Source organism: Lutra lutra, chromosome 7 (assembly GCF_902655055.1).
Source record: "Lutra lutra chromosome 7, mLutLut1.2, whole genome shotgun sequence".
Classification (NCBI taxonomy): Eukaryota; Metazoa; Chordata; class Mammalia; order Carnivora; family Mustelidae; genus Lutra; species Lutra lutra.
Window position 1 is genome coordinate 141,753,784 of NC_062284.1, and position 143,732 is coordinate 141,897,515.

At 50.8% G+C, this 143,732-nt stretch overlaps 1 protein-coding gene across 4 annotated transcripts; it reads right to left on the reverse strand.

Annotated features, from left to right (window-relative positions):
- Positions 1-12,861: 12,861 nt before the first annotated feature.
- BCL11B (BCL11 transcription factor B) lies at positions 12,862-107,673 on the reverse strand. Of its 4 annotated transcripts, none has more exons than XM_047738533.1 (4): positions 107,462-107,673; positions 93,706-94,068; positions 67,554-67,766; positions 12,862-19,819 (listed from the first exon to the last, which is right to left on the reverse strand). In XM_047738533.1, the coding sequence occupies exons 1-4, from the start codon at positions 107,517-107,519 to the stop codon at positions 17,769-17,771; spliced, it is 2,685 nt and encodes an 894-aa protein (XP_047594489.1). In that variant the 5' UTR covers positions 107,520-107,673; the 3' UTR covers positions 12,862-17,768. The 4 variants fall into 4 exon arrangements, with proteins under 4 accessions (XP_047594489.1, XP_047594488.1, XP_047594491.1 ...); XM_047738532.1 differs by having other exon boundaries at positions 93,706-94,071; XM_047738535.1 differs by lacking the exon at positions 67,554-67,766.
- Positions 107,674-143,732: the final 36,059 nt, after the last annotated feature.

A 143,732-nucleotide genomic window follows, 5' to 3' on the forward strand; every position in this document is an offset into this window, starting at 1 on the left:
AGCTCAACGTTGCAATGTGTTATACAGACCATTTGCTTTTAAAAAAATTAAAATATGAATCAAACTTGGATGACAAAGAAGTTCAACTTCTCAGGAAAAACCAAATACATCATCAAAAGGTCACCATTCGTAGACAAATTGCTATTAAAATTTATTACTTGTTTGCAAAATGTACTGTTGATCATTGGTAACTGCTGAATGCCTGGGCACCTCCGACTAAATAAATAAATAAATAACGCACCCCGCATTCATTAGGGGGAAAAAATATATGAAAAGGTACGTGGAATGCCAGAGCCTAACTGAAGCGGGATAGGGAAGGTGAAGCCGATGAGGGAAGAGCTGGGGACTCAGAATCAGGAGAGAGAGAAAGAGAAATAAACACACATCAGCCCAGCTCACTCATTAACGTTCCTTGGGAAAACTTGAGATGACTGATAAGTTATAAAGCACAAAAGCCAGAGCATCTCAACATGAACCAGCAAGGTTCCTGAACAGGCTCGGAGATCCTATGCAATTCAGCTAAGCTTTTCGAGGCCCCGCCTCCACCCTCACGTGGGCCGGGTGACATCACTCCACCGGTGACATCACTCCACCCGGCTCTGAGCTCCCTGGCAGCAGAGACCAGGCTCAGGTCCGACCTGGGTCTCTGGGGCCCAGCAGAGCCAGACGCTGAGCTGGGCATTGGCGGTTTCTCCCCCAGCACTCCTCCCATCAACCCTCCTGCACTGGACAGCAGCCATCCCCTGGGGAGCCGGGGCTCAGCCCCCTGGCCAGGCCAATTCTAAGCCCCCTGCCACCCTGACTGGTTTAGAAAACCAGGATGAAGCTCATGACTTTCTTCTGGCCAAAGAATTGGTTCAGGGATGGCCATGTGGTCCGTTTCAAGGTGATGGGCTGTGAGGAAAGTTGGTTAGGGAACTCTAGGAAAAGGGCCTTCTTCCTCTCCCGAGAGAGAGAGAGAGAGCTGCTGGAAACCAGTGTCCTCTCTCCTTCAGGACCATGTGGGGTGGGGGTGTCAGGAGGTGGGGGGTGGGAGATGGATGGGAGAGAAGGAGATGAAACTGGGCAGATAGACCGAATTGGCTCGCAGCTAGGGTTTGAACCCATCAAGCCTCCTCAGCCTCCGCTGCAGTGAGGTTGGGCCATGTCACCACTTCCTGGCCACAGGGGTGGGGACAGAGCGGTACTCACTGCTCCCACGCCTGGCCCAGGAGGACCCCTGCGTGCGGGCCTCCGGGATCTCCCCTGCAGATGGATGTGCCGAGTATCCTGGGGAGACACCCCACCCCAAGGAGGCTCTTGACAGCTCAGCCCCACAGAACTTTCTGGAGCGCTGGAAAGGTCCCGTGTCTGCGCCACACAGCACAAGAGCCATCAGTCACGTGTGGCTTTCGAGGTCTTGAAAGGTGGCTAGTGTGAAGAGGAATGGAACTTTTAGTTTCATTGATTCTTTTAATTAATTAATTAATTAAAACTAAACTAGTCGGCAACTACCCTGTTGACCCCCAAGGCCCTAGAAGACTGCGGAAACACGCGACAGAAGGGGCTGGAGGCCCGAGGACCCCAGACAAAGCTGCCCACCATCCACTTTGTGGGCCTGGGACATCAGCGAGGGATAAACCTTTTTTTTTTTTTTTTTCATTTCTTTTCAGCATAACAGAATTCATTGTTTTTGTTCCACACCCAGTGCTCCATGCAGTAGTGCCCTCCTTGATACTCACCACCTGGCTCCCCCAACCTCCCACCCCCCCTGCCCCTCCAAAACCCTCAGGTTGTTTTTCAGAGTCCATAGTCTCTCTTGGTTCACCTTGATGATACCGAGTTGCTGCGGGGCTGAGATTGGAGCGGCTAAGCGGGCGTCGCCCATTCCCCGGGCGAGGCGGTTACAGTCCTTGTCTGGGCGCCGGGCTCAGTATGCCACAGTCACGTCTTACTTAGTCATCTCAGCAGGGAAGGAGGAAGGTGCTGCCGCTCTTGTCCACATTTTGCAGAGGAGGAAACAGAGGCACGGAGCGCTCACACGTATACAAAACTCCCGACTGGGATCCCGGCCCCAGTCACTCTCGCACCAGCGCCCATCTGAGGCCAAAAGCAAGGATGTTCTTGTAGACACCCCGAGCGGAGGCAGTGGCTAGATCGGAGGTGAACCCCAAAGAGTTTTATCATCTGAGAGGTAGGCCCCGTGGCAAAAAAATGGAAGAGGTTGCAGGCTACAAGGCAAATCCCTGGGGCTCTTGCCCCTGACACTAACTCCTTCCTGGATCGCGGCTCCAGTAGTGCTGCTAAGGGGAGAGCCGCGGACCCCCAGGTTTCTGTCGCCCCGCAGTGGGGGCTTCCCTCCACCCAGCACAGGGGGCACCTCCTCCTTCCCCAGCCCACAGCCCTCCAGGACCCATCATGCTAAAGGCCAGATGGGACTGGTGCAGGCACCCATGCCCTTCGAGCGCAAGAAGCCTGGGAGCTGGGCCCTTGAAGCATCAGGTTCGCATGGGAAGGCCTGCGTGGGGCAGGCCAGGTGTTCTCCCAAAGGAGCGGACGGGACAGCGTGCGGAAAGGCAGGATGCCTGGGGAGCAGGGGCGTCGTCAGAGGCAGGCTAGGCGAACGCAGAGGCAGAGGAGGGGAGTGCCACCGCTTCTCCGGCTGTTTATTTAATCCATCCATCACTGTCCGATGTGTGTCTAGGGACGTAAGTCTTTGGAGGTTTTCCTCGCGCATCACCTCATCCATCTTCCCAACCATGCCGTGGGGAGGACTCCTCCAGCCCAGTTTGCTGAGGAGGAAACAGACCAAGAAGTGATGGAGAGCGTCCAAAGCGAGGCCTCGGAGAGAGTGGACGGGGGACCGGGAGGCGCAAGCGGACGGGGCTCGGGCAGGGGAGCGGCGGGCTCTGCAGGCCAGCATTCACGTGACCGCAAGGGCCTGGAAAACCCTGCCTCTCCATCTCTCAGGATTCGTGTTTAAGATGCTCATCCCAGGCCCCTCCCCAGACGCACAGACCCCAGAGTCTCCGAGCACAGCCGACCGAGGACCGGTGTTCAACAAGCTCCGTGGACGGTTCCTCTGCTGGTGTCAGTGTGAGAACCGCCCGACTAATAAGGTTTTGGGGCTCCACATCTTCAGGGAGACTGTGGGGCATTCCCCAGGGGCAGCTGGCTTCTGGGTAAGGCCACCATTCCCCAGGACCCTCATCATGGCCCAGGGCGTCTGCTGCCCAGGAGGAGGCAGTGTCATGGTCCAGAGACTCCCGTGCAGGGAGGGAGGAGCAGAGGTCGGAAACATAAGGAGAGATAGGGAAGGGACTAGAAAGACAAGCCAGAGACGGAGGCAAGGAAGACTCTGAGACAGACAGATCAAGACAGTGGAGAGAGAGACGGGGAGAGAGTACCCGAGCGGGATCCGAAGACATGAGTCGCTCCCATCTGCTGGGCAGTCCAGGCCGGATCGGCACCCCACCTCCGGAGCTGGCCCCCTCCCACGTGCCAGCCACCCCCTGCCCAGCTGCCAGGCGCTCAGGGCTGTGCCAAGTGGGTGTCTGTGTGACTGTGCCAGGCAAGGCTCCCCGGAGGTGCACACATGGTGGGGGGGCGGGATCCAGCGAGCCTTCACGAGTGTGACACCCAGAGCAGCAGGAGGCAGGCGAGAAGGGCCTCTGCAGAGTGTGGGGGAGCGGGGGTGGGGGGGTGGAGGCAGCCCGTGGAGAGGCTGGAGCAGGGGCGGGGGAGGGTCAGAGGCTGGCTCAGAACTTGGGACCACAACTGGAAAACAAAAGGGAGAGCGAAGGAAATTTTCCCGGCCCCATGTATCAGATCCCGGATCTACACTTGCCTGTCTGATCCTCAAAACAGCTGTGCCGCGTAGAGACCGGTGCCCTCACGTTACAGGTGAGGGACGAGGCTAAGGGATTACACACCCCAGGCACTTAGCTGGTGAGAGCCGGACCTAAGTTTCCTACTCAGCCTCAAGTGCGCCTAATTCTAAAGGGTATGGATTTCTTTCCACGACACGGAAGTTTCCAAGTTGATCCGAAGACAGAAAACCACACACAAGATTTTTAAACTGTGCAATTTAGTGATACCAGACCTGCCACAAGGCAGTCATGATGGACCACAGACCAGGAGCCGTGGGTACCACAGGGAGCAGGACCAAAGGACAGCGGAGCGGACGGAGTGTCCTGGGACAGTTTCAGGGGTGAAGGGAGTTATCTGTTTAAGTTCCTCCTTACCGCCTTCCGAAAAGTATTGTGGAGGTTACAGTAAGATCACATACACTGCCAAAATAGAAAATCAAAAACAGGGGTGCTGGGTGGCTCAGTTGTTAAGCATCTGCCTTCGGCTCAGGTAGTGATCCCAGGGTCCCAGGAACCCCGTGTCAGGCTCCCTGCTCGGCTCGACTGGAAGAGATTGTGCTGAGTGAAATGAGTCAAGCAGAGAGAGTCAATTTTCATATGATTTCACTTACTTGTGGAGCATAAGGAATAACACGGAGGACATAGAGAGATGGAGAGGAGAAGTAAATTAGGGGAAATTGGAGGGGGAAATGAACTATGAGAGACTATGGACTCTGAGAAACAAACTGAGGGTTTTGGAGGGGTGGGGGTGGGGGGTTGGGTGAGGCTGGTGGTGGGTATTGTGGAGGGCACGTACTGCATGGAGCGCTGGGTGTGGTGCATAAACAATAAATTCTGGAACACTGAAAAAATAAAATTTTAATTAAGTAATTAATTAAATCCCCAGTGGATGCTTGAAACCATACTTAGTACTGAAACCTACACACACTGTTTGTTCTATACATGCACATACCTATGATAAAGTTTAATCTGTTTATAAGTTAGGTACAGTAAAAATTACCCACAATAATAGAATAATTATAAAATTTACTGTAATAAAAGTTCTGCAAATGTGGTCTCTCTCTCTCAAAATATCTTACTGTGCTGTACTCCCCCTTCTTGTGATGATGTGAGACAATAAAATGCCCACGTGAGGAGGTAAGGTGAGTGACATGGGTGCCATGACGTGGCGGTGAGCGACCAGTGACCTCTTGACCCGACGTCAGAAGGAGACTCATCGGCTTCTGGGCTGCAGGTCCCTGAAGGTAACCGAAACCACAGACAGCAAGACGGCCGATGACAGGGACTCTGGTACAAGATGAAACACCCTGACTTAGCAAGAGAGGTATTTACTTGCCAATGGCAAGTCCTAGAAATCACAGAAAAGGCCTCCAGATGAATAGAATGTCACAAACGCTGATCTTATGACATGCTTATACACACACATTTATGTAACTCTATATATAGCACATGCGTGCCTAACAGTATAATTGTATATGTAGCGATACAGTTACAAGCTGTACGACTATATGATTTAGACCTAGTGTATGTTATATATTATTTATATATATATATATATATGTACATATAGAGTGTTATATAGATGACTAGAGTTGTCTAGTTTTGTAATATGTAAAATACATAAATATATAATATATAGTTATCGTATATAGTTATCCACATTGTGTGTGTGTGTGTGTGTGTCTAAATTCAAAAGGGAATCCCTGAAAGCAAGAGAAATTGAACCCAGAGTGGTGAGAGCTGATGCCACAGCTCAAGGGTTTCAGAGCTGGAAGTGGAAGATGAAGCCAGAAACGGGAGCCCGCGCATCCGTGCGCGTGAGGCTGGGTGCCTGGAAGGGAACCCCTTTGCAAGTCTGGATCTTGAAGAGCAGCTGCCGTCAGCAGCAGCAGGACTGAGACATACTACGCCCACCAGGAAGCAACGAAGCGTGTGGCCCTCCCAGGCCTCGGGTGGAAATAAGCACTGAGGAAACCACGGAATCCAGAGCCGCACTCCCTTCCTAGACCGGCTGAAGACCCGGAACTCCCACAGAAGCAGAAGTTGCTCTGAAGGACGGTTTTATAACCCGACCTCCTCAGACGCAGCTGGAGGGAAAACCCACAAAGATGAGCTCACAATCTGAAATCACAAACCACCAAGGAATCCGATCCATGAGAGTGAGTCCTGGACACAAGAGACCCCGGGATTAATGGGACGCACAGACCAGAACCGTAAAACGGCCGAGTTCCCGGGAGGTCAGCGACACACGGCGGAAAGCGTCGTAACCCTCTTTTCTGTTTGTTTCCTTTGACCGTGGTGAGGAGAAGTGCCAGGTGACAGCAGTTGGTTCTTTTTGTAGCCAGCCCTAGAAATGACCCTCGGGGGCGGATGCCAGTGTAACACCATGAACCTCGTTGTAAGGACTGATGTGGATAGAGTGGGGCTCATGCAGGCGGGGGATGCTGTACCTGGAACAGAGAACGGGGCTTCCAATTCCGAGAGAACGGATGGTCTCATGGGCTGTTTACTGACGAACAAGAGCAGACCCTGGTGAGGGCACAAGACACTGTCCTCTGAGAAAGGGGGCAGGTCTAGGGGCGCAGAGCTTTCCAGATGGTTGTTTCACCAGAAGCCGAGGCACACATACAAATAATAATTAAGGGCATCCTCTACCTAACTCCCGGAGGTTGCCTTGGTCAGCTCGGCTGCCATAACGACCTCCTGTGGCGGGGGGGCTTGCACGGCCCACATTCATTCGTCACAGTTCCAGAGGCTGGGAGTCCAAGATCAAGGTGTCAACGTGTAGTCTTCACCCACGGCTCCCACTTGTGGCAACCAGCATTGCGCCGAGTGCTCACGTGACGTTGTCTTTGTGTGCACAGGGAGAGGAAGAGTGCAAGCTCTCTGGTGTCTCTCCCTCTCAGGGCCCCGCCCTCGTGACCTCATATAACCCCAATTACCTCCAAAAGGCCCTGCCTCTAAATACCATCCCTCTGGGGTGAGGAATGTGTGGGGGAGACAAAGGTTCAGTCCATAACAGGTATGGGCTATTAGTATCCCCATTTTACAGGTCAGGTGCTGAGGCACAACCAGGTTAAGTGATTGGGCCAAGATCACCAGCCTGTGGGTGTCAGAGCGAGGCTGTGGACACGGGCACTCTGTACGCCCAGTGTCTCTTCTGTTAGTATCTGTGCTCTGCTGCTGGTCCCCAGATGTTTATTCCTGAATTCCCTTGACAACCCGGTGAGACAGGTATGACCAGCATTTAACTGGCAGGCACCTCTAGCTTCCGGAGAAGCTAGTTGCCGAAGAGAACCTCCTAGTTGCTGGAGAGAACCTCAAACCCCTTCCCACCTGCCCAGGATGCCTGCTCACCTCCCCTAGGTCTGTGAGTGGCCATGAACCTGTGGCTTAGGCCGGGAACACACCGTCAACCTGGACACCTGTCATTCCTCTGCACCCACGCCCGTCAGTCAATCCCTCAGCACGCCACTCTTCGGTTTCCAGAAGGACTCCTCTGCTTACCACCTCCACCTCTTGGGACACAAATCCAAAGGATTCTCCTCTCTCCTTCCCCAGCCCTCGCTTTGCCTCCTGCCCATGACAGTCTGCCTGCCACGTGCGGCCAGAAGGGGCTCCCTAAAATGTGATCCAGAATCAGCCACTGTGACCGTCCCCGTGCATTTCCCTCCAGCAACAGTGGTGACTCATACATGTCTTCATAAAAATCCCTGTGATGTGCTTAAAATCTCATGTCCCATCAGGGACCTCTTCCCAGTGCCCTTGAAACTGCTCCAGTAGCATCATTTTTGAGATCTGCAGAATATCTGCTTTATTTCCAGTCTTTGCTACAGTAAATACAGCTACAGTGAACATCTTTATAGTTGAATCTGTGGCTGAATTACAGGTTGCTTAGGATAATTTTCTAGAAGAGACATTATTTGATCAAAAACTTTTTGATTATTTAGGGGCGGCTGGGTGGCTCAGTCGGTTAAGCATTCATCTCTTGGATTTGGCTCAGGTCCTGACCTCATGGCTCCTGAGAGAGAGTCCCGAATTGGGCTCCCCATTCAGTGGGAGTCTGCTGGGACATTCTCTCCCTCTGCCCCTCCCCCACCGCCTCATGCATGTCTGCTCTCTCTCTCAAATAAATATATAAATCTTAACATAGATCTTCTTGATTCCTTGATCAAAAAAGACAAGTTTGCCTCTCTGTGATTGGGCCAGGTTATGGGATGGATGGGCATTTCCACATTGTCCTGTGGTGATTCTGTACAGAGCCTCTGTGTGTCTTGGGAAATGACTAGCAGAGCCGAAGGGTCCAAGAGACAGCGGATGCTGGTGAGACACTTGCCAGGGTCTACTTCGCAATATTCGCTTCATTTGCAAAAGCAATAGGACCAACCTCTGAAATTTTGGGCAAGGTATGAGGAAGACCTTTCTGATGAGACTCTCCTTCCAGCACCCACGTCTGGACAGACATCCCCACCCGTGTCCCCTTGAGGGCCACGATGCGGAGTCTGAGCACGTGCACAGCTTCCATTCTTTTGAAAGTTAACATTGTCTCATACACAGTTTTCCTACTATTACCAAAGTCTTCAACCTCCTCATTCTAGGGGGATATAAACTTCCCATTAGGGACATTCTCGTTTACTCACTCCTTTATTGTTGAACAGAGAGGCTGTTTGGAAAATGTTGCTATAGTGTGTGTCCTTCGCTGGTGTTTTCTCCTCCCGATTCATAAGCACCATGCTTGTGTTTCTTTTTTCTCTTTGGTGCCCAAGAAGCTTAGACTCAACTATATGGTTTCAGAGTAGCCACATGTCACCTTTTCTTTGGTTATATTCTTACACAGGTGGACACCCTTTACTCTTGTGTTTTCATCTCTCTGATCCTGATGTTTTACTGGGTTTTTTTAAAAAATCTTATTGTGCTTCCTACTGGCTTTCTCACAGCCTTGTGGGATGAGGAAGGATGGAAATTGTTAATAAAGAATTTAATGAAAGTTGAGGCAAAGGCAAATGTGTCTGGGTCTATAGCTCTTCCTCTCTCCAGAAATTGCTAACTAGTATACTTAGTATAGTTTCTGAGAATGACATCACCAGATCAAATAGAACACCATCAGACCTTTAATACACACCACTCCAGAGCTTTCGAGAGAAAACAGGGGAATGTGTTTGCAACACGATATAAGTAACAAACCGAACTCTCCGTTGTGCCTCCAAACAAAGGTGGAAAGGCTCATCGTGTGGAGACCTGAAGGGGAAAGGGGCCTGGGGTGCCACCTGCAGCTTTCCTCTTAATTTCTTTCACTTTCCACCTCTTTGGTTCTGCACATCTGCTTCCACCCTGTAGCACAGGACGTGGAGTAGAAGCTTAGTACAACCTTGCTGGTGGAAAGGAGGAGACAGGTGAGGGAGAAGCACTGGGAAGGCGGCACCATCTGTGACCTCCCAGTAGCTCCTTGCTTTGGTAAAAGACTAGCCTGCCCTCTGGAAACTTTAGCCTGCAATGCATCCTGAGCCCAAAAAAAAAAAAAAAAAAAAAGTTGCATATGGCCTGTCTCATGAACGACATGCCAGCATCATCATCACATCTTGGGATTTGGTTGGGAGAGTAACCACCACTTCCCCTAGATAGGACTCCAGGGTTCCCATCCTGGGATGTGTCCTAAATTGGATATGTTTTGCTTTTAAAATTTTTTAATTATAAAAGATCACAGAGACACAAATCTATTTTCAGTACGGCCTGTGAGAAATAAACCACAGTAAAGAAAGACCATTTAGACTGGGGCGGGATGAAATGGACAGAGGACTGGGTTCCTGATCTGTGATAAAGAACATTCATGTCCCCTCTAGCTTCCTGCTAGAGCCTGTGCACCCATCGAAAAGCCAGAATGTTCATCGTCTGTTCACTGTCTGCCTCCCCAGCTAACCAGGTGTCAGCCACGACATGGACAGTGTTCCCACCACCTAGAAGCAGGGGAACACTCTGTAGGAACCCTGGATAGTTAAGGAAACAAATAACTGAAGAGATGAGCGGATGTCTTACCCTGCCTACTGAAAGGTAATACCCTGGAAGGCAGGGGTGTGTCTTATTGATTCATAACTCCCCAGCAGAGTCCGTGCACAGCATGGGTCTTTGATGAGTGTTTAATTCATAAGCAACTTGTGACTGGAATGATGAGTGGGTGGATGGATGGATGAGTGATGGATGGATGAGTGGATGGATGGATGGATGGATGGATGGACAAATGGATGGATGGATGGATGGATGGATGGATAGATGAGTGGATGGATGGATGAATGGATGTATGGATGAATGGATGGATGATTGGACAAATGGATGGATGGATGGATGAGTGGATGGATGGATGGATGAGTGGATGGATGGATGGAGAGAAGGAGGGATGAATGGTTGGATGGGGAGCATGCTATACTTTAGGGGTTCACGGAGGATTCCTTTGTGAGATGGGAATATACCAGCTGACTTGTAAGGGCCCTAACTACAGGATTCTGTTTGTCCATGGGCTTCACTGTACTTTCCCATCATACCCTCCACAAGATATGCCTTTTCCCCACCATGTCCTCATCTTCCTGGTGAATCCTTACTCATCTTTCAAGGAGCAGCACAGTTTCCCTAATCCCCCCATTCCCCAGTAGATCAGCTGCTCCTTCTCCCAGGTTCTTCTCACTGCCCACATTACCCCACTGCAGTCTGTTTTCATAATCCATTTCCCTCATTACAAGGAGTTCCTTAAGGGCAAAGACCAGGGCCCAAGACCTTCCTCTGTGCCTAGGCCTGACATCCAGCTCGATCTTTGCTCGGGGGGCTAAACAGACGTCTGAGCTCAACCAGTTTTAACTTCTGTAGAGCATTCTAGAAGGTCTGTAACCTGAATCCTATAAAAATCGTTTTGAAGGTTATGCAATGCAGACGGCTGGTAACTCAGACTTCACCTGCACACGAGGTCAGAGTCTTTGTCTCCCTGGCTTGGAAGTTACGTAATCTTCATTATATTATTTTATGACATTAACATGTTTTAAAGTTCTATTCATCTAGTTTTCTCTCCAAGGCGGAAGGGAATTTCTAACTTAAATTGCTGAACTTCAGCTCAAGAACGAGGTCTTCAGCAGACTGTTCTGATGCCCCAACTGGGACTGGGACTGCTTGGAAAATGTGCAGATCCTGAGACATGCAAGGTAGCTGAGGACTCCTCCTTGGACCAGCAAAAACACAGGGGTTTCTGTGCTTGAAAATCCACTCTCACCCTGATTTTTGTAATCCGGATAGAGAATATTTCTGACGTTAATGTGCCCACTGAATTCTGTTACTCTGTGAGCATAGGACCTGTGAGCACAGGTCAGGGTCCAACCACTGAAAAGCAAAAATGGGTCTTTCCAGATGACCTTAACTCTTCGTTTTGTAGGTGGGGAAACTGAGAGCCAGAAAAGAGAAGGGACTGACCCAAGGTCACAAAGCTACTGATGGGACAATGGTGAGAGTAGAGTTGAGCCTTTCCTTTGCAGCATTGGTAACCCACAAATCTGCCTTCTTAGAAGGATTGAGGGAGAGGATGGACCACAAGAAAGCAGCTGAGCCCTTCCGTTCTGCCAGTTGCCGTTTTCTGGGTGGGAAAATACACAATGGCTCAGGCACCTGCACTTTAAGGCCAGCTGGGGAAAAGACTTAGAGTCCAGGCCTGTGGAAAAGAAGAGCATTCCTCTCTGCAAATTCTTGTTCCTTAAGTCCCTAGAAAGCAGGGCAGGTCTTCTCCTGAATGCCTACCAACTCCATGCTTGATGCCAGGGTTCAAATCTCACTTCTTTTCCCCCAGTTCTTAGGGGAATGGTGACCTGTTTGGGATAAAAAGAGAACCCAGAGGAACACTCTGCCTTGTTTCTCCTATCATCTCTGCAGAAAGAATCCACAAAGCATCTTAATAAGCATGGTTTGTCCTGTCTTCATTTTCGCAGAGTCCTTGCCAAGATTTTTGGGCTGCCTAGGTTGGGACCTAGTCCCTGGTTGGTACCCAAGGACATTGCCCAAATTGACTTGAGTGGATTTTTTTATGTGTGTCTCTAAGAGCCTGAAATGTAAGAAAAGTGGTCAAGAAGGACCCTGTGGGTCTTTGATCCCTTTTCACTCAAGGGTGGGCTCTGACTCTCACTCACGGGGACTAAACCAAAGGTAACCTTGTGCCTTACTGCCTGAAAACCAGCAGAATGCCCTCTTCCATCTGATCTCCATCCTGGCTGCCCCAGGTCCAGCCCTGGGAATAGCCACATTAAAGGCTAGCTCCTTCAGAAAGACCTCGTTTCCTCTTCTGGATCTGGGCGATTATACCTAAAGAACATTTCCTCAAGTCTGTTAACGTCTAGCCCATGGGAGGGAAAGGTATTCCTCCTACGCGGTTTTGTTAAGAGTCACAGACAGTCAGAGACGCTCTCCAGTCCAACAACCTTACTTCGCTGATGGGAGACATAGAGGACCTGACCAAGGCCACAGAACCATCTGAGTGCTAATGGGAGGGGTTCTGTCTCACTCTGATTCCTGGGCGCCTCACCCAGTAGCCTTCACTGGGTGATCAGAAAATTCGAGCTGAATTAGACTAGACCTGAGTCTTGTCATTCCCAGACAAGTACCTTTTCTTCAAAACCACTTGTTCTCCAACGGGGCCGTCTACGAGAATCACCTGGGCCACTTTCAAAAATACTGACGTCTGGATCTCACCTCCAGAGATTCTGAGAGGGATTGGTTTGGGTGGAGCCTGGGCACCGGGACTTTGAAACTCTCCCAGGTGACTCCAATGCGAAACCAGGACTGAGAACCACGGATCTAAAGCATTCTGTACTACCAGAGTAAAGAGAGAAAACTGCTGGTCTCTCGGACCACTGTTCCCAGTCTTCCCAAGTATGGGAGCCAAGGGTTTGGGTCAAGAGGAAAATGGAGAAGACCTTCAACTCGCTCTTGGCAATGAACTGTCCATTCCCCACCCTTGAACGACACAGAAAAGGACAAGGTTTGGAGATCAAGTTAAATGTCCAATTTATTTTTATAACTTGAAACCAGAACAAACTTGGTTTTGAACAAGCGTACAAATGAAATGGCAGACACATGCGGAACTCAACATTGTGACATTAAGGGAAAAAAGAGGCCCAAAATCTTGTACAGAGAATAAAAGGAACAATAAATATTTTACTAAGCCATATTGAAATGACCTCCTGTCATCTCAACATTTTATCCATAATAAAAAAAAAAGTGCCCGTTTCTTAAACAGAGCACAAATACCAAGCAATAATAAATAGTTCCAAACTTGTAGTAAAAGACAGAACCTCCAAGTAAACAACAAAAGCTCATACAATAAGTAATAGAAAAGGTAATAAAAATATTTTGCCTTGCCCGTACAAATGCAAACAACTTAAATCAATGTAACTTTGCTTTGCAGGGTTGAGATACAAAGAGCACCAAATCACGGGTTTGCCTGTGCGCAACAAAACCTTCGCTACGGACCGGGATGAAAGGCTGACTTCCTTACTTTTCACATTTTGCTTATAGTAGTTCAGCCTCCTCCTCTCCCCATGAAAGACCTTCTAATGGCAAGTGGCAGGTTCCAATTTGGGGCAACTTTGAACAAAGTTGTGGCAGTATGGAAACCGGCCTGAGGTCGGCTGGGTCACCCAGGCTCGGGGGCCCCCCCCTCACTGGGTCGTCTGCTCCAGTGTGGGCTTTTTAAACATGAAAGAGAAGCATAATGCTCTTTTCTCTGCAATGGACAGAGACACAATCTTTGTGCTTTAGGATGGCTTAGTCCTGGCATTCTGGTGACTTTGTGGAAGCTGGTGAGGGCTGGCTAGCTTTCGGAACTACAGGGTGACCACCCTGGAGGCTCCAGTACCTTAAGAGGGCATTGGAAAGAAAGGGCAGCCCCTGGGTCTTCGGGTTGGGCAGGTAGGAAACTGACATCTCAGCTTTCTCTCCCCCCCTCCCCCCTTTCTGTTCCCTTTGCAAAGGTCAGTTACAAGGAGGGAAGGGTGTATGGAACAGAAAAGCTCCCAGAAGAAAGATTTCTGCATTTGGTCAAGAATTGCCCCAAAAGATGCTTGGTTATACTTTCATAACCTGAAATAATGGTTTTACAGTTCCTGAAATAAAAAATGGCTTCCTGATATAGGTTTTTTTTTTTTAAGTGTATTATTCCCTCATCCAAAAAACCACCACTTTAAAGCTACTTGGCTTTACAAGAAAAAAAAAAAACAAAAACAGGAGTAGAGAGAGGGAGAAAGAAAAGAAATTAAGTAAAAATGAAGAGGACAAAATAAAAGACTGATAGAGGCTGGAGGATGGAGAGGAAACACAGGGGAAGGAGAGAAGAGATAGGAAAGGCACCGAATTCATCCCAGGCCCTCGGCACTCAGAAACTGACGGAATGTAGGTTTCAGCGAGCAAAGCAGCGGAGCAGCTAAGAACGACAACAGGCCAACACTCTCCATGGAAAGAAAGGCCCTGACTCCCTCCTGAAATCCAACTTGCACTGGTCTCGCGTCACCTGTGCCTCGCTGATTCACCAGCTCCTTTTACTGCGTCTTTTGTCTGTTTCACGTTTTCTCAAGGACTAAAGAAAGCTCGGTTTGCATTCCTTTCTGCTCTTAAGGGCGGGCGGGAGACGTGGTGACCGCCACAGTGGTGACAGTAGAGAAGGAAGATGCCCTCTCGCTCTCTCCTCTAACACCTGACATCTTACAGATGGCCTCTTGGAGAACGAGAGGACTCTGTGAAATGTGACCGACATCTTTACAAAAACTGATTTCTCCACTCAACACGAATAAAGAATTTCCCATCCGGTCTGCTGTGGCCACACCAGGGAGCCTTGATGCAAGGTTCGGAGCATTCGGAGAAGCCCTGCTCGAACAGTCCTTTGTATAGGCCAATTCCGACAAAAATATATACAACTAAAATGGTTTGTGAACCGAAGCATTTAACGACTTCCTTTTGTTTCTTTTCCTCAAAGGTTGTCAAACAACCCTTCTTCTCCTGTACAATAGGACTAAACATACAAATTTTTTTTTGCAATATTTTATCCTGCCAAATTAAAAAAATATATTATGGCAGCCTGTTTGTTTTTGTTTTTTTTTTCTTTTTATTTCCAAATTCACTAACAAAAAGGTACATTAAATCCCTTTAAAAGGACAAGCTTACAGTTAAAAAATTACAAGCTCCAGTAAAAATACAGCAAGTGCCTACATCATATGAACCAACCAATATATCCATTCCAGAGGGGGCGGGGAGAGAAAAATAAGTAAAGGTCAGAAATGTGATTTTTTTTTTCTGCAAAGCAATAACAATATTAAGCACTTTTTTTTCTACATACTTTTTCTACATGGTGTAGCAATCCCCTTTTAATCCCCAAATACAAGTTTCTATACATTTTTTTTTAAATAAAAATTCAACACCCAAGGCAGAAAAGAATTTACTAAAACTCCGACTTTACAGTTACTGTGACAAGAACAAATTTATAGACCCACCATTTAAATTTTACTGCAACATTTTCAAGGAAAAGAAAAGGGTTTTTTTTTTCTTGTTTTGTAAAATGCCCAGGCATTCTCGATTATTACAAATACTGGTCCACTTGTACAGTAATCAAGAAATTTTAATATATATAATATATACTAAAACCCCGTCACCAAAAAGAAAACAATATACACGCAGCCACTGTGGCATTTTTTTATAACCTAGTAAGCAAACTTGGAAAAAAAAATGATCGCTCCAACACACATACACACAATTTTTTTTTACCCTTGTATGTATCCAATACTGTAAACGTATTTTTAAGACAGAGTGCACTAAATTTAACTTTAGAAAAAAATTAGCCATTGTTCCTGAATCGTTTTTGTTTTTTCATTCAACGATACCAACGTGTAACTTGTGTCGCTTGAGTTTTAATTCAGCAGTGATTCACCTCCACACCAAATCTAAGCAGCGTTGTCCCACAGACAAAGGGGGATGAGGATAATTCAGCTAAGGATGTCCACGGTTGTGCTGGGCTTATCTCTTCATTTGATTGGGTCTTATGGCATTTTCATGTCCTCTATCTTCAACCAGGATTTTTTTTAAATTTAATTAAAAGTAAATGTGGCTTTGTTTGTGTCTAAAGAATGTACTTTTCTTGTTTTACTCTTTTAAAAAGTCTTTTCATTTCAAAAAAAAAAAAAAAGTTTTGCATTTGTCTCAAGAGACTCAGATAGGAAGATCAGTTTCCAAGGCACTCACATCAAATTGAATGGCAGTAGAAAAACCGTCCAATAAATTATTTTATTTTGTTCTTTATAGTGCCAGTATTGTGAATGCCAAGCTTAGCAACACTGACACTCGATCTCGGCCGTCCCTTACAGGTTAACCCACCTCTGGGCCAGAGAGAAGAATATGCTGCAATTTCTTGTTTAGAAGCCATTTAATTTAAATGCAAACAAAAGCTTTAAAGTGCGGGTCAACAGAATTCCAATGTCTAATCTTAACAGTCCAATGTTTAGTACCTTCCAACCTAATGGGATAGAAAAGAAAAAAATTGGGAAGTAGCGCTGGGCACCGTCGGATGGAACTCTTTCCCTGCTTTTCCAGTAAAAGGGAAGAGAAATTTGCAAGATCCTCCCACCTGTCCATCCAATGTCATCAGTGTGCATTAAATGAGAGAATACTACCTTCTCTCAGTTCACCTCATCGGGGCACTTGTCTGCTTGAGACACGGTCAGTTATCACCGGAAGCAACGTGCGACTCGGGATTTCTGTGGTGGGGGGGTGATGAAAAGAGAGAGAGAGAGAAGCCGTCAAGCCAGAAGAAGCCTGAAAGGATATGGCTGGTTCTTTCCCTTCTGTGTCACTGCAGGTCACCACCATCTACCCAAAAAAGTACCCTCAGCCCATTTTATCTAGCCTCATCTATAGCAAAGAGCAAAGATGACATCCCAGGGCACGAGAACGCTCCAAGAAAAGCAACGTATCTGTTGGTCATGCACAACTCTAAGATGCTTTTGGGCCATCTCCCGGGCAGTTCTCAAAACCTCCTATTTCTCTGTCAGTGGTGAGTTTTCTGGGGGGGGGGGGGGACAGGGGAGGGGGAAGGGGGGACCTCTGACTCTCCCCCACCACTAGAAGCTCCCTTGGATGCTGTAAAGGTTGAAATCAACACAGGAAAGGCCTCTGTTACTCAGGAGATCATCAGTGCTACATCTCAATTCCAATTCTGAAACAAAGTGCTACAACGTTGAGGATTGTTATCCGCTGTACATCCACCCCCTCCCCTCCCCAAAAAAAAGAGCATGCCACTTTTTATTTCAGGACCGAAGGAAAAAAAAAAAAAAGAAGGAATTTAAAAAAAACAAAGTAAACAACTTTAAAAGTCATTTAAGTGTTGGCTTCTTCACAAGAAATTACACATGCTTAGCTTAAATCTCAAAAAAGCAGCGCCCTCCCCCCCCAAATTATAATTTAAAAGATAAGCTTCCCTTCTACATCGCTTGGGAGTCATTGCTCAGGCTACTACTGGGTTTTAAAAAAACAGAAACAAACAAACAAAACAAAACAAAACCAAAAACAAAAAAAATTAAAAAGGATGGATACCCAACAAAATCTCTTAAAGGAATTTAAACAGAAAGAATAATAATAAAAAGTATCTGCACATGCCAAAAAAATTACAAAACCCAATAAATACAGAAATTATTGCACAGTTAAAAGGCTCCACAATTTTTACTGCCTCTATCAACCCTCGGGTTTCCATAGGACTTCGTAGACACAGGTTAGGTTGGAGCGCCGCGGGCCCAGCGCCCCGGGCCGGGGCGGGGCGGGGGGCGGCGCGGCGCGGGCGCAGGCATCGGGTCAGCATTCTCTCGGGTGGCGGCGGTTCCACTGTACAGGGGCGGGGCGGGGCGCCGGGCCGCGCGCTTAGCTCCTCTCGGCCTGCTCGATTTTGACGTCGTTAGTCAGCAAGTGCTCGCCGTGCCACTTTTTCATGTGTTTCTCCAGGGTGCTGTAGACGCTGAAGGGCATCTGGCAGATGTCGCAGCGGTACACCTCCTTGCCGATCTGCCCGTGCGTCTTCATGTGGCGCGTGAGCTTGCTGCTCTGCGCGCACGCGTAGTTGCACAGCTCGCACTTGTAAGGCCGCTCGCCGGTGTGGCTCCGCCGGTGCACCGTCAGGTTGCTGCAGTTCTTGAACACCTTGCCGCAGTACTCGCACGTGTCGCTGCGCCGGCCCTCCTTGGAGCTCGGCCGCCCGGGGCCCGGGCCGCCCAGGTGCGGCGTGCTGCCCCCGCTGGCCGTGCCGCTGCGGCCCGACAGGCCGCCGTCCAGCAGGTCCCCGGGCGGCGTGGAGAAGCGCAGGCTGCCGTTCTCGGACGAGTGCTCGGACGACGTGGCGAAGGGCGACTGGCGCGCGTCCGTGAAGCCCAGGAAGGGGTCCTTCATGAAGTGCCGCGACGCCGCGTAGCCCACGAGCCACTGCGAGTACACGTTCTCGGACGGGATGAGCGCGGCGGGCGGCAGCTCCAGGTCCTTCTCCACCTTGATGCGCTTGGCCGCGCTGTTGAGCCCGGGGCTGGGCAGCGGCGCCGGCTTGCGCGGGAAGAGGCCCGGGAAGGGCTCGGCGCCGGGCGCGAAGCCGCCACCGCGCCCGTTGACCGCGCCGCCCGGGCCCGCGTCGCCGCAGCCGCCCGCGTCGTCGTCGTCGCCCGCGTCGCCGCCGCCCGGCGCGCGCTTCAGGAAGGCGCCGCGCTTGGGCTTGTCGGCCAGCAGCTCGCCGTACTGCGGCAGCGCGCCCAGCCCCACGTTCTCCATGACCTTGCCCAGCACCAGCGCCTTCTCGTCGGCCAGCGCCTTGGCCGCGCCGCCCACGCCGCCCGCGCCCGCCACCCCGGCCACGCCGCCGCCGCCGTTCTCGCGGTTGCGGCTCAGCTCCGAGTCCATGCTGAAGCTCGACTCGGGCCGGCTCTCGTTCTCCAGCAGCAGCTCCTCCTCTTCCTCCTCCTCCTCCTCGTCCTCCTCCTCGGGCTCGTGGCCCAGCGACGGGTCGCTCTCGTGGTGGCGGAAGTCGCCGTCGGCCGCCTTGAGGCCCTCGCCGGCCAGCTCGCTGGTGCCGGGCTCCGGGGAGCTGGCGGCCGAGAGCCCGTCGTCCGAGCGGCCGGCCAGCGAGCCGGCCTTGTGCATGTGCGTCTTCATGTGGCGCTTCAGCTTGCTCGCCTGCGAGCACGCGTGGTCGCACAGCTGGCACTTGTAGGGCTTCTCGCCCGTGTGGCTGCGCCGGTGCACGATGAGATTGCTCTGGAACTTGAACGTCTTGCCGCAGAACTCGCACGACTTGCTCTTGGCTGGCGGCTGCGGCGGCGGCGTGCCGCCGGGGGGCATGGGCGGCAGCGGCGGCGTGCTCAGGAACGGGGACTTGGGGCTGGGCTGGAAGGGGTTCAGGAGCCGGTGCATAGGGTTGCCGCGGCCCGGCGACACGGGCGGCGGCGTGGAGCTGTTGCCCGCCAGCTCGCGGAGCCGCCGCGAGAAGTCCATGGCGGGAGAGTCGATGGCCATGGGGTTGAGGCGCATGACTCGGTCAAAGGCACTGGGGTGCTGGGCAACGAGCCCCATCTCCTCGGCACTGAGGCGGTGCGGGTCCAGGTGGTGGCGCGGCGGCGGGCTGAAGAGCGGCGGCGTGCCGGGCAGGCGGCCCTCGCCGAAGCCCGGGTGGTCCCGCAGGATGGGGCCCGTCATGCGCAGCAGGTTGAAGGGGTTGCTGTCGCCCAGGAAATTCATGAGCGGGGACTGGGCCACGGCCTCGGGTCCGAGCGGCGGCGGGATGGTGAGCCGCGGCGTGAGCGAGCTGCTGGCCGGCCCCGGCTCCAGGTAGATGCGGAAGCCGTGCGTGTTCTGCGCGTGCTGCAGCAGGAACCACGCGCTGTTGAAGGGCTGCTTGCATGTTGTGCAAATGTAGCTGGAAGGCTCATCTTTACCTGGGGAGACACACGGACAGAAAGGCAGACAGAGCGTGAGAAGCAGACTGGGCGCAAACGGCAGGGCCAGAGACCTGAGGGCGCAGGGGGGCGGGAAGCGAGTCCTGGATCAGCAGGGCTTGGGAAGGAGGCCGCGGGGCCCATTTGGAGGGGGCGGGCCCGGAGGCCTGTCACCCAGGCCGAGACCCCTACCAACTGCAGGTCTGAATAAGCCGGCTCCGTGGACGGGGAGACCTGGCAAAGCCCCCATCGGCCTCGCCACCTCAGCTAGCACCCGCAGTTCCTAGGCCCCGGCCTGCTCCCCCAAAGAAAAGCTGCTCTTATCGCCATCATCTCAGAAGCCAAATGAGGCGGCGTTGTGACACTGCCTGATGTCAACAATAACATAGCCGGGACACCTGCAACCATGACAGACCCAGGTTTCGTCAACCAAGGCACTACTGACGTCTGGACCAGGACGACTCTGCGGTGTGGGTGGGGGGGCCTGTGCTTTGTAGAATGTTCAGCACCGTCCCTGGCCTCGCCCACTACAAGCCAATCAAAATGCCTCCCCCCTACCCCCGCTGGAGGATCACAAACCTCTTCAGGCCTGACCACATGTCCCCGGGGGGACGGGGTATGAAGCCGCAGCTCACAGCTCCCCCTCACCTTAAGAATCAGTGATTAGGCAATATTTGATCCAAGGGGTTTCTAAAAAACCCAAGTCGAACTCAATTGCCCAGCAAACGTCTTTTTAAAGAGAGATGGCTGATACCTCTGCACTATTTGGGATTCCAGCTAAAGGAAATGCCAGGGTTTCGTACAGCAGCATACCATCAAATTCACACACGAATTACACAGGAGGAATTTAGCATGTTAGGAAGCTCACTGCCCCCCAGTCCCCCTCTGGCCTCACACACACACCCCTAACCACCATGTAGAATCCGGCCTCCACAGGCCCCTGAGCCGGGGAGGGAGAGGGGGCCGCTGGCATACATGAGGTCCTTCGCTGGAATGCCAACTGCAGGACAATGTCAAATCTGATGGGGCGGTCACGATGAATGGTGGCAAGTGTAGATCTGTTACATACTGGCTCTGGTGACATCGGGAGCAAATCTTAGTGGACACTTGTGGCACTGAGCCAGAAATGTTACTGTCTTTGTCCATCACTGAGGCAGCCACAAAATGGAGGCTGAACGGTTTCATCCAGAAGCTGTCTTGAGCCGCCCTCCTCAAACTCCGGGGGCAGCGCAATGCTTTTCCAGTCTGAATTGCTCCTAATGCTTTCTATAAAGGGGCAGGTGCAGGCAGGCCCTGCTTTCCACCAGCAGGCTCGCTCGCTAGCCAGGGAGGGAACAGGGAACAAGACATCACAGCCGGGATCTTGAAAAATCCCTTTTGTTTTTTCAAACTGTCCTGAACCAGGAAGGTTTTAACACTGACCAACTATGGTCGCATGAGACTCCCTGGTCCCCTATCACGGCCTCTTCCCAAAAGACCTTCCAAGATCCCGCGCAGAGATTTATTTTTTGTTTTCCACACACCGAGTTATGCTTCCAGGGGGCTTCAGGCTTAGCTGTAAAACCCAAGTGAATGAAGGACCCAGTGCCCTGTTCGGGGGGATGGCGGCAGAGGGCAGAGACCTCCCCGCCCCGTGCCGGGTGTGAGTGTCACAGAAAGGGGCCGACGGGTCCAGCGGGCAGGGTGCAGCTCCTCCCAGACCCCCAAACCAACTGGGCCAGAACACCCACCCCTGAAAACCAAGACGGGCCTTAGGAGCGGGGTGCCTCGTAGTGATCCGACGGCTCTCGGCTCCTGGGTTCTGTCTCCGTGTTTGGTGGTGGTGAAGACAGCGGGCGGGGGAAGGCCAGAGAAGAAAAAGGACCCTCAGGGTTGGCTTCACTCTGCTTTTGCTAACAGCTCAAGAACTTCTGCGGCAATTTTCTCTCTCCAGCTACTCCGTCTGGGCCATTCAGTGCCCCACGCCGGAGTCCCCAAGGGGACTTTTCCCCGGCTGGAAAATGACAGGGAGGTTTCCCAAGGCCCTGGGGCGCCATGTTTCTCATGGGGCGCCCGCTGTACGGCGGCGCCAACCCTGGGCCTTCCCTTCCAGTACGGCCCTCAGCTGGCAGAGAGAACGCCACCTCCTGTCCTCGCTTATTAGTTGATGTACTTGGGACAGCAGAGCCCTCTGCCTCAGAGCTGGCCAGAAGCCACGGTGTTTAGAGCCCTCTTCAAATCCTCTTCTAGAGCAAGACAGAATAAATACGTAATAAATAACAAGAAGATAAATAAAATGTGCCTTTCTGACCTACGAGCTAATAACACAAACGAAGTGCCACATCCCACAAGGTCATAGATCTTCAAATTAAAGAGCGTTTCTGTACCCTTCACCTGGGCTTTCGGAAACTCTAATTAATCGATTTATGGTACGCAGCTGCTCTAGCTCCTCGTCGTTTAAGTGGGACCCCCTTCCCCCCATCTCTTTGTTCATCATCTTCATCTCCTTGGGCTTCTACTCCAGAGCATTTCCTTTTTCTTGTTCTGACGGCCACGTATTTTCTAGAAAGTTCTATGCTGGTGAGGAATGTGGATAACAGAAGAAAATGCAGAATTCCCCAGCAGGCCAGGAATAAAGACTGCTCTTCAGCCGAAATGGCCGATTAAAACCTTTTTTTAACTCAAAATGGCAGCTGCTGGGAAGCATGTAGCTGCATGTTCTAAAGAGCTCAGATGTTTCCACTTCTTGTTTAAAAAAAAAAAAAAGAAGAAGAAGAAATTTTTTAAAAAGACGCTTTTAAAACTCTGGAGCAGCCCAGGAAGGAAGTTACCTGTCCCTAATTCACCAGCAGGTGGGGAAGAGCTACGTGTCCATCAAATCGGATCTCAGGGCCACCGTTGGTGCCGGGGTGAGCTCTTTCTTTTCCCACACCCCTGAACCGCTTTGGTTCCCTGACTTTCCTTGCACGATGGCAAGATTCACTGCAGGCGACGGCCTTCCCAGGATCTGACAGCTTCTGACTTTTTTTAAAATCTCGCAGCCCTCAAAGGCCCTCCCTAGACAACTCTCTTTCCACTACCCCCAGCTTTTTTTTTTTTTCCCTTAATAAAATGTTCATTTCCATATTACCACTTCATGGTTCTCTCTTGCCTAGAAGTAGCCTTGAGCACTAGGGCTGCTCACTTTTAACAAGTGAACAATGTCAGAAGTCCTTGAAGAGCCACTTGGAACATTTTTCTATTCAAAAACTCACTAAATATTTTACACTCGCCGCATACCAGTCACAGGCGGCTCATTTTTAAATGCAATGGGAGACCCTTGGCGAGAGGGTTGGCCCCCCTCCCCATCCCAGGACCAGAGGTCACCCCTTCCTCAGGCTCAGGGCCTCCTGCCCAGAGGTGAGCTGGAGGCTCGATGAGGCAACCCCTTCGCCGGCGGCCCAGAGAGGACCCACTCCCACCACGCTGCCCGGGGGGCCGCTGAGGCTCCACGTGGGCGGTGGATGCCTGGATCGTTTTGAAGTGACGTCCCCGGCAACATCAAACCGGCCTACAGACCTAGAAACGTCAGCTGCGCTTCGATCACACAATCAGGCTTGGCGAGTCCGAGCCCAGGGCCCGCGTCTGTCCTTGCTTGCTTTCCTCCTCAGACAGCATTACTCTCGGTTGGCAAAAACCCAGACGGGATCTTCTTTGCTCTACTGGCTCTAAAGGCAGTCCTTAGGACTTTTCTCCACCCAGAAACGCCCCTTGCCGTCTCTAGGTTATGGGGGCTTGGGTGACATTCCCAGCCTTGACATTCCCAGCACAATGAAGTCGCTCAAATCACAACCTCTTTGGGCCTCGATTTCCACATCAGTAGAATGGGACTAAGATCCCTGCCCCTAGAGAGGGCCGGGGGCACCCAATGAGCTGCCATGTGGGGACCCCCGTGGAAATCAAGCACCACGATGGAGAGGCTGAGTGGGGCTTTCTAGGTTTCAGTGTATGGTGTCCGTCCTTGAACCTGGTGGTGCACGTTCGAGTCTGGCAGTAATAAAACCTGCCTGGACTTTTCATGCAGCTGGTTTCATGCGTGAGAGGTTCCAGAGAAGTGCAAACTTGCCTGCTGTGAGGGAACCTCCTTTCTTACAGTGACACCTGGGGACCGACAGCAACCGGACCCTCCTGCAATGGATGGGAGTCTCCCTCCGCGGTGAGGGGTTGTTGTTCCTTTTTTTTTTTTTTTTAATGAGCATTTAAATAATTGTTCCTCCTTATTATGCCAGTTACTCTAATAATACTAATAAAGGTATCGTGTCCAATAAAAAAACACACCTTTAACGGAGTCATTATTCAATGGAAAGGACACAGCTGAGCGCGCTGGTTTAACAGGTCTCTCCGAAGGCCAAGTGATGCCACGAGGAAGGGCGCCCGCACCCGTGGGAGATGCAGCGGCCACTGCTGCTCAGAGGGGACAGCCAGGACACCCCCAGGCCCCCAGCTCATGCGGGGCTACCGGCGAGATCCCACCTGGGCCATTCTCCAAAGCTGGAGGCAAAAATTAGAATCCGGACTGTGGGCCGCTGACCTAAGAACCGGGTCTTGGGTTCAGAGCCCTCCACAGTTTGCAAAGTGCTCCGCAGCTGCTTGTGCATCTCTCCTGGCATGAGCGTCGTCATTACTCACCCCGCCCTTGAGGGACGCCAGGCAAGGGCTGCACCCCTGCTGGAAAGAGGGAATGGAAGCTCAGAGAGCAAGCAGAGGAGAGTCCCACAGCCAGCAGGGAGGGGGCCGTGACCCGCCTCAAGCTCCCCGACCCCAGGCTCGCTCCCTGCCCACTCTCCAGCACTCAGTACCACCTCAGGGGCTGATCTCTCTCACTACACTGTTTTATGATGAAAATGGCCAAGAAGGAGGTTCTCCTTCCACGCCGTGTGTCCCTTCAGTGCAGGGCACCGATTATCCTTTCATGGAACCCAATCGAGGCCACCACGGGCCTGGCCTCCGGAGGGAGACGTTTTACAGAGCAAGTGAGCCCACTTGATGGGGTGTGGAGTGCAACAGGACCCAGGACCCAGATGCAGGGGCAGGATGCTGGATCCCAGGTCCCCTATACCCCAGGAGAGGGCTTGGTTCACCGGCCAACCCCCAGTCCTCCTCCCGAATCTCTAGCTGCTAACAAGATTGTCTCCACTGTTCCAAAATGATAGTAATTATGATTACTATTATCCCTAAAATGTGTGGACCCCTCATTAGTTGTAAAACCGTCTCCCCTTTCATGATCCCAGAAAGAAAATGTCAGCCGGCCACCTCGGTGGTTTTTGTAGGTCTTGTGAGTCTATCATTTCTGAGCACGGCCGTCTATGAAATCTAGAACTGCTTGTTCTGAACGTACCCTGTCAACCCTCAGCCTCTCTCCAAGGTGGGGAGCTGTGGAGACAGTCACCACAGCAGTAAGCACAGACGTCATGAAACCCTTACACAGCCTGTCCACAGTGAAGCAGGGCTGACCTCGCCCGAGACTCCACACAAGCCCCGAAGGAAGAATGGTCACTGGCCCCATTTCACGGAGGAGGACACTGAGGCCTGGAAGAGGCCACCCAGCCGACTGTGCTCTTGAGCCCCGTGCTGACTGGTAACAGTCAAGAGAGAAACGTGTACAGACCAGGGGCCCCCCCGCCAGGGCAGCCAGGCATGGCTGTGCCTCGGCTCCTTTCCTTTTGTCCCAGCCCGCGTGAAAGTGAAGGTGGCAGCTCTGGGCTAGAACCACAGTAAGTCGGTGAAATCGTGCCGATTGCGTCTCACGGAGAAGTCAGGGATGCACTTTGTTGGTCCTGGGGGTGTTGGGGGGTGACACCCAGCTCCCGTGTGGTCTCCGGGGTGCTCTGCCAGCCTCTGCTCACAGAGCCCATGCCCCCCACCCCCGTGGCAGATACGGCCAGTCCACGCCTGCGCTCTTCCTCCAGGCCTTGGAATCCTCTAGATCTTCATGACCACACAGGGCGTGCCTCTGCCTCTTTGCCCTCCATGGATCCCAGTACACAGAAGCCCAGTAAATGGGGGCCCAGGTGAGACAGGGCTGAACTAACTAGGTGGCAGAGTATGTCCTGCGGAGAGCAAAGACCCCACCAGCCCTTCCTTTGTTCAGTGCGCAGACAGGAGCTGGGCAGCCTGGGCGTCCGTCCTCTCCCTGGGTGGACAGAGCGCACACTGCAGGGGAGATGATGAAAAGGACAAGCACTGCGGGTGGGCAGCGGGGGTGCCGGGAGAGGGAAGAATGCACGGGCTCAACTGAACTGGGCCTAGAGCCTGCGTTGTGGGGCTGCTGTCTGCTCGGCCCCCTTCAGTCCTCGTGATAACTACACATCGTGACAACTGACAGGAGCTATAAAGGAGTTTTCGGGGAACTTAGTGAGCTGGTCAAGGCCACAGTATTGGCCCTGAGTTACTGATTTAAATTCATCATCTGAGCTAGATTCCAAGCTCCCTGAGGACAGGGACTGAGCTGGCCCAGGCCGCTGCAGTGACCATGGCCACCCACACAGCGACTAATGGGACACGTGCTTCAGAACTGCGGGTGACCCGCAAAAATGCTGTGTCCTCACAACCAGCACCGCGGATCACATCGTCTCCCGGACAGGGGTGTCTGGGGGAACCCGCCTGGCCCCACAGGGCTCAGCTCAGCATTCAGCCAGTGCACCGCTTCCTGGGCATGCTGGGCACAGGGCCCACCCAACACGCCCACGCCTTTCAGCTACAGCACCCACTAGCCGGCAGGCCAGGATCCCAGGGGACTCCAAACAGGACGCCAGGCCACGGCCACTGCCCGACCCTCTAAGACAGAATCAGCAGGACGGGCGCGCAGGCCACCCACCCATCCTCCCACATCCCCTGCTGCTCAGGGGAAGCGAGAGGCCCTCAGCTTTCCCTCACACCCCCGGCCCTCTCCTTGGGGCCACATGTTTGCAACCAGGCTGGTACCTGCCAGCCCTTGCGTCCAGATTACCTGCCTTTCCTTCTCTGCCTGAAAAATGTCTTTCCAGACCCAGCACCACCGCTACTGTATTTCCCCAGCATTTCGGGAAAACCACCTGATACTGATCACACGTAATATCATAATCTGTCCTTGACCTTGGGGTGTTCAACGCGCATGTGATCTGCACGTACCAATGCCAGACTGTCCTCTCAGGCAGATGCTCACAGAAACTCTAGAAAGTGGGTTTTAATCCAGACTTCATATAAAAAAGAAATGAAGTCTCATCCCAGCTAAGTGCAGGACCGAAGGTCCCATGGTTTATGGATCACAGAACCCAGACTGACACGGGGTCTGAGCCCAGAGCCTGTGCCACATCCAGACACACAGCTGGCCGCCCCCTCCACGAGACTGCAGCCTGCACTGTCATGGGCCCTGGGGAGGGGCCAGAGCAGGCATACAGACCACCCCACCCGCACCCACGAACACCAGCAAGCTGCCGGCTTCGTGCAGCAAATGCCGTGGGTTTCTAGGCTGAGACTAAAGACCTTATACAGATGGGAAAACTCCGCTCAGCCTCACGGAGCTTGGGGACAGACCATTGACCCTGCCAGCACCCCTGTGACAGAGGTACACTGTGTGCTTCCTATGCCTGGAGTTAACTAGGGCTGGCAGACCCAGCCTCCAGCCTCCCCCACAGCCTCCAGCTCAAGCCTCCAACATTCCCCTAGGCAGCCAGGTGTGCACAAAAACACCACAGAATCTTGCTTCAAGCAAGAGCCATACCTGGGAAGTAAGTGAACCCAGAGAAATTTAAATGTGTCCCAAATGCTCTAGGGACATGCCTTTCTCATTCATTCATTCACTCACTCATTCATTCATTCTTTCATCTCACTATCCAGTCATCCTCGACAGACACGATTCAGAGGGACTGGCCACGACCCCTCGCCTCTAGGAGGCCACAGGTAAGGGCTGAGAAGTGGGGGTGAGTGAGTGGACACAAAGGATGCTAAGGCAGAACAGAACCTCAGAGGAAGCTCAGAGCACCTGGAGAGAAAGCAGGCAGGTAGGAACACCGCACGGAGGGGAGTGAAAACCGGACGCGGGGAGAGGGCCCCTGCCCAGACCACGGAGGGAAGGCGTGCAGGTGGAGGGCACTGCACGCGCACCCTCAGGGCTGCACTGAAGGGAAAGGCCTGGGGAGAGAAAATGGGAGACGCAGCCGGGGAGGGACGTACCTACCAGAGATTGCAGACACCTGCTTGTGGTGCAGGGCTGTCCTCACTCGTCCACACTCACTGCCAAACCCAGGGCTGAATACTAAACGTGCAGAAGAGGCACGGCTCTCAGATGTCCTTATCCTTCTTGTAAGGAAGCCAAGGGGCGCCTCAGGACAGTACCCAAGGTCACACTACATCTGGTACCCCAGAAACTGCACTGCGATAGCAAAAGATGAAAGGATCTGTCCCACATCATGTAATCATTTGCTCTGTCCCCCCTTCCTTGGCTCTACGACACAGAAAGCACCTGCTGGGGGCCAGGCCCTGGGCTGCGTGGAGGGACACAGCAATGTACGTCTGCTTGCGGGATCCTCAGGAGCCTGCAGCCAAGTGCAGGAGCTAACGAGTGCGCACGTCTCTAGTGAGGCTTCAGGCCACAAGGTCACCAGGAGGGGCTGTGATAGGAGGCACAGGATCCCGAGGAGGGACAGACAGACAGCAGCGGAGGAGCAGGGAAGACCTCTCTGGGGAGGAGCTCCTGGAGCTGAAGTCAGAAGGAAGAAGGAAGCAGGAGTCTGCTGTGCAGAGAAAGGAAAGCAAAGGTGTGCCTTGCAGAGGCAACTGCACACACACAGGCATGGAAATGGGACCCCAGACTGAAGGAGGTGAGGAAAAGGAGGTGGGACTGAAAAGGGGGTTTCGGACCAATCTGAGGAGGTTCTGAAAACACAGAGGAATGGAGCCAGGTAAATTCCGTCACTATCGATTCCATCACGGTGCAAGCTCTAATATTTTTTTTTTAATATGAAGATTTTCAAACCCACACTCAAGGCCTACTTGAGTCAAAACCTGTTCCATGCAACAAAATCTCAGTACAACCAATGAAGGGGAACCCCTTGAAGGGTTCTTTTGGAGACCAGATCCACCCTTTCCAAATTGTGAAACCATTAAGACATAAAGAAATGAAACCAGAGGGCCTGGAAAATGCAAAGAAGAAATTTAAAATCCAATCTATGAGGCTCACTAGCCTACGAGGTAGCTCTTAAATCACTGTCTCCAGCAGGAGTTCTTTTATTCCAGCAAGATTCTCATCTGAACCTCCTAAGCCCGTGATCCAGCTTCAGGAACAGGGTGGTCCAGGTTGTCAGTGGAACAGAGAAGTATTAGAACTGAACTGCAGCAGCAGGCACCATGCACCCCAGATTTCCCCAGACAGTCTTGATTTCAACTGCTCAATTCTGTGGTCAGACCAGGTGTGCAGTTCAGGCTCAGAAAACGGCCACCCACCCCAGAAACAAAGCAGTATTGCTGACCGCGGGGGCATCTTGGGGAAGGGCGAGAACAGCAGTGTTTGCTAGTAAGACAGAAGAGCTGGAGGCAGGACACACGGAGCGATTTTATATGGGGCAACTCACTCACGGCATTCTCAAAAAACTACGGCACATTCCTCAAGATTATCTTTATAGAGCTTCCCCCTTTTACATAAGGGACGCAAATCAGCTGGAAATAGTATGTCTTCCCCAAAATAGATGAATGCATCATCAGATTCCCTTGAAATCTTTCTGTAGACTTCTCGGAAAATGACCTGCACCAGTGAGTTCTGGTGGGCTGAGAGATAAACTTATTTGGGTGGTTTTGTTCCGTCCCCCTCCCCACACCCTCCAAATATATGAGGTTTTCTAAAAACGCTGTAGCACTCTGGGGACAGGAACGTAGCCGGGAATGTGAAGCGGAAGCAGAAAGCAAATCCTCCTTATCATTTAATGGAAAAATAAAGAGTGAATTAAGAAATAAACAGGTTAAAAAAAACCCCACCACTCCAGGCGTGAGCTGCCGGTGTGTGTGAGAGCTGGTGTGTGCGGGCGCGTGCACACCTCGTGGGTATCTTCACGCACGCGTTCCGGCTGTCACAGGAAGTCTCTCTTCTCCATTATTCATGACTTCCTTCGCGAGGCAGGAATCAGGCTTCCTTCCTGTCCTTAAATCCACGAAAATCTCCACATTCCACCCCAAGAAGTATTGCAGGGGCAGTAAATCTCGCTTTAATGGAGTGTACGTTTAGCTCGGAGGAGATAATTGACGTTACGGAGAGCCTCGCCGCCGAGTCCTATAGGTTAGCTAATGCAGAGGGGACTCGTTACCCACACACTACAAACAAGTAGTAATATATGTATATTGTTCAGAGTGGCGTTAGAGCAAAAGTGTTCCGGTCCGCGGGGATTGATAAAACACAAGAAAACAGCAGACATGCACTTGTAAATTTGTCTCATTTGTCTCTGAAGTTAAAGGTTATTCCCTTGTTCTGAATTTGTAATAAAAACATGCTAGCCCAAGGTTTGTGGAGGATGTTTGAATATTTAAATTGTGTATAATGATAGGCAATTATAGGATGAAAACTGGACCGTGTGAATGGGGGAGCACCGTCTGGATCACTAAGTGTTTTCCCACCACCGGCTCATCTGTCTTTCACGTGCCACCCCTCCCCCTCCCGGAGTGCTGCGGAGACGGTTACCAGGTCCCAGGGCCACCAACCAGCAACCAACCGAGCTGGGGTTTGCTCCGGTGGGTGGGTTCCTCCCCTTCTCCTTTTCTTCTTTTAGTCTTGTTTTCTTCAACATGCACGGCACATCTCTCCAACCACAGGCCGAGGAGACAGAGGCCACGGCCCCTGGCGGGAAACCGGCCACACGCCGTCCTTCCGCAGCCGGTCAGCGTTTCCTCGAGGCGGGAGGCGAGGCCCGGCACGGGGAGGGGCCTGGCGGCAGAGTTCGAAGGTCCCCCCACCCACCTGGGGGAGAGGGGGGTGGGGCTGCTGGGAGCCCCCCGCCGGTGGCGTGCCCGTGGTGGCTCTGTGGCACCCTGGCTGGTGCCCGAGGTGCCCGGCCGGCCCCATCCAGGTTAACCAATGCCAGTGTTTGAGTAACTCCAGCCAGCTTGTCACCGAGCACAAAAGTCATCAGCGAGTGAATGTTCTTTTCTGCACCACAATTAAGACGAATCAATACGACGTGCCACAAATGGTATTTTACTCTCAATAAGAACTCGAGCTGAGTTTATTCAGAATATTTTAGCGCTTCCCCGGGGGATTTTGGGCCGACGCAGATGGCAAATAAAGTACTCAGCCTAAGGCTACAGCACATTATGGTAATTCTAATGTCAGATGTACTTTAATATACAGCTCTATTTAATCACCCCATTATTTCACATTTCCATATGAAAAACCTGCGGCACTTCTGCCGCGCTCTGCCTCTGCCACGGTGCCAGCTTCCTCCAACCCGCCAGCAGCCGGGGACATGGTCATCCTCGCCAGGCGCAGCTCCGTGCCGAAGTTTCTGGGAGCTCCCTGCGCAGCCAAGCTGCCCGGCGGGATCCGAAGATCAGAGGACTCAGAGACGCACCAAAAGCCGCATAGGTTGCGGAAAAACCAGACCGAGCACTTTTCCACCTCCCCCACGCACAGGCTCTCTCACGCTCACACACACGCATGCACACACACGTGATGCAGAGACAATTACATGCATGCCTTCCACACCACCCGTCTCCAACACCAGCAGCCACAGCATGGTGGCTGGGCGGCCCAATGGCTAGATCCGACCGTGGCCCGGGGCTGTGGAGATGTGGCTCCTGCCATGGCCTGCAGAGCCCGTGCCGGTGCGTTCTCACTGCACTGCCCCCCCGCACCCACCCACCATGGGCACATGAAGCAGCAGCAATGCCAAGGGGCAGGGGACCTGTGTCAGTGGTGACAAAGGATGTGGGCAGAGCAAGTGGGGGGTCGGGGTGGGGGGCAGGGGAGCGGCAGCCCAAACTGCCTGTACAGTCTGGAGCCAGGAGGCCCCCAGGACAGCATTGTCAGGTTTGCACCGCAGAACCTGAAGCCGAGAAGCCCAGGCCCCAGGGGAGATGGCGTCCTGTGAATTCCAAATGGCTCCTGCACCTCCAGGCCGGCTCTGCTGGCCAGCTGGCGGAGAGAAGCCAGCGGAAGCCTGGGTTTTGGCTGAGCCCAGGAAATCACTCTCTCATGGTCACATGCATTCTTGGCCACACGGTGTTCCAAGGAAGCCCAGCACAAAACCCGCCGCCTGCCGGGGTCTTGATTTCTCGAAGAGGAGTCTTTTGATGGGTGAAATAACACCTGGGCACCTGACCTCCCGGCTGCCCCAGGAATGAGTCAACGTTAAAGCCACAGAACACGATTCTTGTAAATGGGTACGGCATATCATCAAAATGAAGCACTTGCCGTGAGCAAGCGAGGTCCGGTTCCCACCACGGGGTACCAACCTCTCGGGAAGGAGGGAAGTGAGGAGAGAGGAGGGAGGAAGGGAGGTCAGTGACAGCACGCACAGGAAGAAGGGCAATAAAGAGGGAATGTCCCAGCATGCGATGCCAAAAACACTAGCAAATACCTCACAGATGATCAGTTACCCAGTGCTAGAGTTGTCGCAGAAGCTCCACATAGGAAACATTTTAGAGAAAACTGCTTGCTCATTTGAAGGTGCAGACTTCGGCTAACGTGGCCATTCCAACGCCTGCAGATACCACTGGGACGGACAGCTCACCACTCCTCACTGGCCACACCAGGGCCACCCTTCAAACCCAGACCATCCAGCAACTTCTTTTAATAAAAATTCACTCTGGGGGTAAAAGTCAAGTGAGGGGGACGCCTGGGTGGCTCAGTCGGTTAGCGGCTGCCTTCAGCTCAGGTCACAATCCCAGCATCCTGGGATCAGGTCCCGCATTGGGCTCCTTGCTCCGCGGGGAGCCTGCTTCTCCCTCTGACTCTGCCTGCCACTCTGCCTGCCTGTACTCTATCTCTCTGACAAATAAATAAAATTAAAAAAAAAAAATCTTAAAAAAAAAAAAAAATCAAGTGGGGGACTCATCCTCAATTTCCAAGGCCTTTGAGTCCACCCTGCTATTATTGCTGATTTATAACCCTAAAAACGGGTCCTAACAGTCTCCAGGCCTTCTCTGGCTGTCAGTTTGGGAAAAAAGGCCAGACCGGTGGTACTCAACAGAGGACTGTTCTGCCCCTGTAGGGAGTTTTGGCAATGTCTTGAAACATTCTGGATTGCCACGATTGGCAGAGGTGAGGCTGTGGCTGGCCTCTACTGGGTCGGAGCAGGCGTCCTACGACAAGACACCAACCAGCCCCAAGTGTTAGCAGAGCTGCGGATATACCTCCCGGGGAAAGACTCCCCGTTTCAGCACGGACCTCCTTGTAGGCTCTGCGGCTTAACCTGCAAAACTGACTGCGAGAGAGAGAGAGAGAGAGAGAGAGAGAGAGGGAAAGAGAAACGGGGAGAGAGCAAGGAGGGCTGGGGAAAGAGGGTGGAGAGAAACTCAGAGTCAGAGAGGAGAGGAGGGGCCAACGTCATTTACTTTTGGCAAGAAGCAAGCTCGGGGCATCCCAGTCAGCTTCATCATTACAGAAATTGTCTGAATCCCAGAGTCACCGGGGCCGGTGGGTCTGGGGCTCCCAGGGAGCTCGCGCCTTGCAAGTGGGAATGCCAGCCTGAACAGGCAGGGGAGCAGGGGTGCACTGACGATCCCCCCACCCCCTCCCCAGCTCTCCTCCAAAAACCCTGCCTCTTGTGGGACGCCCCCCTCCAGAACTGGGCTCTGCCACCCGTGCAGGGACGTCAGGGGCTGCCCTAGATTCGGCTGCTCACATGTGAGCCTTGCAACAGCCGCTGCAGGAGATGAAAACCCAAATATACTTCCTGAAGTCAGAGAGATAAAAATACAATTTCTGCTGTGTACGGCACTCTTTGGCGCGGCTGCAATATTTACGGGGGGTTGGGGCTATGGACGGGGGGTGGGGGCGAGGAGATGACCACGCAGGCTTAAGTAAACTCTTTAAAAAAAAAAAAAAAAAAAAAAAAAAAAAAAAAAAAAAACACGATCCAGAGAGATTACATAAAAAGTACAATTAAGGACCGCTCAGAATCCCGAGGCCTTCAAGAACGTGCTGCCTCCGGAATATTTTTAGAACAATCACTGGAGTGATTCTTCTTAGTTGTAGAAACACTCCAAATCAGAAAGTCAATTTTTCCTCTATCCGCAGGAGCGCGCCGGCCCCGCTGGCCGCGGCGCGTGTTTTGCTTGGCGGCCACTCGCAGCACCGTCCTGGCAGCGTTCCCTGGGAGCGCGCGCGGGGAACCTGGCGCTTGCACACGGTAGCACTTGCATTTCAAACGGCCCAGCCACGCTTCCCTAATAACAGCCTGGGAACTGCAAAACCCCTGTAAGCCTAGCCCTTTCAGTGGGGAACAGAGCTCGGCCTTCGGGGCCTTCTCACCACAATAGGGGTTGTACACTGGGGCTGGGGCTTTTCAATAAAGATGTTAAAAGGTGGGGGGAGGGGGGACAACGCTGCCACATTCTGGGGATGGTGCAAGCAACCTTCCCCCTCGCCCCTTGCTCCCCCTACCCCAGAGGCCCAGCCTTGCCTGGCTCCTCCAACCCATCTGCCCTCTGGACAGGCACCAGCTTGTCTTGGGGCCTGCTGGAGTATTTGCCCAGGAAGGGGCATGGGGGCTCCAGAACCATACTGGGGCTGGGGGGTCCTCAAGTCTGACAGATCTGGCTCTCCCACTTCTAGTCTCGGCTGAACGTGAAAGTGAGCGAGTGAACTCGACCGTGGGCTGAGTTTCCTTGTCCTCCGGCGGCATGAGTGCCTGGGGGTGGGGGTGTCTTGAGAGCGCATGAGGAACCTTGCGTCAGGTCAGTGCCCAGCAGAGGAAGCTACTGCCCAGAACGTGAATGAGCACATGAATGAATGAGTGGGTGAATGAATGAATGACAGCAGGGGGCAGAGCAGGGCCACCAAGCAGGGGTGAGCCCACCCCACTCCTTCCTGGGGCAGCGGCCAAGGCCCCGCCCTCCACGCCAGGGGCACCGTCCCTCAGAAAAGGGACTTCCAGGTACAATTTCCACCCCTGCCTGGCCAGCAAGAAATGTAGTTATTTGAGCCCCTTAGAATGGGCTCCTTACCACTGTCTCTGCTTCACACGTTCCTCTTTCTCTCTCTCTGTGTTGTTTACAAAGGTTTCATTATGTTTTCAACTAATCAGAAAGGCCCCGCTAATACACAATTAACATGTGATTATAAAAAAAAAATTAAAATAGCTTCCAGAAGAAGGAAATGTAATTAAGTAGAGAATGCTTTTCAGTAAGTGCTTGCTTTAACCCATTGTCAGAACACAGTCTACGTTCGTCCACAATGCCTGGAACAGATGCCAAGGGCAGAATGTTAAAAGCAAGTTTTAAAAAAAAAAAAAGGGACATTATTTTCTGGAGGAATAATAGCCATCGAGTTGGCACGACATGCCGGAAAGCTCAGATTCTGCCTGCAGAGGGGTGACCTCCCCCAATCCTCTTACCCCTCTCTCCTATAAAAATACTTCCCTTCTAAAAAATAAAAGAAATGAGTAAACCCAAATCCAGGATCGTAAGAATGAGCACAAGTGAGTGAAGAAACAATAATCACACACACACACACACAGACAGACACACACATACACTTACAAACTCCACCGCTCACAGATGTTGTATTCCAGACCACAAAGAGAGCCTGATATCACCACTTTCTGATCAAGTCTGTGATTGTTTTGTTTCAAATCATTTCGGCCAAATTTCGAAGGAACCTGTCTTTAAAAAGCCCATGTCTAAAATGGGGTTTTGACCTCACATTCAAGAAGCGAGCTGACCAACTGAAAGATTTTGTTATTTCCCAACTCTTCTTAACCCTCAAATCAATTCTATATGCCAGCGCGGGTCCAGCCCCCGGGTGACTGGCCCGTGGGTGACTGGCCCACGAACATGTCAACAGGAATGAAGGCCCACAGGATCTGATGGTTTCTGCCGATCCATACGGCCCCACAGCAAATGGCAAATTCGACAAGTTCCCAAGGAAATGGGAACTCGGTGAGAAACACGTATGGCCCTGTATACGAAGCATCCGGTCTTCACCATAATTCTCCTAAACATGATGGGGAAGAAAAAAGACTGGGAAAGTTGGGGCTGGTGGCAGGGCTGCCTCACTGGGGACCTGTATTCCGTCCTCCAGGCCTGAGCAGAAAACAAGCATTTCCAGTCCCAGACTGTCCCCAGTGGTGGAGGCAGCAGATGGTGAATGGCCTGCACCGACTCAGAAAACGCACCCGGGTCTGGTGGGCCGGGCCTGCCAAGGAGCTGGGACTTCTGGATCAGTGCTCCTGAGTAGGGGCAGAGCCAGGGGCCTGAGGTATGGCTGGCCTCCCAGCTGTGCGGCCCCATTTGCCCCAAGCAATGGGCACAATGCAACGGGTTTCTGGTCTAGACTCAGCAGTTACCAGCTGGACAACCCTGGGCAAGGCACCCTACTTCTCTGCATCTGTCATTTGGTGTGACCTCCCTCGTCTGTAAAATGACCCCAAGAGTAAGCTCATTTCTATTTGTCTTTTGGGGAGAAGAGTGCAGAGTGAGACCCCGAGGAGGTCCCACAGGAAGTGCTGAGACCCAGGCCTGGACAGTCTGGCTCAAGAGCCCATCATCTTAACCACAGACCGACTGCCCTCGACAACAGGGACCCCGGGAACGCTGACAGACGCACACCATGGGCACCAAGTCAGCGGGGCCTTGCTCCGTCCTTACGGCAAGCCAGAAGCCTACTTTCACTGCGTTTCCAAAATGAGAAACTGAGGCTAAGGGTTGCCTGAGGACTTGCCTGAGGCTACCGAGTCATAAAAACAGGGGCAGGTGACAAGCAAGCTCGCCCTGCCGCACTCCCCCACCACCAGCCCCCAACCAGCATCAGATGGGGGAAACCAAAGTCACCCAAGGTGGAGAAAGGACTTCCCAAGGTCACACACCAGCCAAGCCCTGGATCAGGAACCTCACCAAACCATCACAGGCACCAACACAGCGGGTCTACTTGACCCGGGACTCCTTCTGGAAAGAAAGGAAGAGAAGCCACCAATGGCTCCCCTGTCATTTTCCATGTGTCCTCTGCAGGGCTCCCCCTGTGCCCTGGTTTCACAGATGAGACCAGAACAAAAAGGCAGATGGCACATCCATGGCCTACACCCTCAGTCCAGAGTTGTGTCCTTGCTCTGCCCCACCACATTTCCCTGGGACACAGCACCCCAAAAATAATGGCCTACCCCCATTAAGGGCTTGCCGGTACCTCAGTATGTCATCACTAACCCTTGTTAGCCTTGCCACTTCGAATTCCAGGGAGAATCCAAGGCTTAGAGAGGTCTCTGCCTGAGGTCACACACACGGGGGCCTGCAGCGCAGGTGGCACTCGAGACAAAATATGAGTCTCTATTTGATAGCACCTGCCTCCCCCACATCCCCAGTGACAACAGGCCTCCCTACAACAGGAGCCTTGTCCAGTCCATCCCCATATCCCTTCACCACGCGGCATGGCTGACACACAGTAGGTGCTCACTTTCCTAACACCTGCTGGACTCCACTGACATGCCCGCCTGCCTCCCAGAAGGGCCGTGAGAGTTCCGCACTCGGCGCCTGCCCCTCGCGTCTGCACAGCACAACAAGAGCTGACGACTCTTGCTAGATAAATATCTGCAGAGAAGTCGGGAAACAATTAAAACTAGAAGCTAATAAATGATGGAGAAGCCCATGAGCCAAGTCCTGGCCCACTTCCCAGTCTTCATTCGTGCGTCAGAAAACCCCAGCGGTCCGAGGCTTCAAGAGGGCAGCTGGGCAGTGGGGCTGTCCGACACAATATAAATGGGAATTAGATATGATCGAATGTACTCATCGCGTTCCCAACAGCGGCCACTCTCCTGACTCCCCTTCCCGTGGCTCCCCAGCCAAGCCCCTTCTGGGGAACTCTGGACAGATGATCTTGTAACCAGGCAACCAGGAGGAAAGGCTCCAAAGTTCCTCCACAGGAACCAGGGCACCGCATTCTGCTGTGGTGGCTACCGGGACACGGCGCTGTGACGCTCCCTTCCGGACCTTTAAAAAGTGGCGGGTGGGGGTGCACTGGCTATTCACCCAACATGAAGACTGGAATGTCCTGGTGTTCCCTCTTCCCCAGCAAGGTCTGTGGGCCCACCTGCTCTGCAGGGAGACAGCCCCGTGCCCCCGCCAACAACAGGATGGCCGTCATATGTCTGCAGCCACGGGTCCCAGGACACAGCCCTCCCAGGCTCACACCGTGCAGCACCCCACCCCCTCGGACCGCACACCCTCTGCAGCTGTTTTGGCAAATGCTTCCAACATTCCGGGAGCCCGAAGCCTCAGAGGTTCGGGGGGGTCAGATGCACTTTGGGAAATTATGTGCCCATAGTCAAGGAGAATACCTTGTGTCCACGGGAGAGGGAGACACAGAAGGGGGATCTCAGAGCCCCTGACAAGACTATAGAAGCTCTGTGTGTGGCGAGGTGTGCACCCACCCGTCCACTCTGAAAAATCCAAACACTTCTGAAGCCGTATTAGACACCTCGAAAGCCTAGCACTTTCACTGGGCATTAGGCGCCAGCCGGGAGTTTTCACATCTGAGGGGGCGCTGGGTCCCCTGCGGTTGGCAGGCTGCTGTGATTATCAAGCTGAGTGTGGTCATGGCAGGCTCGGGGCTGCTCGGGGCTGGAGGGGGAACACGGAACCTCCACCAGGAGCCTCCCCAGTGCTAGGAACGGGGCCTGAAGGAGTTGGAGACATAATGTCGTGAGCTTTGTCCTCATGCCTGGGAATGTACCCAGGCCCGGGACGCAGAGCCAGAAGCCAACTGCAAGTCTTCCCGACCCCCTGGCCTGGCTCTCCTTAGGTATAGCGAACAGGCTTTGCTAACCGTCATCTCATTTGAGGGCAGGTACAGGATTACAGAGGATGGCATCAGGTTGGACATAGTGGGCAGATGAGTGAGAAGGGGAACACGGGCAGACGGGCACACCTGCCGAGGGCCCAGCCCAGGCCAGGCACTGACCCGGGCCCTGAAGAAGGCCCTCGCCCCTTCCTGCTAGCCAGCCAAGGTCAGCAGACAAAGTAGGATCCAGACACTCTGAATTCAGGGCAGACCTCTCACTGTGTTTCTTTCCCCAATAACCACAGTGCACTTACTAAAGAAAATGAGTGAAGCTGGAGAATTAAAAATTGGAAAGAGAATTTTTTTTCACCGAGAGAGCAAGCCTTTCTCCAGAGAGCACCTGAAGACCCTGTTGGGGTGAATGGGGGTGGCTAGCATCCCTGTACCTGATGATGGTCTTCTGACGACACCAAGAGGCACATGTGCACATGCACACACACCACACTTACTCTTCCAGCTGTGGGAAGAGAGTGTGAGTCTAACATCTCTATCCGCAGGGAACTGACCACAGCCAGAGACTGGGCGAACAGCTGGAGGCACAGAGACCAGGCTTCCACTAAGCCAACGTCCTTACCAAATGTCACACTTTGGAAGCAGGCACCCAGCCCCGGAAGATGAGGGTCTGGGCCCCACCAGGGGCCCTGACTCCCAGTTTGGAGCCACAAGCAGGGAATGGAGATAGGTCAATGAAAAGAGGGTGCCTCCTGCCTGGGCTGCACTGTGGAAGTCACCGTCACGGCCCGCTGACGCAAGCCTTCAGCTCCTGTAACCCTGATACACATAAAGGCTGAAGGCTTTTCGACGTGGAAAGAGGAGCTAATGAAGCCACAGGCTTGGCAGAAACCAACACAGGGTACCTGGCTAGAAACTTCTCTTTCCAATCAGCAGAAGTAACCATCACTTGTGAAATCAACATTACTGTGTCTCCTGATTTTTAAAGGAATACTTTCTTCCCATAGAAAACTTCACAGATACAGACCAGAATACAGGAGGAAACACACTACCAAAATCACCTCCATGAATATGTTGGCATTCCCTTTACTACAAACACACAAACACACACACACACACACACACACACACAGTCTGCTGACTGAGCTCTTCCCATGTACAGTTCTGGTTTGGGCCTCCCTCTCCTGGGTGTCACATTGGGAGCATTTCCCCACATCGCTAGAAACGCCGCGAAGTCATTATTTTTGGTTGCTATGTGAAGTTCCACCATCCGGCTGGGAGACCGCACATTCTAACCATCCTCCTCCCTCCTGGGATCTACTTGCTTCCAGAACTTTCCACCATTACAAGGAGCCTGCAGGTGTGTGCATTTTCCTGCATATCCGTGGCGAGCCTTCAGGATGGCGTCCCACAAGTGGCACTCCCGGGTACAGGGGGGTGAAGCGTCTCAGTACATGTTCCCAGCGACCCTTCCAGCACCGATCCCGGCGCTTCTTTTTTTTTTTTTTTTTTAAGATTTTATTTATTTATTTGACAGACAGAGATCACAAGCAGGCAGAGAGGCAGGCAGAGAGAGAGGAGGAAGCAGGCTCCCCGCCGACCAGAGAGCCCGACACAGGGCTAGATCCCAGGACCCTGAGATCATGACCTGAGCTGAGGCAGAGGCTCCACCCAATGAGCCCCCCAGGCGCCCCCCGGAGCTTCCTCACAGTTCGCCCTAACAGGTTAGCACACATCCAGACTTCCCATTTGATCACTAATTCTGGAAGAACCCTCCCCAGCTGGGCCGGTGGGCGTGTGGCTCTCCTGGTCCACGCCAGACTGACGATGCCTACCGCGTGGGGATGGCTGTCTCCCTGGCACACCCCAGAGGCAGGCCCGGCGCCGAGGACACACCAGCGAGCCTTCCTCCGACTCCCTGGCTGCCAGCTCCCTCGTCAGAATGATGCTTTGCATGGGGCCACTGTCCACAAACAATCATTTTTCAAAAAACAAACAGAAAAAGCGAGTCGCCGATACTTTTGCGCAATACTTGTCCGCTTCCTGAAAATGCGAGATAATGAATAAAAATGTTCATTACTGAATTATTCACTTTCCTCCCTGATTCACGTCCTGGTAATTACCGTGACCAGCCTAATAAAAACTGCTACAAACCGAAGGTCAACTGGCAGTTAGAAGTGTTCATTTTCATTTCAATGTATTCATCTCTGGCTCCTAATGGCCTCATTTTCTCCCATGCTCCTTAATAAATACCACTGAATTACAGGTTAAATAGCTAAATTAAATTATTGCAATTACAGCGTGCAGAGCCCTGAATCTGGGTTTACCTTTCCCAGTTCAATTAGAGGCGAAGTTTCAACAGCCGTGGAATTCTGATTGCTGTCAATATTCTCAATTGCTGAGAATCCGCACAGGCGCCCAGATATTTGGTGAGAGGGTTTCCTTTCCCCCGCTAGTTTCTGAGGGGCTGATTGGAGCTCTCGACTAAAACAAAATCACACAATCAAAAGTGGTTTTTGGAAAGCGACCACAAGGCATAATTGATTCCTTTCGACTGAAAAGGGAAAAGACTTAGCAGGGTTCTGGCTAAACGTTGTGTGCGTGTGTGTGCGTGTGTGTGTGTGTGTGTGTACACACAAAAGAACACCCCCATCTTCCGAAGGGGAAAGTACATTTCAATAAATCCAGTTCATGCCACTGGCCCACAATTATTTTACGGGTCCACATTAAAGAGCTTCCTCATTATTTAAATATATTCTAACGCTTGTTGCTATTGCCTCGCTACAGGATTAATTATCCAACATCCCTTATAAGGCAGAGTGTCTTAATAACACGGAGGGCCTGGGAAGGGGGGAAAAAAAAAGACCTCGCCTGTTCTGTTTCCCCAAATCCCAAGATGTGAGAGTCTATTTCTTGTGGAAGAGCTCCCCCTTACTTCTCTGTCCCTCTGCTTCTAAAGGCACCAACCCCACCGCTGGCAGGGCTCGTCTTTTTTCTTTTTTTTAAACAATCATATTAACACACAGCACGGGTGAGCAGCGAAAGCCCACGAGGCCCACCCATGAGTGTTTAGAAATCTGGGATGCGGCGGAGAGCCACGTCATGGGGAAGAGAGCCCACCCACTTCCCTGGCCCCCAAGCCCAGGCCTGGTCAGACTTGAGGGGAGAGCCGGCTCCACCCCGGTGGGCAGGGGAGGGGCTGGCTGAATACCGTCATCCACACAGGAGCTGTTTGGAACTCTGTCATCCCTGCTCAGAAAGCCCACGGCTGAGCCACAGCCAAGCATAGAAAGGCCGGTGCCCAGAGCCAGAGCCAGGAGATGTGGGCAGTGACTGCGATCCGGGCACGGTGGTCATCAGGCAAGGGTCTACTCAGCGAGCTCTGCTTAGGAACTCACATCCGGAAGCCTTCTAACCATGACAGGCCTCTCTCTGGGGGTCTGGGGCGCTCTGTTTCCCAGAAAGGTGGAGGTTTCTCTGCCCCAGCCCAGGGAAGCAACTTCGCACGTGACACTGGAGTGGGAGGCATCTGTGTTCACACCACATGGCCCTCTCCTCCAGCCAGGGTCACAGGGTCACAGCCACGGCCCAGGGTTCCACTACAAATGCTTGTTCTGGGGCCTGGGCCACAGCCCACCAAGGGCCCTGTGCCCCTATATTGGGCAGGTGACTGACACAGGCACTTCCAGACCAACCCAGAATGGAAGCCGGGAGAATAGGATCAGGAGCTGCTCGAGGACAGGGCCTCCCTCGGGCCTGGCCCAGAGCAACCCTGGGTCAGTATCTGCTGACCCAAACCAAACGCATGGCCTCCTTGTTCTCAGCCAGCTGCCTCAGGCAGCCCTTGGAGCCTTTTTCCTCTCAGACCGAACTTTGCTGACATAAGGAAGTTGGCACGGCCAGGCCCATTGTGGTAAGGAGGAGCCCAGGCACCCAGACAGGTCAGGGTGGACACACGTCACCCCAACTCTCCAGGCACCCAGTGTTTTCCTAAGGGCAGGATCCATACCACTGAGCACCCGGTTTCCCAAGAGAATCGGCCAGTGGCCCATGCAAATATTTCTACAAAGGAAAAAAGCAACTCTAGCCAGAGATTTCTAGCTCTGGAAACCAAACCAAGACTCACTTTAAAGAATGTCTGAGAAACAAATTGACCATCAACTGCTTAAAACCAATCAGTAGTTGAAAAGCTAGCACAAAATTAACACTTCAAATACTCGGGGCCTTTGGGGGTGGACCGCACACGCGGTGATGGGGCAAGTCTCCCAAGTACTAGGCACATTCACACCCAGACCCGTCCTTAAACCCTGCAGCAACCTGAGGAAATAGGTACCACATTCCTCTTCATCATCACCACCATCGTCATCCCACTGCAGGGGATGCCTCCAGTTTATAGATGAGGAACCTAAGGCTCAGAGAGGTGAAGTGACTTATCCAAGGTCACACAGCCAGGGGCCTCCAGGTGCCCATCAAGGGCTGTCACCTGGGGAAAGAGCAGACCCCGCACCCCTGGCCCCGAACTCATCTTGATCTGCTGCCAGTGGCCTTCTGCACCTTCTCTGGCCTCCCCATAGGCACCTCCACACGGGCCCCCCGCAGCTACCCCAAAGTCCCAGAAGGGTCTCCTCCCTCACAGCCCAGGTGTTCCCTCTGCCTTGCATGGCCTCTCATCCTCTGTGCCACTGGGGCATGTCTGCCTCCCTCGCGTCGGGCTCAGACCCCCTTCCAGAGCTCCTCACCTGCCCTGCTGGTCCTTGGACGCACCACACTGCTCCCTGGCCCTTTCCTTGGGGCCTGCAGGGACAGCACCCCTGTCCGGGTAGCCTGGTGCCCCCAGCGGATATCAAGCCCCACCCCAGTGGGAGGCACCCGTGGCACCAGTTGGACACACTGGTCTCTGTGCTAGGGCCCAGGAGGGGCTCCCCAAGGCAGCTGCTGCTGGCCAGAGGAGGCACTGGGGAGAACTTTGTGGCTCAACCAAAAATGTGCCTTGAAGTGAAGAGGAAAGCCCAGGCCCCCTCCTAAAGCCGTCTCAGTCCACGGGGACTGCTCTCACAACACCATAGACTGGGTGGCTCGGAAACAGCAAACACTTATTTCTCATGGCCCCAGAGGCCGGGAGTCCAAGGTCAAGGTACGAGCAGATGTGACATCTGGTGAGGGCCCCTTCCTGGTTCACAGACTACTGTCTTCCTGCCATGTCAGCTCGTGGCAGCAGGGACGAGGTTGCTCTGGGGTCTCTTTTTATAAGGGGACACTAGTCCGCATGGCCTGATCACCCCCTAAAGCCTCGGCCTCCTAATACCATCATTCTGGGGCTTAGGTTCAAGTGTATGAATTGGGGACAACACAAATACTCAGACCATAACACCATGTGACAACTCAAGGAATGGAAGTGAGGACCCACAGGGCTGAGCGGAAACAGCGCCCCCCACCTGGCACAGGTTCCCAGGGCAGGGCCCCATCCTTCCAGAGCTCTGGGCAGATACAACAAACCACCTTTTGGCCACCAGAGGCTGTGTCCAACAGCCCTCACGTGTGAAGAACAGTCTGACCTCCTGGCCCCAGTCTCACCCAGGCCAGGGCACAATGGGGACAGTGAGGCACCTCAGTGGAAGGAACAAGCCTGGGCTCTAAAGCAGATCCACCCCTGCTAAGTGACCCCAACAAGACCTGACATAGACAGGTCCCTGGTAGGGCAGGGAGTCTGGCCAAACAACTCCCAACACTGCACCAAGAATCCAGGACATCACGGCCCCAGTGCTCTGGGGGAGGGGCAGCCACTGGAAATGTATGTCCAGAGAGAATCCCATGGGGGCCCCTCCTCCCCATCCTCAGCTGTTCACGACCCACACCCCACTCCAAAAGAATAGCTAGCAGCTGCCTTTTCCAAACCCCAGCAGGCCCAGGCACCAGGCTGGGCCCTTCCAGGCATTATGCCACTGCCCAGAGAAGGGGCCTGAAGCTCCAACACGGGAAGCAGCTTCCCCAGCCGAAGAACAGGATGGCAGCACCATGCCACCGCCCACCGGCCCACTTCTCGTCCCTGCAGCCTCGGCAGGCAGAGCAGGCCTCCACGGCAATCACCACGCGGAGGGTCCCCACGGGCTCGGGTCAGCACCTGTAAATCCTGTCTACGTCTCAGCAGAAACAGCACACATCCTCAGGATGTGGGACGGACAGAACACAGAGTGCTGTATCCGTGGCCTTAATTTCTTAAAAATGGGTTCAGCACGGGTTCTTCGTGTGTTTGTTTGTTGCACAAGCATTTCCTGAGCCTCTACTACACGCTGGGTACTGTGGGGATCCCGGCAAGATCCCCCGCTTCAAAAAGCTCATTCATTCATGCATTCATTCACTCGCCCATTCTTTGCTCTTTCATTTTACTAATGGGTCGATGACCTGCACCTTCCGTGCTGGGCTCTGTGATGCAGTTATGAAGGGATCCCCATCCTCCACACCTAAAGGCATCACCACAGCCCAGCAGAGCAGGAAGAGACCCCTCCCTGCCCCTCAAGGGCAGCCCCAACCTGTCCCACTGCCTGTGCCCCAGCCCACAGACCATGGGCCCTCAGGGACCGTGCTCAGTCCAATCCTGGCCTTGGAAGAGAAAAGACCACCCTGGGTGTGATGACGGCGGGGGGGGGGGGGGGGGTGCTGAAAGGGGACAGCCACTGCCCAGGGGTCTGGAGTGAAGGCATCTCCATCCCTGGTGTCATCAGCATAGAGCCTGGGGCACCTGTGAACCCTGCTGGCCTGTACCTGAGCATCCCCGTGCATTTCCTGCTTGCAGTGACCGCAGGCCCGTCACCAGAAGTATTGCCCCAAAGGGGAGAGGGGGGAGGGGGCCGGCAGGTGTAGGAAGGCAGGTGGGGGATTCAGAACGTCGCTCTCCCCCGACAGAATGTCACCCCTACAGTGCACAGGAAGGCGGGTAGCAGACTCAGCAATCCCTCAGCTGCCCCCCCAGCACAGCCACTGAGCACACCCTCCACGCCCAGGCCAGTGCTGGGCTGCTGGGAGCTGGGCATAGACAGGTGCTGACAGGAGTTCTAAAACCTGCTACTTCCCGGAACGTCCCTCTCTCCCTGCCCCCAGGCAGAGCACGAGCCCGAGCCCAGGGGGCAGAAGACAGGTTTCAGACAAAACGGAGCACCAGGTTCTTCATTCCATCCTTGGGTCCCTGAAGCTCATCATGAAGGACAGTGTTAAAAAATGTCCCAAGTGCTAAAAAAACTTACAAATGCACAAGGGCAAAGTAAAACACAGTTGCTTGGCTTGGAACCTAAATTAAGCCCACTCAGTGTGACGGCACCATGACTGCCACTGCCTTGCCCACGGGCACCTGGGACGGGCCAGGTGGACCAGGTCTCAGATCACCTGTGGGCAGGTGTTCAGAAGACGCACCTCCAGTTAAATTACTTCTAAAGGGAGGATGAAATGATTACTACTTAATGGAAACACGATCTTTCCAAGCAGTGGGAAGGGAGAGTTAAAATAATGCAGGTCCTTGAAAGTAAGACCAGCTAGGCAGCTGAGAGAGAATTCTGGGCCCTTTTGTCATGGCGGGGTGTCCAGAGGTCCTCCCTCACTAGGACAGGGCCAGCTGAGCCCCCAAAGAATTCCTGTCCACTCTGGTGCCCTTATCCATGTTTTATAAAGCTGGAGAAAATTCAAGGATTATCCCAAAGGCCGCACCACCCACTTCTGACAACCGTTCGTGAAATGCAACCATACTACAAGGCACCGGCCACTCTAGTACCTAAGGAAAGAAGAACATTGATCCTGGGATCAAGTCCGGTCTCCGGCTCCTTGCTCAGCAGGGAGTCTGCTTCTCCCTCTCTCTCTCTCTCTGAACCTCCTCCCTGCTCGTGTACACTCTCTCCCTATCTCAAATTAATAATAATAATAATACAATGAATGGAAGAAAAAGCCAGCACAACCACTCCTTCCCAGAGCACTTGGTTCTCAGCAACTGGGAGGCGACGGTGAAGCCAGTTCGAAGGTCTGCTTGCAAACACCTGTCCTTTGCAGTAGCACGTTGTGGAAGACAGATCAACCCCAAAGGGATGGTGTGGTCTCACAGAAGGGGAGCCAACCACGCCAGTTCTGGCTTTCTACCTGGAGCCCAAGGCTTCGGGAAGGGAACAGCCGAGCTGGCAAGGTTCATCTGGCTGGAGCCAGCCCAGTGGCCCCCCGACCAGCTATTTACCTCTGTCTCTCTCCATCTCCAGGGACAGAGGGGCAGAATGAGGCCTAGGGGAATGGAGAAGAAGAGGACCAGACCCTGAATTTCATGTTTTGTCTCAACTTCCACCAGGGTCAGGATGAGAAGCTGCGTGCTTTTTTGTGTGTGCTAATGTTACGATGATCTCTCAGTGTGGTGTGGATCATTCCTTATCTTGGAGAGCCACAAACTACTGGCCAGGTGTTTTTTGTAAATAAAGTTTTATTAAAATGACAGTCATACCCATTTGGGACACACTGCCCATGAAGGCTCTTGCCCCGAAGCAGCAGAGCTAATTAGTTGCAACAGAGGTCATTGGCCCACAGAACCCAGAATATTTACTATCTGGACTTTTCATCCTTGATAAAGGCCCTGCCTTATCTAAAACACCATGGGAGGAAGTCTCCCAGGCTTGAGGTTGATGCAAAAAATTCCTCTGTCCCAAACCATCTTTCTTTCATAAGCAAACCCGAATTCCCCATGTTTCCCTTTCCACCAGGTGGCCAGGAGGTTCAGAGCCAAAGTCTGGGCTCCACTGTGGTACAGATTCCTGGAACGACCTCTCCCATCCCTTGCTCGTACGGGTCCCATTTTCTCATCATGGTTTTAAAGCTTCTGCTCCCGGTTCATTTAGAGTAAGAGACTTGATATTCCTTTATTACGGAGCAACTATGTATAAATGATAAAGAAGAGAAAAAGAGCGCGAGAACAGAATGGCACTCCAGCTTGGGGGGGGTCCCTCTGCACCGTGATAAGCCTTAGCAGGTGCCGCTCTCAGAATTCCCCCGGGTAAGACCCCCCATTCCTTCCCTTCCAGTCTAAGCCCCCGCTGAGCCCCCCCAGCCTGGGATTCTTGCACACCACCGGGCAAGCTTCAGGCACTCACTCTGGTCACTTCTAGTATGCTACCTGCTTCTGGTAGGTGAGAAGCACACACCCCTCACTCATGCAGCCCCTCCTGGGTGCCAAGGCCTGCACTGAGAGCTGAGGCCTAGAGACACACACATACAGCACAGTCTGTGCCCCGGGAGCCCTGCTGTTCCACTCAAGGTCACAACCTCACCCGCGTGGCCCAGCAGTGCGTGCTAAGTGCTGCATGGGGGAGCTCATCCCGGAGTCGGCTCCCAGTGACCTGGAGACCCAGGGACTCTCTGGGCAGAGTCTGGCCGGGTTAGAGGACAGAGGTGTCCGGGGTCCAGCAAGAAGCCCATGAGGCCAAGCTCAGATACACGACAATAACCCGCCCTGAGCCCTGGGGCTCTGGCTGAGCAGTGTCCCACAGCTGTACCTGGAAACGGGCCACGTATCGATGGGGGACCGCAAGTGAGTTACAGAGGCTCTGCGTCCCCATCTCCTTACACCAATATCACGGCAGCAGTCTCAGGAGACAACAGGTGTGCCAGGCCTGGGAGAGTGGGTGTCTTATAAACAGCCGGAAGCTGTACCAGCAGCCCGGCCAGCACGGCTGAGCCCAGCAGGCAGCACTGGGAAAGGAGTCCAGAAGGCCCTGGAGGCCGTGAACCCAGCCACGGGGAGTCTGCTCTCCCATGGGTGGGTCGCTGAGCCCAGATGTTGCAAAGCCAGAGCTAAAGGACCTTGTTCCTTGTCCTTTCTGAGCCACACAGTTTGAACGTGAGCTCACCCAGGCGAGCCATCCCTTCCCTCCTCAGGAAAGGCTACAGCTGGGGCGTCAGCCACAGGCTCTGGGCCCTGGACTCCAAGTATGGACAGGGACCTGCCCCCAAGGAGGCCAGAGTCTCTAGGGCTGCCGTCCCGATAATCATCCCATTATTTGCTTGGAGTTTATTAGGAAGTTGCTGCCACTGGCTATTGGCAGGCTCTAATATTTACACCTAGCCTTCTTGAAGTCTCCAAAAGTACTGAACTAATAAAAGGGCCATTGCTACACGCCACAGACAGGGAACTAACCAAAGCAAGACTGAGTGCAGGGTTGCATTTAACAAGAGGAAAGAGGCTTTTCAGGTTCTCTTTGGCTCCAGACTTCATGATTCTGGTTATAATGCTCACCTGGGAGGCAACCTACCCAGCAGCCTCCATCCTCTGGAGGCTGGGGGCAGAGCCCCTTTCCAGAATTCAGCTGGGCCCCCTTTTGAGCCATTCCTGGCGCAAGGCATGATGGGGCAGCATGAAGGCATGCCTCCCCCATCCACCCACCTACCGAACACGATCAGGGTCGAGTGGGCCAGGCCCAATGCTTGCGTCAGAGCCATGGAGGGCATGAGACTCGGCCCCTGCCTCAGCCAAGGCCAGTCCAGAGGAAGCATCACGCGTGGGCAAAACCACGGCAGCTGGGCTGGGCAAGTCCAGCAAGTACGGGGGGAGGGAAGGCACAGCCCACACAGGGAGCCAGGATGTGTCCGAGACACAGCACGGTTACAGCAGATGAGGCTCTGAGAACCACACCGGGACAGGCTCTACTCACATCAGGCCTCAAGACAAGGAAAGGAGAGCTGGACCCTCACCACCCACACAAGGGCCTCCGCTGCCACTTCCCAACCGTGTGGTTCTAAGGAGAGCCTTGACCCTGAGCCCTGGTTTCCTCATCTGTAAGACGGAGCTGCCACCCCACATCAGGGAGCCATGATAAGCATTCAGGAGGCAAGGGGGAGCAATGGGGCCCATGGGGGGCAAGCTCCCACCTCATCTCTCTCAGCTCACGTTCCTACTGGACCCCAAAACTCTGCCTCTTGTTGATCAAAACACACAGCCTCACTGACATCAGCAGGGAATTCTTAAGCGACCGGAGACCAGGCCATGGCCCTGGGGTGGAAATCCACGGAGACCACAGAGGCCATGTGACAGAACAAGCCAAGTCCCAGGCCATGACTAGGTCAGTGCAAGGGCTCCCGGCTCAGGGCAGCAAGCAACCACGGAGCTGCCGTGGCACGGAGGCAAGCAGGAAAGAGAAGCGCACAGTGATCTCGGCAAGGGGCCGGGACGTGCCGTGCCACTCTGGGGAGCCTGGCCTGGCCTGGGGGAGCAACTTAGGCCTCGAGCTGGCCGGCATCCACTGCTCCAGGCAGCTGAACCAGAGGAAAGCCTGGGGGTGTCTAGGGGGCAGGGTGCCAGAGGGGGGAAGGAGGAGGTTGGTGGCGGGACCCTGGAGACCGCAGCCCTCAGGGGAGCTGGTAGCCCAGGTTGAACATCCCCTCTGCCTTTCAAGTTGGAGAGCCCAGACCAGAACCCTGCCTTCTCTACACATCGACAGCAAAACCACACAACAGCAGTCTGCCGTGCAGGGGGCAGGCCGACCCTGGGAACGCCAGTGCTCAGCCCATCAGCCATCACCTCTGCAGCTGCCAGACCTCCCCCATAATGCCCTCCCGCACAGTGGTCCAAAGACACTGTCTCCAGGGGCTGAGGAAACGGCGTGGGGCGGTGTCTTCCTCCCACCATTTCCTCAGATGTGATGATCAGTCAGGGCTGCCTCACCTACCCACTTGAGGTGCCCGGGCCCTGCCCAGAGGACAGAGGTGCACCGATCGACTAGTGATGTCTGCCATGGGTACAGAAGGCAGCCCCGGAGGTGTGTGTGCTGTATCCACCCATCACCCCTACGGCATCTCTGAACCACAGCATCCCCTTCCTTCCGGAAGAAACAAACAAAAACAGACATAAGGACTGTAGAATATAGGAAAGCTGGAAGAGCTGGTCCAAAAGAGCAGCTGAAACCAGGGAGGGAGGAAGAAGGGTTGTCTAAAATCTCCATAAATCTCTGGGCTTTATGAGCCACAGTAAACGCAAGGGCAGTTTTCCAGTCCACCTTGCCTGCAGAGGTGTTTACTGAGAAGGCTCTCTCCGGGGAAAAGTTACTGAGAATAGATCTCTCTACTCAGCTAGCCGGCTCCCTGGCTTCAACCCCTTTGCTCCAGACCCGAACAACACGCCCCCAAGGAACTCAAGCAGCTCACACCCGAAGACCAAGAAGCTGGTATCTCAAGGTTGGGGCCCACGGCAAGGTGTGGGGGGCCACTTGAGGAAAGAGAGGGACACAGGCCAGCAAGCGGGAAAGCTGGTACCTGGCAGGGGACTCCAGGAGGCCTCAGCAGAGACACTGAGGGCAGAGCTTCCCAGTGGGGACCAGAATGCCTCCAAAATCAAAATCAAATACTGCAGCCCCAAAGATCAGCTCACACTGGCCCAGAAGGGGCGACTTAGATACTCCCGAACTTGGGGTCTCCACATCTAGAATGCGGGAGGACCCCGAGGTGGGAGGGAGCCCAGCCCTTGCCACCACCCACTTAGCTGCAGACCCCTGGGTCACTGCAGAGAACATGCCTTCTCCTCTACCTCCTGTGACAACCGTAGTCATGAGATCAGCAATAGCTCCCCTTGTTGGGGCCTTCCGCCCCAGGCCCCAGGCTAAGCACCAGACACACCCTACAACCTGAGGAGCGCCGTCATCTCCCTTCAGGGAGGGACGCAGGCTCCGAGACAGAGGGAAGGGCCTTGATCACCCAGTGAGAAAGGGGCAGAGCCAGGGCCACCCCAGGCCTGGCAGCTCCACAGCAGGGCTCTGTGCCCACCAGGTTCTGCTTCTGAAAGCACCCTCAGGACAGCCTGTGTGCACCCAAAGGAGTAAGGATCCCAGGATGCTCAGAAGAGCCCAGGGTCACACTCAGGGGTCATTCGGGCACCTCACTTCCTCCTGGTCCTGTGCACTTTTCCCTGCTCCCTGACCCTTTCCAAAGCACCCAGAGCAGCTGGCCAGAGCCTGGTCCCAGACATTCACACACGCAGGCACACGCACACCCACACGTGTACCCGGACATGTACCTGGACACACGCGTCAACACACACACACACACGCAAACACACACACACACACACACACAGTGGTGTGGGTCCACCACTCTTACTTCCCTGACCTCCTTAACATAAATGAACGTACCAACATGGGGCTCTTAGGGCTCTGGCATGCTAGCCTACCTCCCACGCAGGGGCTCTCCTGATACTCTTCCCCACTGCTGGTCCCACCATTCTAAACCCTTGCTTATTTTCCAGAAAAGGTAATGAGTGAAAAATTTCTGCTTTCCAGCCCCTGCTTCTCATTAGCTACATGGGCTTTTACTTCTTATCAAAAAAGGAAACTTCAACTTAATAGAAGTAAATGAACTTGAAGCCCTGCCCACCCCAACCCCACATCCCCCCAAAAAAGTGATGGTTCCACACTCAGAAACCACACTTTGTATCCAATTCCAAATCCAAGAGCCTGTCCCCTTCCGGTCAATGACTTCGCCCGTTCTGATGGGGCCCACTCACCTTCTGTCCTTCTCAGATACGTCCCTCAGCACTGCTCCTCCTGCCGGAGGAGTCACCTGAGTGGCAGGCAGGACAGAGCATCTTGCTGAATAAAGGAAGCAAAAGCAAAATGGAACCCCCAAAAAGGCTACATTTCCAAAACTCAAGTGCACACCCAAAGCAGGAGAGACGGAACTCCGGGTTGGTCTGACAGCTATGCCTTGTAGAGCTGCAAGTCTCAGATTTCTTAAATACACAAAGGACATCCCTCCCTCCCTGCCCAAGCTGCACCTGGGGCCAAAGGTCAGCCCACCTGTGGCCCAGGCCTGGTTGGTCTCCATGAGAGGGGACAGCCAGGAAGTCACTGACCCCAGGCTCACAGTGCTCTCCCACTTCCCCGGTGTGCCTGGCTGCTTTTCCCCAGAGCAAGAAATCTCCAGCTCTGTCCCCTCCCCACCAGTGACACCTCCCTGCCTTGGTCCCCAACTTGGTTACTGGAGGTTTCTGGGAAGGATAGAGTATCACCAAATCTATAGACCAGTTTCTTTGAGGGAATAAAACCTAGCCTGTCTGCACCCTCACCTGAGCAGGACACCCACCGTGGAGAGGGGACCCTGGGGCTGTGCGTCCAGGTCAGGCATGGAGCAGGGAACCCAATTCACTCCCATCTGCTTCCAGTACACATGAGCAGACGGACATGGGGCCTTTTCAGCTGGACATTAATCATTCGCAGCAACTGGACACCCGAGACCTGGCAGAGGGAACGGAGGAAGCCCCGAGGCGCTAGACAGCAAGGCTCCCCGACTTAGGTGCGCCCGCATAAAGGGAAACAGAGGCCCTGAGTCTGCTCTCTCGGCGTGCAAGGCCCCGCAGCTATCAGACTGGAGAGGCCAGCGGGGCAAGACGCCCAGCGGATCGTCAGCAATGAGGTATAATTGAAAGGATTAACATGAATGCGATGTTTCCCTTCCAAAAATTCGAGGAACGCCACAACGACTCTCATCTGGGCTGGTATGACTCATGTTTTTAATAGAAGAACTTAATTTTCACTTCTGAGGAATTTGGACTCAGGGAAACATTGTCTAAGAAGCGTTCATTTTACTCCAGCGACAGTAAGCCGCGACACCCTGAAAGTAAAAATAAAGGTCCCCAGTCTGTCCCTTGTCTCCCAGAGCTCACTGTGAGCCACAAGAGGGTCCTCCTCGGACCTGCCCTGAACATGAGGTCTCAGGGGAAAGCGTGGGGTCTGAGGTCAGCCAGGCAGGTCCTAACTCAGCGTGGTGGCCTGTGGCCAGGACCTGCCTGTCTCCAGGACACTGCCTGAGCCATGCCCATTCAAAGGGCAGCTGGCAATGCTGCTCAGGGGCCTGGACAGGGCATGTCATGTGAGCAGAACATGAGGCTGTCCACCAGCATGAAGGATGCCAGGGCACAGCTGGGCCGGGCACCTTCTTCCTCATCTGGAAGGCTCCAGATAACGCAGTCCCCAATGCCTCCTGGAGGGGTTCACCCCATCATCTCGACCCTATGGCATCCTCCTCCCAGCAGAGCTGGCTCCCAGGAGACTGAGCCCTAGGACAGACTCCTCCCTCTGCTCAAGGCTGGGTCCTCACACTTGGCGAGGGTCGACAAAACGAAGGCTCAGAGGTCAGAACAACCTGTCGCCATCCCCAGCTGCCCCATTAGTGGAGGTAATGAGACATCACAGGAGCCCCAGCCATGCCCGTCCCATCTCAGATCCCTCCCTACTGGCAGAGTCAGCTCGCCCACCTCCATCTCCCTGCTCTGAGTCTCCACAGAGACCCTGCCTCCCAGGGCCGTCCCAGCCCAGCACCCTCCACTCCAGATTCTGAGGAGTGTCAAGTTTTACATAAAAACTGAACCCGGGCTGAGCATCTGGGGTGCAGACTTCTTGAAGCAACAGTACTAGGCAAGACCGTTTTTCTGCCTCTTTACCTTCCCAGAAGCATCTTCTTACTCAGACGGCACCCAGCAGGTCCCCCGGCACACATGTGTTTCCAGCTGACCCCTGGGTCCTGAGGGGGGACGTGGGATCATGGGGGCCAAGAAGCTGATTCGAGGCACCGCCTCGCCGTGCTGAAGAGCCCCTACAGGTGAGAGTTTCCTAATCGAGCGTGCCAGGAGGGAGGATGTGCCAAAAGATCACTGTCCCTGGGACGCTCGTCGCTGCATCCTGGCAGCTCGGTCACCCGGCCAGCTGTGGCAGGACGTCCCTCCCGACCGCTGCACGCCACTCACCATGGCTTCCACCGGACCCCGCAGCCCCCAGGAGGCCACCCACGACCTCCACCCCCATCCTGCCATGAAGAACAGCTATCCAGATCCCCTCCCCAACTCCTCCCCACCTCTGCTCCGGCCAAGGGAGAGGCACTCATTTATAAGTTGCAGATAATGTCACCCACCATTCATCCAAATGTGTCACTAACATCCCATTAGGCTGTAATTATTTTTTAATTAAAACTAAGAAAACTGGCATGCCTATGCCGACTTTATGCATCTGTTATGGGTTAAAATAGCTTTTAAAAAATGTTTCGGAGACCGCAGTCTATTGTGGCCGCGGCCTCTGCCAAAGAAAACGCAAGCTTGCTTATTTTCTCCATGGGGCGCAACAGCGCCTGTGTGTGCCGGAACAGGATCGGCTGGCCGTGAAAAGAATTCTAAATAAAACACAAACATGGAATTTGGCAACGCCACAGAAGCAAGCTTAAGACTAATTCCAGCATGCGGACGGCTCTCACATAGTAAGTCTGGCTCCAGCATAAATGAAACCAGGCTCTGTAAAATACCAAGTGAGCCGGAGTCTCAGCTTAAAGGGACAGAGCCTGGTTCCAGGTATAAAAGCTTATTAAGCTGGCTTGCGCCGGCTCCATAAATCCATAGGTTATTAGCTGTTTGCTTTCAGCCAATCCCTCCTTAAAGAGATGCATATTAAGAGAGAGAACGACAAATGAAAACCATCACTTTGCACTTGACTTTCAGTGCAGCGGTTCTGGAAATACGGCGCTCATTACCTCAATTAGAGGAGAGACTTTCTGAAACCTCAAATACCCACACACTCGAAGGGGAGGAGGGAAGATGGGTGGAGAGGGAGAGGGGCCACGGGGTGCCAGGTAAGACTGCCCCATCCCTGTTGGAAGGATGAAAAGGACACCGAGAACCAGAGTTGTCAGCAGGCAGGACTCGGCCACAAGGGGAAAAGCCACGTGGAGGCTGGAAAACCTCCACCCAGGGAAACAGCAACAATAATGACTGTGATAGTAATAATTATAGCTATAATGACAATAAAAATGTTAAAGTAATACCTGCCAATACTCACCACCTTGGTACATCAGCTACTGCTGAAGGTGGCGTAATGGAACCAGGAAAGGGTTTCAAGCATGATGAGACCCCTGAGGGCCCTGAAGTCAGACTGCCTCAGTTTCCCAATCTATAAAATGGGAATGGCAGTGCCTTCCTTGCAGAGTTGGGATGAGGGATACTGAGGACGAAGCCCACACAAAATGTTTAGCCAAGTGCTACCTATCCCACTAAGTTGCAGCCCCCTCATTGTACGGACCAGGAAAGTGAGGTTCCTAAGGCTAGGTCACTCACCAAGGTCAAAGAGCTGGTAAGTGTCAGAGCTGGGATTTCAGACCAGCCGCCTAGCTCCAAAGCCAGCAGTCCTCGCACTGGGCTTGTTTTCCAGGACTGTGAACTGGGGTAGACAAGTGGATGTGGCCTCCCCTAGAAGGTAGTGAGAAGACACATTCTTCCCCAGAGAGACATTCGCCCTCAAAACCTCTCAGCAGGCCGCGGTACTGAAAGTCGGCTGCACACCGCAATCTGGGGAGAATTACAAAGTTCAGGGAGGAAAATAATCAAAGGGCCTCTGCCGTAAACACCCTGCACTGGGCAGGGGGGAGGTGACCCTTGCTGTGCCGATAATTCCCCTAGGCCACCACACGTGCACACACAAACACAGACACACAGCAGACACGCTCGAGTTAACACTGACGTGTACAAACACATACCATACACACATGAACACATGCACATGCATGGACCCCCCCACAGACACATGTACAAATACGTGCACACACATATATTCACACGCCCACACACATATGTATGCACGCTCACAAGTACACACACACACAAATACTCACATGTAAACACACAAACACACAGGGCCTTTTATTACGGGGTCTGTGCCAGGCCCAAGGACCCTGGCAGAGGCAATGGGAAAAACCAGGGAGAAAATTACATGAGGCAATGTTTGGCTCCAAATAAAAAAGCCATGGAATGTTTTCCCTCAAGTCCTGGCTATTTCTCGCAGGTCCACTCAGACCGGGATCCTGCGCAGATGGCAAGGCAGCTCAGCCTTGCCCAGAAGGAATTCCCGACCACCATGTCCCCAAGGTGAACCAGCTGCAGTCCTCCCAGGGCTACCAGCCACCTGATCAGGTGTGGCGGGGACACCCCAGGTAACCCACAGGGGCCACAGTCCATCTGCTCGTGGCCACTCCTCAGTGAAATACACGCTTAGCAAAAACAGGGCCCAGGACCGTGTCCTGACCCTCTGACTCCACCCCCTCCCCTGCTCTGTAAGCCTCCGCCGCCTGGCTTGGTGACGTCACACTCCAGTGGGCTCCAAGCTGCTCTTCCTGAAAAGATGCACGTCTTAGAAGATGCAGACTAAAAATACTCCTGGCTTCTCAGAGCCAGTTTACAAAAATAATTATATTTTCTTTAAGAAAATAGATTATAGGCAAGTATGTGTCCAGCTATTTTTAGTTCCTATTCAACTCTGCTAATTTTTTCTCATAATAATCGCCGCAGACTTTTTTTTAAAGCCACCCCCCACCCCGTTAATAATTGTGTTCTGACTTGGCACAGGGGTAGGATTGGTGGGGGGGGGGGAGGGGCACACAACCTTCCATAAACATGGAGATCTGAGCTTTGCCCCAAGGTGACAGCATCTGAAAATCACTGGGACAAGGAACGTCTGGCCATCTTGTTGGAGACCAGCTCAAGCTCAGCCCAGTATTCTTTTGGGTGATCCTCTGTATATACCTTAACCCAAACCTGGGTTGTTCACAGAGGACATCAAACTGGGGTTCCTGCCCTGAAGGGGCCTACAATCCAGCAAGGGGTATGTTGTGGGTTGAAGAGTGCCACACACACACCCCGGAAGCCCCAGGTCCATAACCAAATCCTTGGAATCTATGACTGTGACCGTATTTGGAAAAAGGACAGTGGCAGAGATAATTAAGTTCAGGATTTGAGATAAGATCATTCTAGATTATCCGGGTGAGCTCTAAATGGAATAACCATTGTTCTTGTACTGTGGGAAGAGGACAGGTCCCAAGGATGAGGCCGTGACTACAGATGCAGAGCTAGAAGATGTGGTCACAGCCAAGGCATGCCAGGAGATCACCAGAAGCTGGAGGAGGCCGGTAACAGATTCTCCCCTGGAGCCTCCAGAGGGAGCACAGCCCTGCTGACCCCTTGAGTTTAGACTTGTGGCCTCACGGAACTGTGAGGTGACAGTGGTCATCAGCTGTGGCAGCCCGAGGAACGAATACAGGACAACAGAAATCATAGCCTGACAGAATAATCCTTACTGCAGTCCCACAATTATTTTCCCCCTGGCACAAAGGACCCGAGGTCATGTGGTCACAGAGGCAGACCCTACAGTCCAACTCAGGATGCCCCCTCTCCAATTCCTCCCAGCCTGGCTGGGAAGCCAAGGACGGCATGATAATCCCCAGGGGACAGGGACCCAGAGAGGCTCTGGGAGGGACCCAGAGAGGGGTGGGACCCAGGACACCGGCCGGCTAGCCCTTGCTCACAGGTGTTCTGGCTCTTGAGGACACAGCTCTTTCTGCTAAACCAAGCCCAAACCGTCACCCAAAGGACACAGCAGAAAGGAAAGTGAAAATTGTCCACTTGCAGAATTTTCTTCCCCAAACTCTCAAGCTAGCAAAATGTTCAGCTGACTGCTAAAAACCAGCAGCCTGGGAGACAGGCCGTCGCTGGGAAGCACTTAGGAGAGACGCAAGAGACCCTTACCCCAGGGTGAGACCCGCAAAGGAAACGTCCTGAGTGAGGTGGCCAATGGAGCCCGGCCACAGGCGCCACATCCGAGCTCAGCAGGGGCCAGTTCCCTTCTGGACCCTCATGTGACTGGGGCCAAGTGGTGACCCACATCCCTGAATCTCGGGGGGTCAGGGGAGGATGCGAAGAAACCGGGACTCTGGAGCACTGCGGCAGGAACATAAAATGTGGCTGCTGCTTCGGGAAAGAGGCGGGAGGTTCCTCAATAAGTCAGAACCAGAATTGCCACGTGGTCCAGCCATCCCGCCTCTGGTGTACACCACGAGCACTGAAGGCAGGTCTCAAACCAGTAGCTGCACACCCCTATCCATAGAAGCACGGTTCACAGCGGCCACAGGGTGGGAACAAACAAGTGTGCATCCCAGGACAAATGGACAAACACGACAGCGGTGTACCCACCAGATGGAATATCATTTGACCTTTCCAAGGAAGGGCATCCTGGCACGGGCTACAGCATGCACGAACCTTGAACTCGCTGTGCCCAGTTAAATGAGCCAGTCGCAGGGGGAGAAATATCGTCTGGTGCCACTTCTGTGTGACACCCAGAGGAGTCAAACTCACAGAGACAGGAAGTAGGATGCAGGAAGGGGGAAACAGGGAGTTAGCACTTCGCGGGGACAGAGTTTCAGTTTGGGGAACCCGGAAAGTTCTGGAGATGGACGGTGGTGGCGAGAGCAGAGCACAGCACAGCGGGAAGGTACTTAATGTCACTGAACTGTCACCCAAAAATGGTTGGAAGGGTGACTTTTGTATACTACATCAGGACAAAAAAAAAAAAATCCAAGAGCCCTATCCTCACACCGCGGTGAGAAAGCATCTGTGGAGACGGTGCACGCAGAGCCCAGGGTGCACAGTAGGCCCTCAGGCAATGGCTCCTTTACTATCAAATCAAGACGTGGAGGCACTTGTTAATAAAGCACAAGGAAACTCAAGCGGAGTGTGCATTGGGGGGCAGCCAAGTACAGAACTAAGGGTCAACTTGTGCACCCCATGGGCCTGTCCCATCAGCCATTCCTCACCTCCCATTAACAAAGCAGTAATTAAAAATGTCTGGCTTTATGAAAAGATTCCAAATGCCCCTGTCTCTGCAGGTAGTGGCTCTGTTTTTGCATTAACCTCTTTCAAGAAGTTCTAAGCCCTCTGACTCCTTCCGCTGAAATCAAGTCCTGGCCTTCTATCTTCCAGGGGCGCAGCACCCTGGGATTCAGCCACTCATGCCTCTCCCTCCGGGGCTCCCACTCACACCTGCCAGGTAGAAGGCCAGCAGGAAGGCTGTCCACGAGCCAGAGAGCAAGGTTAGGAGCAGGCTGTATCCCCCAGACCCAAAGAAACCCAGGTTCAAATCCCACCTCTGCTGTCCACCAGCTGCGCGATTTCAGGCACATTCCACCACCTCTCTGGTGTGTCTCCTCGCCTGTGAGCGACAGACTAGGTGACCTCCTAAGAAAGGTGATGGGAGGCCTCAATATCTGGAAGGCCCCTGCAGAGGGCCTGACACACAGTAGGGGCACAGAAATGGTAACATGACTATAACCCGTGGCCCCATTGCCAAGTGTAATGACTGGACCCAGTGGCCCCATTGCCAAGTGTAAGAAAGACACTGGTGTGAGAGTTAGAGCCACGTTGATGCTTCCACGCCCACTGACCACACACCATGGTCACACGCCAGCCCCTAAGGAGGGGCCTGAAGCGATGAGCAGGCAACAGCCCCCCGGTCAAGGTGTGAGGGCAGGCTATGTGTGAAATCCCACCCAGAGGGACCCCTGCCCACCAACAGTTTCTCCCCACTGATTTATGCATTAAATTGGCCAGCCTTGATTATGTTTGGATAAACTATATTTCATGGTTTAGACTATTCGGGTTTGATTGTGAAATATGTACAGCACACAGCGTTGCCCGGCCTTCGGGTTTAAAAAGTCAAGTACATTTTGTTCCCACCATCAAGGAAAAAAAAAAAAAAAAGACAACACCAGGAACACCTCAGGCTTTAAGGAGAACCAAAATATGTTTCTCTCCAGTGCAGAAAAATTGCTTCTACGGGACTCTGTGCAAAAAATGAGGAGGTGGAGCACTGGCCCAGCTCAGTGGGAGGACCATACGACTCTTGATCTCAGGGTTGTGAGTTTAAGCCCTATGTTGAGTGTAGACATTGCTTAAACATGAAATCTTACACACACAAACACACACACACACACACACACACAAAGTGAGGAGGTGACTGAGAGCATTCTGTGTCTCCTCTTTCTCTTGGAGACATGAACTCGACATCTCCTGGGTCTTCACCGTCCACCAGCATTTCCCGAGCCGGTCACTGGAACCCGGAGACACGGGTTTACAGGGACCTGCGATAAGGCTATGATAAGGACACCTACCAGGTCCCTGCCTCCCAGCCAGACCCCAGAAACCCAGTCTGAGGGCAATGAGATGAGAACATCTTCCCTCGTGCCCCAAGCCTCTTCTTTTGTGCCAGAGTTCCCTTTGGTGGACTAAAGGTTGGTTCTCTGGGTCCTCATAAGTCACTCACAACTTGGACCCCACAGGGGCGCCCCGAGCTGGAGGAGGCTCGCCAGGTCAGCGGACTTCTGGCTGACATCCGTATCCACATCTGACACTGGTCACACATTGCAAGAAGCTGTCCAACCTCCGGCCTCACCTTCTCCATCAGGAAAACCTCAGAGGATCTAAAGAACCCTCCCTGCTCCGGGAGGCTCAGTCCTTTCAATTTTCTTCTGCAGAGAAAGCATTCCTGTCCGCCCAGCCACCACGGCAAGAACCCTGCTGAGCTCGTTCCTGGACCCCCGTGTCCTGCCCCAGATTAGGCAGCAGCATGGCTGGTGAACAAAGACCATAGGGACCCTCCCAGGACCATGTCTGAATGTGGTCTGGCTTCCTCGAGTGAGCTGCATTTCCAATGCCCCTGTTTGAGCCATTCTGAGACCAATGGGAAGCAGGAGGGGAGAGCTACAAGTTCTGAGCCCCAAGATCCTCATGAGCAAAAGGGGGGACACCTCTTTTTAGGGGAGTTAAGAGGATGGAGTGGAATGAGCAAAGTGTGCAAAGGACCCAGGACAGTGCTGGCACATAGTAGGCCTGCAGAAAACCCTGGCAAGTCGCAGGAACAGCGATAGTGGAGATTTCCCGGGCAGCAAACTTGCAAAGGGATGGCAGCCAAGTCGTCACCTTCAGGCATCAGGCGGGGGGACCCACGTCTTCTCAAGAGCCCAGCTTCCTCCTCCATGCCTCTCACACCTCCCACCGCCTCTGCTTCCCCGCACGTTGGTGCTCAGCGGTGGCCACCCCGACGCAGTGGCCATTCAGCAGAACCTCCAGTGCAGGGACGATGGGCAGGTACTTCCAGTGTCCCCAGTTCACACGGAAGGAAACTGAGGCTTGGGGAGAGGAGGTGGCCATCCAGAAGTCACAATCATACCCAGGCACGTTGAGGACAGGGACCAAGCACAGTCCCAACTCTGCAGCTTCCCACAGTGCCTCCAGGCCTCTCCCAGCAGCATGTGTCCACAGTGACATTTCGTTTCAAACACGAACCCATCCACAGAGCCCCGGGAAGGGATGGGGCAGCCAATGATCCAAGCACAGCCACGGAACATCTCAAACTGAGGACACACGGAGGCGCGTTCCAACCGCAGATGGCAAAACTGAGGGTCCAAGAAGCTAAACGTGCAGGGCCCCTCCGAGTAAAGACTCAGCTGCCAAATCAGACTGGGCGCTTCACGTGGCTGGAGCCGGAGGCCGAGCCCCCAGCCTGAACTCAGGTGGGGGTGATCCGGCCTGGCGGGCAGAGCCTAAAGGGCACAGGGCCCATGTCACAGTGTCCGTCTCAGCAGCCCCATCTAGATCACAAAGGGGTTGCATGGGATGATCTCCTGAAGCCCCGGCCCTAGGTCATTAGATACGAACTGAAGCCACAGGTCACCTGGAGGGAACCCACTTCTGGGCTACTCCGCCCCACTCCACGTGGAGGGCCCCCAGCCTCCTCCGCCACATTCAGATCCCCTTCAAAGCGGCAGAACACCGGCCGCCTGCCCCGGGATCTCTGATGTCGGTGGCCAGTGCTGGTTCCTCACATCCACTAACTGCTTTAAAGCCCTGCATCCAGCGCTGCATTAAAAATTAATTACACATGCTATTTTATTGCTAGTGCATAATGTAATGAGCACCAGCTGTGCTAAACAGTCAAACTCCTTTTTAAGACAGCTATAAAAAAAAAAAAGGAAGGAAGGAAGAAAAGAAAGAAAGAAAGAAAGAAAGAAAGAAACTGCACTTCCAAATGCCTCTCCTGTCAGAGCAGAAAAACAGCAACATCTTGTACGGATTTGAACAGAATTCTTTGATTTAGCTCTGCCTTCAGAACGTCTGAAGGGCCGGCTCGGAGTGAAACAGAATCTGGCATGGTTGCAGTGGTCTCCTCTCCGGGACATGCTGGGAGCCCTTTTATCCGAGGACAGTCACACTGGTAGGTGCCCCTGCATCCTCCCCACCCCCCAGCAGGCAGCACTGCCCTCCTTCTGGCCCCCTGGAAACACGGCGCCCAGCCCCATGAGTGCTGGAGCAGATGGGACTCCTGGACTGTCGGCTTTCCTGGGGTACTCCCCAAGCCCTGCTGCCCTCTGCCACCTCCAGCAGCCTGGAGAGTCGCTTCCTCTGTCCCGGGGCCCTGGCCGTGCTCGGTGGCCTCTCCCGGTACATCCCTCAATCACGAAAGGAGGCACCTGGGTTCTAAAGACAGGTGGTCCAGAGCGGCCTCTGCAGCCATGTGATACCCCAAAGCCGGCAGACACTGAGCAGAATCCACTGAACAGGCATGCGAGAATCACCCATAGGTGGTAAATGCCGGACCACCAGCCCCCTTGGCAATGTAGACATCGCGAGGTGTACAGATGACTCTTTAAATTTTTAATGACTCTCCTGAGAGCGCTTTTCCTCCAGTGAGCCAACCCCCACTGACACTGGAACCTGGTCAGCCCCAAAAGACTCACAGCAAACATGACTTGGCCGAGGGAATCACGGGAGCACGTCTTGAGCCTTCCCCAGACCAAGGGCTTCTGTCCACACACGTTCATCCACACTCAGTTCGCTTCTTCCCGCTGCCCATACTCACTCCTCCCTCTAGAGTCTCCACGGAGGCTCTCAGGCCCTACTGGGGAGCCCCTGCCTCTCGGGCAGCATCACCCTTTGGCTTCCCGCTGATCCTCCAGTGTTAATCAAACCCAGTTCAGAATGAAACTACAGCGTGCTTCTTGTTCTGGTATGAAATGTGCAAAGCACAGACCATATCATTAACATAAAACTTCCAGAAATAAGGCCACTTTCCAGACAGACTGTATTAATTGCATCAAGGTTCTACAGCTGGGGTGGTCTAATCCACAGTGTCCCACTGGATGGCTCCGGTTATAAAAACCAACACAAACGAACACTGGGATATAATTGAAGGAGGAGAACACGATAGATTCTACTGTTACACCCTACTATTTACTCACAGGTATTCTTTTATCTTTATTGTCCCTTTAACCCATGCCAAGAAACCCCAGACTAGTTAAATAACACAGCAAGCAATTTCAGTAGAAAAGTAAATTGAATTTAACTTTACAAGATTGCCCTGTGATTTCAGCATCTACTAATGACTGCAACTGACTCCTTCTATTAAATCCAAACACTTCCACTTCCCCGAGCTGGGATCCTGTGTGTTCTTGCGTGAGACCTTGAACTTCACCGAGCACATGTATTAATCACAGGAGCTGATGACCATTTGTGGCTTTTAAATATGCAATGAAGTTTCTAGGTTCCTTTTCCACCTCACAATGCCGGCACATGATCTGAGCCAGCCAAGAGGCTGAATGCCTTTAAGAATGGAACCTGGAGATCCAGCCTGATGTAAAATTTCAGACATGCAACTGTGTCTTCTGCACAAGCAGGAGTCAGAACTTCTACAGGGCTCACTCAGCATGAGGCTCGGGTCACAGAACCTAGAGATGTATAACCTCATTCGATCCTCAAAACAAGCTTTCAAGGCATGAACTATCACCGCTCCCAGTTTATAGGTGGGAAAACTGAGGAATAGGGAGGAAAACGGCTTGCCCAAGGTCACAAAACCATTCGGAACAGCACCCTTCACTCGGGCAGGGGATGCTGACAGTCATGGAAACCCTGGAAGGGGAAACGGTTCAGAGGAGCTTTCCAAGACCCAGATGTTTCCGAACCAGCCTCCGAACACACCACCCCTACTCTGGGGACCTGAGCCAAGTCACGTGCCCAGTCATCCACAGCAGCCAGTAACTGAAACACATCAACATCATCTGTTCTAGAAGTCAAATGTGAAGCCTCATTTTTAAACATCACGTATGTATCACATGATACACACGTCCGAGGGACAATGGCTCCTTCAAGGTCACCAGCCAGGTGGAGTGAGGGCCAGGACCACAACCCAAGCTTCTCCACTCCACTGGTGCCCTGGAGAGGTCCCTACATGAAATTTCTCAGGGAAGAAACTTCGGTTTCCAGGAACGCCCAGACTCAAAGCCCTCCCAATATCTCAGCAGCAAAGAAGAGCCCCAGTCCCTCCTCCCCACCATGACCATCAGGAGGTCAGCGGTGGAGGGCCCGGGAGGCAGGGCTGTTGGGGACACTGCCAGCCAGAGCGGGACACAAACACACACACAAACCTGTGTGGCTTGCTCGCCCATAAAATCACATCCTTCTATAAATAACTGTGAATGCCTTCACGGGCATGCAATTAACCTGTGTGAAACATGGTTACTCCGGGGTTTTCCGTATTAATTTGAAGAGATAGGTTCAGTGCATCCTGATCTGAAAAGAGACAAAACAAAGTAAGGATGGTGGCCCCTCTCCGTCTTTACAGAGGACTGCTTCTTCCTAACGGGTTACTGCGAATTCAATGACTCCATTCCAACTACTAATTAAACAGGCACTAAAAACACTTCAGCAAACAGCCCAGTGCCAGAGACAGAAGCCACAAAGGGACAAAAACCTCCAGAACAGGGTATCTTCAGGTATGGAAACTGATTGGAAAGTACGGGGCAGGCAAATTAACCGGGATCCAACAGTGAAAGAGGACAGCGCCAGAAATCACGGCCCGGCGTCACAGGCCCAAGAGCAGTCTCCAAGGAAGGTTGGGAAGGGTGGTCTCAGAGACCCCAAGAACAGACCCCACCCTGCCTTGATGCCCTCCCTGGGCACTAGGGAGGCCCCTGGGGGCTGCTCACAGATTCTATGCCCTCATGGCATCAAGTTCTAAAACCTTAGAGGGCCTCTAAACCAGATGAGCCAATGGGAGAGGCGAAGCAGGTTTCGGATGACCAGCCAGGGTCAAACCCACCTCTGCCCTTCCATCCCCTTCCAAGAATGGTCTCCGCGGGTCCCCATTCCCGCTCTCCCCGTCTCCACCCCTGCAAGCTGCAGGAGGGCCAGACCCGCTGTGCCTGACTCCACCTTGGTTTGCACAACGCCAAAGTCATGAAAGAATGACTGAATGCGGGCTATGAGAACTCCCCATCTCCAAGCCTCACTTTCTCATCTGCAAAGTGGGGAGAAGAGAACCTACCTCCTAAGGTCACTACGGGAATTAAATTCAAGAATGCACACCGAAAGTCCCGTGCAATCCTGCACACGGGATAGGCCCTCCACATGTGGTCCCTTGAAAGAAGGGGGTGGCGCTGTGGCTGAGGGCAGACATGCGGCTACCAGAGCCAACAGAGGGTTAAGTGAAGCCCCGGGCGCACCTCCGCCAGGGGGATCGTGTTTCTGTACCACAGAACTTGCCTGAGTCTAGTCAGAAACACTCAGGCTGATCGTTGAGAGCACGACCCCCCGGGCGGCTGCAGGAGGCTGCAGAACTCATTACAGGAAGCTCTGAGAGCAGGGCAAAGCACCCCGACGAAGTAGGCACCCCTCGCTCAGCAAGCAGACATCACAGCGCAGCCCTATAGAGCTGGGATGGGAGCTCTGGTCACTCCAGACACTCGGGCGGCCTGGGGCAGGGAGCCGGCCACTTTGCTGGCGGGGCCGACTCCCTCCTGGACAGTTTCAGTCTTTGCTTTGTGCATTCAAGGCATGAGCCCAGGACTATGATGCCACCATACACCACAGCGGGAGCTGCTGAAGGCTGCAGTCCACCTGGCCAGCAGGAAGGCCTGCGAGGCTCTGGCCCCCGCAGAGCTGACGGTCTCTACCAGGGACCGTCCGTCGGACAGCTTCAATTAAAGCAAAACTGTCCCAGAAAAATGGTTTTCCCTTCACTACCCGAATCAAAAGAAAGCCTGCAACAGGCCCCGTGACAAAGCCGGGACAGACTGAATGCGCCCCAGGACTGCACAGCCCCCCACCTCTTTTCCTGACTGCGCCCGGAAACCAGACCTGGGGCGCTCATCCCCGCCTGTGTCTGTGTCAGCATGCCAGCACCAGGGCCTCAGGGGGAGAGGCTGGGATGGGAGGCCGGTGCCCACAAACTCCAGGGACCCCAGGCCCCAGCAGGAGTTGGGTTGTTTTTGGAGAGAGAGGTGGGGGGCGTTGTGCGGTGGCTGCCCGTGCGTCTGCCTGTACGAAGGCCAAACACACAGACCTGCCAGGGGGCACACGGTGGGGACATGCATGGCCCCAGCCCACAGGCACCCCGCAAGGCTTCACCCCCTCCCATGGCCACAGCTGAAAGTCTCCTTCAGAGCGACTCTTTTTGTTTCAAAGTTAATAGGCAACACATTCTGGCAAAGAGAAACTTGGCATTTTGGACGGCTCCGGCTATGTGCACAGGAGGCCGGGGAGTCTCCCCCCAGTGCTGTTTGTAGGGTGGGGGGCAGTGACTGGGGCGGGGAGGAGACGGCAGTGGTGAGGGCAGGAGAAAACTTCAGATGTTAAGTGTTATCCAATCAAGCTTCAGCCAAACAGCCCAAAGACATGAACTTTGGAAGCTGCGGGAATGCATTCTGGGAGTGAGACACTCTGAACGGGCAGACGTGTTGGGGGACCTCCTGACCAATGGGGACAGGGGCACAATGACGTGCTTCCCCACTTCCCCTGCGCCCCCCAAAATGCCTTTAGGGGTGGGACTGCACATCCTCCCTGGGGCCCCACCTCGCCCGGCCCACCTGGGAGAGGCAGCCGCCAGCCTGGCCCAGGGCACACCCCGCCATCCCTGGGAGCCCGCCCTCCCCACCGCGGCCGTCTGTTACCTGACAACTGACACTGGCATCCAAAGGGAGCCTCCGTCTGACCCTCACCCTGAGTCCCGTCACCCGAGACCGGGCGCGCGCTGCAGCACGGCAGGGGGAAGCAGGGCGGCAGAGCGCCCAGGGTGCGCAGAGGTGGAGTGATCACGGATGAGTGAGGGTGGGAGGAGGCAGCTATGGGGGCCGTCGCTGACAGCTGGGCAGGCCTGCACGGCCCTGGAGAAAAAACAATAAAAAAGACTGGTCAGTCGGGCCCTGGACCATACAAGGGACCCGGGGTGTGGGACAGGGGCCCGGGGCAGAGGGCTGCAGGCCACCCTTCCAGAAAGGGAGGCCGCAGGGTGCCTGGCCCTGCAGGAAGGTGACCAGGCACAGGCAGGGGGCAAGAGGCCAAGGAAGTGGGTGGGGGGGCCTCGTGGGCTCCTCCTTCCACAGCTGCCAGGATGGGCTGTCTTGGGACCAGACTCCCATCCCTGGGGGGCCCAAAAGAGGTTGTCAGAGCCCTTGTACCTGGGAAGCCCACCCACCCACCACGTGGAGGTTTCCGGAGGGTTCCGGAGCTGGCTCCCTTTGGGGATTCATTCCCAAAAACCTGGGCCACCCCCCTCTGGAGGAGCTGGGAAGCTCCAAGCCACCACTGTCTGCTCTATCAGGACAGGCTGCTGGTACAGGCCATGGACACCTCAGTCTACCTCTGAGCACCTGGGCACTGGTTAACCTGCAGGCCTGGAGAATGGCCAGCTGGTGTCTCTCTCCAGCCCACGGTCATCCTCAGCAGCCTGAGCTTCAAGCACACAGCATACAAGCCCCAAGGCCATTCGGAAGGCTTTGAACGCCCCCCCTCCCCAAGAAAATCCTGGCACTGCCCAGCACCCGTCCTCACGCCTTGGGCCTGCTGGGGGCGCCTCCCCCATCTGACAGCCAGGACGCAGGGCCTGGAGCTCTCTTGCCTCTGCCCAGCCCCATGGCTCGCCCCGACTCCCCGGCAAGGCCTGCGTTTGATTTGGCCGTTTATCTTAAATGGCTAAGAGACCACCAGGGCAAAAATCTGTGTGAAGCCCTTGCCAAAACCACAAGTGAAGAAGTCCAAATTCCCTGGGTAAATAATTGAGCGGGGAAGCATCAGAGAGACAAAAAGAAAACACCAACAAGATGAGGGCAGCTGGGCCCCCGGCCGGCTCTGCCAAGGAGGCCACCCGACGCCGCTCACCATCCCACACGGGCCTGCAGAGAGGGGGTCTGCCCACCTCGGGGCCCCACATGGGATTCCCCCACCCAGGAGAGCCACAGGGCACCACGAGCCCACTTCCAGCCAGGATCCTGTCAGACACCCTCCTGAGTGAGCCTTCCAACATGCCCAGGGCACAGGGCCTGGGAGACCCACTGCACAGACCGGCAAACTGATAACAGGCCCGCTGCCCCACCAAATCCGGGCCACCTGGCTCCAGAACCAGGGCTCGTCCGCTCCGGTACTGCCTCTACAAACCGTGTGCAATCCAGGACCTTTGAGAAGACTGCAAACGTCCTGCCGAGAAGCCAAAGCCACGTGGACTCCTCAACACGACTAAAGACCTCGTACGAGGTGAGGCTCAGGGCCCGGGGCATGGCCGAGCCCATGACAGCCCCAGAAGGGAGGGGCTGACGTCATGCCGCTCCAGCCACAGACGCAGTGCTGGCCTCCACGTAAAGTCGGCACCTGAAGCCAGGTTCCCCCACCTCCTCCCGGAAGCCTGCCCTGGCCAGTCCTCGCCTAAGCCCCTGCCCCAGCACTGGACACTGCACACGCCATCCTGTCTGCCTCCCCCGCCTTCACACCGCAGAAGCCTCCCAACACGGCTCTGTGCCAAGCACCTAGCATAGCACCACAAGAGGCCAATGCCTCACTCAGCTGAGAAAACCAGCCCCCATCCCACAGAGGCTACTGAGGCTCACAGAGATCTGGGACTTGAACCCAGTTGAGTCTCCAAAGCCTGGATATGCCGTGGCTCTCCCTCGGCCTGCAGCTAGGGTGGAGGGACCAGGGTGCCTCGGGATGCTGAGGAAAAGGGCCATGTGGGGTGGAGGGAAGCCAGAGGGTCCTTGGGCTCGCTCGGGCCATGGGAGACTGAAAAGAGCAAATCCAGGCCCCCAGGTTCTGGGTGAAACCATAACACAGACACCACCCTTTACCATGGCTGAGTAAGAGAGACAGGAGCGCCCAGGACTGCCCAAGTAGAAAGGGAGCAGAACCTAGGTCACCAAGGTTGGGAGAAAGGACCTAAGGGCAGGTCCAGCCATACCTCTCTCCTTCTAGAAAGGTCAGGCTTAGACCAGAGTCTTTAAAGGCAAAGTCATGTCCCCACTTACATAGGGATGCAGGGCCAAGCTGCCCCCTGGAGGGGCTTCCATACGCCTCGTTAAGAATTCCAACCTCGGGGGCGCCTGGGTGGCTCAGTGGGTTAAGCCGCTGCCTTCGGCTCAGGTCATGATCTCAGGGTCCTGGGATCGAGTCCCACATCGGGCTCTCTGCTCAGCAGGAAGCCTGCTTCCCTCTCTCTCTCTCTCTCTGCCTTCCTCTCTGTCTACTTGTGATCTCTCTCTGTCAAATAAATAAATAAAATCTTAAAAAAAAAAAAAAAAAAGAATTCCAACCTCGGGCGCCTGGGTGGCTCAGTGGGTTAAGCCGCTGCCTTCGGCTCAGGTCATGATCTCAGGGTCCTGGGATTGAGTCCCGCATCGGGTTCTCTGCTCGGCAGAGATCCTGCTTCCCTCTCTCTCTCTCTGACTGCCTCTCCATCTACTTGTGATCTCTCTCCGTCAAATAAATAAATAAAATCTTTAAAAAAAAAAAAAAAAAAAAGAATTCCAACCTCACTGAAGACCACCTGTTCCAAGAGCTAGCTCAATGGAGACAGGGGAGGGAACAACAAGAGTGAGTGTCTTCTAATCCAAGCTGCCCACAGAGAACACTCCAGTTGCTCTCAGAAGACCCCTGCCCTGAGGGAATCCCTGTCCCCAGCCCCAGAAGCTTAACTCAAGGGTGAGCTCCAGAAAAGCCTCTCCTGAAGCTAGAGTAAACGCAGAAGGCAATGCTAGAAGTCACCCACTGTTTGACCACAGGAAATGTCCAGCGTTGGCAAGTCCATAGAGACAGGAGAAGGCAGACAAGTGGTTTCAGAGGCCGGGGGTACAGGAGTGAAGGCTAATGGGGACACAGTTTCTTCCTGGGGCCATGAGAATGTTCTGGAATTAGACAGTGGTGGTGATGGTTGCACAACATTGTGAAGACGCCCAAAACATGGGCACCTGAGTGGCTCAGTCGCTAAGCATCTGCCTTTGGCTCAGGTCATGATTCCAGTGTCCTGGGATTGAGCCCCCGAATCAGGCTCCCTGCACAGCAAGAAGCCTGCTTCTCCCTCTCCCTCTGATGCTCCCTCCTGCTTGTGCGCTCACACTCTATCTCTCTCAAAAAAATAAAATCTTAAAAAAAAAAAAAAAAAAACACCCAAAACCACTAACTGTCCACCTTAAAGTGATTAAAAGAGCAAAGTCCAAGGTGAGGACTGTCTGGTCTCAGCAGCCATCCCAGTCCACCTCCCCAGCCCTTGCCCACCCTCCAGGAAGGAGGCCTGCACTCAAACACAGGCAGGAAATCCAGAACACACTCGACAGAGCCCTCGAGGCCTGGTGACAACAGACTGACACACACACAGGAAGTCGGAGCTCAGACGCAGGCCTGGAGCAGAGGCCTGGGCCCAATCCCCTCGGCCATTTCTTGGCCATGTGACCTGGGGTGAGTCACTCGCTCAGAGCCCCGCCCTTCAAGGAAGGTCAGGACAAGCCTGGCCAGAGCCTGGCTTCCAGTGAACACTCACTGAATGGCCACTACTGTCCATTTATTTTCCACTCTAGAACCATACGTGCCCCCCCACAGCCTGGCACGGAATGTCCGTCGGGTGCTGTGGGCTGCAGAAGGCACCCGACAAAGCCCCGCAAGACACTCTTTTTAAAGGGTTTCTTCTGCGGTCTAGCTGGGTCCCCTCTGGAACTGGAACAGCACCCAAGGTATGCGGCAGAGGGACACCAAGACGCCATCTCAGCTTTACGCAGGATCCAGGCGGCTTAAACATAAGATCCTGGCCAGCCCGACTCCTTACCGCGGAAGCCGGCTTCCATGAGGGGGAAAGGAACAATGAGCACGGAGATCCTATCATTTTAAGGCCAGGAGCCTTTCCAGGAGTAGGTGCTATGACCCTCCCCCGCCACCAGTGACGAAACTGAGGCTCGAAGAGGTTAGGACATCGCTCTAGGCCACCTGTACAGAGAGGCACAAAAGAGTCCAAAAATACGATCCCTAAAATGTTTCTTAAGCCCCAAATCAGGTACAAGGCAGTTTTTACTGCCTCCATGCTGAGGGTGTCTGGAACCTGTCTCCCTTCTAGAGGGGCCCCGCAGATGTTCCTGCTTCATCCTCACACATGCGCACTACCCTGAGGGCACGCCCACACCCACCGGAGTGTAGACACAAAAAACTGCGCCTGGAAAAACCCCAGCCTGGCGGTGAGGGGAACGTGCACCTTTCCCAGAGCTGGGTCCTGGGCGCCCCTCCCGCAGGGGAGGGTTACGGGTTCCGAGCTGGCGAGAGGAGCTCTGGAGTACACTGTACTGAAGATGTAGATTTTTCTCCCTACTGGTGCTTTTCAATTGATACATTTTTTAAGCCAAGAACTCCTACTGATAGTGCAAAAATGAGTCATAGATCAAGGAGGGAGACAGACAGGGAGCGAGCGCTTGTGAGTGAGGGCCACTGGCAAGGAAACCTGACAATCCCCGCGCCCCCTCCCCCCATGCCAAGACATTAATTCTCACAAGTCGGAGAAAATTACTATGCATGAATGCAAAAAGCATGATCAGGAGTAATTAACATGGCTTCATATGCAAATTTTATTAATGCAGAAGTACAAAGTCATTATGCAAATGAAACTTACGTCAACTCTCTTGACAAATATTCATCTCTGAGGCTCAAGTTTCTCCCTTTTTATTTATTTATTTAATTCTTCTCTCCCCCACCCTTTTTTCCCGGGTCCTTTTTTTTTTTAAGAGGGTGGGGGCGTGGGTTAGGGCTGGTGACCGCTTCAGCAGCAGCAAGCCATGAGGACTGTTTGACAAGTTTGCAAAGTTGTTTTTCAACCAGAGAAATTTATTCTTGCATTGTTGATTTTTTTTTTTTTTTTGGTTGTTGGCAGGTACAAGACAGCTCATAGGAGAAGAGGAAAAAAATTAAAAAAAATTAAAAAATAAAAAAAGCTCTGGGCAGCAGGCAGCCAATCAAAACGCCAGAGCCTGTAATGAGGGCGATTGATGGCTGTTTGGCTTTTACTGCAGGGTAATGAACTAGAATCCAGTCTGAGGAGGGGGGAAAATATGAATATTCATGAGACTGTGCTCCTGCCTTTGATGATTAAAGAAATTTTTAATATTCAAATAAGCGCTTGCCAAGTGATTAACAAAGAACATGCACGCAGAAATATGGAAATGGGAGCCGGGAAAGATTTGAGAGGCGAACAGACTGCTGGAAAGGCAGCCCCAAATTTCATAAACAAGATCGGCAGATAACCCAATTCGCACACGGGCAAATAAAAACATTTCTTTCGGATCGCTTAAATATTTTGCCAGCTACTTTGTCTTAAGGATGATAAAAATGCTATGTATTAAGGGGGAGGGGGAGGGACAGAGGAACCGCCTGAAGTCAGACACACTGCTTGTGCTTAAGAATCTATCCCGATTCTAGCCCCCCTCCCCCAAGCCCGACAGGAAATCAGGACTCTTTTTCCGGTTTGTTAGAGAGAGAGGATGGAGGGAAGCCAGCTCAGACTTGAAAACTCAGGGCTGGAGGTTCAGGTCATATTGCTTCTAGGCTGACCTACGGCCCAAAGACAGGGGACTAGGCTGTCTTTGACTTGAGCCCTCCAACCTAGAGAGCTCAGGGCCTCCTCTGGACTCAGGCCCCCGTCAAAACACTGAAAGACGGGGGCCACAGAGAATAAAGGGGGCACACACATCTCGAGAAGTTGAAAGGCCTCAGATTTCCACACGGGGTCTGGCCCAGGCATCTTCGGGGCCACCGAGGAGGGGGTTCCAGCGATTCCACAGGCTTCATTAGCTGTGAGCTAGGGCCGCACGTTCATACTCTAACAGCTCCACCATGGGTTCACATTGAAGCACATAATAACAGTATTAGCTGGTAAAACGATCCTGCAGTTAAAATACATCTAATTAGCAGCCGATGACATCCATTTTGGCAATTTCCTATTTGAAAGAAGTGGAGTGCCACCTTAAATGAGACAGGCAGTGGGTACTCACCCAACAAGACCTAGGCTTCCCACCATTTGTGTCTGTCTCTCTCTCTCCTTTTGGGGTGAAGGGTGTGGCTGAGAAAGCAGGAATAGGGACGGATTCTAAGCAGTCTTCTTTGTTACTCAATTTCAGAACTGCACGGGTCTGGGGGAGGGGGCCCTCCGAAAATAAATTCCCTCACTCCACAGATACTATTTCATCTTCTTCATTTTTAATCACCAAGGTCTGGTAACCAGCAAATACCAGAACTTGTTTTTCATTTCATTATAAAATACATCATCATCATCATCGTCGTCATCGTCATCATAAACAAAACAGAAAGGGAATCCAAGCCGAGACAAGAGCACCGTAAGTGACCGTGAAAACTGCAAGGTCAGGGCAGGTCCCCAAGACGGGCCAAGAGAGTTGGTGGGTGTGCAGCATGGCTTAGCTCAGGGCACCAGAGCATTGGGGGCATCCAGAAATTCTCTGCGGGGACCTGAGACTGCCAAGTCCCACCTCCCACTTCTGGATTCTCCTAAGTCAGGCAAGTCTGAGCACCCATCACGGGTCTCAGGTCCTTGCTGCAACAGGTTTGAGTTTGGGGTGCACACGTTGGTGGCCTTTAAAAGAAGAGCAACAAGAAGGGCCAATGAGATCTCACAAAGATTGGCAGAGCTGTGTTTCAAGACATCCTTCAGGGCCATCACAGAGGGGCATAAAAACAAAACCCAGCCAGAGCCAGGCCTTTACTCAGACTTCCTGCTGAAAACAGCAGCCCGTTCGCGGGCTGGGAGGGTGGGATTTCTTCCAGTGCAGGTAAGGCCTGCCTGGCTTCCCTTGTCACTGCTCGGATGTGGCTGGACCTAGAGAGGTCTACTCTAGGGTGCCAGGCAGCAGGGAGAGGGGTGGGCTTGCCAGGGGCCTCCAAGAACATCTCTGGCCTTGAGGCCGATCCAACAGCCACTTCACTGGTAAACATCCACAGACCCTCACCCACCATCAGCCCTTTGGGGCCACCGGGGCACCAAGAAGGCTTGGTCACATAAAGGGGGCCAGAACCCCATCTCTTCCAGCACCCTGGAAGGCCACCTTCCACCTCGCACCACCCCCTTCGTGCGCTCCTGAGATCTGTCACAGTGAATCACCACTTCAACTATTTTTGCTCCCCGGCGTGCTCCACATTTAATGCATCCCCGAAAGGGGAGAGGCAAGGCAAAGGAACAATTGTGTCCCCCCCATCACCAACGCTACCCAAACCGGTTTCCCTCCTTCTGCCAAGGCTTAGAAAGGGAACATGCACCCGGCCACGGCACCCTGCAGAGAGAAGCCGGCCCATCCCATCGCCAGGTCCAAAAGCACCTGTTTCAGTGGCTACCAACCACAGTTTCCTCAAGATTCAAGCAGCTGAAGTACTCCAGGGCAGCACCCTGAGCCAAGGAGCAGTGAGGTTACATCACAAACTCCAAAACCTTCTAGGGCCCTTCCAAAAGGCCCAGGGAGGAAGCCCAGGAAATGTCAGGTGCTGCTGGGGAGGAAGGATGTGTCTGAATCATATTCCGCCAACTCTCCAGGTCAGGCTGACTGAGTGCTCGGGGCTGACCAGTCCACCCCGAGTGGGCATCTGGAGGGAAAAACATGCAGCTTCAACTCTTTTGCTCATCATTTGGGGGAATTCCCTGGAGCCCGCTCAGCCTCTGGAATGCAAATAAGCTGCAATCGTTCGTCCTCTGGCTGAGACACCGAGGCCTAGGCTCCACGGCCTGGAGGGACACACAGGAGCACAGAGATGAGTCCTCTGGGGTGACCTCAGCAGTCAGGGTCCACCAAATTGGGGCCCACACTCCTGGAATGGACAGGCCTGGGGAAAACAGAAGGTGAAACCAGGGGTTTCACCGGTTAGGAAAATGTGCGTGTGCACATCTATTATACCAAAATTATACATAAAAGTGTACACACATATACACGCAAATATCAGCAATGTGGATGTGTTCAAATGTCCGCATGCCTGCCCCAGAATCCACAGAGGCCAAGGACAAATGGGAGTTGACGATTCTCTGAATCTCACCAGTAAAAAGAGCTGGCCAATACCTAGCAGAGCAATTTCCCCCTTTTCCCCCGATTCAGGCTTTCTGATCAGAAGCTGGGTTTGGCTGCTGCAGTCTTCTGCAGTTTCTGTCCTGGAACACAATTTATCCAAGATCCTTCCATCATTTTCTATCATGTTGCATCAGGAGCCACTAACAGTGAAGGACACATCACCTCAGCAAGAACTCCAGACAGACAGTGTAGTCTATAAACTGAAGTCGGAAGCTGGCTAAGACATATGGATTCCAAACATGAAGTTCATGGGCGCTTGGGGTCAAGACTCTGTGCCCCTCTCCCAGAAGGCACGTCGTGGCCAGACTCCCATGACCACCTTAGCCTGGTATCCCTTAGACACATCTCCAGGGACACTCCCCATGGAGTGCATGAGTTTAGAGTTGGTAGGACACAGGGATGGACCACCATGAGGACAGAGGCCACACGTCACATAAAGGAAATACATCCCTCTTCAGATCTGCTGCCTAAAATCCTGAGTTTTAAACTAAGGACACGCCCCCCACCCCCCGCCCCCATCAGCATCCACTGTGTCTGACATCTGAGGAATGACCTGGAAATCCTGAATCCTGACACTGCTAAAAATCTGGTCCTCTATAGAACATGTTTAAAAACTGTGAATTCAGAAAGTTGTGGTTTGCAAGCCCCGCAAACTCCAACACTGGCTTTGGTTCAGCCCCCATGCAGAGAGCACAACACAGTGAATACAAGGGGGAGGTCTGAACTCCAAGATTCCCAGAGAACTGAAAATGAAAACCACGCAGCACAGCCAATAAAAAGAACATCGAGAAAACAGAGTGCCCAGGAAGGAGGTTATTGCCAGCACTCAGGCCAGAGGCAGCAGGAAAAAGGACAGCAGTCCCAGGTACAGATGGGGCTGTGGCCATGTGGGATGTTAACAGCATCAACCTCTATCAATATGGGACCATAAAATCCCTACCTGCCCGGTAGGGGAATATGCAACCAAAGGCCAGGAGGATGGGCTTCTTGGTTTTTAGATGGAAAGTTTAACTTGGTCAGTAGGTGGAAGAAAGGAAGGAAGGATGAAAGGAAAGAAAAGCAAAGCAAAGAAGAGAAGGAAGGGAGGAAGGAGAGGAAAGAAAGGGAAGGAAGGAAGGAAGGAAGGAAGGAAGGAAGGAAAGGGGTCACTGCTCTAGCTCAAATGCATTTTGGGGTTTCAGCTGCATTGCTAGTGTTACATGCATCGGAGTGCTACTGTCATAATAAAAATATCCAGCTCTCTCCTGGCTTTTGTTGTTGACTGAGTCTTTTTTTTTCTCCTTTTTCATTCTTCTTACCTTCTACCAATGGACATACAGAACACTGAGGAGGGTTGCCTTGCATCACGCAAGAACAGAGTCTTCCCGTGGCCTCTTTATGTTTCCAAGCCAAGTCTGAAATGTCACTGACTAAAACACTGAGCAGGCCTGTAATTACTTTCAACAAAGTAGCTCCTTTAACAGAGTTTTCTGCATGTAGACGGCTTGTAATGTACATATCGTGAGGCTTCCTTTCAGCATGGGTAGCGCTTGACGGCTACAATCACAAATTTTCTTCTAAGGGAGCAGTTCTGACAGCCACCTTCTTCCTGAGTTTTTGACGTGAAATCCATTTTCATCTCCTAACACACCGACGGTGAGGTACAGTGTGTGCACAACAAAATTTGTAAAAATTAACACTTCGCGGGATTAATTGAATAAAGATTGTTAGCACATTAACACGAGGAGCGCTGCTCGGATTCAATCTAGCCGCGCTCCCGGGGCCGCTGCTACTGAAACAGGGCTTACATCAGCTGAGGTTTATACCGCTATTTAATGTAATTAAAGAAACCAGTGGCACAGTCCTCCACGGAAATATCATTTCTATTGCAGGGTATTCCCATTAGAAATTGGGGGAAGTCAGAGCACACGGACTTTGATTTTGTTGTAATTTTTTTTTCCCCTTGGCTGTCTTTGAAACAGAGCCGATGTGCTGGGCCTCAGACAGAACCCGGTGCAGAAACCCCGTAAAGATCGCCCAGTAAGATGAGCCCAGGCTCCTGGCAGGAGCACTCCGCGTTTGTCTTTTGTTTGTTTCTGTTTTTGTTTTTGAAGCTGTTAAAAATATATATATATATATATATTTTAATCTGCTGTCTATATGCAGCTGTAATTCTCTGCCCAGCAAACACCGGCACATCGTGACAATGACTTTTCAGATACCAGCCCCCCCTTACCCCCCAAACGAGGCTGTGGATAAAGACACGGAGGGAGGGAGGTGTCTCTTTTATATAAACAATGATAGTGTGGCCAGGATCCCAATGAGCTCCACACCCGGATCGGGACCAGAATCTAGCTGTAATCTCGGAGGAAGAGTGCAGAGCAGGCGCCCCTCAGGAGGCCTTGGAAATGAAGCACACAGAACCCACCAGAAAAAAAAGAGAGAAACAAAATCTTTACACCACATCATCCAAAATGGCAGAGAAAATTAAGTCTTGGGGCTGAAGGGAAGGGAGCCTGACTCAGCTAGCTCTCCCGGCCCTAGGCAGCTCCCCTCCTCTGAAGGCTGCCTCTTGCCCTTGGAGGGGCCAAGTGCAAACAAAAGTGAGACCAGTCTCTGAACCTGCGCCACGCGTGTCCCTGCGCCACGGCAATGACTGCGTGGGCTTTTTCTTTTTTTCTCTCTTCCCTAAGTGCATTTTTTTAATACTCTTCTTCTACATCCTAATTTCTTTGGGGGGAAGAAAAAAAATCAGTGTCACTAAAAAAACGTCACTCTGTTTTGCAAAATCCAGCAGCTTCCTTGGCAGCGAGAGAGGCTGGCTGGCATTATCCCCTCATTTGACAAAACTACTATTTCTGGGCATGTGCTCAAAAACAGGTAGGAAGCAAATGCTGAGAAATAAGGAAGTAAAAACAGGCAACAGATTTTTCACTACCAAGAACGCCAAGCGTAAACACGATTTATTTAGCTGTGTTTAACGTGTCTGTCCTCCACGCAACAAGGAGCCCACTTGGGTTGAAGGGAGGGTGGGGAGGAGGGGACAGGAAGAGGGAGCAGGGGGACAGGGGGGACAGAGAGAAGAAGCTAACGGCTCTGTACAAGGACTTCCTGAAAGGTTCTGTTCAGTTTTAGAAGAATCTTCTGCCCCAAAACACACGCATGTGTCAAAAGAAGGCAACACTAATCGGCCGGTTAATTAACGAGCCGCCACTAACAAAGATAGAAGACCCAGTTCATGCAAACAGTGTTTACTTGGGTGTCGCGCTATCTCCTTGCCCACTTCCCTTGCCTTTTTGCAAACCCTGGGGGCTGGAGGCTGGGACAGGCTCTGAGGCCCCTCAGGTTGGGGTGTTCCGATCTTCCGAGTCCAGACTGGGGGGGCAGGGGAGTACCACTGCCCTCCCTGCCCAGCCTCACACGGCCACGTGGAACTGACTGAGATCTGTATTCAATTAAGGAGCACCAGACAGCTTCTGGCTCCTTGCCTACACCAACGCAGGCTCTGGATATCTGCTGTGCCCCCCACCCCACCCAGGCACTAATGCCAGGGAACAAGGGCTCTATCAAGTCCCCTGTGGAGAAGGCAAAGTGCCACACTCCCCCCCCACCCCCAAACTCAAGCCTGAGGTTTGGGCCCTGCCAGGGTGAACCAAGCAAATACATGAAGCAAGGATCTGTATTTTCTAACCAGCAAGAATACCCGGAGGTTTCGGGCCCTGCCAGGGGTTATGCCTTTAAAAAATCTAACTCAGGTTTACTCAGCATTGGCTGGAAAAAAGGAACCAGGCATCACCAAAAGGAAAACAACACAAGAGGAAGATGGAGTCCCAGAAGGACAGTTGGGGCCTCCCGTTTCCCCCATGAAGGTGCCAGGTCAGAGCGTCCAGCTGTGCGCTCTGGGGGCCTAAATGCCCATTTTTGTTAGCTTTCAGAGGTGGAGGCCAAAAAAGGGGGGAATTTCCTCACCAGCCTGCACCACACTGAGTTCCTTCCTCATCTGCGTCTAGTAAGACTGTGCACTTAAAGGCAGCCTGCTGTATGCATTCCTCCCCACCCCCCAAGTCTACACCCCCTCTCCCCAGCTCCTGTCTGGGGGCCAGACCCCAAACGTCAGTAAAGATACCTTTTCTGGTATATTCAGGGCAAGAGTAACAGCAAACCCCACTCCGTATTAAGATTCTAACTCACGTGACAGTCCCCCAAAATGAATGGGGACGGGGCAGAGATATTTCCTACTGGTATTAGGTTTTTAGATTGAAAATTCAAGTCCTCCCCCTTGGACTCCCTACTAAATCCCCTAATTCTTCCCCTTGCATTGAAAATGACACTCTGCGCTAGTAGTTACTTGATTCCTCTCCCTTTTGCAAATTAGTCACTCTGCCCCTGTGCACTGAACAATGCTAATCTATGCTTTTACGATATCTTTGAAATAAGCCACTACTTCACTCCTGCAGAATGGTCTGTTTTCATATCAGGACAGTGGCAGGAGTGTCAACAATTGGATATCCCCATTTTATAGATGAAGACACTGAGACCTGCCCGGGGACGGTTTAGGAACAAACACATCTGAGACTGTGTGAACACCTTGACTGTGGTGCTTTGACAAATGAGGCGGCCCAGAAAGGCTCCAGAGGCTCCAGCCCTAACCAGGGCTCAGGTGCGGCTCTGGGAGACCACACTTCTAGAAAAATCCTGCAAGAAAATCTAGATTTCTCAAAGTAATAAAACTGAGAGTGCTTAACTGCATGTCCAAAGGAGGCCTCCCCAGGATCCCTCTGTGTAACAATTCCACTGGTATTTCAACCCGATCCAGCTGACAAAATCCCGCATTCCCAAGCAAATCTCCCACCCGCGGCTCCTGAACAAAGCAAGGCAAGTCATCTGCACCCTGCAGACACGTGGCTCAGAACACACCCCACCGCAAGGCAAAGCAGCCCAGCCCGCCCCTTGGACACAAAACGGGGTGTGTGTCCTCCCAAGGCACAAGAGCACCCAGGGAGCTGCAGAATCCTCTCTTCGAGGAGGACTCTGGACAAGAAATTTCCACCCCTCTGCCCCATAATTTTTTGTACTGTTGAGTCCTCAAAATAAAGAAAGCAGAGGTAAGTTGGCTTCCTCCTTCTCCGTGTTATAGACACTAGGTCAGCCAACCACACAGTTCCCTGTCTTTCAAGCCAAACATGAACAATTCCCCCCGTAAGTACCCTGATTCCAAAAATCCTAAAATTTATGACCTGCCTCTTCAGGAACAGCAGAGACCTAGGATGGAGCCCCTCAAACACACACACGTAATTAGTGTTTCATCCATCGTTCTTTCTGTAAAGGAATCCAGTAACATAAATATTAATCAAACACAAGAATCTGCCTTTCTAGTCTTGGACCATTATGAGTGCCGGATTGTGATCTTTACCCGTATTTACAGATATTCATAGGCAGATTCCATCATGTTAGAACTGCTATAAATGGACGTCTGAGAAATCAACGAGCAAGTTCAGGCAGATATGAAAACCTTCCTGTCCAGGACTGCCAGCAGCTTTGAGTTCCCAAGTGTTGAATTTGTTACCTTTTCTGCAGGCCTTTCAAGAAAAAAATAAATTGACAAATGTCTTCAGATTCCTCCAGAAGAAAAGCTGGCTTCTCAAAGTTCGGGTTAGCTAAATCTGAAATTTTCTTAAGATCAACTCTTACTCTAAATGCCATGAAGGCATTGTTTACAAAATACTTTAGCCTTTGATAGCACAGAAAGTGCAATATTCTGTTATGATTTGGGTCAGCCCAAATCATAAATAAATATGTATACTTATTTTTTTTAGAATACCTTGACTCTTGTTACAGCAAATATATTCTGTGTGGTTCAGACCTATTTCTGAATAATGGAAAATAGAGACGTGGCTCCAATTCTAGCCTAGAAAAGCTGTCACACTGAAGGTAAACTTTTAATCTTCTATAGGCAAACAGCATACATTTTTATTTCTGGAGTAACAGCTTTGGGAAAATGTTTGAACATTTTCTTAAGAGCTTTGTGGTAAATACATTGGGCGTCCAACCACTGCTTTTCTGAGTCTTTAAGGGTCTGTTGGAGTGCTTTAAACAATTGGAGGCCAATTTTTAAGAAGCAAAAATAAAGAGAGACTCCTACCAAGGTGACCATTTGCATACAAATTCTCTTTGGGGGGGTTATTGTAAGAGAAATCGGGCTGGAAGAAGGACTGACATTAATTCCCTGTAATTCCACGAGGCTTTGTGTCCCACTCTAGTAGAGGGCTCCATTCCCACACAATTGGGGAAACACTTTTGTTCTTGAGTGTTTTAAAATCCCAGCCCCCAGGAATTCCCTCTAGAAAAGCAGGCTCCCTCTCCTCACACCCCCCCCCGCTCCCCACCCCCCACCCCCGGGGAAGGGGAAAAAAAAAAAACCCTACAAAGAAAACCACTTTGGGACGGGACTGTTTGCCCAGGATGGACACAAAATGCACAAAGGAACTCTGTGAGGCTCCCTCCAAACGGGCCTCACCTGGATCCGGGGAACTGCCGGGCTCTGTCGGGCCAAGGTGGGCTGATGCCGAGTTCGGTCGGGCGCGACCCTTTCAGAGCGTTCGAGGCGGGGCGAAGAGGGGATCCCAGTGTGCCCCCAGGACCAAGAAAACGCCCAGGAAGTAACGCCACCCCAGCGAGGAGCCCCGCCCCTCGCGCCCTGATTTTTGAGGATGGGACCACTGGTAGGAGTTTTCAGGGGTCTTGAAATGCAATTCCCCACGACGGGGAAGGTCACCAGTGCGGGCGCCCGCCTGGGGGTCGGAGCGGAGAGGGCGGGTGGAGGAGGGGCGGACCCCAGCGCACAAAGGGGCCCCAGGCCCGCGGGCTCCCCGCCCTTGACCTTGGGTCTCCGCCTCCATCCATCTCCGCCCGCTGCCAGGGAAGAGGGCTGGCCCGAGGCCAAGGGCGAGCTCGCCGGGCTGCTGCGGGGCTGGGGGCCGACAGGGGGCCGCCGAGGGCGGGGGGAAAGGGGCTGGGGGAGGGGGGAATGACTCGAGGGCTGCAGAATGCTCGGAGGAAACCTGCATTCCAACTCCCCCAGCTCCTTCGGGAGCCGGGTCCCGGGGAGGCTCCATTTCACTGCTTGCCTCCCGCCCTCCAAAGCAAAAGTTGCAGGAATGCACCAAGGAAGACCCCTCCCCTGGACTAACCCTACGACTCGTCTGCTCCCCGCTCCCCTCGGACCCAGGCCGAGAGGGGGAGGAGAGCTGTCACCGGAGGAAGAAAGAAGCGCGCCTCTTCGGCGAAGCCAGACGCGGGCAGGGTCAGCTGCGCCTCCACCCGCCCCTCACAGCCCCGCTCGGACAGCTGGCCCATTAAATCCCCGAATTATGCATGGGCCTGGAGCCCCCTCGGCCCTCCCGCCCCAGGAAGATACAATCAACGTGCGCGGCGGGCTTGGGCCTGGAAAGCAGGAGAGACGTGGCGGATGGTCGCCGAGCCGCACGCCCCGGGGCGCAGGCTGGAGAGGCCCCGGGCGAGTCGGTGAGGCCGGCTGCCTGGAAGGGAACAGGCGCGTCCAAAGGCCGGGGAGTAGCGCCTGGGAGCCTCCGCCGGGACCGTAGCCGGCGGGTAGGCGACGGGCACCGACCGCAGGGGAGGCCGCCGGTGCAGTCACGGAGTCGCCGAAGTGTCGCCCCGATTCCGTGCAGGGTCCGGGAGGTGCGGGCCGCCTCGCGCCCCCGCCAGAGCTCGGCACCACACGCCTTGAGTAAAGGCCATTGTGCGCCTAGGCTTGGGAGCGAGGGGAGGCTAATGGACCTCAACCTTGGCGCCCCCGGGGAGGAGCCCGAAGTCCCCTGCGGGTGTGTCAGGAGTTCTGCCCCTGCCCCCTCCCACGTGGGAGGGGATGATTTGCTGGGGGTGACACCGTCGGGGGCGGGGGGGGGGGGGGAGAGGCCGGGAAGGGGGAGGGTCGCTGGAGATCCGGGAAGGGGGGCAAGATAAGTCTTGCAAGTTGCAATCGTCGGGACACACGGGAAATTGCATTAGTGGTGAGGCAGGTGGCGCCTTGTTTCATGGGAGCGGGAGAAGACGTACAGTCTCAGAGCTGGGAGGATTTTGATATCCGTCTCCCTCCCCCTCGCCCACAGTCTTAGAATGCGGGCAAGACCCGAGACCTGAGACCCTCCGCGCTCCACAGCCCCCCTGGTTTCGCGTCCCCACAAAACACCATTTTCGGTGTCCAGGACCCCATGCTGCGGACAGCAAGGCCCCGACCCGGGAGTGTGGAACTTGTTTGCTGTCTTGGGCCCCGTTTGTTTCTGGCAATGAGTTCCCTCTCTCTTTTCCTTCCCCTCCAAAGCAAAGGCCAGGTCAGGAAAATTACATACTACTTTTCCCCAGCGAATAAAGGCGCCTCCTTTGCAGGGAAAGTTTTACAAGGCAATGATGTCAATGATGCAAGGAGAAGACCACACTGTTTAGGTTTCTTAATTGGCTGGCTTTGAACTCTTGGTGGGAGGAGGAAAGAATCCACTCTGGCTCTTTTGGAGAACTTGGTTTTGTGGGGTCTACCAACCTCAAACCTTTTAGCCCATTGCTGGGGTGGGAAGGGGTCATCAAAGGTTTGTCCTGTTTCTCCTTAAGGGAAACAAAGAACCTTAGATGGTTGCGAGACACAGAGCCCAGGGCAGGCATTCCCTGGCCCCCAGCCTCAAAGGAAGACCCCCAGAATTCAGCTGGAGGACTACACTCCCCACACGCCATGCTCTGCCCATGCTCTGCTGGAAAAGTCTTTAAAACTAAGCCAGTGTTTTCCCGAGTACGTTCAAGGATTCTTTTGGTGACCAAAGTCAGGAAAGCAGAACTGTGCATTCGGGACACCGCCAGGTTGGACCGATGTCCTCACTGGACCTGCATCACAGTGTAGGCACTGGGGCGGTCAGATGGCAAGGCTCTGTTCATGGGGGTTCATCTTGGGTGGGCGCTGACCCACGCACCTGCGCGCCTTCAAATCCGGATGTATCTGCTTGCATCTAAAGCTGTGTGCACACTTGCAGCCTGAAGGCATGGGGAGCTGTGTGGGTCCTCAGCCCCCAGGAGTCCACAGCCCTGATCAAATATCGCCTTGGCTTGGAGAACTAGCTGAGCTGGGGGCTTCACCCTGCCCTTGACAGTGCATCTGAATAGCTACCTTCTCCTCTCCACACCAGGAATGGGGGTTCTGACTTCTCACCTCCAACAAAAGGTCATTTTGTTAATATTCCTCCACCCAAAAGAGCCTAGGGTCCCAGTTTTCATGCTGGTGGGAGCAGCAGGCAGCCACTTTCCCAGACCTATCTCTCAAGTGATCACACCTCTTTCGGCCAGACGTCCCTCTTGCGCACTCACGCACAGACTCCTCCTTCCTGAGCCACCCCATCCACCCACCCCCACCTCGAGATCAAAACCAGCAGACCAGTAGGAGGAGGACTCTAAGGAAACCCACTGAAAAACAAAATGAAAATGAAACCTAGAAGCCTAGCCTTCTCCAGAAAGGTCTCCTGGTCGGCCTCTAAGTCCTAATCCCTCCCTGCCAGCTGGAGCTCCTCCCTGGACTTAATTTGGTCAAGGCCGACACCCCTACCCCCTTAGGTGACTGGTCACCATTTAGCAGTGCATGGGTCAGAGGGGGTTCCAATTTCATGGGGTTTGAGAGTCATACAATTCGGGAGGTCCTGTGAACAAAAAAACAAACACCAAACCACATCTACAACATTAGGGACAGTGCCTGGAAGGGGCACAGGAGGGGCCCTGAACCTAAACTCTGCACCAAATCCTTCCAGGGGAATCTTCAGGGCTTGAAGCAGAAAGAAACCCTGTTTATCCTTTAGTATGATAGTTTTCATTTCAGCCACCAATTTCTTCAAAGAAAATTTATTTCCTAAACCCAAGATGTAACAAAGAAGGGAAGTTGGTTGGGCTGCTGGGTGGGAGGAGGACTTAGGTAGGAAGCTGGAGCTTACCGCCCCCCCCACACCCCCACACCCCCCACCCCCGCCGTGGGGTTCCTGCAGCTGTTGGAAACCACTGGTAGCTCCTTCTCCTATTTCAGCTCAGGAAGCTCAGGCCCAAAGAGGGGGAGGGTCTGCTCAAGGTCACACAGCCTGTGGGCCCCAGGGCCTAGACGCCACCCCAGGTCTTTGGCCAGAGTCCACCAGGCCTGCCCTTCCCCACCCTGCATTCCGTAGGCCCAGCTGCCTCCCACCACCCGACCTGACTGGGTTGGCTTTGGCTCCTAACAAGACCGGTCTGCACAGACAGCAGTGAACGTGAAACCCCCAAACACGTGTAGGACAGGTGGAGGTCCGCCGTCCTGCTTCCTTCAACTCACACGACACCCCAGCTCCCATCATGGTGCTTCACCCCCAGAGAAGAAATCACTGGTGGCTGGCCAGGAGCAGAAGCAGCCTGTACCAGACCCTGTTAAAGTACTGTGCGATCCCCGGGGCCTGGGCTCCCCGTGAAGTCCACCGGAAATCAGGAGCCTAGTGTCCAGGCACAACTCTGAGGCTCTTAACCTCTCTATGACTCGGTTTCCTCATCTACAAAATGAAAGTAATAACTGATTTACCACCTTTCAAGGGGCAGAGACAGTAGATAGGAGCGAGGATGAAACACCACCATGGCCAACGCTGCCTCGCCACAGGGAAGACATGACTGCTGGAGTTCACAGCCCAAGCCCCTACGCATAGGCTGTGTGACCCTGGGCAAGTGACTTAATGTTTCTGGGCTTCCGTTTCCTCTTTGGTAATGTGGGCTTGATACCAGCACCTACCTCAGGGAGGCGTGATGGAGGATTACATCAGTGAATTGTTGCAAAGCCCTTCAAACAGTGACTGGTACAGAGTTAGTCCTAATAAGTATGTGTTCAGTTAAAAACCCAGGTATGAAAATTCAATCTTTTTGTTTCCTCAGTGAAAAGATAAACCCAAGGGCACAAGGATGACAGGCAGACTGCCCTATTTATATAGTTTTATTGACACAGAGCCCCCTTCTAACAGATTCTAGAGCTAGTGGTTATGCATTAGTCAGGCATGAAAATGAGCACACACACATACAAAAGCAGGCTGTCAATTGCCTAATAAAAAATTTAAGGCAACTGCTAACTATTTACTGTCAAACTAAAAACCTAATAATAATGATAACAGAGGCTCAGGGTTGGTTAGGTCCCCCACCCGGGAGCCCCATGACCTTCCCTTGCTCTCTTCCCTAACTTCCCATCCTTTCTGAATTGCTTCCGGAAACATGGAACCACCTCTATGAATCACAGCTAACAAGGGCCCCAGACCTAAAGGAAACCTAGTAAGGAGAAAAAAAAAAATTACCCTGTAGCCGACTAGAATTTTTGGTTTTCTTTTTAATTCAACAAAACTTTCAATTACAATTCAGTGCTACAGTTGCACTGGGTAGCTGCTAACACTCTAACAGTCTGCACAGTCTACCTTTAGTCTCTTTTCTCCCTGGGAGGCCGGCAGAGCAGGGACTGTTCACCCCCGCTGACGGATCAGGACACTGGGACTCTACCAGGGAAACAGCTCGCCTCAAGTCACCAAACCGGGCAGCCTGGTGCGGCAAAAGGGCCACCTGACTCGAGATCACTGGGGTCTGGACTCAGCCCTGCCAGTAACAAGTCACATATGCTCACTTAAGAACAGGAGGAGATCCTCAGCAAAGAGATCCTTCCAGCTCAGGCCAGGAGGCCAGAATCCCCACGTGGATCCCTCCAGTGGTTCTCTATTATTAATAACAGCTAACAATCCACAGGGACCTAATACAGGAATGCACTGTCTAAATCAAACCTTGTAACAAGTCTACAAGATAAGAAAGATTATCTCCATTCTATAGGAAATGGGGAGTTGGAGAGGTGAACAAATGGCCAAAGGTCATTGGCAAACACAAAATCCCAGCCCAGATCCATCCACCTGAAGTCAGGTCTTAATGCTTTCTTACCCACCACCCACCCCTCCAAAACCTTCATGAGACAGACAACCATATGTGGGTCAAGGCCTCTGGGGGCCTGAGGGCTCTAGGCTGTATCCACAGAGTCAGATCAGGGTGGCTTCAGAGGTCACCTGTGACGGGGGTCTGGAGGTAGTGCCCGCCCCTACTGGCTGGGCCAGCCAGGCAGAGTTAGACTACTCCCTAAAAGCCTCCATTCCCCGTGCCAGCTGAAGAAGTCAGGCAGACCTGAGTCTGACTCCACTTTGCTGTGTGATTTTAGGCAAGTCCCTTAACCTCTCTGAGCCTTAGCTCAACGTAGGATTAGAAAATAGCTATTTCAAAGTGGGATTAGAGGTATCTGTTTTAAGTTTGGTATCTATTTCAAGATGAGATAAACCAAGAAAAGCACCTAAGCACAATGTGGGTTACTAGGTGGGACCCCTCTTCCCCACGACCTACCAGCCCTGCCCCAGTTCTGGGGTAAGCCCTAAAACGCCCTGTCCAGGACCAGGTCTCTCAGACAGGACACTCCACTGCTCCTCGGTGCAGACAGAACTAATAATTAGCTGTCACGATTTAATAATACAAAAAGATAATCCATGCTACAACACACATGGATTTAACCTTAATTTGGACGCAAAATAACAACTCTAAATATATCAAATCCAAGTTTTTAAAGACAACCTGCAAGTGGGGTTTATCTCCAGTTTCCAGCACAAGCAAGTTATTTAGTTTCTTCCACTGGCCAAGCTAATATTCTCTTTTTCACATTTATTTTATTTATTTTTTTAAATCTGAAATGCGCATTTGCCGAACAGCATGTAAAGCCTCCAGCTGATCAGAAGCCCTTTTCTCCAACACATCTGGCCTATTGATGGGTCACTGGGACCCTAAACCAAACACCCTGTCTGCACTCTGCCTGCTACCTAAACCCCCCTCCCCACCTCCAGGGGCACCCCAGACCCTTCCTAAGTTCCAGATGAAGACGTACAGAGCGGGTGGGGCCAACGGAGCAGGAAACCGCCTGCCACTTCCAGCCCAGGGGGATCTGCCACCTCCTGTCACCCACTGCCTATCTCCCACATTTCTCCAGAAATCTGACATTTGGGGTTTGTAGCGGGGGGAGGAGGACAAAAAGGCAAAAGGCAAACCTCTGACTGACAGCTGATGGCTCATTCCTCCGGTTATAGCTTCATTTGGTTAAGGAAGGGGTGATAACACGTGAAAACGAATCACCTGTGATCAAGAGCCTTCCCTCCAGTGGCGATAAAATGGGGATTCTAAGGAGGAATCGGCGGCAATGGCTGAGAGAGATATCCGAGGTAAGTTTTCAAGATTCTGACTGAGAAGCCGACACCTCGAGCCACCAAGTGGGGTCCACACTCTCTTAAAAGCTTATCAGGAGGCTTCCGCTTCTCAGTCATCCGGCTACAGCCAGAGCCTGGGCTAAGTGGGCACTCTCTGGGTCTCATCCCTGTTGGTTCTCAGCACGGGACTGACAAGCAGGGACAGACGAGGAAACTGAGGGCCAGAAAAGTGAAGCGGCTGGCCCAGGCAGGCACTGGAATCACACCCCTCCCCACCGACACCCAAGTCCGTGCTCCTTTGATCCCCCTGGCTCCTCCCCAGAGGGACCCACCATCAGAGAGGCCACCATAGAACAGTAACAACGTGACCAAAAATGGCAGGGGGAGGGGAGCACACAACAGCTGTTCAGACATTGTGTCTGATGGTGGAGTTCTCCGAAGCCAATGGAAGGTTCTCCCCCAGTTCCCAGAAGCCCTCTATTAGCTATGCTGCCCCCAGGAAATGGAGCTGGGGAACCAGCACCAGTAGGGGGGAAGGTGCCCGTCTTGGCAGCGGGCATCCTGTGCGCCAGGCAGGTACGCGTCATTTCAGCCCCGCAGTTACTGTTAGGAGCACTCCGTCAGGACGCGGCAGCTCAGGAGGTCGGGTAACATGGCCCAAGGCTAGCAGGCAACAGAGTGGAGCTCAGACATGCACTGGGTCCCTTCCCACGTGGCAGCATGCAGCCTCCCTCGCACGGGCCACGAACCCCAAACACCCCAGGCCCCTTCTCCCCACCCCTCCTCAAGACACCCATCCCACAAAATGGCTCAGAGACTCCAGCTCTTTGCAAACCCTGGAAGCCATCTCACCTGCCCCCTCACCCCCACACCAGGGTCAGCTACTCCCATGTCCCCGAGCTCTGCCAGAAGTGGGAGAATGCCGTGGGAAGGGGGCTCAGGAAAGGTAAAGAACTCCTTTATAGGCAGAACCTGAGTCAGGTCTCCAGGCCAGAGCCCCCCACCTCGGCTCTGGGCCTCAGACACAGGCTGCGTAGCCCTGCACACGACCAAGGTGCAGGGCCCCGGGGCCACAACTGCACACATCAAGGGCAGAGCTGCTACTGCTTGCACTTGGGCCATGTCCCCCAAGGGCGACAGAGCAGCAGCCCAGATGGCCGTCCTCCCACCATGCTCACCCGCCCAGGGTGGGGGTTCTGTCACCTCACGGCCGGGGGGGAGGGATGCTCAGGACAGAGGAAGAACAGTAGGTGCTTGTTTATTAAATGAGCAAACGAATGAATGGATGAATGCCCTCCGAGTCACAAAGCTCCAGAAAGTTCCTCCTTCTACTGTCCTACTTCTCTATCATTAAAATAAATAAAGATATAAAGGAAAGAAAAAAAATGATTAACTACTCCTTTTATGCCCACCTCTGGACTCCAGTGTCCCAAAGGAAAGGGCCAATCCAGGATCCAGCCCTGGTCCAATGACTGATAGGATTCCAACTCCGGGGTCGTGCTGGGAGGCACCCTTAAAGGCGGAAGGGATCCCACCTATTCCACAGGCCAACCCTGCTCATCTATCTCTGCAGCCCCGCCTCTAGAAGCACCTGGCAGCGAGGAGGGCTAGGACCCATCTGGACAACACTCAGATTGTTGGTTCCCCGAAAGGCATGACCCTCATGGTCATGGCGGGCACCTCCCTTGGGACAGCCAAGCCAGAGACCAAGTCCCAACTGTTAGCAGCCACCCGCTCCCCAGCAACTGGCCCTGGGGACAAGGGCAGGGCTCGGACAGGCCGGAGCATCCCCCCACACCATGGCCAGGAAGCAGGAACAGGAGAGGCCTGGGAGAAGCCAGCGGTACCAGGGGCCTGGGTGGCAGCTGTGCGGATTTCCGGAAGCCCGGGCGGAGAAGCGCCTGTGATTCCTAGTCCCCCTCTTAAAATATAAAGACTCAATTATCTTTGAGCAGCTTGCTTTACACATGAATTGACACATTTATTTTACAATAAATAACTGAAAGTTATCTGTGTTTCCTTTACTGTTAATCTACACAGAGAAATAATAAACAGGGCTTGTCTACAAAAATGCAAGTAGTGCAGTCCTCAGAATTCAATTAAGCTAAAATAATTAATGCTCCCACCATATTAAATTACTTTATACATTTGAGCCACTGAAGTTTTATTCTTTAATCTTTCCTTTTTATTAAATAAAAAAGAAAGAAAGGAAAGTTGGTGCCAAGGCAGGGAGGGAAGAAGGGGAAGGAGGGCCAGCGAGAAGGCGCGACATGCCACCAGAATAGGACGGTCGTCTTCAGCAGACACAGCGTGGAGACTGTTTTGTGCCTTTGATTAAAATAACATTTTAAAGGCTTTGAACAAACATATCTCTTTAGACTTCTAAGGGATTATTTTACATATTTCTTCAAGAATGAAGAAATCCATTCGTCCTGTTGCTGAACAGAAAAGGCCAAGAATATCTTCCGTCGCACACAGAATAAAAATACCGTGGGCTGCTGCCGTACTACGACCCGAGAAAAGGGGCGCAGGGGGCTGGCTGGGGGGTGAGGACAAAGCCGCCCTGCAGATTAACTTTGCCTTTTATGAAATCACATCTAGTGGCTTTCTTAAACAAACCTACCCACAATGATCGGCAGCCCCTCGCTGGGAAGTGCCTTCATCGTGAAGGGAGGATTCGGATGGGTTTTGGTGAAAGCAGAATGCCTTCCCATGGAAATAGGAGTAGGGACCAGAGTCTCACAGGCAAGGCCTGTGGTCACTGACGCCGGGTGTTTATTCCACTGCAGAAAGACTGGTCCTCTGGTGTCAAAGAAAAGAAACGCAAGGGGACCCCAACAACACCAACAAAAGGGACCCGGCACCTTTCGGGATGGGAGGCTCCAGCTCTAACGAAGGCAGCATCATTCATCTCTGCAGGGCACTCTGAGAAGCCAAGGTTTACATGACCGTGGCCCCGAACATGCTGGACGTTTCTCTCAAAGCCCTTGGCAACTTGAGAGCATGAGAAACGTCCCTAGAGATCACCAGCCAGAAGGGAAGGCCCACGGGCCAGTAGAATTTGGTGGGGTCTCCCCCGCACCTAGCATGTGCCAGCAGGAGTCTGCATCCCACCACAGCCTCTCACTAATCCCTAAGAGAGATCTCACTAATCCCATTTGAAAGATGGGCAAATTGAGGCCAGAGGTCTCAGACTCGCCACGTGGCTTGCCCTCTGGGGGATGCGGCCCTCAGCTCCATCCTGCCAGGGGCAGCAGGTGTCTTGGGCTACAGCAGGCTCACCCTCCAAGGAGGAGCCCCCAGAGCCTCAGTCCCTCCAGCACCTCCGCTAGCTTCCATGCCCAAAACACAGCCGGCCCCCACTTACACACACTTACAGCCCCAGAGGGGACCCCTGAGAGGAAATTTCCACTGGCACAGAGCCTCTGCTCATTCAATGCTCACACCAGGCCTGCCAGGATTCTCAGTCCCTGTTGACAGATAGGAAACTGAGGCCTGGAACCAGGAAGCGGCTTGTCCAGAGTGTACCAGTGGGGTGTGACCTCTCATGTACGCGCTCGCTGGTGCCATCTTGCTGCGGGACTGGCTGCCGCTTACCACAGGAACACCAGCCACCATGGGCCTCTATCTTTGCCGGGCCTCCCAGGCTCAGAAGTCGGACCTGCGGCAAATACTGGGCTTACACAGAACACGGGCTCCCTGGAGGAGGCTCTGTCATGCCATGGCCACGGCCCGGCGGGATACGGTGTCAACTCCCTATGGCCAGAGGACACAACCAAAACACCCATTCTTCAGGTGGGAAAAGTCAGCTGTCCAGGTGGTCAGCCGAAAGGGGCTCAGCGCTTCAACAAGTTCCCACAAGCCCTTCCCTAGACCTGCCAGAAGGACCAGGCGACATGAGAAGGAGCCTCTGGGAGCAGGGCACCTCTTTTTACAGATGGGAAACAGGAGGCCAGAGAGAGGAAGAGGAGGAAGTGAGTTCTCCCATTCCTAAGTGCCTACCAGACCCTGCTCACAGGCCACGACTCATTAGACCTCACCACAAGCCTATGGAGATCAGTCTCATTAGCTCCATTTCACAGATAGAAAAACTGACTTGTCCACGTTGTGAAGAACAGACTCCAACCCAAGACTGTCTGGCGGCACAGCCAGAGACTAAGCCAAGAACACCAGCAAACTGAGGGTCACTTCGCCTTCCAAACTTCCATTCTGTACTCCTGGCCACCTACGGATTAGGCTCCGCAGCAGAGTGTCATTGCGAAAAGCAAAGCGACCATTGGCCAGCTGTGCTGCTCGGAGCCCCAAGCCCGTCTTGTCCTGAGGGGCACCCAGAGAGCAGCCCCCCGGAACAGGCAAGCCCTGGCTGGTGGTCCTATCCCGGTAACCCCTGAACCCCCCCAGGCCCGACACCCGGAACGACGAGGGGGCAGGCGGGTGTGGGACCTGGGAGGTGGCTTCCGCGGTGGCCTGGCCAGGGCAATGTTCCATACCTGCAATGTTCTCCTGCTTGGGGCAGATGCCTTTCGTGGGTGAGAGCAGGTGGTCATCTTCGTCGGGGGTGACCTGGATCCCGATCTCCACCGGCTCGGACACTTTCCTGAGCTCGGAGCGTGAGGAGGGCGGCGGGCTGCCTTTGTCCAGGCCTTTGTCATAGCAAGCACCCAGGCCACCGCACTGCTTCTTCTTGTGCTCTATAAAAACCAGGATGTCCCCCAGGGGGAAGTTCATCTGACACTGTCCACAGGTGAGCAGGTCAGGGTCGGGGCCACCCACCATCAGCCCCAGGCTGCTGGGCTCCTCTATCTCCAGACCCTCGTCTTCTTCGAGGATGGCGGCCTCCACATGGTCAGCCTCTGCTGGAGAGAGAGAGGAGAAAGGGGCAGAGAAGACAGAGATGGGCTTAGGCAATCACGGGCACCCATCAACCATTCCAACCCTTCCCCACCGAGAAGAGGCCCCTCCGCTGCAGGGTCCCAGAGGTCACCAAATCCCCACATGATTCCTGGAGGCCACAGATGGGCAAACTGAGGCTCTGAGAGTAACATCACCGCCCGTGGAACTGGTTGCTTAACTGATGCTAAACTTTCTGCTTTGTCATTTATCTACTGTTAATTCCCACCCCCACCCACCCCCACATACCAGGTAAACACATCCACGTGCACATACCCCCCATCCCACTTTCACAAGAGGCTCAGGGTCCTGGGCCCCGTACTTCAAGCTGGAGACGTGTCTCTCCCACTTTGCATCATCTGAGAATCACCTGGGGAGCCCTGAACCCCATGCCCAGGCGGCGGCACCCCAGACCAATTACAGCAAGATCCAAACCTCAGATTGTCTTTTTGTTTTTAAGACTCCCCAGGTGATTCCAGTGGGCCGCCAAGGCTGAGAACCGTGCGCCAGAGCCGGTTCACCCTGCCTGGGCTCGATCCGCCGCCCCCTCCCTTCCACAGTTCATTCATGTCCTCCCCATTCATGGGAGCCCTGCTTGCATTCCTCTACCTCAGACCTGGCTGCACACCAGACAAGAAAACAGAGCCCCAGACGGGCGTCAGGCAGCCAGTCCTTAGGAGAGAATGAAGCCCACATGCTCAGAAAGCAACAAGTGAGCGCTGGTTCGAAAAGAAACGTGGAAGGAAAAAAAATAATAAAAAATAAAAAACAATGCAGGGGAAGGGACTCTGCAAATCTGCTCTCTGAAAGAGGGAGCCGGCTCTGCTCCTGTCAGACTATCACTTTGTAGATTTCCAGCACTCATCAGCTCCCACTGTCCTTTTTGTTTGTTGGTTTTATTTTCACTCCCAGAAAAAGAAAAGGAAAAAAAAAAAAAAAACACCCTCTTCAGACTCCAAAAGCATTTCTTGGCAGACGACAAACCACACTTTCAATGGGCTGTACATTTTCATATTTCTTTACCAGCCGATATACTTCCCTTTTTTTTTTTTATTTTGGAAGGGATATGGGACCCAAATATTTTGAAGCCAGTAAATGCCTCAAAACAGGAGCAACCCCAAGAGGGAGAACAGGAGGACTCGGCAGCCAAGTGTCATAAATAAGGGCACTGGACGATGAGGTTGCACATGCCCTTGGGCTCTGAGCAAACGTGGGTTGGTATTTTCAAGAGCAAACAACTTGGTCGTGGAGACGGCACAAGTGTCAGGGTGCTGGGAAAAGCCAAGGGGCAGCCAGAGGTCTGACACCCGAGGAGGCAGGTAAAGTTTAAGTTGTGCGGTATTTAGTGAGATACAGTGAAAACCACAGAGGAACGGAGGGAAGGGATGGAAGGGAGGGAAAACACATTCCGGGGCAGTGAAGTTACTGACGGGCCAGAGCCAAAGAACAGATAATTTAAGGAAAAAATTCTGTGGCATCTTCCATCCTACATATGAATCCCTGTTCTGTATTCTCTGAACTCAGCTTCTTCAGGGCCTGTGAGAGTCTAGGATGGACGGTGTAGGACAGGTAACACGTCTGAGCCACATGTGAACAGGGTGAGGCATAGGTGTTGCTGGGAAGGAAAGTTAACATTGGAGAACCTGCCTATGTTTAGAGACGAGCAGAGAGAGCGCTCCATGAATCACCCTTGGACACGCAGGAGACCCAAGTCAATGCAAAAAAAATACCCCAAAGATGAGGAAATCTTAAATCTGTTATCTCCATACCTCTAAAACACACACACACACACACACACACACACACACTAACCTATAAGGTAAGATAAACCGTTTTCACCAAGCCAGCCCCGGGAATCATTAATTACACTTTAAAAAAAGAAATCGGGAGTTTACTTAAAACAGAGTTGGAAGACAATGCTACATAATTAATTTACCAATTTATTTTATGAAAAGATGCTTTGGTATGGCTGAAATGTAATCACAGCCCTCACGCCAAACGGTGGTTGTAGGGGGTACCAGGTTCCTGTGAACGGTTTGTCGGAATGGAAAAGGTAATTATTCGGTGCTTCTTTTCCCTTTAATGATCTAACATTGAGCAATACTGTTTATATTGAAAAGCTTGCACCTTTAATTACCAATTACATATACATAATTTCAGAGCCAAAGGAGAGGGCTGTGAAAACAGTTCTTTAGAAATATAAGGATGTATTGTGTGCCATTTCTAGAGCGGGAACTCTAATAGATGGGAGGAGGATGTCAAAATATTGTTTTGTTAAAAAAAAAAAAAAAGGAGAGAGGCACAAAGGAAATGAGCTGAAAAGCAAAAAAGGACAAAATGAAACAGACTTCGGAAGGAGCAGGGGCAAGCTCTGCGGTGGGAAGGGTGAAGGTACCCGGTCCCAAATGCCACTTGCCCACAGGCCTCGAGCTCCAATGCGTCCGCGAGGCCACCACACTTCCAGTGTGACCATCCTTGCTAGGGACAGGGAGGTGCTTCCTGCCACTTAATAGTTTAATCTTTCTCGTCCTTGTTTTGTTTTGCTTTTCATTAACTTTTTCAGCCCTGCCTGTCGTCTCCCCTGGGAGGAGTTCTAGGAAGCCCGGGCGGACCTCCTCTCTGCTAGGAGGCTTTAAGCTACATAATTTCAATTCGATCTTCTCATTCAAAAGAAATGCCGACTACTTTAAAAATTAGCAAAAGTCATATAAGCCTGTTCGCAGGCATTCCCGCCTCTCTGCCTTCTACCTTTTGCTGAGGACTTGGTACCAGCACTTTTGTTTCCTTTTTCTTTTTTCTTTATTTTTTTTTTTAACATCTGGTATTCTTTCCTTTATTTGGCTCTCTCTGCCTTTTCACTTTCCTCCTGCAGCAGTCACTGTGTCTGGAAGTATCCATTCGCTGTGCTACAGCTTGAGTCCTGCCTCGGCCCCCTGGCAGCCAAGCCCCCCTGAGCAGCCAGGCCCTGCCCCAGTCCCACAGACGGCCCTGAACCTGACCTCCTGGACCCAGGACCCCGGACCCAGCTCGAGGCCTTGAAGGGAATCCAGAGGCAAAAGAAACAAACAAATCTTCCCTCCCACTGTCAGTGTTGAAAGTAAAACTCAAGATGACAGCAGGAGGGGTGTTCACCCTACTCCAAGAACGGCGTTTCCTCTCTCCCCTCCTGGGGGGGCAAGGGGGGCTCTGGGCTTCATCTGCCAAGTGAGATACTTCCCAGGAAGGTGGCAACAACGTTACCCCCAAAGTTCAGGCAGCAGAGGCAGCATGAGAACCCATCCACTGTCAAGTTTTGGGTCACACACAGTGTGTAGACCAGGACAGCTGAGCCTGAAGGCTCGTGCTCATGGCCTTCGGAGACACCCCCAAAGACGGGCTGTGGTTTCATTTCCGCTGGCGGGCGGATACTGAGCTGGGTGTGTGGGGTGCGTGTGTGTGCACGTGTGCACGGCCCTTCTTAGAACCATATCGATAATGAAAGAAATAAAAAGAGAAAGAGCCCCCTGGGCTAGCTCAGAGAAGGGCAAAGCAGGCTGTGTCTGGCCCTCTCGGCACCCTCCTTTCCCCGTCCTATGGGCATCCGGAGCCTCACGGCCCCACACAGCTCGGAGAACCAGGCCTCTGCTGGGAAAGCCAGAGCGGCCCAAACCGCCACCCAGAACTAAGAAAGCACCAGGAAAGAGAAAAGACACATAACAAAAATAGTTTTTTGAATTCCCAGACCCAGCAAACCAGCCCCTCAGGCTGTCCTGTCCGGCAAACTCAGGCCTTAAATAAAGAAGGCAAAGACGAGGTCTTTCTTCCGAGATGATTTCTGCTTTCGTGAAAAAGTCCCCAGGTGTCAGGCAGCTCTGGAAAATATTGCTGCTCTCGCTATTATGAGCCGAATAAAGTAAGGGATTGCTAAAACGTTTGACTCATTAAGAGGAAAAATGAATGGAAGCAGCAGGCATCTTGCTCAAATGTACGCTATCACATCGGGGTGGGCTCTGAAATGTGAAATCCTAAAGCTCATGGACAAATGCATATTCTCTCTCTCGCACACACAAACACACACAGAGTTAATTTTCTTTTACAACAAAACCACATTTTATTTACGAGGCTACACCTCCTCCCAGCTGATACACGCATTTAGAAGCAATGAAATCAGGGTTCACAAATAATAATGGATATTTGTTGTTAAGTAGATGGGGAAGCACTTGATCCGAAGTCAAACTCCCCCATGCCTGAGCTCCGCTGGGAAGGAATTTGGGGCAGAAGACAGAAATGGAAAGACATCATTAACACCGACCCAGCCAAGCAGCCAACAGGCCCCCAGCAGCTGCAAGGGCTTAGCATGGCCTTACCTGGCCAGAGATTTCCCCCACACGCAGGGCTCCAAGGGCCCCCCCCTGCCCTGGTCCATCTGCAACAACTGCCCCTGCACCTGCCTTTTGGGGAATTCCAGCCGAGGAGCCAACCGCCTGCTACCCCCCAAGCACAGTGCGTGTGCACTGCTGCACCCAGAGGACAGAGGCCCATGGCCCCCTTACCCTGCACTGATTCAGATCCAAATTTCTAACGGCTAGGCTACAGTCCAGAAGAAACATAGGAAGAATTATTGTTTCAGTGATGGGGGGGCATGGGTAGGAGAAGGGTGTGGGGGGAGGGGTGCCAGGCTCTTAAAATCGTGTGCCACCAACGTCATAGCCGCCATCCTGATGTGTACGCATGTTTACAAGAAATGCTCAGCATCCCTCCGCCAGAGCTCTGCATCCGACTGGAGACTTTACACCTGCTTCCTACGAATACCGAGCCTTTGCCAGCAAGCCCATGCTCACCGAGAATCTGCGAAGGGATCTTTTCATTCTCCTCCCTGCAAACATTCCGGGAGGGGCTGAGACTCCAGGCGACACTGAACCACCACCAACACGCACACTCGACGGAGCGCAACACTTTCTGAGCTGCCATCAATTTTTAATTTATTGGATCCAAGAGAAAATAACAACCGTGGGGAGGGGAGGAGGGAGACGGGTAGATGGGAGAGAGAAGGAATCAATTCTTGGTGGAGAAAATAATCTATGACTAGATGACGCTTAAAGGCACGACAAGAGGTTTTATGAAGTTCTCCGAACATTGGGAATAATGAAGTGCCCGGCAGAGGCGGCAGAGATAAGCGCAGCCCGTCGGCCCAGCCAGGCATGCATCAGGAAGAATGTCCTCACAGGGTCAGGAGGGGTTAGAATGCATCTGACGGTGGGAGCCCCTGTCCAGGGCCCAACCCCATTTGGACACCGAATTCCTGCAGCCAGGAAGGCCTAGGGCCGCCACTGGCCCTGGGAGGACACAGCCTGGAGGGTGGAAGCAGGCCACATCGTACAGACGAACTCCCTCCCCTGACCACCTGCCCTCTCCAGAGGACAGCTGAGCAGTGCAGCCGGGCCAGGGGTCTCAGAGCTGCTGGCCCAGGCCCCACACACCCCTGACACCCTCCAAAGGCCTCCTCCCTACCACCCTCAGATTGCCTGGAAGGAAAGGTGCATGCCGGAGCCACCCCCCGCCCCCGCCCCCACGAGGCCCTGTCTGTTCCAGGCCAAACAGAGCACAACCCTCAAATGAAATTGTCCAGATTTCTGGCATCAGGGTGAAAGGCAGGGAGAAGACTGGGGGTGCACGACCCTGTTGGCAATGGATGGAAATGACTGAGGGTCTGTCTGGCTGAGGAGGCCTGCAGGAGAAGGCCTGAGCCTAGCCTGCATTCCAGGAAGGTGGGGATTCCTGATCCTTGGGAGGTGGTGTGGGATATAAGAAAAACCTCAGTCACATAGCCCGGTGGCAGACTCTGGATGGGAAAGTGTCCCCGTGGGAGAAAGAACCCCATGTATACTTGTTACCCTACACCCCCCTGCCTGGTTTCAGGATACTTTAACATATTAAAAACAGCTCCTTGGAAGATACTGACTCTAGCCATGGACTGTCCAACCTTCCCTTCCCCACGCCTCATCTACTTCTCTTGAACTCCAAAAACTGAGCTCATGTGGCCTGTTCTCACCCATTCAAAAGCAGGGATAAAAAGGCCAAATGAATAAGGAAAACAGCGTTCAGGTGCCTTCACAGATCCCGTCCATTACTAAGAGGCTACTAATAAAAAGCCAAGTCCACAATGCCAAAGAATAGAGTGACCTATGTTTTGATAAATAAAATAGTTGCTTTAAAAGAAAAAAAGAAAAAAAGATTTACCACCATAGAAACCCTCCCAAACACGTTCAGAAGAGTCCACAAAGCTGCAAATGCCTTAAATCCTCAGAGCCACAACAGGGCTCATAATGACAGAATATAAAAGCACTCTTTGAGGCCAAATGAAGAGATTTGTTTTATTTAATGCTGTGCTTTTTTCAAAGGTGCTAAGCGGAAGGAGAAAAAAGGACCCTCCGTACAGGGCACCGGACTGCAAGCCTTTCGCTGCAGGACGTTCTCCGAGGACCGCGACAAAATAGCAAGGACACAAGCCATTTCAGTATCTCCCGTCCAAGGTAGAAATTTAAACATGACCTCATTTAAAAAAAAATCCTAGCAGCACACCCATTTCTGAAGCACACGTTCATCACAATAACATCGGCATTCAACTTTCTTGAGTCATTTTTGCACATTGTTTTAGCAGAGAGCTCAGGGGAACATCCGCAAATGTATTTCTATTTCAGTGGAAGGGGGTCATAAAAAAGTTGTATGCAACAGAGTCATTTTTTTTTTACACTGAAGTTACTTAATTTTGTGTGGTCTGGGATTTTCATTATAGTTAAAACAGCTCAGGCTGGCTAATTCAACACCCAAGCAGATTATCAGCTCTCTTGGAAAAAGAAATAAAGAATGAATTTCTTCAATTTCAGCAACTACACAAAAGACTTGCATATGTCAAAATGCCGGACGAAAAGTCCCAGTGAATGTAGCACCATTAATCAAAGCTCGATCTGGTGTCCCTCTTGCCAGTAAAAAATGATGCTGTTCCCTCTCCCCGCGCACCGCCCCCCCACACACACACTGGCTCATGCAGAAGATGCGAGAAGTGTGAAGGAGCATGTCCCTCTGCTTCCGTGGGTCTCCAAATTGCCTGCTATGGGCTCTCTGTATGCAGGCCTTTGGGGAGACTACGGTTCCAGAGAGGCAGTCAACAAACGGCTTTTCTCAGGGAGGGGTAGAGAAACGGGGACCAGGACCTGAGCAGGTCTCAGGGGCATCTGGCTCCCTGGGAAAGAAGAGAGGTACACGGAGTGGGGAGCAGGGTGAGGGGTGGAGGGGGCAGAACACCGAGGACTCCAGACCCCGTCATGGGAGTAAATAAAGAAGTGACAAAGCCATACTCAGAGCAGCTTGATGACAGACATTCATCCCCGGTTCTCTCCCCGTTTAAAAAAACCCATCAGTGTGCCTACAGCTACCACTACCTTCAGAGAGGGATGCTCAGCCAGCAGCAATCACTTGACTCTGTGATGCTGGGTGCAGGGCCCAGAGAGCATTTATTTTCCCTTGTCCTCCCATATGGGACCGACCCCAGCACCAAACCTGGAGTCCCAAGTCCTTGGAGAGCTTCGGCTAAAGGTAGGCCCCAACTGGACAGCCAGGGGGGCCCTTCCTCAAGCCACAGGGGAGGCAGGAGGCAGCCTCCAAAGGTCAAGAACCCCATCTCTACCCTCCCCACATGTACTGTTTTTATCAAGCATCGTCATATCTGCAGTCCGTGTTTAGTTACAGCTTGTGAACACTCTCCCAGGTTCCAAGGCAAAGGGCTGGGGATTTCTAAAGTGAATTCTTTTCACGGTTTTCTACAGGCCAAAGGCCACTGCCCAGCCCAAGGCTGCGAGGTGACCGTGCCGCTTCATCTCCTGAGTTGTCAAATGAGCTCGCTGCCGCGATATGCTTACAACTGGCTCAATTCAAACATTAAATGAAGTAGAGAAATCATCAGATAAATTGCGGCCCTCTGTACGGGAGAGTGAAGGCTCTTTCTCAGCTGATGACAGCACTAGGCTTTTGTCTGACCTAATTTATTTCTCTTTCAGGTTAGAATAAAGCACTCTTTCCTGTCTCAGGGCAACCTCTTCTGCCCATATATTGAACTCAACCATAAGACTCGAGGTTAACTGTGCTGTCTGCCTATTTCTTGAACTTGGAGAAGACATTATAGATCCAGAAATCCCATGATCAAAAGCACACATATTCCCCAGCACTAAATTACATGTTTAGGAGAAAAAGAGTCTCATTAAAAGCCATCCATTAAGGGCACTGTTCAGGGTGAAAGGTATTAGCGACGCTGGGTCTAGCAAGCCCATACTCCTTCCAAACAAAGTTTTACACGTTATTTGAGTTGGCATTTGATATCTTTGGGGAATGGTGCTATTTCCCTTAGTACAGTGGGAACATTACCTAATAAATGGAATTGAGAATCCGAGTGTTATAAAACCTGAGCTAAAAGGATTTCCATTCATCAAGCTGTTTTAGGAGCATGACTCCCAAAAGCAGCAATACTCGACCGTTCCCTGGGTCTGTGACATGCAACACAGAAATGGACAAAATGCTGTACGCTCTTCCCAGACCCCTTCATCCCATCGCGAATGCCTGAAGAGTCTAATGGGATTGTCAGAAAGTTAAGACCACAGAGTCATAGGGGAAAATGCACCGATTCAAAACGAACCATTTTAATTGTTTAAAAAAAAAAAAAAGGAAAAGAAGAGAAAAAAAGAAAAATACTCCCCTCTGCCTAGTGAGGGCTTATAAATCAATGCCAATAGCTTGAAAATAGATTTCTCAAACTTTATTCTCATTTTGTCCTGCTCGAATCTCCGCAGGAAAATCAATATTACAACTTCACACTTAAGACATTTTGCAGCAAGGCAAACTGCCTCGGCTGCTGATGGAAGCCCGCTCCTGGCCCATTGCAGCGGAGGCGCCAAGCCATGACACGGGCACCGAGCTCCCCCTAGCTGCCACGTGGCAACAGGCGCAGCTCGGCGGTGCCGGCTTGCCATCAACGAAAAGCCAATTCAACTGAAAGTTTATTTTGGAAAGTATTTTATCACAACAAGCAACAGAGAATGCAAAGCGATCAAGGAAGGAGATGAAAAGGAAGAAGGGAAGGCCTGGTGCAAGACATGTTCTAAGCTAAAAGACAGCGCCAGGAGCTCGAGACTGATAAGGCGCTAGAAACTGGTGCTCTCTACAGTCGGAAGCTGCTATCTGTAAACGAACCGTTCCGTGTGCTTCCATCTCACCTGGGACGCACCGTTAATCACTGTCAGATGCACCCAAAGCTGGCCTTTCTCTCCGGTCAGGGAGACCCGTGGAGTCCTGCACTGCGCTCAGCAGACAGCCACACCCAGCCAGCTGACCTCAGCCTCCCTCCATGTTCCTAAGGCCGGCTTCACCAGAGCGACTGCATTCACTCTAGCACTTGAGCAATGACTCGTTTTCTTGCACGAAATACTCTGAAGGCCGCACAAAAATCGCCAAGGCCAAAGCACAGGCAGATAGTGAGCTCCCGCCTTCAAAGAAAGAAATATGCGTAGGTACATAATATTCAGGGAAGGAAAGAATACCCTTTAAAAATATTAAGGGTTGTTAAAATACGCTCACGGCTGTCTTCTCTCAGGTGTGAATTACAAATGAATAAAATCAGCCTGGCATAACACCTTTGATGAACACATTTTTATTCTCCCGTGGAATCAGAGCAGCTGACTTCTATCACACTTCTAATGATATGGGGTTCCCTTCTGTGCAGAAGGGAGACAAACTTCACTCCCCCTCCCCCTGCCAACTATCCCCCCCCCCACCAAAAAAGATGACCCACGTCTTATGAAATTTATCAGAGGCCCAATCTTGAAAGATTGTGGACAACTGGAAATACACTATACCCCAGAGAGTTAAGGTCGTTGTGAACCCAGCCACCTCCAAAACACACAGCTAAGCAAAACCCAGTTTAAGAGGCAACTGTGAAATTAACACAGTTAGCCTAACTTCCGTGTCAAACCTTGGGTCTCTAGTTGTTTTCGCAAAATTGTGAATTCATATGGAAAATTACTGACCTTCCAAGGAAACCTGTTGGTAGGTTGTTGACAAAAATCACCTTCACTAGGGCTGTATCATTTACTAGGAACATCTTACTCTTCGGAGAGCCTCAGAGCACCTTCGTGGACCCGACTCCATTTCAATTTCCCCTACTCTCCCTATTTGGCACAGGGCTCACAGCCCTTCCCTCTGCCCGGTCAGCCACTGCCCCTCTTCTTCCCTCCTCACTATTGTCACTGTTGTTTTGTGTTTGTTTTTATTAATAGCTGTATCTGTCGTCCTCCAGTTCTAAAAGCCATATCCATCTGGGTCAAACATTTTGAAGCAAACCAGAAGCCCAGGTTTTCATCCCCAGCTGTCTCCCACCCTGTTTTATACTTCACTTCTCTTCTCTCGGGCCCTGTCTGTACATTTAACAAGGTTCACTACAGAGCTCTTCTGCAGTGTCCCCCACCCCAAGATCATTTGCTGTTTGTGTACTCTTCATGTCCCCCAGACCAGCAGTCATCCTAAGTTACATTGTCTCTAAAGAACCAGGGGCAGCCACCCGACGGAAGCCGCACATTTTGGGTAATTTTAAAATCTAGAATGTGAACCCTCCGGGGTAAGGGCTATGACAGCACTGGTTCTGCTGGCCAGGGCTCCAGAGCACCCTAAACCCAGGACTCCTGCATCACTGTGGAGAGGCACTTCCACAGGCCACGCAGCCTCAACTGCATCCAATTCTTGCCATTCTCCTGCCTGCACTCCCACCTCCCGGGTGACACAGGACAAACAGAGAAGCCAGCTGCTTTTTGCTAATAAATAGCCTTGTCTGAAACTGGTTGGACCACTCTCTCTGCCTGACCCCCTGCACAGGCCCTGGGCTCCATGTGCCCCTGAAAGGCAGGCAAGATATCCTCTGCCCCTGTCTCCTCCTCCTCCTCTTCCTCCTCACCTCTTCTCCTTTGCCTCTCTCTTCTCCCTCCCTCCCAGCTCCAGTGGCAGCGGCATTTTCCCCAGCACCGTTGCAAGGCTGAGAGAGAAGGGAAACAAATGAAGGATGGAAGGATGTTGCACCAGCAGGCACGCCTTGTCCCCCATGACCAGCGGCCACCAGTCCTTCTGGCCAGGGCTTTCTCTTGATATCCCAGGAACGCCAGAGCGGAAGAGAGCAAAAGCAAAGCAAACCTACCTGCTTCTTACCCTTACACCCAACTGCAAAACACTCCTGGCTCCTTTAGATGCTTCCAGCTCGGCAGTGGAGCCCTGATGGCGCCCCCTTCCCCAACCCCCCCCCAACCTCCCCCTCCTCAAAAACAACCCTGGCAATTATACAGAGGCTACTAGAGGCAAATTGCCTCCTAGAGAAATTAACCTCTGCAAATGCAGACATTGTAACAACCAGCACACCACCTAAAGGGGGGAGGGGGTGCGAGGAATAAGCAATGGTTTTGGCTGGGGAAAGGTCGAAATGTCAACTGGCCAAAAGGACCTTGATCAAGCCAGGCTCAAATCTGGTTGTAAAACATTTGGTTTAAAATGCAACCAGGGAGTCTTCTTTGGTGTTACAATGGTGAAAAATAAAAGAGAAGTTCTCTTCCCTCCCTCCAAAACAGAATCCCTCTCCCAAGGCAAACCCCACTTTAAAATCTATTCCCTTCCCCAAAAAACAATAATAAATCCACAAATTCTTACTAATGTATGTGCTGTAACAAAGGAGAGGTGGCAGCAGCAAATGCTCCGAGCAGATGGCTCCTGTGCTGGGTGTTCAGGGGAGGGGAGAGCCCCTTTTATATATTTATTTATTTATTTAAATTTTTTAAAATATAACATAAATATTCGGCTCTCGGCCGCCCCGCAGCCAGTCCTCGGCTGAGGCTGGACGCGCAGCCCTCTCCAGCTCCGCAAGGGCTGCCGGGCCCCAGCCCCAGCCCGACGAGGTGCTACGAGGATTGCAGGAACACAACCTGCCTACGGTCTCGATGGCACTCAGAGAACGTTTTATTTCTATTGCAATTTAAAAAAAAAAAAAAAAAAAGGCAACGGCGACCTAGGCACCGCGAGAGAAAGGACCGCGGGGAGATGTTCGTGCGCCGCGAAGCAGCAGCCCCGCGGGCTGCGTGCGCCGGGCAGGGAGCGCTGCGAGCCGACCTTCGCGTGCAACTGCGCGGGTACTCGGGGCGAGCTCCCCTGCAAACATCGTACCTGGCCCGCTCGCGCTCGCTTTTTCCCTTTTCTAAATAAACCCAACTGGGGCGCTGGAAGCTGCTGAGTCTCTGACCCGTTGCCTGACTTTGCCTGCCCGGCCACTTGCTTGAAATCCACACGATTTCGACGGGTGGATTTCCACTGCGACCTGCCTTGTTTATTTAGAGAAGGAAGATGAAAGATACTGAGATAGAAAGATGGGTAAGAGATTGATAGGTCTCTTCTCCTTTTCTTCCCCCCCTTTCTTTTTTTCTTCTTTTTATTCTTTCCCCCTATTTTACAAGCACATCCCTGTCTTCTTCATCCTAGCTGACAATCCTTCTTTTTCCCCCATGGCGGGGCTTTTTCACCAACCCCCAATCCACCTTTTTTTTTTTCTTCTTTTTTTCTTTCTTTCTTTTTTTTTTTCTTTGGAGTGGGGGAATAGAAGACAAGATCATCCCAGGAGACACACGGAGGTGGGGAAATGGGGAGGGGGGGGCATGAGCCCAGCAAACAGCCGCGCAGCTGGATTCTTTTGCAAATAGCAAGAGGAGGGAGAGAAAGGCGGCGGCGGAATCCTAGGACCGGCGTGGCCGGCGCCCTGCCCCGCCGGGTGCAGCGACCGAGGACTCGGAGCCCGCAGCCGCCCCTCGCCCAGCGTCTCCCCTAGGCCGAAGCGCACCCCGCTCTCCTCCGCCCGCGCCGTCAGCGCGGACCCACGCGCTCGCCAACTTTTCCCCACTTCCCGGCTCCCCCCTCCCCCTCCGCTCCCCCAGCCCCCTCCCCCTCCTCTCCAAACCCCGCCACCAGCGCCGCCGCCGCCACACACGCCGCTCGGAGGGGCGAGCGTCCAGCCGGGCTCCGCGTGCACACACACCTCCTCCAGCCTTCGCGCCCCCTCCCCGGCCCGGAGCCCGCTCCGCAGGCCCTCGAGCCCGAGGCGCGTCTGACTGCACAGCGCTCCGACTCCAAGGGCTTCAAAGAAACTTTCCTATGCCCCCCCGCCCCCCACCATGCTCTGGGCCGCCGCCGCTGCCTCTGCGAGCCCGCGGACGGCCCCGGCGCTCGGCCCGGCTCTGTGTACCCAGCCCCGGGCACCCGGAGCCCCATTCTCCGGCCCCTGGCGCGCACGCCGCAGACACTTACGGGTGATGAGCTCCCTCTGGGACAAGTGCTGCGGGTTGCCCTGTTTGCGGCGGGACATTGCCCCGGCATCTATTCTGGCATCGCCCGGAGAGCTGCACTGATGGGGGTAGCCGGGGGAGGGGGTCCGAGCCGCCGCCGCCGCCGCCGCCGCTGCCGCCGCCGCCGCCGCCGCGCCTCCTCGCCTCCTCCTCTGCCCGGGTTGGTGTTTTGTTTTTTTTTTCCCCCCTTCCTCTCTTGCCCTCTCTTCCTCCTCTTCTTCTTCTGTATTTTGCTCTTTCTTCTATGCTGTTTTTTGCTTTGTTTTGCAAAAAGAAAAAGAGAAGAAAAAAAAGGAAAGAAAAATCTCTCGATCTAAAATAGGAGAAAGAGGCAAAAAAAAAAAAAAATCTGCTGTTGCTTGCCGCGAGCTGGCTGGTTTCTTTAAAAATATATTCTTTTGAAGGAAAAAAATCGCTTACACTTCTTCAAACTGCTTGGCCTCCTGGACTTCCAAATGTCTTCTTGAACTTAGCCGGATTTTGCACCGGCTCCTGACACTTTCTTTCAGGGTCTGGTAGGTGGAAAGCGCACTTCTACCAGGAGGGGGGTGGGGGGAGAAAAATGCAAACAAATAAAAAAAATAATAAAAGAAGGAAAAAAAAAAGCAAAGAAAACTTGGGGACTTGTCTCGTACCCCTTCACCCCGCCCCCTCAAAAAACCCAAAGCAATGTAAAACTGCCCCGGTTCGGTTGTTTCTGGGCTTTCTGCGGGCTGCCTGTTTTTTTTCTCGGAGACTGACCCTTCCGAGGCTCTGGGGGGACTCCAGGAGCGGCTCCTTCCCAGTTCACCTGGCAGGCTGGCGCCGGCCGGAGAAGCTGCCGGGTCCCCGCGAGCGCTCCCCAGCGCTCCCCTGGCGCCGCGGGCCCGGGGGGAGCGGGGCTGAGGGGCGGCTCGCCCAGTGCGCCTGGGTCGGTGCGGGCGCGGACTGGGAGCTATAGATTGCAACGTGAAGATGGCGGAGTCCGGGTTCTCTGGGAGCTCTCGGTCTCTCTGTGGCTGGGGCTGCCTCTGTACAATGGGATAAAATTCAAGTTCAAGTGCGGACGTGACGTTTAATCTGCACTAGAGACAAAAAGACCCAGAGAGTCGGAGCACTGGGGGCGACTAGCGGTGGCTTTTTAACATTGTACCCTGTAAGAGAACAAGAAAGCACACACAGAGACACACGCGCGCGCGCGCGCGCACACACACACACACACACGCCCGTGCGCACACCCGCAGTCCAGGCCGGCCACACGTGCAAACAGCGTTTTTGTGCGCTCCTCTTCTCCCCGGGCACTGGCAGCGCAAAAGGGGAGGGGGAGGAGGATATTTTTAAATAAAAGAAAATCCGCTTCATCCCTCCTCCCCTCCTGGGAGCAGGACCCCCTGAGAAGGGAGGAGGAGAGCTGAGTGCGTGGAAGTAAGTTGAATCAACGCTAGTCCCCACCCACCCATCCAAAATCTCTTCTGGATTGAAAGGGGGAGGGACTGTGTAAAAGGGTTGGGGTCGACACGGGAACCGGGGGCGATGGTCAGCTTGTTTCGCTCGCTGGAGAAGTAGCGCGGTTGGCTTTACTTTTGTTTTATTGGGGGGTCGGGGTTAAACTTCCAAAAAGTGTCTTCATAGAAATCGTGATATTACAAACTCTGGGAGAGCCAAGTGGACAAAATAAAAGACACGGAGAGAAGAATTTAGAGCACAATCGGGGGAGAGGGAACATGAGACCTTGTGTGAGTCCCATTCCGAAAGGAATATTCATCTGAGTCTTTTCGCTCCCCCCATTAACTCCGTGGGGTCAAACACCCCCCAGTCTGTGGAAGCGTGGGGGTAAGGGGACAGGGCTCCGCGTGGGAGAGGGACTTGCACCGGCTGACCCAGAAGTGGGCGTGGCCAAAGTCGCTGAAGAAGAGGTATCAGGTCCCCCAGTCCCCTCTCGCCCCCCCTGACAATTACTGAAACCTGGAAGTAACGGGCGCCCCCGCCCCCTTCCCACCCACACACCCACGTCCTGTGTGCCTCCGCCCAGGGCAGGAGTTGAAATCGCCCCTTATACTGGGAAGGACACAGCTGCCTTGTCAGCCGTTTGATCTCCAGCGGGCGAAGACAAGAGCAGTTGTGGGGGACTGTCCGTGGCCTGGGGACAAGGCCAGGCCGCAGCCGCGTGGACATCTCCCCCATCCCGCGCCCCGTCCCTCCCCAAGCCGCGGCCAACTTCATCTGTTTGATGACCTGCCTCCATGGCTGGGCGCGCTAAGCGCTGGGCCCCTCTCCCATCTCAGGGTACCTTCTGGTCTGGGCCGAGAGGCGGCCAGGGCGGGTCGGGGCCTGGCTCAGGGCTGGGCTTCGCCCGCGAGCCCAGCTGCACCCACCCCACCCCGCCCCCAGGCCGGGCTCTGGCAGCTACACTCAAGCGAGTGGCTGGGCGGTGACACCTCCGGGCGCACCGCCTCTCTCGGGTCCTTTCCCTTGGGGGACACATGGAGTTTTTGCTCGCCCTCAAGGTCTTGGGTGGGGCGAAGGTACCAACAACTTAGAACTTAGTGAGAACAGAAAGAACTCCCTGCCCAAACCACCCCCCTCCAAAATTTAATAACAATAAAATGAGCCCTAGCATGCAATTTTGCGGACTGGGCTGCAGGGTCGGCGTGCGAGGAGGTGGGGACTGGGCAGGGAGGCGTGGGTAGGAGGAGGCATTCCCCCCAACCTCGACTACACACAGCTGCCCACCACCCCCACCGCACCTCCTCGTGGTCCAAAGTCCAGAAGCACTTCCATCTCTCTCCCCTTCTAGACCCACCGTGGAAAATCTTTCCAGGAAAGTGGCCTAAGTAAGAAAAAAATGCTCACACGCACCTTTAATAAACTTCTTAAGAAAACCACAAACTGGTCATCCCAACCCGCCCAGACTCCTAAATTTGGGAGGGCTATCAGCTCTCCGCCAGAGAACTGGCGTTGTTAAGTCCAGAAAGGGTTAGCGTTTTGCCCAAGGTCACACAGCGCCGGGGGCAGGTCTGACTCAAACCGCCCCCGCGTGCCTGTTGCCCGGCTCCGCCGGCAGTCCGGCGCCCAAAATCCCAACCTGCGACCCTGGCCCTTGGATGCTGATTACAAGCACTGGGGACCCGGTCTGTGGCCTGCGGGAACGCGACAGCCCCCTTCAAGAAAGGGGGGCCCATCCGCGTACTGCGCAGGACGCTCAGGAACTTCGGCTGTAGCTCGGGCGGCGGGGTCTGCCGAGAGGGCACCCCTGCCCCACCCTTGGCAGGAAGTAGCGGGCAGGGGGGCGGCGCGGACCGCGACGGACCCGGGGAGCACTTCCTCATTGGCCCCGCGCTGCCCCGACGGCGGGAAGAGGGACGCGCGGGCGGGCGGGCGCAGGACCGGACACGCCGCCACTCGCCGGCGCGCTCCACCTCGCGGCGGCCGGGGAGAGGCCGCCCTGCCCCTGCCCAGCCCTGCGCTGGCCCCCTCGCCCTCTCCTCCCCGCCCCCTTCCTCCCTTTCCTCCTTTGCCGCCTCCTCCTCCTCCTCCTCGCCCGAGAGGCGGCCGGGTGCAGGCAGCGAGCAATCCCAGCTGCCGCTCCAGTCTCCTTCTTTTCCCTCAGCCCGTCTGGCACGGGCATCATTAGCGCTGAAAGCTGTTAATGTCTGGTCTCACAGCTCCCCCTTTAGTCTTGCTGCGCTCTCTGTCTCGCGTTCCCCGCCGGATCAATAGCGCCTCTCCCCGGACCTTAACCTCTCCCCTCGACCCCGCCTGGCTTTGGCAGCTGGCCCCCAGTAATAGGTCCCCTCTCTTGATGCCCAGACAACAGGCAGGCGGTGGGGGAACAACGGGTGGCGGAGGTCGGGCCCTACTCTTGACTCAGGACCCTAGACAGGCAGGGTGTCCAGTACCCTGCACACACGCACTCTCACCCCACCCCTTGATCTACCAAACCTTTTTACAGAATAAAAGTCATTCCCATCCCCAAAGAGGGGAGGGGTGTGTGTGTGTGTGTGTGTGTGTGTGTGCAGGTGCTTAACATAGGAAAATATAAGAAGTACAGTACGAATGTGCTCGTGAAGGAATATTACAATACCTCAGACTCATTTCTCCACTACCTTCTATGGGCCTACTGTGTGCCTGGCCCAGGACTGGGGCTTTGTGCAGACTAGAACCAGGAGGAAAGAAATGCCATATTTTCTGCACTATCTGAAAGAAAGAAAAGAAAAGAGAAAACAGCAGATGTCAAAAGGCTTTTTTGAACTCACAAATATTTCCCTGCTTTCCTTTTTCTAGCTTCGCAGTGCATTCCAGCAGATAATCCCCCATATTCTCAGTCACTTTAAATTTCTTTCTAGAGGAGTAGCTCAGAAATCATAAATCATTTCATCAAATCAGAGTGCATTTTCATTAACCTCGTGTGGGGTTCTGATTCCCTGCATGTGCTGCGTGTCGCACTCCATGCAGTGGGGACAGATTAAATAGACACGTGACCCCCTAAGCCAGGCTTCTTGTTTGAAATTCTTTTAATGATTCTCAATATTTAGCTCTTAGCTGAGGTGGGGCTCTATTCGAGATCCTACAATGTTATCTTTGCCTTCTGAACCGTTATATTTCACATTATGTCTTCGCAAAAATCTGGAAAGAACCAAGATAAGTAGCATCAATAGAAATGGGAACTCTCAATGTTTCTGTAGAAAGAAAATCCACATTTCATTTGTTGTTGTTGTTGTTTTTTAAACAGGAATCCACCCCTCTAAAATGTAGTCAAATAACTTTGTAGCAATATAAAAACTGAGCAACACATCTTACCAAATTACTTTGGGCTTCATTTCTGGTGCTTAAAAAGAAAAAAAAAAAATCTGCAAAGGCAAATCTTTTTATACTCATGGGCGTAGGGCGAACTCAGAAGCCAATTGCCTGTTAATTTCTATACCTCAGGATCTATAAACACTATTGACTAGGAAGATGAGGATAAATAAAATGCACCAATCTCATCAGTGGACTGTTTTAACTTTTGAGGAACCTGTAATGGAGGTACGAAGCAAGTCATGCTAATATACGTATTAATAAGGCTCTCAAGATGGCCCTTATCTCCTTCCTTCCAGTTCTAGAATCTCTAGGAGCTCTCCAATCCAGAAGCATAAAAAGACGGAAAGAGGCCTTTTGCACTTCCTGGCATATCTTCTAGAATTATTCTAAGCCATTTCTGAAAATTACGGCAAATTTCTAAATGCCATAAGGACTCAATTAAGGCTGTGCTAGATTTGGAGGGGTATTTTCCATTGTCAATTTACAGCAGAGGCGGGACCACCAAACGGGCCTTCTAGCAATCATTTGGTTGAGTCCCTCCATGTAATGACTTTAGCAACACTGCTTTTGTTAAGACATGGTATTCTTGTACCTTACTTGTCTCTGCAAGTAACACTGGGGCTTGGTACCGTGGTAGATTTCTGACTACTGCTTTAAGGACAGGTAAGCTCAAGGAAAACTAAGAGCCATCACTGCCTGCTGTCTCTATAGCTGCAGCCTGCAGAGGGTTAAACCAAAGTCACTGTTCCTGATTCATGTATTATTTTCCTTAAAAATACTTACCCAACTCTCCGTATATGAAAAAGACTCACACCCACATTGAATGTTCCTAGCTCTGTCCCTGTCATCAGAAATGATATTGAATGGCTCAGTACTAGGGGATCTGGAACTATTTCTACTGCTTTCTCACCTCATTTGGAATTTTCTTGCCTTGCTAATTTTAATTCTGAGTCATCAATTCAAATTTGGTAGGGACTGGCATCACCCAGTTGGTCGACTTGGGAAAAAATATTGTTCACAAAGATGATCAAACTCCACCAAATCCCACCCCCCCCCACACCCCCACATACACAGAGATAAGAGTGACTGAGGGGAAAGAGAGAGAGAGAGAGAGTGTGTGTGTGTTGCACAGAAAGGGTCTCTCTGCTGCTTTTCCTCTAGTCACTGAGTCTACAAATTGTGTAACTGAAAATCCAAAACATACATGGGTGCGGGTGCACACATATGCTAGTTTAAATTCAGTGGTCCGGTGGCCGTCAATCTACCCTATTTGGAGCATAAACAAGGAAGAGAAAGAGAGCTGAAATGGTTCATTTGGGGAAAGAATCCGGATCCAGAAGGGAATTTTCAGTTCTGAGTCTGGCTGTCAGCCGCTGTCGTCAGGACTGGCACTACAATGAGGTCTGGTGATAGGAAATGGGGAGGAGCTGGGGATGGAGGCAATAATGATCACCTTCTTAACAAGGGTTTTATGAGGCTGCGAGGATTAATTAGTTTGTATCCTTAAGCAGTTTGAGAAAGAGGAAGTTTCAGTAGATGCTAAACTGGAGTTGTAGGTGAGTGTGACTCAGTGGCAAGCTCTGTCCCCACCCCCAATCCCAGGCTCTGAAAACTCTTGTCTGTGCTGTGATGCTCTCTACAAAGGAAGTGGTGGAAAGGGAAGTGAGGGGGAAGTACTCGCTTAGGGAAAAACAGAGAAGGGGAGAGAGGCATGAGTCAGGCTAGCATCCCTCTGAAGGCACAGCTAATAAAAATGCTGCAAGGGGGCGCTTACCAAAAAATGAAAATAAGAACCAGCCAGCACCTTGCTTCAGATATGCCTTCCAGAGCTGGAAAAGAAAAGGGGATCTGGGAGGGCTCATCCGTTGTGTTGTAGTTTCAGGAACAGCCAGGAATGCTTTCCAGTGAATTTAACAAAGGTACTTTGTATCCTAGAAAACACTTAAGTGGCTTCCCCTGTTTAATAGAGAAGGGCTCAGGGTGCAGGATGACAAACAAACAAGCCCCTACAACACCAAGTTTGAACCGCAGGCACGGACCTGGGGATGGAATAATAGATCCAGAGTACGTGGAAGTTATAAAAGTTGTTTCATTGTGGGCATATTACAACATGGCATCTGCTTGAAGACACACTTTCGGCTCAATTTACAAGGCAGACAATTTGCTACAACAAAAGATAATTAATGCCACCCAGGGAAAACCGAGATGCTGGGTTGCTGTGCATTCTGGTATTAGTTTAATCTGGGTCCTTTAAAAAAGATGATTTCACTGTGATTTTAAGCCGCTGGGATCACTGCTACAACAATGGCTTCTAAAATACAGCTGTGGCAGTACCATTTCCCATTTGAACTTGAGACAAAGCCCCTCTTCCCCTTCTACATGTGTCCTGCAGTGGGACCCGAGACAGGAGCATGGACACCCATCTCTTACCTGTCTCCACTGGGTTGCCATAGAAAGAGCGCAGATTTACGGTCCATGGTGGCTTTTTTTTTTTTTTTTTTTTAATCTGAATTTGGGCCTCCGTATTCATACGGGTAAACTCCTCAGCTGTTGGGATTCAGCACAGGCATCTGCAGTTTCATTATTTGTATCTGCTTAACAGGAACAATTAGAGAACTGAGGAGTGAGGACGCCTGCTTGGGGACCATTTCGGTATTGTACCCAGACCACACATTCCGGCTGGGAAGGAACACAGTAATGCAGAAAGCATTAGTGGATTTAACACTCTGCGTTGTGTTTGGGGAATCGAATTGTCGATGTTTCTGGCAAGAACTCATACTCCAGTTGAAATCTATCAAACACCTTAATTAGCTGCGGGTACCTAGAAGCACCCAAACCAGAGGCAAGCTGGAAATCAGGAGGAGCAGGAGGAAAGGACAGGAGCTGCATGAAGGAGGCAGCATGGGGCCCCTCCCTCCGACACCCCCCCCCCCCCCCCCGCCACCATCCTGTGGTGGCCTAGGCCTCCTCTGTTCACAGACCAGGGTGCAGGGGCTGGTCTGACACGGGGCAGCCTTGGGGAAGCCGGCAGAGGACATCCGGACCATGTGCCGGGTGTTGGCGAACGGGATGAGAAGAGACCACAGTGACACAGAGCTGTTGCCCACGGTAACTGGAGTCTTTTCCTCAGCCAACCGTTCCACCTGGACCTCCGCACAAATTATTGTTTTCAATTACCACCTGTGTATTCCTCCCCATTCAACTTATTGATGTAAAATTACAGCTACACCGGTATAAATAAGTTATGCTGCAGTTGTAAAATGGAAGAAATTCTGTTGTAGCAATTATGTTCAGCAAGATGACAAAATAAATTTCCAGAGCGGAGCCTGCAGTAGCCTGGGGAATTTAAACCTCATAATTTCCATTCATTTCAGATAATTTGGAGTAATTTCTATATGTAATAACTTTGTAATGAAAAACACAGCGGTGCTGAAGTGATTTTGCTCCACTTTTTTCTCCTATGGTATACATGGCACAAAATAAATGATAAAAATAATATTTCCTTTTTATATGTGTGTGTGTTGAGTAATTCCTTCAGCAAAAAAATCATAAACTAATACCCAGACTAAATCTCTGTCCACAAAATGAAAAATAAATTGAGTTAAAGAAAGTGAAAAAGTATGAAAGGCTTTGGATGTTTTATTGTGAGCTTATTGAATTGTCTTATTCCCATGCTCCTTCTGATCTCTAAGGGTTACAGTTCCCAAGTAAGGGGCAGAGGCACACGGGCCCCCAAACTCCCAGGCTGAGGCTGCGGGGGACCCCCAAAGCTAGGACGGCCGTGCCAGTCGGCGGCCATCTCTCCCCCAGAAGCACTAGAAAACACGTTCTCTTCCTGAGATGAGCTGGGCTGTGCCTGGCTGCCACTCCCCACCAAGCTCTTTCGTTGCAACTTTCCCGGGGACAAGAAAGGACCTGCTAGGCTGGACAGTGGTCACATAGATCCTCCTTTAAGAAAAGACATGGCCCAGGTTCCCTAGCTGCATCTGTGCCCTGTCCAGCCTCTGAGGGTGACACGCACCATGCATGTACATGGCCCTTGAACATCCCCATAATGCAGTGAGAGCTCCCGCCGAATTGTTAGAAGGTGACAAGGATCACGGTGGCTGCATTAGCCCCCAGCCCCAAGCCGACAGCTGCAGCCAGCAGTACCATGCCCATCAAGGGTTTCCTCTGAGTGAAAAAATGGACACTGGGGCTGGATGAGGCGTCCATCCCCTAAGCCCTGCCTTCCAGGAGTGACAGCCAGGCCAGCTGTCCAAAGGCATCTCCCCACCAGCCAAGAGGGCTGCCTGCTGCGTCAACCGCCCGCTCCCTCCACAGCCCTGCACTACATATAGCCAGGGACACAGAGCTGATATCTCAAGCTGAGTAAAAGGCCCGTGGGAGCTGCATGGTCTGGGGAGAGAGGGGAGGGCATTCATTTCCCCACTAGGTGATCTCCCTTGTCAGGCAGGGCTTCAGAGCACCTGTGGGCTTGCAGTCTCCGCAGAGGCAAGCAGGCCTGGCCCAGGCTCTAGCACAGAGCAATCACTTCATCAGCATCACTAATTTCATCTTTTCAACAGCACTGACAGGGTGCCTGCTCTGTGCCCAGCACCACGTGGGATGCTGGGCCCCAGAGATGGCAGCACTGTGTGATGGTTAGGACTCGGGTTCCTCATGCAGACAAACTTGAATTTGTCAGGTTTGTCACCACTCCTGCTCTGAGGAATATAAAGGTAAAGCAGAAGTCGATGACATGATGATAGGACTATTCGAGTCTAATACAACCCACCAAAAGTTCTCCTACAGTACCTGACACTTGTTGTCTCGAGTGACACGGGAGCAAAGGAATAAGGTGCACAGATGACAGGAGTCTCCAAGACCCTCAAGGCCTATTAGGTCAGAGAGATGGTCCAATGACAGTGTTAGGTGGTTTATCTTATCTTACCTGGAACACAAGGACCTTCATACACAGGAAACCCAGGCCGAGCTGCTAAGAAGCAGGACCAGAACAAACCGCAGGCTGTCTCTACCTACAACAGCACCAGTCTCCACCCAGACTCAGTTTCCAGCCCTCCTGCAAGGCCACCACAGCCAGCAGCCAGAAACACCACCAGATGTGGAAGAAGGACGGCAAAGGCCAAGTGAATGCAGGCTGAGGAAACAGAGGGAGAAAGAGAAAATTAAAACAGAAACAAAGTCTACAATAGGGTCCATAGGAAAAGCTTTTTTTCTTTTCATTCAGGATGGCAAAATCCAGAAAACCATGACCATGGCTCCGAAACCAAATAACAGAAGCAGAGAAAAATGGGAGGAAGGACAGATAAAGGTCTAGAGATATTAAGTCCCAAAGAGAACTGACCAGAAGAAAGAGGCCTGTACAGCGAGAGGGGATGGAGTAGCCAGCGGAACTCCTAGTGAGATTCTGAAACAGACAAGTAACTCACAGAGGCGCAGAGTGTCACAGGGGACGAAGGCCTTCCCCGTCCCTGCTGTGTCTGCACTTCCAGCAACCTTGGGAGTCATGCAGGGTAGGGCACAAGCAACTCGATGCGCACCTCTGGAGAGGTGCAGGTTCTGGTCCCCACTGGGGCCACTGGGAGCTGAAGACCTCACAGAAGCAGCTTCCCTTCTTGGCGTCCCAGGTCCTCCTGTACCACATCTGAGACTGTCATGAAGGGTATGTCAGATCATCTCTCCACAGAGCCTGGCACACAGTAGGCGTGGAGTAAATAATATATATTATTAATTTGGAAGCCTTGCACTGGGCTCTGGAGGAGAACCTCATCCACCCGGTCTAGAGCACACACTTCAGCTCATCTCAAGCATGAAGAGAGTAATGCCACAGGTTTCACTCGTGAATAGATTCAGCAAATATTGATGAACCTCCTACTTTGTGCCCAAGACCCAGCGAACCTCTAGAGTCCTTATTGGCCAGTGGGTTGCCGCACACAGAGAGACAGGGAGTGCCTCTTCTCCGAGTAGGTCATCAAGGAGTGAGCCAGCTAGACCTAAGTACAAGACTAATAATCAGCAAATCGGCATGCAGGCTGAAAAAGCCGAACCCACAGAACAAAGGCTGGAGGGAAGACTCTAGTATGTTAGTGGGTGTCACTTGAGATACGGGGACCACAGAGCTACCGGTCATTCCCTCCTGGCAGTCCTGAAATTCCCCAGAATCAGCATTGATGCCTTTTATGGTCAGCCCCCCAAAAGTTAAAAAAAAAAGGCGCAGCAGCAGTGCTTTGAGGAGGTGGGGGAGCCTCCTAAGGAAATAAGACTGGAAGGAGATGGAGGAATGGCAGCACTACTAGGTTAGGGTTATGGGATTAGAAGGGCTTTTAGAAGAACTTCATTTCCCAAACCTTCTAAAATGTCACTAAGGACTCGCCATGTTTTGTTTTGTTTTTTTATAAAGGTTTGTGAAAGAATCAAAGAAGCTGGCACTGGGCTGTGAAGAGCGCCATGGGGGCATCTGGCCTTGAGATGTTCACAATCGCAGGAGGCCCCTGGCCTAGCACGGGGCCATCCTGGGTGTGGGGAGACTGTCGGACAAGTTTGGATGAGAACCTTTATAAGAAGCAGCTTTGTTTTTCCCTCATTCCCTTCTGTCTGGGGGCCTCCAGCATCTGAAACTGCTCTTTGAGCTAAGATTTTCTAATGTCCACATGGGCTGATTTTAAATGCCGTCCACTCCACCCTCCAGGGATGCAGAGCTCATGTTCCTAGTCCAGGTGGAGCTCAGGCTTCTGCCCCGTAGCACTGGCCTCAGCCTCAGAAAGCAGCCGGGCTGGGCTCTGTGCTGGGTGCATGCTAAGTGTGGGGTACTTTTAGACACTCACAATGAAGAATGTCCTCTTGAAGCTTCCCCCTCCTTCCCACCTTCTGTCATCCGGGGAGATAATTCATTTATGCAGCTTTCACAGAAGACTGACATTTTCGACTTTTTTAGCAGAATAAATTTATAAGGTAAATTAGGGGGTGGGAGCCCTAGTGTCCTAGGCAGATTCAAACTGGTAATTACAGAGGGCCTAATTATGTATTCACCACGGAGCCTTCTGGAACAGGGAAGTCTACAGGATGGCTCTTATTCTTCCTGCAGAGGACATTCACCCCTGGAACTTTCACAACCTACGTTTGAGATGCCTTTGCTTCCAGCCCTGAGCAGTCATGGGGAAACACCTTGTCATCAGCATGGCCACCCTGATATTTGCAGAGAATATCCCAACCTTGTCAGGGCACCCAGATTTTCCCCCAACAATCATGAGGTCAAATAGTTTTCAGACCAGGGGTCCTGATTTGGATAAAATAAAACTCAAAAAAAGGGCAAGTTTAAAAAAAAAAAAAATTCTTGCTCTGTCACATCTTTCCCAAATTCTTTATAGGGTTCTGTATCTATGTCTACCAAGCTAAGGTATTCAAATCACCACTGTCACAGCTACCTTCCCTCCTTGGCTGGGAGCTCCTGGGGAAGAGAAGCGTATCTTGTACTTCTTAGCCTGGGATCTGGCCTCAATATAGTCACTGAATGAATGAGTGACCAACAAAAGTACACAATGGCCCTTAGAAAAGAAAGAGCCTGAGCCTCAGCAGAGTGGTAAACTGGGAAGAAAGCATTTCTTCCTCACGGTCACAGCGTACCATGATGTGTGGATGGATACAGGAGCACATCTGATATGCAAAGCCTCCTCTCTGTGCCCTGTTCTGCCTCATTTCCCCATGCCCTCTCTGCTCCGAGGCATCTGATCTTCCACTTGAATATGGATTGTGAATATGGATTGTGCTCTGTTGTGGGTTGAATTGTGTCCCCCCCCAAAAAAAAAATATATTGAATCCTAACCCCTGCACCAGTGAGTATGACCTTATTTGGAAATAGGGATTTTGCAGATGTAGTTAAGGCGACGTTATACTGGATGAGGGTGAACACTTAATCCGATGACTGCTGTCCTTATTTAAAAAAAAAAAAAAAAAAAAAAGGAGTGAGGACACCTGGGTGGCTCCTTGGGTTAAAGCCTCTGCCTTCGGCTCAGGTCATGATCCCAGGTCCTGGGATCAAGTCCCGCATCAGGCTCTCTGCTCAGCAGAGAGCCTGCTTCCTCCTCTCTCTTTCTCTCTGCCTGCCTCTCTGCCTCTCTGTCAAATAAATAAAATCTTTAAAAAAATAAAAAAATAAGGAGTGGACACACAGACACACACAGAGGGGAGGGTCATATATCCACCGAGACAAGGAATGCCCAGCAGCCACCGGAAGCTGGAAGAGGCAATGAAGCATGCTCCCCTAGAGTCTTCAGAGGGAGCACAGTACTGCCAACACCTCAAGATCAGACTTCTGGCCTCCAGAACTGGGATACAGCAAATGTCTGTTATTTTAAGTGCCCCAGTTTGTGATATTTGGTCGTGGCCATCCCAGGAACTTAATAATGCTTCTCTATGAGTGAGGCACAAGGGAGCAGAGTTGAAGAGGACCCTAACCTCAAAGAACTCAGAGGCCACAGGCCTTCCCTACAACCCGTGAATGTTATATTTGCAAAGAACGTTAATGAGAATTGTTGACCCTCCTTGTCACCCTCAGAAAAGGGTAGTAATGACTGGACTCTAAGTACCTTGAGGCCAAGATGAAGGTAGACTCATCCTTCCATCCTGAAACCCACTGGTACATCCCACACCAATCTCTCGTCCTAGCTCCACGCTTGGTGCCTACTTCAAACCCCGGGGATAAGGGCCGACGCTGGGGAAAAGCCACACTTCAGTGGAGGGAATGTCCTGGAGCTCAAGAGTCCTTCCAGCAGCCTCAGATCACACCCCCGGAGGAAGCACACTCAAAACAAGCCAGCACCTTCCGAAACTCTCAGACACTGGCAGTGTTAGCTTGGTGGGTGTTTGGGTTTCATTTTCACTTCGGGGTTTAACAAGCAAAGAATAAAAAATATGAGACAACAGGAACCAACGACAGTAGCAACTGACCATACAGTGCTAAGGAAAATGGAACTGGATCAAAGAGCAGTCTCTTGGGTTTTTACTGAAACCATTTTGGATGTAATGAAGGGACGAAGCGCTGCTTTTCCCCGCCCTCACCACATGTCCCTGAAATTATTTAGGCAAATAAAACCAGCCCTGCTCTTGCCTGTGGAAGACGAGAAAGAAGGCTCTTTACCTACCCACTTAAGAAAGCTCGGCTCTGCGGCCGCACTGACTCCGGACGGCTCTGCCGCCTCTGGTCCCACGTGGGCAGCCATAGGAGAGGCAAGCGGAGAAGTCACACTGCTGGGAAGTGCTGGGTTCCCGCCCAGACACGGGCACCTGCACCTCTGACCAAATGCACCTGCGGATGGCAGGCCGATGTCACTCAGCCCACGGAGGGGACTGTCTCCCTGTGCGGCTGTGAAGCTCCGGAGGGAGACGACTCGTGGCTCCGGGCTTCCCGACAAGAACTGACTTCGTCCATGCCCCTCCGGGGGCCAGGCCCTGGCTGGACGTTTAAATGCGCTCCTCCAGCACGCCCACCCCGTCGGTGAGGTTCTGCATCCAAGTTTACTATGGAGGGGACACGGAGGTCCGACGCTGGGCCAGCGCTGCACAGCCCACGACGGCGACAGCAGAGGCGGGACCGGACGGCAGCTTTCCCCAGGGCGTGGCCGACTCTTTTCCACGTCCTCATGTAGGCAGGATAAGCCAAGCTGCGCTACAAACTAAGAGGCCCACAAGTGTTCTCCCGACGCAACCCTCCGGTCGCTCAGCCACCTCTCCCGTCCTCTGCGGCCACAGTGGTGGAGGGAGACACCGCAGCGCGTCACTGGCTCCTCGTGGCCCCTGCCCACTTCCACTCACACCCCATTGGCCACAGTCAGTCACATGACCCCTCCTAGCCGCAAGGGAGTCTGGGAGACGCGGATGCCCATCCGGGATATGGGCAGGCTGTACCTCTCTCGGCCACCGTATCCAGGAACCGCGCGCTCGGACCGCGTGCCCTGACGCAGGGTGAAGGGGGTTTAAGTAGGAAGTTATTCACGGCTCAGTTTGGGGAGCTGGAGTGTGGCCCCGGGACATTGGTAACACGCCCGACTCGTGACAAAATTGTGCTGTAGCTACTTATTCTGAGCCCACAGGGGGGTTTTTTGTTGTTGTTGTTTTGGTTTTGTTTTTTTTTTTCCCTCAGTCCTCTGGTATTTACTAATGGCGCTGGGTCTTCATCCTTCTCTTCCTGCGCTTACCCGCCTCGCACCGGACAAGTCAGGGGCCTTCCGCGCCACACGGAGGTCCTAGTTCATGAGGACTGGGTCCTCGCCGGGGAGCCAGCCGCGGGGGGTGGAGAAACCTGCAGGGTCTGGAAGTGACCGTCAGCTGCGCGGGGCAAGAGGCTCGCAGACGGAGCCCGTCGGGTCCAGAAGCGCGTCCGTTTGTCACGCCGATCAGAGAGACTTGTGAACTCTAGAAGGTGTGAGGTGGGTGTGTGGGATAATGTAAAACACCCAGGCTGCACTTCGAAACCCTCAAAATAGTGTTTGATGGATGGATTTAGAACAGAGAGCTTGTAAGCTGGGAGGAACCGAGAGATGATGCTGTCCACCTACTTCAGGGGAGAGGCTGAGGCCGCGAGGGGAGGCACATGCCCACAGGGTGCGGAGCCCTCCAAGGGAGCCGCGATGTCCCTGGTCCCTGGGTTTGTGGCCGTGGCCCCAGCCCTTCCCCAAATCTCTCTAAACCCGTCAGTCAACCAAGGAGAAACAAGGTGTTGGGAAATCATGAGACTTTACCTCCATTAGGCCCGACAAAGGCCGGGACAACACCGAGGGACAGGGAGGGGATGGGCGTGGTGGGACCCTCCAGGCCCCCAGGAAGGCGAGGGGCAAGTTGGTGCTTCTCTGAAGACTGTGGAGATAACGCAGAGGACAGCACCAGGCTCGGCATCCGGGTGCGGAAGGTGTCTGCTGCACGTGAACGGAACCCAGGTAAATGACCAGTACCAACGGAGTGGGGCGGTTCTGAGGAGACAAGGATGGGGAACATGGTGCAGAGAGGCAAGGTAGCTGACTAAGCAGATCGTGGAAAAGCCTTCCATGACCCTCCCACGGGTAGAGGCACTTTTACCAGCTGTTCAAGCCTCAGCCAAGCACCACTTCCTCCAGGAAGGTTTCCCGGTCTGCGCAGATGGTTCAGGCCTCTCTGCAAGGTCCCGCTGGCCCTTGGACTCCCCCCATCATAGTGCATCTCACACTGGGCTGTCTCAGTAGACCTTTCTCTGGTCCCGAACTGTATGGGGACAGAGATGGTGTCTCCTTCACCTCTGCGTCCCTAGAGTGTCATAGTGATGACACACTCTACGTTTGGAGAAATGGCTCTTGTCTTTGTGGGTTCAATTAAAATATGCTGTACTTTCTTCACATCTCCCCCGGATGCCACCCCATCTCTCCAAGAAGAGCAAATTCTTGAAAAGAGTTGTCTGTACTTACTTGGTTGAATTACTGTCTTTCCATTCCCTCTTGAAGCCACTCTATTGGCTTTGGCTCTCTAGCTCTGCCCAACTGCTCTTGTCAAGGTCATCAGTGACCTCCATTGCCAAATCCAAAGGTCAGCACTCAGTCCTCACTGTACCAGACCCACTGGCTATAGTAAGGCTGACCTCTCCATGCTCTTCAGTGGGCCTCAAGGAATCCATATGCCCCATTTGTTTCTTCCCATCTTATTGGCCAGCAGTTTCTTTCTTGGTCCCTCTTCATCTCTCAACCTCTGGACATAGGACAACTCCAGAATCATCCCTTAGACCTCTTCTCAATTTACAGTCACTCCCTTGGTGACATCCACCTGTCAAATGGCTTTAAATAGTGTCCTCATGCCAATCACTCCCAAATTTGTATCCCTACCCCCTGAGCTCTTCTTACACATACCAACCACCTGCTCTAACTCCTCACTGGGTGCGTAATAATAAACGAATAATACCTCTCCAAGACCAAGTTCTGAACTTTCTCCCTCAAAGCTGCTGCTCCTGCAATATTCCCTAACTCTCAATGGTCATTGCTCAGGCTAAAACCCTCAGAGTCTTCCTTGTTCTTTTCCTTTATCCCACACCCAACATCCAATCTATCAGAGCATCCCACGGGTTCTGCTTTAAAAGGTTTTCCAGATGTGCCTGTTCTCACTACCTGCACAGCCACCTTCTTGGACCAAGGGCATCCAACCTGGTCCTTCTCTCTCTATCCTTGAGCCTGTTCTCAATAGCCAGTCTGACTTTTGAAACATAAGTCAAATCACAACACTCTTCTCCTTGAAACCCTCAATCACTCAGAATAAAAACCAATGACCCTACAATGGCTTAGATGGTCTTAAGTGGTCTGGCCCCCATTACCTTGCTGACCCCATCATCATCACTCCCTCCCTCCCTCACTCTCACTTTTGCTCTCCACTGGCCTGCTTGTTGTTCTTCAACACACCAAGTACATGCATGCCTCAGGGGCTTTGTACCTTCTCTTTTCTCTCTTTGGTATGATTTTATTTTATTTTATTTATTTGAGGTAGAGAGATAGAGAGACAGAGAGCACAGGTAGCCAGGAAGAGAAGAGAGAGAGGGAGAAGTAGGCTCGCCGCTAAGCAGGGAGCCCAATGCAGAACTCAGTCCCAGGACCCTGAGACCATGACCTGAGCATCTGCTCAACCAACTGAGCTACCCAGGCACCCTTCTGGTGTACTTTTCCCCATTCATCTTCATTGTGTGTGCTGCTGCTTCTCCTTCAGGTGGCTGCTAATATATAGCTTTTTCAGAAGGGCTCTCCTGGACCAACCTATTTTACTTTAAAACACAATTTAGAATAAATGGACAAATTCCTTAAAAAAAAAACACAACTAGTAAACTAATAATAAACACAACTAATAAAAACTGACCAGAAGAAACAGAAAATTTTAGCAGTCATGTCTGTTAAACATCTGTAATTTAAAACCTTCCTCCCCTCCTCTTTCATCACCTTTCCCCAACAAAACAAACAGGGGGGAATAAAAGAACTCAAATGATTTCACTGGTGATTTCTTCCAAATGTTGAAGGAAGAAAGAACACCAATTTTATATAATTATTTTCCAAAAAGTAGAGAAAGAAGGAACACTTTCTAACCCCTTTTATTAGAACAAATACCAGTAATACCAAAACCTGACAAGGATACCACAGGAAAAGAAAATTACAGACCTTTATCACTTATGAATACAGATGTGAAAATTCCAAACAAATCATTAAAAAATTTAATACCATAATGTATTAGAAGAATGATGTGTCCTGATCAAGTAAGCCCTATTCCTGGAATGTTTGGTTAATTTATTATTCAGCAATTGATATACTGATGTGGAGTGATTTCTAGGATGTAGCAGTAAGTGAAAAATGGAAGCATACTATAGTATACTACATTAAGTGTAAGAGAAAAAGAAAAATAAGGAAATATGCACACATCTGCTCATTTGAACAAAGAGAAATAAGAAACCAAGGACTAGTGAGGTTGGTTACTATGTCAGTTTGCTGGGACTGCCATAACAAAGTATCACAGACTGGGAAACGAAACAGCAGAAATTTATTTGTTCACAGTATGGAGGTTGGAAGTCCAAGATCAAGGTGTTGATGGGGTTGGTTTCTCCCTTCTTGGGTTGTAGATGGCCATCTTCCCTCCATGCTCATCTGTCCTAATCTCCTCTTCTCAAAGGAACCAGCCCACCCATAAGACCTCACTTAATCTTAATTACCTCTTTAAAGAGACTGCCTCCAAATAAAGTCACATTCTGAGGCACCAGGGGTTAAGGCTTCACCATACAGACTTCTGAGATACACATTCAGTCCATAACAGTTATGAGCAGGGCTTGGGCGCAGATGCAGTGGGAAGAATAGAAAAGATGGGAGACAGTGGAATTTACTTTTCTGACTATAATATTTTGTATAATCCTGATCATGTTAATGTGTCTTTCAAAAAAAGAAAAGAAAATGAACAAGGAAGGAGACTTAAGTGAGAATATAAACAGAATACAGAGTGATACTTCAAACAAGTAACAACTATACTGAAAGGAAAGAACTAAGTGACTGTTGAACCTAGTATTTGCATTATATGCCCTCAGACAAAAGAAAATAAGAACTTTAAACAAATACTGAATTCGAATTAGTAGTCTTCCTTTTTGTAAAGGAATGGGTTATCAATTCTGAAACTACTCTCTGAACATTCCAGAATAGAACAAATAAGTAAATATATTGATAATGGGAGCCAGGGTCCTCACTGTCCAGAAAGGAATTGCAAATACTGAGAGAGGGAAATATAAAATGGACCATGAGGCATTGTTTGGATTTGCAGTTATTAATGTGAACTCAGTTTTAATGTACATAGATAACTAGATACAGAAATAAATATAAATGTGTACGGCTGCATATATGAGTGTGTGTATGTGTGTGTGCATGAAATTCCCCAGTTCTGTGTGTTAACAGAGCTGAGGAACAATCAGTATATGTATAGACAAAATCTCTGTTTATAAATATCCCATTCTTCACTAAAGTGAATCAATGGCTGATTCCAGGGTCGGAGCAGGGAAAGTACGAGAAGAGCTTGAATATCTTCTTGTAGCAAAAAGTAAAGAAGTACCCCAAACTGATGGAAATATGTAAAAATTACAGAGCCAGATTAAGGGGGACCCTCAGTGGACCAATTTGAAATAAAGCACCAAAATAAACAATGAGCATCAAAATAAATAATGACAACAAGGGATATAACCTGCAGAATAAAGTAAGAATCTATGAGGCCATTCGGAGCAGAGTTGCGCAGCAGAAGCGTGCTGGGCCCATGAGGCCATTCAGATTCACATATAAAAAATAAATACATGAGAAGTAAAACTCTTCCTTACAGTAGAAAGCCAATGAAGAAAAGTAGAAAGAATGACATAATTAGGAAATCACCATCCGGTAATAATGATGATGATGATGATGATGATAAGAACACTAATAAATAGTTCTGCCTGAAGTTATCAATGGATGCCAAAACTAGTGGATAAAAGTTTGAGGAATAACAAGATACTTATGTAGTCTCAAAGTGTATCCCCATATAATGCTTTTTTTTCCTAAGATTTTATTTATTTATTTGACAGAGAGAGAGAGATCACAAGTAGGCAGAGAGGCAGTCAGAGAGAGAGAGGAAAGCAGGCTCCCCCCTGAGCAGAGAGCCTGATATGGGGCTCGATCCCAGGACCCTGGGATCATGACCAGAACCAAAGGCAGACGCTTAACCCACTGAGCCACCCAGATGCCCCATCCCCATGTAATGCTTTTTAATTACAAAAGGTGAGAGTAACTAAACTACATTGGAGAAACCTGGTGAAAACCATCCTAACCAAATGATTATAGCTCACATTACCACCAATACAGTTAAATGACAATATATGCTTCCTGATATGATGCATGAGGACATATTCCTTCTGTGATTTTCCCACCAATATTTCCTAACCTGAATCTGATTCTGAAGAACCATCAACAAACCCACCCTACAAAATCACTGGCCTGCACTCTTCAAATGTGTCAGCGTCATGAAATAGGAGACTGAAGAGGAATGACAAATGGGTAGAGTGGATGACCTTGGGTGTTCTTCTAGCATAAAAGGCATCACTGGGACAATCGATGAAATCCAAAGAAGGACGACAATGTAGATAACAGTTTTGTACCAATATTGGTTCCCTGATTTTGATGATTGGCTATAGTCAGGCAAGAGAAATCTTTGTTTTTAGGAAGTAAGTATGAAATATTTAGAGGTAAAGGAGCATAATATCTACATTTTATTCTTAAATAGTTCATGAGAGAGAAAGAGAGGGAGGAGAGAGAAAGAAATAGGCAGAAAGAAGAGAGAAGGAGAGGAAGCAAATGTAGTAGAATATTAACATGTGGGTAGTCTGGATGAAGAGTGCCCGAAAAATATTTGTACTATTCTTACAAATTTTCTGTAAGTCTAAAATAATGTCAAGTAATTAATTAGTCAATGCACTAAATTGCAAACCATTCCTATCACTTCCTATCTCCTTCCTGTGCTTTATTTTCTTGTGCAGCCGTTCTTGATAAATCGGTATAGCATATTTCACTCATTTTATTTATTGTCTCCCTTCACCTAACAGAATATAACCTCCATGAGGGCAGAGAGTAGGATCTCTTCTATTTCCTACTGTGTGCCCAGCCACTAGGACAGTAGCTACCACATGATTTTTTAAATAAATATTTGTTAAGTCTATGATTTGCACAGTTGTGTTTCATATCTATTTGTTGAGTGCATGAGTGGGAAAAGTGAATGTCAAGCTGGCCCTGAGAAATGAGGTCCTCTCTGATGCAAGACATCTCTCAGGTGAAGGTCTCAAAATTAGTATTTGAAAGCAAATATTAATGGGGAGATCCTGATAGAGGATCCCCCAAAGCTGTCACTGGAACCTGTACGGTGAATTAACCTTGTTTTGATGGCCTAATCCCACCTCCAACAGGAGTGAGGCTGCTGCTGGCACAGCCCGAAGAGAAGTACCTGAGACATAGCTCTCCTTAGCCCCCAAAGTGAAATGGAAATCAATTCTCTGGCAGCCACCAGAACCCACAAAGACCCAAGACTGTGAGTTAAATCTCCCTAAATATTATTCCCAAGGATACTCTGCTTTTCCTTGTAGGCATGGCTGGAGGACAGAGGAAGATCCCCAAATGCCTGGTTTATAACACAGGTTTGGGAACAGCTTGGAAAGAGACAAAGAATCCAAGGGAGTTAAGGCTGCAGAGAAAACACCTGTGTAGCTGTCCCCTCCTCTCTCTCATTCTCTCCCGCTTTGTCTCTCTCTCTCCTCCCTTCAAGAACATTTATAATCAGCTGCTGTGCTTTGGCAATCCTAGTCAATGTATCTTCGTCATTCTAACCCCTTATTTTAGAGCACTATTTCTCCAACTAGTAGAAGCACGAGAATCTCCTGGGATACTACTGATTCAATCAACCTGAGGGAGAGCCCAGCAATGTGTATTTTTAACAAGATAAAATACCAGGATTTGAACCGAGAAATCTGGCTCAGAGCCCATGCCCTCACCCACTGTGCTATGCGTTTCTGATTCTCTGACAGAGCCACAGAAGTGTACAAAAAGGAGCTACAAAGATGTCCATTGCATGGTTTTTAATGTCACAGAAGATTGGAAATGATCTGAATGTTTAGCAATAAAAGTGTGATTAATTAAATTATGAGGTAATGGAATTCTGCTTTCAGTTAGAATGAAATAGCTTTCAGGAGACCATTGTGCCTTTTAAGAACAAGTAGGAAATCAAAATAAAGTTTAAAAAACATTTTTGAGACATTGGAACCATAGTGAGGATCATAAAGCAATTCCCAACAAATTTGAAAGGATTGAAATTGTTCAAAGTTTGTTCTGGGGCCATAGTGGAATTAAGCCAGAAATCAGTAACAAAGGGGAAAAAAATAATAATCATTAAAAAAAATTCCAAATGTTTAGAAGTGAAGTAAAACCTTTTAATAACCACTTAGTCAACAATAAATCAAAAAGAAATTAGAAAATATTCTGAATGAAATGATTATAAAAACACAGCACATAAAAATATGTCACGGAATTAAAGCCATGGTCAGAGGGAAATACATGGCCTCATATGCACATATAACAAAGAAGAAAGGCTGAAAGACAAAAATAGGAAATAATAAAGACAAAAATTATTCTTCAAAAAATATGATTAAAATTGATATTCAGAAAAATCAGGCAAGAAATGAGGAATGTATTACCAATTAGAAATGAAATCACTACAGATTCAATGAACTCATTATGAACCTTGAGATGAATTCCCAAAGCATTTGAACCTTGAGTCTGAAGTTGTAGAAAAATACAATTGTTCAAAACTGATACAAGAAGAAATTTTAAATGTGACTAGTATATAAATATTTTAAAATTATGTTGTAATTTAAAATCTTCCCAAAAAGAGGGGCGCCTGGGTGGCTCAATGGGTTAAAACCTCTGCCTTCGGCTCAGGTCATGATCCCAGGATCCTGGGATCAAGCCCTGCATCGGGCTTTCTGTTCAACAGGGAGCCTGCTTGCCCTCCTCTCTCTGCCTGCCTCTCTGCCTACTTGTGATCTCTGTCTGTCAAATAAATAAATAAATACTCTTTTAAAAATAAATAAAATAAAATAAAATCTTCCCCAAAAGAAATGTCCTTGCACATGCAGATTCCCTGGTGAATTTTTCAGGTATTTAAGTGATAAATAGCATCACTATTACACAAATTTTTCCAGAGAATAAAAAAAGAAGAAATACTTTCTAATTATGTGACCAGCATAATCTTTCCATAATAATGGAAAATTACAGGGGTACCTGGGTGGCTCAGTCGTTAAACATCTGCCTTCGGCTCAAGTCATGATCATGGGGTCCCAGGATTGAGCCCTGCATCAGACTCCCTTCTCAGCAGGAAGCCTGCTTCTCCATCTCCCACTCCCTCAGCTTCTGTTCCCTCTCTCACTGTCTTTCTCTGTGTCAAATAAATAAATAAAATCTTTAAAAAAGAGAGAGAAAATGGAAAATTACAGGCCAATCTTTCTCATGAAGATAGGTGCTGAAATCCTAAATAAAATTTAAGCAAGTTGCAACAAATGACTTATTTAAAAAAAAAAAAAAAAGATATGTCACGGCCATATATTATTTACTTCAGAAATGCAGGGATGGTTTAATACTTGAAAATCAATCCATTTGATCCACCACATTCTCAGAAAATGCAGGAAAAGTATTTATTGTGATTTGATAAAATTCAACATGCTCTCCTAATTTAAAAATGTAGCAAACAGGATAGAAATAGATTTCCATACTCTGGTAAAGAGTATATTTAAAATCTATAGTTATTATCATCTCTATCTTTTCCCTTTAATATAGAAAAGAAGACAAGGATAGCACTACTACTCTTTATATGAGTATGGTTCTGGAGATCCTTAATGGTGCAATAAAGAATGAAAAAGAAATAAAGGGGGGCACCTGGGTGGCTCAGTGGGTTAAAGCCTCTGCCTTCGGCTCAGGTCATAATCTCAGGGTCCTGGGATCAAGCCCCGCATCGGGTTCCCTGCTCAGAGGGGACCCTGCTTCCTCCCTCTCTCTCTGCCTACTTGTGATCTCTGTCTGTCAAATAAATAAATAAAATCTTTTAAAAAAAGAAAAAAGACAAAGGATATAAGAATTGGAAAAGATGAAATAAAGCTGTCATTTTCTCAGGCAACACAATAGCATATGTAAAAAAATTAAGTACTCCATAGAAAAAATACTAAAATTAATAAGGGAAGTTAGAAAGATTGCTAGCTACTAGCTTATTATAAAGATATCATCCTTATTTCTTATCATTCTTATTTCTTATTTTCCCTCAGAAAATAACATTCTGAAAATGAATACCTCTTAGATTATTGGCTTATTGTAATGGCAGAGTGAATTGGTTGGGCAACTACTTGGAAAGGTAACAATTGTAAGGTCCAGGGAAAACTTATCAAAAGAAAAGCCATTTGAAGGTATGAAGGTATTGGGTTTGTTTGTTTGTTTTTTAAGATTTTACTAATTTATTTTAGAGAGAGAGCACAAGCTGAAGGAGAGAAAGAGAGAGAATCCCAAACAGACTCCATACCCAGATGCTGAGGCTCTGTCTCAGGACCCCAAGATCACAACCAAGCTAAAATCAAGAGTTAGGTGTTCAGCCAATACCCCCATCAAAGGTATTGTAAAGCAATCAAAAGAAGGCAGAAACCAGAGAATTTTGTCACAAAAGATGACCATTGCAGTGGGAAAGAACTGCAAATATATGGATTTTTTTTTTCCTCTGAGGTGACCAAGAGTGATCTCCAATCCTCAAAAATCCTATGACAAAAAAAACCTTATGCTTACAGGCTTGAGGACATGGGGGAGATAGCTCAGGGCTAGCAGAGTAGCTGGAAATTTACCGGTGGGAGTTGGAGGGGAGGGGGGTCCTGAAAGCAAAAGAGCAACAGAAGAACAAGACTCAAAAATATCAGTGTAAACTCTGCCCCAATCCCTGGCTGATTGCTAATTGTATATGCATAGAGAATTCAAGGAGCCCAGCAGGAAAAAAGAAAAAAAAGAAAAAAACAGGTAGAAATCACAAAAGAATCTTCCTTTGAAGGAGAGAACTACACTGGAAAAGATTTATAAGTTTGCTGGGTTTTGTTTGTTTTTTTTTTTTTTAACTAAGGTTATTCCCCAACATTGAGAGCTCAGGCAGCAGAAAATTGAATCCTTAACTGGCTTTAGAAGTCACATCTCAGGATTGACAAACAGCTAAAAATTTAAGAGAGAAACCAAAGGAACAATAAAGTCAGACAAAGAATGAATACCAAAATGTAGGTATGAACTCTGTTCAAATCCTTGGCCAACCACAAAACTATAGTGGGGTAGGAGTGTGTCCAGAGAGCCAAGCTAAAAATACAGCTGGAATTTGAGAAATTGAGGATGAAAGGTATAGTGTTCAAAGGCTGAGTCCTGCCAAATTAACTGCCCTCTAGGACAAGAGGAAAATAAAAACCTAACAATCCTTTAAAAACGGAATCTGGAATCACTACAATGTATTGTCTATAAAGTCTAGTTTTCAACAAAAACTACTAGACATGCAAATAAACAGGAAAATGTGATACATATGCAGGGTAAAAAGCCAATAGAAACTCCAAATGGGCACAGACAATGGATTAGCAAACAAAGACAAAATATTGATTATTTTTAAGCAGGCTCCATGGCCACCGTGGAGCCCAACATGCTTAAACTCATGAACCTGAGATCAACACCTGAGGTTAGATCAAGAGTCAGGTGTTTAACTGACTGAGCCATCCAGGGGCCCCGGAAAGGTAGTATTCTAAAAGACTAAGCAAAAATGTGAATTTAATGAGTGAACAAATAGGAAACTTTAACAAAGAAGATGAAACTATTAAAAAGTCAAATATTCTACGAATGAAAAGTACATAACTGAAATGAAAAAATCAAAAATTTATTAGAGGTACTTAACAGCATATTGGAGATGGCAGAAGGAAAAATATCAGTAAATTTGAAAATAAATGAATAGATATTATCTAATCCAAAGCAGAGAGAAAAGATTGAAGAAAAATGAGTGTCAGAGAACTATGAAAGAATATCAAGAAGTCCAACATACGTATAATTGAAAAAAAAATCTAGGAGAACAAAGAAAGAAGTGGTCTGAAAAAAACAAAGAAACAATGGTCTAAAAGTTCCCATATTTGGTGAAAAATGTAGACCAAGAAGCCAAACAAATCCTAATCAAGATTAATACAAAGAAAATGACACCTAAGCACCCCATAATAAAAATGCTGAAATCCAAGATATAGAGACATTTTTGAAAGCAGTCAAGAAAAATGGCACATTACCTAGAGAGGAAAAAGAATATAATTAAATACTGACTTCTCATCAAAAACAGTGAAGACTAAGATGTATTCAAATTACATATTCAAAGTACTCAAAGAAAAACTGTCAACCAAAAAACTGTCCTTCAAAAATAAGAGCAAAATAGAGACAAAAAATTTGTAATTAGTTCCACTTTACAAGCAATAATAAATGAAGCTGGAGAGAAATGACACCAGATGGTAATTTAGATCTATAGGAAAGAATAAAGTGCACCAGAAATGGCAAATGTGTGAATAAATTTTGGGATGTATATTTTTTTTGTCTTAATGTCTTTAAAAGGCATATGATTGTTTAAGCAAAACTACCAACACTGTGTTGTTGGGTTTACAATGAAAACAGATGTGATATATGTGATGATAGTTTTAGACAAAACCATTGTTTCAAGAGTCCTATATTTATCTGAAGTATTTCAATATAAACTTTAAGTAGATAAATTAAAGATGCCTATTGTAATCTCTAGGACAACAATTAAAAAATAATGCTAATATAGAGCTTTAAAGCCATCGAATGAATTTAAATAAAATATCAGATAATTTAATTAACACAGGAGAAGACAGAAAAAAAGAAACAAAAGAACAAAGAGGAGACATATATAGAAAATAAATAATGAAAATGATAGACCTAAACCCTCCAAATAGGTAATTACATTAAATATAAATGGATCACACTCTACACCAAAAGGCAAGTCTGTCAGACTAGATAAAAATGCAAAACCCAGCTAACTACTATTTGCAATGGATGTACATTAAATGAAAAGACAGATAGTTCAAAAGTAGATAGTGAAAGGTTACTTTAAAAATTATGGTGCACTGCAAAGGCAGTCCTAAGAGGGAAATGTATAGCAATATAGATCTTTCTCAAGAAACAAGTCTTACATGCACAACCTAACCTCACACCTAAAGGAGCTGGAAAAAGAACAGCAAATAAAGCCTAAATCCAGCAGGAGAAGAGAAATAATAAAGATTAGAGCAGAAATCAATGATATAGAAATTTTTTAAAAAGTAGAATAGATCAATGAAACTAGGAGTTTGTCCTCTGAAATATTTAATAAGATTGATAAACACTTAGCCAGACATAAAATAAAGAGAAAGGACCCAAATATATAAAATTATGGATGAAAGAGAAGAGATCACAACCAACATTAAAGAAATAAAAACAATTATAATAGGATACTATGAGCAATTTTATGTCCATAAATTAGGCAATCTGGAAGAAATGGATGCATTCCTAGAAGAATACAAACTACCAAAACTGAAATGGAAAGAAATAGAAAACCTGAACAGACCCATAACCAGCAAAGAAATTGAATCAGTAATCAAAAGTCTCCCAACAAACAAGAGTCCAGGGCCAGATGGCCTCCTAGCAAAATTCTATCAAGCATTTAAAGAAGAATTAATACCTATTCTTATGAAACTGTTTCAAAAAATAGAAATGGAAGGAAAACTCATTGTATGAGGCCAGCATTACCTGGATCCCAAAACCGGACAAAAACCCCACCAAAAAGGAAAATTACAGACCAATATCCCTGATGAACATGGATGAAAAAATTTGCACCTAGATACTAACTAAAGGATTCACCAGTACATTAAAAGGATTATTCACCACAACCAAGTGGAATTTATCCCTGGGCTGCAAGGGTGTTCAACACTCACAAATCAATCAATGTGATACACCACATTAATAAAAGAAAGAACAAGAACCATATGATCAACATTAGTCAGCATCAAGGAAATACAAATCAAAACCACAATGAGCTACCACCTCACACCCATCAGAATAGCTAAAATTAACAACTCAGGAAACAACAGATGTTGGTGAGGATGCAGAGTAAGGGGAATCCTCTTACACTATTGGTGGGAATGCAAACTGCTGCAGCCATTCTGGAAAACAGTATGGAGGTTCCTCAAAAAGTTAAAAATAGATCTACCCTATGACCCAGCAATTGCATTACTAGGTATTTTTCCAAAGGATACAAACATAGTGATCTGAAGGGGCACATGCTCCCCAATGTTTATAGCAGCAATGTCCACAATTGCCAAATATGGAAAGAGCCCAGATGTCTATCAACAGATGAACAGTTCAAGAGGTAATATACATATAAGGATATATATGTATAAATATATATAGATAAAGAAGAGAATACACACACACACACACACACACACAGAGGAATATTTACTCAGCCATCAAAAAGAATGAAATCTTGCCATTTACAATGCTGTGGATGGAACTAGAGGGCATTATACTAAGTGCATTAAGTCAGTCAAAGAAAGACAAGTACCATATGATTTCACTCATATGCAGAATTTAAGAAACAAAACAGATGAACATAGGGGAAGGGACGGAAAAATAAAATAAGAGTAAAACAGAAATGGAGGCAAACCATAAGAGACTCTTAACTATAGGGAGCAAACTGAGGATTGTTGAGGAGAGGTGGGTAGGGGGATGGGTAACAGGGTGATGGACATTAAAGAAGGCACTTGAAGTAAAGGAGCACTGGGATTTGTATGCAACTGATGAATCACTGAGTTCTACCTCTGAAACTAATAAAACAGTATATGTTAATTTAATTGAATTTAAATAAAAACTTTAAAAAAGAAAAAAATTATGTTGCATCTACACTATAAAATGTCATATAACCATTTTTTTTTAAAAAGTTTTTATCTATTTGAGAGAGAGACAGTGAGAGAGAGCATGAGAGGGGAGGTCAGAGGGAGAAGCAGACTCCCCATGGAGCTGAGAGCCCGATGAGGGACTCAATCCCCAGAATCTAGGATCATGACCTGAGCTTAAGTCAGTTGCTTAACCTGAGCCACCCAGGTGCCCCATCATGTAACCATTTTTTAATGCGGTAACTTTCCCTATATGTACTAATTTGAAAATGTCCTTAACATACCTTAAAGAAAAATAACCCCCCTGAAAAAATCATATAGCATGATATTAAATTTTAGAATGATCTATTTATTACACACATAGGCGTGTGTGTGTGTATATATGCACACAGTCATTTTAGAAGGATGGATAGCTGGAAAAAAAGATACTAATTTGATAGTTTTGAATGAAGCACAAACATAATAAATTTGAAATTCAGAAGAGTCCGAACCAATATGAAAATTTTCAAAGAAAATACCTAAGTCAGTGGCATATCATGGCATATCAAATATAAGTTCATGAGCATATTCTACCCTGTGTACAGGCAATTATCTACAGATAATTTTAAAACAATAATAAAACCAACAAAAAGTTGATTTGCTTTTTATTAATACCAGGCTTTGGCTGTTCTAAATAATGTCAGTAATAAAATACTTTCCTTGGAAAAAAATTTTTTTGTTGGTCTAAGTTCTAAGTAATTGCTGTTATTACATTTGAGTTTCAATAATATGTAGATTAGTTTCAAATTAGAACATCTTTATTACTTACCCTTTCTTGAATATTGCATCCTACAAAGAAATTAATTTGAAGAACTTCTAGTTAAATGATTTGCCCCCAACACACATGCACTCAGTTACATGTGTTCATTTGGAAAATGAGTTCATAATGGTTGGGGTAATTGTTCAAGCTTGTAAACTGGAAAAGGGTAGCAGTTTTTTGTTTGATAAATGAAAATTTTAGATCACAAAAGACTTTGCTGAATTTAAATATATTTAACATTGATATTTCTTTTTCAATTGTTAATTATTTTAGAACTAAAAAATAATCAACAAAATAATGAATATTACTGATTATTGCATAATTGTTACTGAAAATAATTTTATTATATTGAGGAGGGAACGTGGTTAAAAAAAATCATCTGCTGCAGGAGTTAAACACACGTATATGCTACTATTTCCCAAGGATACTATAAGCATTCAGTAAGAAAAAGTATACAAAGTTAATGGATAGTGCCGAGTATATAATAGATACTCAATGCATGGTAGCTTTCATTGTAAACATCAACAAGTGTTGGTCCCCTATCCACCTTCCTCAGCCTCTTATCCCTCTATTTGAGAAGTTGAGATTCAAATTGAGATCAAAGTTCCAAATATGCACCAAGTCCTCTGATTAGTGTCTTATCTGATTATTTCTCATATTATCTAATTTATTTCTCACAAAAATCCTGTGAACACTATTTTTATCCCTATCTAATATATTACAAAAATACAGACAGTTCAATTTTCTCAAACTTACTCAGCTCAAAATGGAAGTTTTATGATCAAGCCTAAGTGTTTCTCATACTAACCCTGCACTCATTCTGTGTTTCCATCCTGCAACTTGTGTTTACCATTATTATCAACACCATCATCATTGCCATCATCGCCATCATCACAACCACTGATGAACACCTATTCTATATGCACACATTGGGTGTTCCCATACTTTGTTTTATATACTCCATATAAATCCTTTTCTACCCACATTTTAACACTTTCATAGTTCTTCATTCCTTCTCTCACTTCCCACCTCTCATCTGGGATCACTTCCTATCTGCTTAAAGTATATTTTTTAGAATTCCTGTAGTGAGGGTCTACTGGTGACAGATTTTCTGGGGTTTGTTTATATACATAAAAAAAAAACCTGTATTTAATTCCCATTATTAAAAGATACTTTCACTGGGTATAGAATTGGCATTTTTTTTCCCCGTACATTTAAGATATCATCCCACTGTGCCCTCGCTCTAATTGTTTCTGTTGAGGTCAACTGTCACCTTGTCCTTCCTTTATGTTAAATCTATTTTTACTCTCCTGCTTACAAAATCTTTTCTGTTTTTGCTACAGTTTCTTTGCACTGTTTTTCTTTTAATTTAACTTGCTTAGAATTTTGGGGGCATCTGAGGATTGCTCTTCTCTCAGTTCTGGAAAGTTCTCAGCTATTATCTCTTCATATTATTGGCTTTGCCCCATTCCCTCCCCTCCTTAATCTTCCATTATTCCTCTACTCTCTTCTCTCCTCTCGTCTCCTTTCCTTTTGGAGATGTGACTAGGTACATTTCATTCCTCACTGTATCTTTTAAGTCTCAGCCTTAATGTTTTCATCTTTGTCTCCTTATCTGGGCTGATTATCAATAATTTTCTTATTTCCATCTTCAAATTCACTAATTGTCTCTTAACCTTCATCTAACCTGGTGTTAAATCTGTCCATTGAGTTTGTAACTCCATTTAAATGCATTTTCTTTTTTTTTTTTTTCAGGAGTTCACTTTCTAATCTACTTTTTACTCACTTGTTTTATTTTTTTTTTAAGATTTTACTTATTTATTTATTTATTTGTCAGAGAGAGAGGGAGAACACTAGCAGGCAGAGCGGCAGGCAGAGAGAGAGAGAGAGAGAAGCAGGCTCCCTGCTGAGCAAGGAGCTGGATGTGGGACTCGATCCCAGGACCCGAGGATCATAACCTGAGCCAAAGGCAGCGCCTTAACCAACTGAGCCACCCAGGCATCCCTACTCACTTGTTTTAAACTTCCGTTTACTTCTTAAATATATTAAATGTATTTTTTCATTCATTGTATAATCCTAATATCTGCAGTTCTTCAAAGTCTGATTGTCTGATTCTGTTCTCTGTCTGTCTCTCTCTTCTGTTTCCTGGTATGTCAGTGATTTCTAATTCAGAGTTTATTATTTTCCATGGAACTTTATAGAAATTGTTTAAAGCCTACGATGGAAGTGATTTCCTTTTGAGAGAATTTGTGTTCTCTTCTGTCAAGTACCTGGGATCACTACCAAGATGGGACCACTTTAAGATAAAGTTTTGGCTTGAAGTTCTTTGGATTCCCAGATTGTGTTAATTCAGGCTACAAACTGTCTTGGTGACAAATTTTGAGAAGAATTGTCTTCCACCCAGTCCCCAAGTTCAAGACAGGCAGTGTTCCTTGTGGTCTTAGGAGGGGATATTGATTTCTAGTTCACTCTTAAACTTTTTACTTCCTTGTCTCAGAATATGAAAAATCAATGTTCAATTATATCTGGCTCAACAAATATCCTCAAGTCCAAGCTAGCTTCGGCCCTCCGCTCACCTTTCTGAGTCTCTGTCTTCACTTATTTACTGGCTATATATACCTTATTTCCTTGCCAACTCATAAATGCATTTAGAATTCTTTCAAACCCAAGACTTTTAGTTGGCTCCAGTAAGAGAAGTATCCTTTGGGTCTACAGTGTTGCTAGAAATAGAAATTCCTGGGCCTCAGCTTTTCTATCTTCAATGTGGGCTACCATCCTTGCTTTCCAGGTTGGTTGGAGGACCAAATGAGCTAGCAATTTTATAAATAAGCTGTAAACCAATGTTTCATCTATGAGAAAACGGGTCAAACACCTCAGAAAGCAATGGGGATGCACACAAAGGCCCAAAGTCCAGGGCTTCAAGTGAATCCCATTCCAAGAAATGTAAGTCATTCCATGCCACAAAACCCTTTGCATTGCCCACTGAGACCCTTGGCATCTGAGTGCCATGACACTCCATTCCCTGCAAAGATTGCGGGAACACACATAGGCTTCAGAGACATTGTGGCATATGAGCCAGGGCTTGAAGGGGCTTCAGACTGGGTTAGGAAGAGACTGGGAGAGAGCATGCCAAGCAGAGGAAACAGCACAAACTGAAGCACAGAGGCCTGCAAAGGCAGAGTGATTGCAGGGAACCACAGGTCATCCCATGAGGGGAGTGAGGTTGCAGTTAGAAGGGAAGCTGGGTGCTGGATGGTTGATACCTGAAATGCCAGGCTGAGCAATTCCCGCCCTGCTCCTAGGCACTGGGGAATCCTGGCAGGTTTGTGAGTTAAACTAAGATAGCATCTATGTCTGTTTCACTCATCAATTTCTGTCCAACACATAGCACATTGTGAGCACTCAACAAACATTTGATGGATGGATGGATGGGTGGGTGGATGGGTGAAGTCTATTGGTCTAGCTTCTTTTTTTTTTTTTAAGATTTTTATTTATTTATTTATTTATTTGAGAGAGAGAGCTTGAGATGGGAGAAGGTCAGAAGGAGAAGCAGACTCCCCGTGGAGTTGGGAGCCCAATACGGGACTCAATCCCGGGATTCCAGGAGCATGACCTGAGCGGAAGGCGGTCACTTAACCAACTGAGCCATCCAGGCATCCTTAGTCTGGCTTCTTTAAATTGAGGTCATATAATGTATATTTGATAGTTTAGTCTGGATTTCTTTGTAGCCAAATATTTGGATGGGACATTAAATAATTTTAATAAACATTTCTAAGCATGCATTCAGGGGTTCCCTGAGTGATCTGTGTTGCTGTTGGTTACTCACTGGCAGTTCCAAAATTCCCTTGCTATCTTCAAAGAGTTTCTCTAGACATTCCCAGACAATTCCCTGGACATCTACACAATTTTCTGAGACCACCCCCCATCTTACTGCTTGTTTTTTTTAGCTTAGCACAGCTCCCCTGTTGGGTGGCAGGGGAACAGGTCCCACCTCCTAACCACAGGGATGAGCTCAGAGTCGAAGCTGAGTCTGCTGGTCACTGTGATTGGTCCAACCATGGCTGTGGGATATAAGATGGCCAGTTGGGTCCTTCTCCAGCACGGCTTATAGAGAAGGGTCATCTTCCCTCTCAAGTCGCTAAATGGAAGGGTGTGATTCAGGAACCGGCTGGGGTCATAAACTCCTCCTGGATTTGTTTTGCAGGCCCATGGAGGCAGAATGCAGAGAGAAACTGAGATTATAAGATGAAGAGAGAGAAAGATGGGAAGGGGAGAGAACAGCAATGTCTAAGCCTCCATCTCCCTTCTCCAACTATCCCGAGGGCAGCTGTACCCCCGCCCTGAAGGATATTTTATCACATGAACTCTTTCTCCCTTAAGGTAATTTGAGTTGGAAGTCCATCATTTGTAATCAAAAGATTTCAATGAATTCGGAAAACTGTATTGTGTGTTACTTTGATGACATATATAGGCTTCTTTGTTTATTCAATCAATTATAGTCTAAATGCAAACAGTTCTCCATCAATTTCCCCTGGCAATTAGTAGCACAGAAGTTTTCCAGACACCACCTCCACTTTCTTGCAGCTACCTATAACTCAGGAACTCAGGCCAGGTGCTCTGACCACCAATCATTCTCTCTCTCTCTCTCACTCTTGCTCTCTTGTTCTTACTCCGTGTGCACGTGTGTGCATGTATGTGTGTGTAGTCGCTGAGCTTCCCCAGGCTCTGGCTCTTCCCCTGGCTCTGAACCCCACCGCACTCCCCACACACACACACACACACGCACACACATGCACACACATTCCACTGGGGTGGCAGCAGCTCACCCAGAGGAGATGCCTGGAGCTCCACCAGAGTGAGAGCCCTGTTCTCTCCAAGTGCATCCGGCATGCACCCTGCACCCTCTCAAGGTGAGCTTGTCATGACTTCCCTTTGCGCTGTCCAGGCACTGAGACCGCCGTCTTCCAGCCAAAAACACCGACACTCAGAGATGTTCAGATGCCCCACCCCAAGCGGCTACCAGGAGGTGGAGCTGGAAACCGAGCCAGGGTTTCCCAATTTGTGTCTGAGGTATTTCTTCTGGAGACTAGGAGGTTCGTAGGAGAGGATGAACGGAGATATGGACACAGGCGGCCCCCGTCCTGCCACCTTTTTTATTGCTGAGCAACCCCAGGCAATTACCCAACCTCTCTGATCCTCGGCTTTGTCTTCCTTGGAGCATAGAAAAGTGCTTGGTCAGTACCTGGCACAGGTTAACTATTACTATTTGTGCATGATGCAGGACAGATTAGTGGGATGGAGGGGGTCGTGAGGAAAGGGGTGGATGGAACTTTTTAAAAAGGGGCAGCATGAGGGAGCTCCTCCATCATGAGGGAGAATTCTGCATCTTGACATTGACGGTGGCATTACTAATCTACAGGTGTGATAAAATGTCAGAAGACTATTCCAGAAACATGCCCTGACAACCAGCACATGCACACACTGGAGACATCTGAGGTAAGTTCTCTAGTCTAGTTCATCATATTGTGCCCACCAATGTCCTCTTTCTGACAACGTACATTATCATGTTAGATTTCACCCTTGGAGCAAGGTGGGTGGTGGGTAAACGAGACCTCTCTACGATTTTTGCAATTTCTTGTGAATCTATACTTATTTCAAAATAAAATTGTTTGCAAAGAAATCTAGGCCAAAAAACAGAGCGGGGAGACCTTCTCTGAGGTACAAATAGTGCCTATAACTTTGCTCTTGCAAATATCATGTGATGTTCGCTCATCCTCACTTCCAAATTACAGTAGTTGATAATCTAGTAGTTGGTAAGCGCTTATGATTTAATACATTCAGAATGAAGCACACATATTTCTATATCTCAAACTGGATTTTAAATACGTTGGTCATTGTATTTCAATATAATCAATTTCCTTTGCAATCATCTGGTTGTATATTATGCATTAGGAAAACATGGTTCTAGGAAGTGGTCCTTCAGCTTCCAACAGCACAGGAAAGATTAAGAACCTTCCTGGGGTGTGGACTGTAAGCTGACCACCATGGTCTGGACAAGGAATCTGAAGCCTAGACAGGGGGTCTAACAACGCCTCGAGGTCTCTGATTTGCAGACTCACTTGGGAGAAAGTATGTCTTCCAGGAGAAAAAGAAAGCTCTTCTCATTGCCACCGGCCACCTCTGGGTGAGTGTTTACTCTGCCAGGTGGAGTCCATCTGGGTCCACTCTGGGGCCGCACGGTGGCCTTTGAGACAGAGAACAATGCCACATTGTGGCCCTGGCTTCAGATGAAAGAGAAACTTGGCCTGATTGCCCAAGCAGCGCGACTGTCCTCTTAATATTAATACAAGGAGGGTGTGCCCCTCGCCCACACCCTCACCACTTTCACCGTTGTGGCAGTTGTGTAGAATGTGATCCCACTGCCTTCTAATGGATGGTCAAAGGCCAGCACACCGGGCACTTTTATTGTCAGCTGCCTCAGTAATCTTTAACCTCCCACTGGCCAAAGGGCTGAAACCCAGAAAGACAAAACAAACATGGGTTGGGCACCGGAGTAGAATGACTCAAGAGAATCAGGACTGGAGGAAGACTGTGCACCCCCCACAACCCACCGGCCATGCCTTCCCAACATCCCCAAGC

Coding starts and splice junctions, on each gene's coding strand:
- BCL11B (XM_047738532.1), bottom strand. CDS start 107,519: ATGTCCCGCCGCAAACAGGGCAACCCGCAGCACTTGTCCCAGAGGGAG. Junction 94,072..107,461: donor CCAGAGGGAGCTCATCACCC/GTAAGTGTCTGC, acceptor CTCTCTCTCCAG/CAGAGGCTGACCATGTGGAG. Junction 67,767..93,705: donor CAAGCAGGAGAACATTGCAG/GTATGGAACATT, acceptor TTTTTTCTCCAG/GGCCGTGCAGGCCTGCCCAG.